Below are 126,969 nucleotides of genomic sequence, written 5' to 3' on the forward strand. Positions count from 1 at the left end.
AAAGTTATCTATATTTCACCAACATAAAATAACGTGTCTTAAATGAAAATTGAGATCGTACAAAGAGTTAATAAAGTCTAGGCATGTTTCTAGTGTTTTACATAAAAACGTATATAGTATTTACAAAACATGACATGTTATAAAAATATAATAAAGCTTCCCAAGTCTACGCTTTAAGGATCTTTCCCATTGAACCGCTTGCCTCATTTGGAATATTTGAATGTTCAAGAGGATAAACCAAAGTTAGAAGATTAATTTTTTTAAGTGAAAAATGCCCAAAAATAAACCATTTATATAAAATGCATGCATGAAAAAAAAAATGCAAGTTTTTATTTAAGATACTACTTGTGACCGCATCAACATCCTTCCAAGATCTTTCTCAATTAGCATCCAAAACGTCTCTTGAAAGGTTTCAACTATGTCACCTTTGCTCTAAGCAACACAAAACAAAATAATATACTTATTCATGATCATGGATATAAATAAAAAATCAAATATAATATATTTTCAAAATCAATTTCTCATATAACATGAAAAATGCCATGAAGAGTTTGAGGGTGTGAGAAACTTACCTTGGGTCTCCGTCTTTTGAAGAAAATCTTGCTTACTCTCTTTAGCTTCCCAACCTCTCTTTTTTTATCACTTTGATGGAAGATTTTTTCTTTGATTTATTAGTTTTTTTCTTCTTTTTTTTTCTTTATTTTTTTATATTTTTTCTCTTCTCCCGCACTTGTTCCAACTCTCCGAGGAGGAGAATATCCCATAATCTCAGACTCCTAATTTTTCTTATAAAGAAATCAATTAACTTAAAAAAAATTGATTTATTGTTGTCTTTTGAAATATTCTTTCTTGTGAAATGTCTCTGTATGCACATGAGAGAAAATAGAAGGGAGTCAAAGAAATCAATGGGGATGGAAGGGGGTGGGGTTGTTGTAAGTGAGCAGTTGTCGCTGCTCGCTGCCCCCCCACAGCTGTGGAGGGCCGGGTAGCCCCTTGGCACGCTGGCAAGCAGCCGCTGCTCACGGCACCGCCAACCCCTTCGGTGGAAGCGGAAGGCAGCCCCTTGGCGCGCAAGCAAGGAGCAGCGGCAACTCGTTGCCCTCCCCCAACTGTCGGGTCCCTTTCGTGGAAAGGGACCTCGCTAAGAGAGAGGTGCTGGCGCTGGCTTCCTATAGAGATATATATATATATATATGTATATAATTTAACCCACTTACTTAGTTAATTTTTTTTTTTCTAAATTAAACTCAAATTTATCTCTTTAAATCTTTAAATATTTTAAAACTAATTTAAAGTGAGCACTGATATAAAACCACAAGTCAAAGCTAAAACCCAAGAAATATGTTTATTTTTGTCATTTAAAATTCATTGTGGTACAGCTAACCCCAAGACACTCGCCAGCACAAAACCCGAGGCCAGAAAAATTGTCGCCATACGATATCCCAAAGCATAAGTAAGGACCAACCGCTCGAGGAATTGATGCAGGAGTAATGTTACAAATATCATGTATATTTATATTGATATGACAAATAATATAAGACATCATTATAGAATATCAATAAAAATAACATTTTCGTATATATTTACATTCATCTTTTTGTTTCTTCTCCACTGAAACTCAAAGCTGTTCTGGTGGGGGGCTGTCACAGGTGCTTGCCTAAGTGCTGTCACTAAACTCATTTTAGGTCATGCCTAAATGGAAAAATTATTAAGAAAAATTCAACTGATTAAATCAGTTACATACATCACTATTTATGCCCATTTTAGATAGTGAAATAATTATTGATCATTTTTTTAATCTATAATTAATCAGCCCATCAAATTTCAAACCCTTTCAAATGCTTGATATTTCGTTCTCTGCTGATCTTATTTTATTCTTATTTTTTTCAAAGCGATTATTCTATTGTTGATGTTTAAATTCAGCCGATCGTGATCCGTAAACCCATAATGAGTAGATAAGCCAAAATACAAAAAGGGAGAACAAAATAGAACGAACACAAGAAATTTTTACGTGGTTCGACCAAAACGATGTCTACTCCATAACTGTATTTTGATTATTCTGGTAGAGTCACAGTATATTATTATCGTTGCCTCCTATTTATAGTAAGTGGTGTTTATAATTGTGTAAAATACAAAAGTATAGAGATGATATCATGGGAGACAAGATGTCCTTATCATCTCCATAAAATCGAGAGTGAGATCCTCATTACGAGGGATCTGGTTAGCTTTAGATAAAGTGAGTGGGCCCTGCCTTCAATTATCCTGCGGTCCTTTTGTTAAGCGAGCTGCAGGGTCAGTCAGCGAGCTGTGTAGTCACTCAATGAGCTTCATGGTCGTCCACTAAGCTAGAGGCTTCGCTACCAACTCGCTTGAATAAGTTATTCTAAGCTCGCTTGATACTCACGATCTGAGCTCGGGTCCAGCGACTTGCGACCTTATTCTGAAGGTTTTGGCCTTGGCCCTGTTGAGCATCAGGAGATTGAGTCAGCCTGCTGGGTCTAGACCAGCCCGCTTAATTCTTTCTGAAAAATATCCATAACATCTACATTATACCCAAAAACTCACATTACATATAAAAAGTACAATATGATATAGTTCTTATTGAAAATGTACTAGTTGAACGTGACTTTTAAGTTAATAAAAATATATAATATATCTAAAACTCTACGATGAACTATTAATATTAAATTAGATTGTGCTTACAACTTGGGTGGAAGAAGAAGATTTCTTCGTGCTTATCTATCTTCTTGCAAGAAGCCAATTCGGATTGAAAGGTTTTTTTTTTTTACCAAGTACGGATAAGTTGAGGATCATTATTATTTTTTGGTGGGATTAGAATTTAAAATTTATTTATTTTGTTGAGATACGTACAAGACAAGAGAAAAGGACGAAAGATAAGGTGAGGATCAGCCATTGTTGTTCCTACAATTGAATCACACTAGAGTTGAAATGAAATCACTTCCCACTTTCGTTTTCACCTTTTTTTCCTTCCATTTCTCTCCCTCTCCATTGTAAGAGCATGAATTATGCTAATAGTTAAAATAATTATCAATTCATAATTCTATATGTAGGCATGTAAAATTAGTATTGTTGTTACTCGACTACATCAATGATTTTATAAGTGGAAAATCGCTAATAGATGACTCGCGTGTAACTTATCCAAACAATTGGTGACTTCTCAGAGAATGGATGATTCCTTCAAGCGATGATAATTTGGTTGGAAAAAAAATTAATTAGAAGCGTGGGTGAGAATTCTCATGAGAACTCTTCGATACTTAAATTAACCTCTTGTAGTAAGAAAATACTTGAAGATAAAAAGTGAGTAAGTGTGTCAGAGTTTGCGTACTATATGAGGAGAAGAAACCCCTTATTTATAGCAATAGAAAAGGCTACCGTCAAGTAGCCCGATCTCCTTGGCAAAAATCTCGAAGGAGGCTTTGACCGGGTCTCGCAGGGATAGTTTTGATCGATTCTTTTGGAGGTGTTGGCGCGTAGGTGCGAATATGTGGGTGCATGGATGTGATCGTGATACCTCAGGTGACCCTCAATCGGGGTATGTGCAAGCACGAGCACTAACACGAGCAAGGCATGTGGGTGTGTGAGAGGATGCGTGTGAGGGCACGCAGCCATGCACACTAAGGCGCAACACCCTTGAGTGGCCCTCACTCGAGGGTGCCTCACCCCCTAATGACCCCTACTCGAGGGTGGATGGCCTCTCTCCATGGGGCCACATGGGGCGGCCCGAAAGAAGAGGCCACACATGGCCGAGGGGATGGCCCACTAGCCATGGTGCCATATGGCGTTGCCTAAAAAGGGGTTGCTCACGACTCGACCCTCGAGTGACCCCTACTCAAGGGTGGCCACCACCCCAGGTGCCCCCTACTTGGGACACCCGGGGCTACTGCACGGCCACATGGCACTTCCTCTTCTCGCCCATGACAGGTATATTACATATCAGTCGACTCACATTATGCAAATTACACCATATTGAATTGTGTTAGATTCTGACAAACGAAACCCAACACGATCCATTAGACAGAGTCCACGTACTAAACGAGTTATGTCACATGGGTCATTTGCTTGGTCCACTTGTTTTAATATTTTTTATTAAAAATGTAATAAAATATCACACACCTGATTACATAATAGTATAATATAGTTTTTTATTAAATGTATACCAACTTATAATTTAAAAATTACAAATAATATATTAAGTTAATGTTTGTTAACTAAGATATAAAAAAAATAATAAAATATAAAAAATATTCTAAATTTTTATTATTTTCAATGTGTTTGTAAAATTTATATGATATTTTTTAAATATATTTATCTTTTCTCCTTTAAGTAAGTATATCTTAGACCTTACAGACAAGAAAAAATTACTCTTATGTCCTTTAGTGTATTCTAAAAAATTTAATAAATAGTTTGATAAAAATTTTAAAATACTTCTCAAATTTATTTTGATTATTTCATATTTTAATCTAAAAAATATTATAACATTATCTTGATATAATTTTATTTTACTCATTTTAATAAACGCTATCTAAAATAATATATATGCTTATAGATATAAATATAATATTTAAAAGATATTTTTAATTTACGTGTCATTAGCCCACCAACGCCCATGGCTTGGACTTGGAGGGCCTGACACTATTCATATTGGGCCTAATTAAGCCATCTTACTTGTCCATCTACAAGTAACAAAGATCCAAAGCCATGCCCAAAAATTAGGAAAATTAAAATCCTGCTTTCATCTTTACTATCAGATAATCAATGAAAGTGGATAAATAATCGCATAACTATACGTATATCTCTTTTAATAAACAAGATCGTATTATTTAAAATTTAATGGGAAAATAACCGATGCTCACGAGACTTAGAGGGTGTTTGGCTTATTTTTTTTTTTTAACTTTTAAGCTATTTAGCTTTTAAGTTAAAAATTGAGTAGTGTTTAATGATGTAAAATTTTATGTGTTATATATAATATATTATTATATATTATAATATACATACATACACGCACGCAGTGGGAGGAAAAGTTCGGAGGAGATGAGGGTGGCAATGGCGATGGGCAGCGATCGATGAGGCAATGGATGACCAGCGATGAGAAGAAGTTGAAGCACGAGGAAGTAGCGAGCAATGGGGGCAGCGATTGATGGGGATAGTAATTGACGGGCGTGACCGACCAACCCAACGGTAGCTTGTGGCGACCTAGTTGGATGACGGCGACTACAGATTTAGAGGAAGGGCGACAACGACAGTGGATGTGGAGGAGGGGTGATTGCGGCATCGGCGATAATGGTAGAAGCTTGAAGAAAGATGAGAAATGAAAGGGACAATGGTGTAAATATTAAAAATGTTTAGGAGTAAAATAATAAATTAATTGGTCAACGCAATAGCTTTTCTTACAAAAACTGGGGCCACCAATTTTTTTCAAACACTATTGTAGTAACGTTTAAGTTACATAACTTTTGAGTTGATCAATGTACTAAATACTTAAATTGAAAACATTATATAACTTAAAAATTGCATAAACAACTTATAAGCGATCAAATCATTTAGCCAAATAATCTGGATCTACCAGAAGTATCGCCTATCATGGTTAGTCTTCAAACCCCACTATTGCAAGCAATAACTTATTAATTTTTTTAAAGATCTTATATTATAAGACTGTTAATTATATGTACTTTACCATTTAATTAATTAATACATTAAGCTTCCAGAAATTTCGGCTTCTATAATATATATACATAATATAGACAGTGGCACAAAAACAAAGGTGGTGAGCTCTAGATACAAAGCACAAAGAGAGTGTTAAGAAGGTTAGATTAAGAATTAATTAAAATTGGGGGGGGTGGGATTAACCAACATTCATCAAGATTGAGGGATGGTCCCTCCAATTTCACTTGGATCAATTCATCCCAAGACATTCCTTAAGCTACACTCTCCAACACACACACACGCACACGCCCACACACACTCTCCTTTTCAAGACACAATTAATCACTTGTCCAACCTCCAAGGACCAAAGCCACTTTCACTATAATAATGTTGCAAATTTCAAGCTTTGTTTCCCAATGTCTACGTCCCTTTGTAGTCAAAACTCTCACCAAGCAACACCTTCTTCAAATGGCCCGTCCCGTTTATAAATTTAGGTGGTGTTGTCTTTCTATTTTAGTTTTGATTTTTGATTTTTGATTTTATGTTTTAAGTGTTTATTTTAAAAATTTTAAAAATGCGTTATTTTTGTCATTTAAAAAAAATCTTAAAAAATAAAAATAAAAAATACTTTCTCTTTGGAATTTAAAAAAACTTATTTTATGATATTTCATTCAATAAATTTAATTATTAAATAATAAAATTAACTCTTTTTAATGAAATTTTATTATTAAAATAAAATAATAAATTTAATTAATAAATTACTAACATACATCTAAACAATAATTTATATTAAAATTATACACTTAATAATATACTATATGTTATTTTATATTTTTAATTATAATATAAAAATACTACATTTTTTAAATTTTAAATAAATATATAATTTTATTTTCAAATTTTAATAATAATTTTTTTTCTCTTTTATTCTTCTCTTGCGCTTTACATCTTCTTCATCGCCAATTGGAGATTCAAACGATCAAAGTATACCATTAGAAACTCTAAACCAAGGGGATTAACATACACAAACATGGGCAGATTTAACATTTGAATTTTTGTAGATATAATTTTTAATTTTCATTCATGAGTGAAAAATGCACTGTCAGTCACCACCGGCCATCGTGGCCGGTCATTTCCGGCGATCAAAGGCAACCACCCGATACTCAAGAGCCCATCGACTAACACAAAAATCAATAAGATCCAACGGCCAAATCTCTTTAGATCTAAACTTAAACGTTCGACCCATCCACCTATATACGCACTACCAGTCACTATCGGCCATTGTGGCCGATGGTTTCCGACGATTAGAGACAACCACCCGACACCTAAGGGTTTATCGACCAACATACCCAAAAATCAACAAGAGAAGGAAGAAAAGAGATGAGAAATGAGACAAAACTAGCAAGATCAAATGGCAGGGGTGATTGAAGGTGATTTGCTGCAGTGATGGTGGTGGTGGTGGAGAGAGAGAGAGAGAGAGAGAGAGATTTGCTAGATTAGGGGGCGAGGTTGGGTGGTGGGGGTTGGAGGGGAGCATTTTTCATGTTTTGGTGTTTTTAGCATGTTTTGGCTGAAAACACTAAAAAAAACAAAATGTTTTTTTCGATTTCCTTTACAATTTTTTTTTTCTTGTTTTTGAAAATACATTTTTGAAAATAGTAAAGTAAACGTGTTTTCAGTATTTTAAAAAATTGAAAACATGCTTAAAACAACAAAGAAATACAATCTTAAATTTTATTATTTTCGTAAATGCATTTTTTAAAATAGCAAAGTAAACATGTTTTTAATGTTTTAAAAAATTAAAAACTAAAAATATGCTAAAAACAACAAAGAAAATACAATCTTAAATTTTCTTGTCACAGTTCAATTATTATGACTCAATCCAATTTGATCTCTTTGCAACAAGAGTGCGACTCACCCCAAACTTGGCCTCTACCCAACAATTCACCCCCAACACTTGCTCACAATCAATGCATGCTTCCTAGGGCAATCAAACCCATAACTTTTGGTTTTGATACTAGTTGCAAGCAAGCCCAGATCTACAATGTGGCCTAAGAGACAGTTGTCTCAGGATCTAAAAATTCTTTCAATTTAGGGCCCATAAATTTGGGGATAAATTGACCATTTTGTTCCTATTTTAAAATAATAATTTTGCCTCTGTATAAAATGTCTCATTCTCCAAAATTTTCAGAATGCCTAACATTTATCTTTCACGAAAACACCTATGCAAATAATTACTTTTCTTTATTATAGTTAAGGCTCGATAATTATTTTTTTTATTTTATTTTAATACTTTTATAATGCCACAACCAATTGGGTTTAGTTCCTGCTCAACCCTAAACTCGTTATATATATATATATTATATATAGATATATACGTGTGTGTGTATATATATATTTATTGATGTTGTTGATTTAGTGTTATATGAACGTTAGGATTAATTACAATACATAAATAGATTAAAATATTATATTAGTTGATTAGACAATGGGCTAAGACACGCATGCAATAGCTGACCTTTTGGGATATGTTATGTGATAAGACAAATTGAATGTATAGACTATGTTATCTATTAAAAAAAAATGTTCGAACAATTTGATTATATTAATTTGATTGATATTTTTGCTTTCAAAATTGTAAAAAGAGTAGTTTTTAATTGATCATTTTGAAAAAAAAATTATTTTATTCTCTGATATGGTATGAATATTTATTTATTTTTTTGATATTTTATTATTAAAAAAATTTTGAATGTACGATTCAGGCACATTTTTATATTTCTAACTCAGGTCTTCAAAATCTCAGGTATGGCACTGGTTGCAAGGTCTAATAGTTATTATTATTATTTTTTATAGTGTAATAACTTATTGTGTCACAAAATTATTATGTTGTTCACGTCGAACAATAATATAATAGTTATCTAACGTAAACAGTAGTCAGAGGGCTAGCATGAGCCCGACCACATGCCCTTTCCCCTTATCCCTCGTTAGTGTGCGTCGGGTAAACCTGATGCAAGTAGCATATCAATTCTCTATTGCGCCATAATTTAACTGTGATTCAATCTAATTTGGACAAGGTGTTGGACTCTGGCCCTATCTAGTGTCTACCCCCACAATGGTTGTAGACATGATGAACTAGGTATTGTTTTTATGACTAGATAGTAACATCAACCTCACCTAATAAGACTTATTAAGATTAATATATATGTTATTATATTGCATGACTTAATATATAATAACAGAGTAAGACAAACAAGGGTTTGGAGCTATTAGAGAGTGCATCCGGTGAGCTTAGCTCGAGATGTAAAGTGCTCCAAGTTTAATTTTTCACTCAGGTAACAAAAAAACTATTTTTAAACCCAAATTTTTAAGTTTAATTATCTTAAATGATTTAGCAATCAAACTTTGTGTACAAATTATTTGGCCCTCCAGGGCATGATAGTGCCAGCAAAGTCACGTTAGCACAAGAGGTATCTCTTTTTCATCGAGACCATTAATTTTTATTAATGTTTTAAAAGAAGAAAGTGTAAAGGGTTGCATTTAATTTTTAGTGGAGCAAGGCACAAGACTCAAGACTCGAGGCACTATAGGTCCCACAAATTTTGAATTTTTTTAAAAATATATATATATATTATAAAAATATAGAAAAATAACAAAAGAAATCCAAAAATATGTAACGAAATAAATATAAAATAGACACATTGTACAATGGTATTACTTATACTTACTGGGAGTAATATTTTTTTTATTAAAAATAATAGTAAAAATGACGATTTTATCAGTTATATGTCTGATTCTTATTAAAAGAGATACTAAATAGAGGAGATAATGACACATGATTTGTTTAATTTTTTTAATAAAAAATAATATATATTATTAATTATAATTTCTTTTTATTATAATAGATACATGGTGAAGCACACCACACCCTAATCTTAATTAATTGGACCTTATGAATTTATGAAACCAAAATGGAGAATATTTACAATTAGCCTATTAGGTTAACAAAAACAAAAATCCAATATGAGAGTGATGTTTGGCAATTAAGCAAGTTGGAGTTGTGGGGCTGAGATTGGGGAGTAGGTGGAGACATGGTGATGGCCCACATGTCAAAAGCATGAGTAAAGCCATGATTAAAGGCACAAACCAAAGAGGAAAAGGCAAAACAATTATAATAATAATAATAAAAAAAAAAACTCTCAAGTGTGGGTGCTGCCCCTCGCCCAGTGTTTGTCATCTTGTTTTTTTTTTTAAATTTAAATCTACCTGAATTATACATTATTAAATTCATATTTTTGTAATTATATTTTTATATTTTTTATATAATTATTTAAATTTTTTACTATTTCAATTACACACTTAAATTTATATTTTTTAACAAATTATAATTTATATATTATAATATTTTTTTCATATGACAAATTAATTTTTTTGTTATTTTGATTACACTATTATATTTTTATTTTTAAATTAATTTAACTCACGTGCTTTGATGTATAAAAAAAATTATCATAATATGTTTGAGAAGGTTCTACTATTATAAAAATTATAATTGTTATATTTTATTAGGGTTTTGACTACCATAATTTTGTATATCCTATTATTGTAAATTTAGAGTTTTTTATTAATAAATTTGTAATTTTACAAAATATGCAGAAAGATGGTGCTTGCAATTGGTTGATATTCCCTTTATGTTCGAAAATCATAACATATCTGGTAAAAAAAATAAGAGAATACAAAAACAAAAGAAGATGGTTGTTGACAAATATTTTTAACTTAACAAATGAATCAAAGTTTACGTTCAAAGTATCGACTCATCTTACTTTATTTTTTTTTATACTTTAAAATATCAAAATTAAATTGATTTGAAAATGTAGATGCAATCGAAATAAAGAAAAATTTAAATTATCATATAAAAAAAGTCAAAATATAAAAATTAAATTGATTTAAAAATATAAATAGATAAGTATAATTAAAATAATAAAAATTTTAAATTATTACCAAAAACAAAAAAATGAAAGTACAACAAAATTACGGGTTTGGCCATTATACATTTGTCCATACATAATTGCCATATAATAGTGATATTACTAAAATCAATCTCAAAATATTTTCCTGCCCAGCCTTTACTCAAAAGTGGTTTTAAATTGATCATTTATTTCTTTTATGGCAACATCATTTCCACCTAAAAGTAATAGTCGATAGTGACTACTAAGTTTATAAGACTAAATAACCTGAGATCTGATCAGAACGTATACCCTTGATTAAAGTAAGTATTTATTAGATTATCGAGGTGAATTTTTATCAAGGGTTTGTGAAATTGCATTTTTAATGTTTTAAATTTTATTTTACTTCCTCATTTTTGTGTTCTCTTCAATTTTTGGATTACATGAGTTATGAATCAAATGTTATGCTCTCGCATGTCATCTTCTGTATTGCATTTTTGGTTCCCCTGGTTGGTGTAATTGCAACAAGGTTATCTGCATAGTTGACTAGAAATTTGTCTTCTCCGGGCTCTTGTGGGTAAGGGGTAGGTCTTTTAATGGCAGTTGCAGGGAGAGAAGCTGACAGCCTAGAGCTTCCAATGATGTAGTGGCACAGATATCTGAGAAAGCTATGTTTCACAGAAGATTGGTCTACTGATCTTGTGAATTGGGTTGGTTGATTTGAAGAAGAAAAAGCCTATTTATTGATGTGGGTTTCCTTTTCCGTCTCTGGGTTGAAGCTTCATCAATGGCCGTGATGATGGATTCCTTGGATTTGCAGGGAAGATAAATTAATGGTTTTGCAGCTCGGAGGATTTGTTTTTTTGTGCCATGTGGTGAGCTCAGAGGCCTGCACATGGCGGCCCTAATTCCCAAGTTTTGAGGCTGTAAACAGATTAGGGTTTTGGGTATTTCAAGGGAATCAGATGCAGAGGAAGACCAGCTGATTGGTGTTAGATTTCAGAAGCCCGGTTTTTTAGGAACAGTGGGAAGAAGAGTTGGAAACTGAGAGAGAGAAACAACCCAGAAAATTTTCAGCATTTCATCTCCATTTCTTCCCTCTTTCTCAACTTGTTTCCATATCAGTTCAGGTATATCTATCCATCCATCTGTTTCTAAATCTCTGACCACAATACAGCTTATATTCACATTCGGTTTCCTCTTCTTCCTCCTCGTTCTCTTTTCATATGCATGTTAGTCATATCAGTACCATTGTTCTGGGTAAAATTTGTTGAAGTCCGGTATGAGCTTTCCATGGTTTCAGAGCAAGAAAGGTAGCAGAGTCTGCAAGTTTCAGATTTCTTGCCCTTTCACTCTCTTCCCAATTTTCCAATAAGAACAGATCTATCCACAAGCTCCAAGGAAATACACTCCTTGCATTTCTTTTCTGTCCAATAAAGATCATTTTTCTTTTCTCCTTCATTCTCTCTTGAGGCTCCAATGGCTTGTTCTCTATGTGATTTCAGAAACCCTACAAAATGGATTGCTGTTTTTCTTCCATTTTTAGTCTCTGCTCCCTTTCTGGGTTGTGGGTTCTTCCTGCCTCTCCTGTTCGCAGCTTTATTTGTCACTCTATCATCCATTTTCTTCACCTTCTCAAGGCACAAACCAGTGGAGAAATCCATGGAAGCGGTGCCAGAGTTGAAGCCTGAAACTGAGAAAACCATCACCCAAGAAGATGGGAAGAAGGGCTACGTGGTTAGGCCACTGGATTCATATTCAGAAAGTGAAAGCATTGATCAGAGTTCTTCAGTAACTGACCAGGACTCTGAAGCTGAATGGCCATGCTCTGGAGATGCTGCCCAGAGCTGGGATTTCTCAGATGGTTCGATCTCTGATGAAGAAGGCCTAATTGAGATAGCCCTCCCAAGTGGGCACTATGTTGGGGCCAAGCAAGAGGAGCCAAAGCTCAGTCTGCAGCAGAAGCTTCCAGACCAGCTTGTGGAGCTCTTAGCAGACTTTAATGAGGTGAATGAGGAAGACAACTTGATAGAGATTGACATTTCCATAGGATCCATCAAGTGTTCAAGGTTTGAAATTGAAGCATAATAATCAGTCTCATGGTTTGAAATTCGAGCTTTTTTTATCCTTCCTGAGGATTTGGCTTAATCAAGATCATCTTTTATGGACCTTAATGTTCCATCCTTTTTGATGTGTGACAGTGCAGTGGAATCTTAATTTTTCTGCCCAATTGATGGTTTTTGATCTTTTGTGGATGTGGTGTTAATAAGGATTAGGGTTTTAGGGTTGCTCTAGAAGACTAAAACAGAACCTTGGATACCCTTTAAAGCACTTTGTACCATTGCCTTTTTCAATTCTTCTTAATGCATATTAAAGTAGCTAAGAGTTGAAAGGCAGCGGCCTAATAAATAGGTTTTCTCATCACTAATCTTTTTCTTTTTGTTGTCCATTTGGCATCATGTCCTTTCCCCCACACTTGAATACTAAGTTTGAAGATACACTCCACTTGTTTTGTGGGTCTCAAAAAATGGTGTCCACATTACCTGCTTTCAAAAATATATATATATTTTCGGTGCATGAGACTTTTTATTTTTGCCAATATCGAAAAGGTCGTACATGTAAGCACTATTTTTTTTTTTTGTTTATTTCGCAAATGGGTCGTTGACCCAATTTAAATTTGAGACTTTTCAATCACAAATGAATAATTTTATTATTATTTTGCATCGATATTTATATTTTAAAAAAACTCATAAAAGAAAGTGATATATGTCGGCTGGATATTATTTTTTAAGAGAATTAATATGCTGTTCACATCAAATTTGAAGGTGTGTTGGGGGGTGATGTTGGACCCATGTCTGGCCTCCTACCCTTATTTGCATTAAGTAACATAGTAATTGTTGCCTCCAAGGGGCTAAGTCTAATCGTTGATACCGTAGATATATAGTTCTCAAAAAATCTTGAATTCTATTTATTATATGGTCGGTCATAGATTTCGTGTTTGAATCTTATTATTGAATTTCATGATTTACTTTTCTTGTAAAAATTTTGAGACTAAGCTGTAGAGACCTTTAAAGTGAGGGATTTTACTTTTTAGTCTCAAATATAGTAATTATTATATTATTTAATATAAATAATATAATAATTTTATATTTGTCAATAGTTAAAAGTTCTTGAAACATTCATAGTATTTTTAAATTTTACTAATAGCACCTTGTGACTTTGTAGTTATAAATGAAGAATTATGTTAATTTTTTTTTGAAGAGAACCATGAGTTTATGGCTGAGAATTTTTTTGGATTTTCTTGGCAGTGATGGGGCTTTCAGGGGTGAGTGAGAAGTACAAAGAAAACATGTAAAGTTTATGGGCAGGGGATCTTGAAGCCATGCTGCTTGATCCCCCAATCACCAGAGAGCATCTTCCCACAGTTCATTTGACGGGCAATCTTCTGTTTCTCCTAGCTTATTACCACACTGATTTCCGGGAAAGTGAGAGAAAGTGAAAGGAAAATTAGAAGAAACTGGAATTGCCAAGCAATGACCTTTCAAATCCAAGTAATTATAGGATAGTTTGAAAGAAGCCCCGACCCCCTCCCCACCATCATTTGCAGTACATGGTTTCCATTGCTTTTGGGAACTTTTCAAACTGCAATGTGGGTGGAGGGAAAAGGAAAGAAAGTGAAAAGGAAAATAAATACAGTCGGGTTTCAGCTTTCAGCCTAGAAAATTCCTGAGAAGGCAGCTCACTTTTGCTATTTCCAAATTTTGAAATAGCCAGCCCACTGGGGCAAGTGGGCCTTCTTTCTCTTGACCTATCCACATTGTCATGAGTCAACTGCTGTCATAATTAAATATTTCTTGCTAGTGACAGTCATTATATATATATATATATAGTGGTGTGGCTGCTCATTCCCATGCCGCATCCCAGAGCCAGTCTCTCTTACTTAATGTGTATTTTGATTTATTTATAAATTAATTATTCAATGTAGAGTCATTCTCAAATATACATTTGAGTTTTCTTGAAATTCACGATTTAGTTATATATACAATTATTGATTCATACAATTTTTTTTATATAATTATATGAAAGTCAAATCCATTTTTTTTCTTGAACTTTAATTGAAAAGGCTAAATAAAAATAAATGAAGAACGGATTGAATTGATCTTTTCTTCTGTGATTTTTTTTTGTCTTCGACCATTGTCTTTATTCTAGTCGATTAAAACTAAAGAACCAAGTCTCTAATCATTTGTTGCAATATCGACCGATCTTAACATTTCCTTTTTATTTCGACTGATGACAAGTTATGATTGATTCACATTTTTTCTTCTCCAATCGACTTATTCTTTATTTTCTCTTTGTTTTGATTAGCGACTTATGATCAACCCACTTTTTCTAGTCTTTTTGCTTTGAGTGAATTGCAATCAATTTACTCTTTCTCATATTCTTTACTCCAATCAATAACTCACAACTTATCTATTGATGAGTTTTATAATTTGATAGTGTACATTTATTACAAGCTCCATATTGATTAGATAATTAAATTATTAATAAATATAAATTATAAAAATTAAATATTAAATAAGTTAAAGTTAAGGGAATGAAAAGACTTTTTATGAAAAAATGAGAAAGAAAATATGGGTTTCGCCTCCAAACATTCTGCCCCGAACCGACTCATGCTCCATTTTGGAATGCTTAGATTACAATGCAAGAGTTAATTCTCAACTATGGTCTGGTTAAGCCGGCTGATCCACTCGGCTGGAGCCCGAATGCCCCGCCGCCGCCGCCGCCAGATTCTCTGCTAGTTCTACCACTGTACTATACCGTGGTATACATAGAGGTACCAGTACCACCCTGCTACAGAACCCAATTAGAACTTCCCCACCACGTGCTGCCATCCAGGACCGTCCGATCGCTCGGCCCCACCCGTCCATCCAACGCTCAACAATCTCCCACGCAATGCTGCTTATCGACATTTTGAACGGCCCTCAGCCAACCACGTGGCGCTCGAGATGCGATATTAGACCGTCGCTCCGACGGAGCCTCCACTCCTACTCACTTTCGCTCGCTCGCTCGCTCGCGCGCTCTCTCTCTCTCTCTCTCTCCATTCTGACCGGGGAATCCTCGCTTTCCGGCAATTTCCTGCCCGATTTTGCCCCAAGCCGAAGGCTTTTCCGGGGAAATTTTCCTTCTCTCGAATCAATTTTGCCGCCAAGATTTTTGGAGAATTTAGCAGTCTGAAAATTTCGATTTGTTTGGTCGGTTCGTGCGATTTTTCCCACCAGCCCGAAGGTGTGTAGGGAAATTCTGCGCCATCCGTACAATTTTACTGTTAGAATTCATGGCAGATCCGGTTAGTTCGAAATAATTGCTTTGGTTGATCTATTTCTGCAATTTTCCGGGAAAAATTCTTCATTTTCCTGCCGAAGATTGTACAAAACCCTATGAATCTTGAATTCTAGAAAAATTACTGTGAACAGTATCTAGACAATCAAGATTCTTTGTGTTTAATTTCCACGAGAAAACTTTCCTGAACTTTCGCGCCAAATTGTCCTAAAAAGAATACCCTACCGGTCCGAGATTCGTTGATTCGTTAATGGCGGATTCGGACAACGAGTCTGGCGGGGCGAACAACTGCGGCAACGCGAACAGCGAGCTGTCGGCGCGCGAACAAGACCGGTTCCTGCCGATCGCGAACGTGAGCCGGATCATGAAGAAGGCGCTGCCGGCGAACGCCAAGATCTCCAAGGACGCGAAGGAGACGGTGCAGGAGTGCGTGTCGGAGTTCATCAGCTTCATCACAGGCGAGGCCTCCGACAAGTGCCAGCGGGAGAAGCGCAAGACGATCAACGGTGACGACCTCCTCTGGGCGATGACCACGCTCGGCTTCGAAGACTATGTCGATCCGCTCAAGATTTACCTCGCCAAATACCGAGAAATGGAGGGCGAGAAGACCTCCTCCGTCGCACGCGAGAAGGACGGAGGCTCCTCCTCCGGCGCCGGCGGCCCCGTCAGCTCCTCCGGTGGCTTTAACGGCGCCGCCTCCGCCGGCATGTACGGCGGGATGATGATGATGGGGCACCACCAGGGCCAGATGTACGGTTCTGGTTATCAGATGGGCATCGGCGGTGGTGGCACCGGCGGCGGAGGAGCAGGTAGGTAGTGGCTTGCTATCCATATTTCTGGACTTCTTAATTTTTTGCCATTGCCGTATGGAATTCGCATAGCTCTCTCTTTTAGATTTTTTGGGTTATAACTGGAAATCTCGGGAAGAAAATGGGGATAAAGGTAATGCACAGAGCTTGTAATGATGGTGGACTAGATAGAATCTCTGTAATTGGGGGTGAAGAAAGGAAGAAGATGATTTGCTGAGATGGTATATGAGAATTAAGAAGGGGTTTGGGTTTTTTCTTTAGCATTGTTTTCCTTCCCTTGTTGATGATGGTGTTAGTATTGTATATGATAAACGAAAATTTGGGAAGAGTTGAAGAACTAACTGGTGTGACAGTTCTGTGTTTAGAAAGGGTAGTCTTTGTACTATATATATGTGCAGCAGTTTATTACCAAATATGGGAGCAAATCCATTTGAGACTATACTGTACCAATCTTCCTCTCTGATCTTTACATTTCCATTTGTATAGTGATATTATCTTCTGTTTACTGATAGAGAAGTGTATTAGTTACTTCTTGCATGGTCTCATTGCCAAATATGGAAGCAAATCTATTTCAACACTTCCATCGTGTAAAGTTCATATTGTGACACTTGAGTGTCCATAATTGACACTTGAGCGTCCATCGGTGATTATGGGGGCTGAGATTGTGATTTGCTTTTAAACACACAACCCCTTCATTCCATTATCAATATTTTGCTCTTCTTCCATTTCTGCTAATGCATTAGGAAGCTCATCCAAATTCTTTAGCCGCTATTGATTTTCATTTCTAAGCGATGCTGGCTGGCTGGCTGTTCTTCCAAATTCTCTAGATAAGAGTTTTAACTGGAAGAAGATGTGTAGCCTGCAACAGGGACGGACGGCTTTTCTGGGGCGGCTTTGGAAGTGCCTTTTGGAGTAGTAAAAAGGTGGAGAAGATATATATCACAGGTGGTGATGAGTGCATATAGTTGCATGAGAATGGGGAGATATTTTTCTTGTCCGTGACACTTTCACCTGTCTGGACTGGATAAGCCTTTACACCAAAAGGATAGCACTCTGGTGGTGATGAGTGGGTTCGTTGATGAAACCCTTATTGTGGATTTATATTTGGATTAGACACCTCAGTACTGTTCCCATCACTAATACATTTGATATCAAATCAGTGCAAGTTGCGATGTTACATGGTCTTAAATTCAAGGGCCATTAGCACCAAAAAAAAAAAATTAAAACTTTTAGAGTTGTAACGATTTTATTTAATTCTTTTAATTTTAGTAATTAAGGTCGAATTTGTAAAGTTAGTAGTAATTTTATTCAAATTGAAAAATGAGTTGCCAGGCTTGTTATTTTATTTTTTTATAATAAAATATTAAATATATTTTTTGAGTGTGAGTTTAATTTTTTTGTTGCAAGAAGATTAATTAAATAAATCACCCTCATGGGTTGTTTGGTCGTGGCTGTACAATTTTGTAAAATATAGTTTTGTATAACAATAATTAATATTTTATTATAAAAAAATATATCATTTAAATATAATATATTTGTTGTGTGATTTTAAAACGAAAGGGACTGTTTTAATATTTATGTGTAATATAGCAAAAGAGTTTATATTTTTTTTGGGTACCCTTTTAAGGGAGTATAATATTTTATTTTATATTTCAAAAAACTCTTATGAATGTATATGTGTATATATTATTTTAGTTGTCTTTATGAAATAATTATTTATTATTGCTTATAAAATAATTTTGTTATTTGTTAATTTTTTTTTATGCATAAATTTATGTTTGGACTTTTTAAATTGAATAATTTTTTTTTTTGGTCCTATTTGGACCACCATCGTAGTCAATGATAGTGGCAACAGTTGAAAATATTTAACTCTTCCTTTCTACTATCATTGCATCAAATGTATTTACACTTTTATCAAATTTTAGAGACGGTTTGAAAATAAAATGAGAGTGAGGGTGATTTGTTATAGAACTATTTAAAAAATTGGTCTAAGATAAAAGAGACTGTTTGTTTGGAGCTATTTAAAAAGAAAGTGATGATAATTTATTTAGTTGATCTTTCTGTAATAAAAAAATTAAACTTACACACTCAAAAAAATATATTTAATATTTTATTATAAAAAAATTGTAAAAAAATAAAATAACAGGCCATGCAGCTTATTTTTTAATTTGAATAAAATTACCACTAACTTTACAAATGCGTTTTGTCCACTGCAGGTAAGGGAAATGAACCCAATATTTAGGGATTATTCAAGTTGTATACAATATATTTTTTATTTTAATTTTTATAATTTTCACTAAGAAATAGAAAATTGAATTTTTAAATTTTTGTTTTTTTTCTTGTAAAAGTATTTTGGGATTTATTTGGGATCTAAAACAGTGGTAAAATATGAAGTACCTTACATCAGTCAATCTGGTCAATTCTAAGGGGTCGTAATCACCCACTGCCACTAGAGCCCAAGTAGGGGCAAAAGGTTGCTTCTTCCTACGTTAACAATCAAAAGCCATAGTCATATCAAAGTAAAATCTCAAAAAAAAAAAAATAATAAATATTTAGACACGTGACCAAAAAAAAGTCAATAGATTTACATGAAAAAACAAATTTATTAGACAAAATGTTTACATGTAATGTAAATGTATTGAATAGAAGTATGTCCTAATAATGGGGGGAAATTTGCCCTTAAACACGGGCATGGCCCCTACAAGATTTCATTCAAAGGACGGATGCAGCCCAATGGGCCTCTATAAGACCACATTCACTCCTCTGGAGATAGATTTAGGTTGGAATTTGGAATGACCTCCCATGTCCCTTGTTGGTTGGGGTATATTTAATTTTATTTATTTTTTTAAGAAACCCATATTCCATGCCCTTTCTCCCTTTCCAAGAATATATATTAATTAAAATAAGAGAGAAAGATAAGAGAGAGAGAAAGAGAACATAGAAGGGAGAGAAAGAACGACTAAAATAGTCATTTTATTATTTTTTTAATGGCATTGGATTGGAGATCATTGTCTTTTTAAAACGTGTAATCTTTTTTATTAAAATAAACTTTGGGGTTGTTATTATAATTCATTTTATAAAATATCCTAAAAATAAATTAAGATTAGTTTGTGGTAGGCCTTCATTTTGTGCTTTTTATGTCTACAATTCAATTCATCCAATCCCAATGAACTTGCAATTCATTGGGACTTCGGTCACTAATTCTCTTATTATCAAGTCATCAATTTTCTCAATCTCTCGAGACTAGACAAATATTAATCTTTATACATAATTTTATGATTTTATAGATTTATATTTTTTTATATCTCGTATGACACACGTACTATAATGAGAACAAAGAATAAGCAATCCTGCGAGAGTAAGCTAACTCCAAAAAAACATTGTTCCTGGCAATTTTTTCCTTTCTTACACTTTCATCATTAAAAATAAAATTAAAATTATGAAGTTTTATTTAATCAAAACAAAACAAGCCTTAAATAAAAGAAAGAATATAGAAAATTAAATTCAAAGTGGACTTTAAAATAAAACATTTTAATATCTCAGAACATTATCTAAATTATAAAAAAAAAAAATTATAAGGAGTTGGAGGGTTAAATTATGAAGGGGGTAATGGTATAAATATATATATATATATATATATATGAGCTGGAGGGACGTCGCTGTCCACGTGGCGAGGCACGGTTAGACACGTTGATGCCAGGCTGGGGTTTTGGCCGCACCCGATTCCACCGACAGTCTGTGGGTCCGACGGCTCAACCGCACTCGTATTTCTGAAGGAAAATAGAGCAGATGGGCAATAGTTTAATCCATTTTACTTAATAGGCATCTCATCTGAGCAAGCCAACCTCATTCCCATTGCCTTTGCCTTTGCCTTTAGGCCTTTGCCCTTTGCCTTTGTTTTTCTTTATTATTATAACACATTTCTTTCCAATTATTGAATGTGATTTTACCAAAATACCCATGACACTGGCTAGTACCCACATCCCCACACGCCCACACATATATAAGCAGACTTTGAGTTAAGGGTGGTATATCTCTCTCTGTGACTGTGACATTGTTCGCCGGCGGGCTTCTTCTTCTTTCCGGCAGAGCGATGGACTCTTTTCCTGCGGGCGCCGTCACTCTCATTCTCTCTCTCTTGCTCATCCTCCTTTCCGCCTCCACTGAGGCCCACAACATCACCCGGATCCTGGCCAAGCACCCCCAGCTCTCCACCTTCAACCACTACCTAACCGTCACCCACCTCGCTGCCGAGATTAACCGCCGCCAGACCATCACAGTCTGCGCCGTCGACAACGCCGCCATGTCTGACCTCCTCTCAAAAAGCTACTCCCTCTCCACCATCAAGAACATCCTCTCCCTCCACGTCTTCGCCGACTACTTCGGCTCCAAGAAGCTCCACCAGATCACCAAGGGCTCCACCCTCACCGCCACCATGTTCCAGGCCACCGGCGAGGCCTCCGGAAACTCCGGCTACGTCAACATCACCGATCTCAAGGCCGGCAAGGTGGGTTTCGGCGCGGTCGACAACGACGGCCAACTCACCTCCACCTACGTCAAATCCGTCGAGGAAATGCCGTACAACATCTCGGTGATCCAAATCAGCCATGTGCTTACCTCCCCGCAGGCTGAAGCTCCGACGGCGGCGCCGGGCCAGCTCAACCTGACGACTCTGATGGCGAAGCAGGGGTGCAAGGAATTTGGAGACTTGTTGAAGGGGTCGGAGGCGATGGACACCTTCAACGAGAACCTGGACGGAGGGTTGACGGTGTTCTGTCCCAGCGGCGATGCTCTGAAGTCGTTCATGCCCAAGTATAAGAACTTGACGGCCGCCGGAAAGACGTCTGTATTGTTGTACCACGGGGTTCCGGCTTATCAGGTAAGCAAAATGACCAGTCAAACTAATAACTAAAACATTAATATATATATATCATTATTTGGCTAATCATATTTGCATAATTCTTTATATTTGGATTGCGTGTCATCAATTATGTTAGATAAGTAATTAAACTTTTAGTCAAACTCATAATCCATTAAATCAACACCAATATATTACTTATTCGACCACATGCTCAAACTATACTCTAAACATATATATATATATATGTATCATTACTTATCATCTTTGCTATATGCTTTCTTGTTCTAATAGCGCACCTACCATTTCCAATCCAAGTATCTTTAAACAATATAATGTTATTCCATCTCATAAAGTAGTTTCAATTGATAATTGATAAACAAGAATTTCCGGCTTTACCGTGTTACCCACGTTAACTAATAGTCTTAATTTCATCGTACCAGTCTATGCAGACCCTGAAATCGAGCAATGGATTGATGAACACGCTTGCGACGGACGGAGCGAACAAGTTCGATTTCACAGTGCAGGTCGACGGGGAAGACGTGGCATTGAAGACGAAGGTGGTTACGGCGTCGGTGACCGGAACGTTGGTCGACGAAGAGCCGCTGATTATATATAAGATTGACAAGGTGTTGTTGCCCCGAGAGCTGTTTAAACCGGCGGCGCCGGCGCCGGCTCCCAAGGCGGAGAAGGACTCGGAAGACGCGCCTGCCCCGGACGACTCCGGCAACGCAACGGCGGACGAAACTGCCAGTGACAACGGCTCGGTTGGATTATACGGCGGGTGGTTAACGGCGGCTTTGAGCTTGTGCTTGGGAGTGTCGGTGGTGGTTTGAGGTTTGATTTGGACAGCGTGTTCACCGGTGGTAGCATGGGGTTTCCGTGCTATCGTCTTGAAATAATCATTGATATTCCACAGATAAAAGCCACAATTTTTTTTTTTAAATTTTCAGATTGATTTTTTTTTTAGTTATTTCATTATTATCTTGTTTTTTAATTTCCCTTGTAATTATTTGTCATTTTGTAATAAATATATAATGCACATGTTTTGTATCTTCCCAAACAAAGAATAGTACTTTTTCATCTTGTTATATTCAAAAAAAGTGAGCTGAAGCCCAACATAAGCCCAAAATAAGGAAATCCAAAAGACAAAAAAGTGGGCTGAAGCCCAACATAAGCCCAAAAAAAGAAGTCCAAAGAGGAAGGCCCAAAAGACTAGCAACTCTCGAGAGGCTCAAAGCCACTCTTGGATATCCGAGAAACCCAAGTATCCTACGAGACCATTTCATAGGCTTTTCTTGAGTACCTTCGACAGACTCTTGGATTCTCCTTATAATTTCTCTGAGTCAAAAAATATGTCAATTATCTTTAAGATCTTTGCTTAGAGATTAGTAATAGACAATTTGGAAAAACTCAAATACCCCTTTGCCTAACAATCTCAATTTCTATAAATAGGAAATAATTTCTTCAATCGAGATATGATCAGAACTTTATAGAGATTATATTTTTATTACTTCTATATACTGATTTGAAAACTGACTTAAGTATCGAGATTATACGGCAGAGACATCCCGCACCTCTAACTATTTTTTGTTTTGCACTGTCTCCCAAAGACTACAAGTTCGAAATGAACACTCATTCATAATTATAAATTTATTATTATATTTAGGCAACAATACATCTTATTTCGCAATCATAAATGATAATTCTATTATTTAAAATGTCTAAAATATTTTTACATAAATAAAAAAGTAAATTAAAGGAAAAAAAAAAACTTAATATGAAATCTTACAACATATCAAATGATATAATGATTTGTAAACTTGTAAACAAAAAAAGAAAATTTAAATAATTACAATAAAATTGTTATATTGGATAAGACATTAAATTGTTACTACATTCTTTAAATGTTGTAAAAAAAATAAATTGTAATAAGGTAAAATAAATTTTAACTTTCAAAAATTTTATATGACCCAATGACTTTGAATAAGTGATTGAAAAACTTTTTTTTTCAATTTTAATTCATGTAAAAATTTCAAAACTATGAACCTAGAGACTCAAATTTCCACATGTGTTGTAGTATTAGTTAGCTTAGGTATCTTATAATTAAATATTATATGAATAGACAAAATTCTTGTATGATCTTTTAATTTCTCAATAAAAAATATAATCAAGAGTGGTTCAAATATATATATATATATATTCATTCATTCATTTATGTCACATCACTTTGGTGGTATTAAGGTTTAAGATTTGAAATTACTGTGATTATTTCATAAAATATTTTCAAAATCATAAATAAGAATATTAAAAAGCCAAATTTGATTGTTTAAAAGCCATTACATTTACAAGACCACGCACCCTCTCACTCACCACTCGCAAAATACTCAAAACACATATTACAAAGCCCAAGTAACCGCCCTACCATCACCATCACTGCACCCATCTGTCCACCGTCGCCGGACCCCACGACCCACATCCCGCCGGCGATCATTTTCCTTTCTCATTCGACCCAGTCGGAGTGAAGAAGAAAATGTCATCCAGCCTATCATTACTCGGCGAATTCCCACCGTACACCAGCAACCCCACCTCTCCGTTCTGGCGGCCGGGAGCGAAAGCACACCAACCCCGCTCCCCCGGGTGCTCGCCGGAGCTCCGCCCGTCTTCCCATCTCTCCCACACTAGCGTTTCCGTGTCCAGAGCATACAGCTGGCCGCTGAACATCCCGGCGCCGAGGTGACCCAAGTCACTGGGGTCCACCTCTCCCCCGTATATGAATATGTACTTTCCGATCCCCACCGTTGAAAACACACTCCGAGCCGTTGGTTTCTCGCCACGTGTCTCTACCTGGGCCCACTTCTCGTTATCCGGGTCGAAGCAGTGGATGTCGTCGAGCTCCACGCCCGAGAACCCGTAGACGACCCATATTTTTCCCTGGGCCACCGCCAGGCCCGGCCCACCTCTGGGCTTGCAGCTTTCGCCTTGGGCTGGGGAACTTAATCCACGTCTTGTCAACTACGTCGTACGCCCATAGGTCGTTGAGCCGGCCCGCGACGCCGCAGCCGCCGAAGATGTACACGCGCCGGCCATCGGCGGCGGCGGAGTGGTAGCTCCGGTGGACTGGGCCGGATTCCCCACTGGACAAAAGGACCCACTTGTTCGTACTCGTGTCGAAAGAGTAGAACTCGTTGAGCTCGTTGTGGTCCGCGTCCCTCCCGCCGAAGACGTAGATGGTATCGCCGACGGCCGTCATGGTGACGCCCACTCGTGGCGGAGGGACGTCGCCGGAGGCCTCGGCGACGGACCAGGTTAAGTCGGTTAGATCGAAGACGTAGAGGTTGTTGTCGACCGGGACACGTGGGGTGAACTCGCCGCCGAATGCGTAGGCTTTCTGTCCAACGATGGTGATGGCGTGCGAGCTTCTTGCTCCAGGCCCCTTTCCTTTCTGCTCCAGCTGCAGATAATCAAATTCATGGTGAATCACCATCGCTGATTTTGAAGGTCACGATCAAAAGTCGAGATTAAGAGAATTCACCATCAAAAATCTTTTCAACTTTTTACAGATCCATGTATATATACAGCAAAATTACTGATTTCAAACCTTTTTCCTTCCTAGAGACGAGCCAGGAAGAAGAAGGTTCAGACTCATACAATCAAGAGAGAGGGAGAGAGAGAGACCTTAATCCATTTGCCTTGTGGGAGAGCCATGGCGAGAGAGAAGAGCGCGGACTAATGGCAGCAGCAACCAGAGAAGTGTGATGAACTGAATGATGGAAACTGTCCCTCACAAAGGGCTAATATAAGAACACTGGTTACACTGCTCATCTGGCCAGGCGAACTGCCAATTTTTGCCATCCGATCTCTGAATTAATTGCATTTCTACCGCTGGATTTGGCGGAACGATGTGGACAGTTAAGCTGAACCCATTTTGTTAATCATTTCCTCATTTTGGCGAAATCTGGGGGCGGCTTCATCAATAATTAATTGTTTAATATGACTTAGTCCGGATGGCATTGGTAATGGCATGGGTTATGCCTTCTTACACCTAAACCATAACTAATTAGATGACTATTTAAGCACATACGATGCAATCCCTTTTAAAAAAACAGTTTTTAAGGATAATTTTGGTTGTAAACCAGAAAAATAGCTTTTGTTAATTGGCAGCCAAACATGAACTTATCCGGGTTTAAGTTGACTCCCAACTGCTCTGTCCCCCTGATCTAAACGTTGTAGGCTTAGGCTGATCCTGATTCTGACAAGAAGGTAATTTTTGATTAACTAATATTAACTAATCAAACAACATTTCCCAGATGAAATTTCATATAAAGATTCGATCTGTCTCCCACCTCCATAATTAACTAATCATTTTGGAGGTGGGTTCGATTGGATAGTTCATCATAGCCATCCAGAAGGACCAAAACTTGATTAACATTGAAAAGCAGAAGAAATTAACATTTAATTACATTTGCTTGAATTTATTCCGGACATCCGATCGAATTACTGCAAACTAAGCAAAACCAACACCGGCCGATGAAACAAAAACAAACGAACGAACAAATACATACACCAGCGATATATATAATATATGTGTCACTGACAGTTGCAGATGACAGCTATGGAGGAGCCGTAGAGTAGAAAGCCTTGATTCCAAGCATGGAAACTACACATAAGGGAAGAGGAGGCGCTGCAATAATAGAACGGCGGCGGCGGCGGACCATATAGAGCTAGAAATCCTGGGCTGGGCGCCGGAGTAGTTGTCGTAGGGCACCGGCGTGTAATTCACGCCCGGCGGGCTGTTCTGGCAGCACTGAGCCGACCCCGACCCGGACCCAACGTTGGGCGGCGGGGGGCAGTTTTCGGGCCCAACCCCTAGCTGCGGCGGCGGAGGAGGAGGAGGAGGCGGCGGCGGGGGAGGTGCAGGTTGTGGGTAGCATGGATACTCACAAACGGTGCAGTTCAAGCACGGATTATATGCTCCCGAGGCGTCGCCGGGGCCGTCTCCGGCCGCGGCGGCGGCCGAGTAGAGGAACCAGAGAGCTAGAGAGATTAGCAGAGACATCTTCGTTGTGATCGCCCGATGGATGGATCGAGAGAGATAAATAAACAAGAGGTGGAAGAAGAAGGAAGGATTAATGCGCAATGGTTTCATCAACTTTTTGTCCGGTTTTCGTGCTTAGGCGCCACATTGCAAGCGAGGTGGCGAGGTGGCAACAGAAGCCACAGCATGAGATTGACTTTATATTTCATCAAATTGCTAGAGGAAGATAAAAAGTTCACAACGTATGTCTAAAGTTTCTAAATTTGCTGTTGTCATAAAGCCATATCCCGCCGACAGAGAACTCAGATCCTAGGATCAACCGACTGTTTTGCTCACAGTATTCATCTCGTCATTCTACAAGGTTCCGGGTGGTCCGGATACAAATGACCCGGAAAAGAGGGCCTTTTTTACGAAGCCTAATTTAGAGAGTTGAGATCCTTCTTGTGGAGGTAGAGTTGGTTTCTTTCGGTGGAGAAGGCTGAGGTCGTGGGCACTGCAGTGAAGCCAGTGTATTTGTTCCTCGTCTTCTCCAAGCAGACGTTGGCAATGAGCTTGAATTGCTCGTGTTTCTGTATAAATGGCTGTGCGGTGTATTCTTCAAGGGGAATCCACTGAAGAGAAGACACAAAACAGGTCAGCAACATTGGTGCTTTTGATCTTATCATCATCATCAGGTGTTAAGACAATTATTTGGATTCGAATCTGATAACATTGTGCTAGTCCCCATGGATGGAAAGCAAGAACAGGGCAAGGAAATTACTCTTGCTGCTTCAATCTCTGAGTCCTGTTTCTGGATATTGAGCGAGAGAGGTCTGAGCATGCAGACGAAGAACAAATCTGACTTCCCGAAGAAAGAATTGAGGCTTTGGCTGAATGCAAGAACTTCAAGAAATTCTGCCTCAATCTGAACAAAAGAAAGCAACCATATATTCTTAGATCCAATTGGCTTTTTCTAAACCTCATAGCAAAATTTTTCATTAACCAGTCAGTCGGTCACTTACTCCTGCCTCTTCTTTCACTTCTCTGATTGCAGCCTCATGGAGTTCCTCACCCTGCAAGTGAAAATTAAAGCTTATTTCTTTGCTACAACAAGGATGATAACATCGCAAGCTTTTAATTGCACTGATTGAGAAGAAACGCACACCTCTTCAACTACGCCTGTAGGGAACTTCCATACGCCCGTGCCTTTGAATATGCCACTCTTTTCCTGGACTACGAGAACCTAATAAACATAAGAGATAAGACTCTCTCAGTAGACTACCAATACACGGTCGATGAGAAAAACAAAGAAACTGCAGAAATAATACCTCTCCCGCGTCGTTCATCACGAAGGCGCCAATGCCGACTCGATGCGAAGCATTTGGAGGAAGAGTGTCACTAGTTCTGGGAATCCATTTCACAAGCATCAGGTAAGATGGTTCCGCATGATGATACCTAAATCCTTGCTGCCAAATTTAGCAGAACCAAACCGTGAAAAAGCCAGCCATAGGGACTTCGAAATGCAGGATTCTCAGCTCAAAGTTGGTTTGTATTAGCCCTGTCAATTATGGCATCCGATCCAGATTCCATATATAGGATTCAAATTTGACAATTGATAATCCAATCCAGATCCAGATCCATTTGTATAGAGTTTTAAGAAAAGAAAAAGAGCTAATGACGAAAATAATCTAATATTTTTTTGTGAATTTGTAACTTTATTCAATTCTCTTAATTTTAATTATTAGGTTCAAATTAGCTCAATTTGATATAATTTTATTCAACATGTAAAATTAATTTAGAGAATGTGTGTTCATGTTGACATAGTATATCAAGCGTCATATAATAATAATAATTGTAAGACCCACATGTACATATAATTAAAAAAAAAAAATATAACTTGTAAAAAGAAAATAAAGAAAAAAACTAAACAAATTACATAAACAAATTAACAGCTATATAAATTATATAAACATGTTAAGTCAACATAAACACACTTTCTTTAAATTGATTCTACATATTTAATAAAATTGCATCTAATTAAGTTAATTTGGACCAATTTTGCAAATATTGAAAAGATAAGATAATTATAAAAGATAATGATATTTAATTTACTATGTGAAATGTCTAATATGTGCTTATATTATTTTTAGTAATAAAACTCAATGCAATAACATATTAGACATTTCACACAATAAGAGTATCAATTTGAAACATTCCATCCATATTGGAATTGGACTATATATATCCACATGAAAATGGATTACTTCTTAGATTGAATTCAGATAAAATCCAACCTATTGCCATCTCAGGGTTTTAAGAATCCACTAAAACCAAGATCATTGGTCGAAAGTAATATTTACCTTAACTGTTGGCTCAACGAAATGTACAAGTTCTATTGACAATTTGATCCAAACACATTTCTTTCCCTACAAAAGTGTAAAAAAGGCATCAATTAAAATGATATCTCGTCCATATCAAACTTTGAGAAAAGTTATCCACCATATAACTAAAATCAACAAAAATAATGTCATCTGGTCATATTTTATAATTCGAAATGCTAATCTTATTTCATAAAATTTCAAAAATGTCTTTATACATTGCATTTAACAATTCATTGACCATGGTATGCTAATAATGGTGATATTTTGAGAACTTGAACTATAATATATGTGATAATTGTGACTCAAATTTTAAGTTTATTTAAGACTTAAACTTCTAATTTGATCGTGATTAAAATTTCAAATTTAAATGTGATTGGACGTTTTAATTCAATTATAATTGAAATTTATCTTCAATTAAAAACTTATCTTCTTAACTTATTTTGTGATCAAAATATAATTTCTTGAATACATCTATAAATGAGTGTTAGGTCTATAAATAAGTGTTTAATATTTTAAAATTATTATACCAATATCATTATATAGATATTTTATAATTTCTGTCTATAATTTTTTTAATTTGAGTTTTTTACGTAAAAATTATATATTTATTTGCGTGTTTGATGATTTGATTGTAATTTGTTTTCAATATTAAATCTTAACATACAATCAATTCAAAATTGGGATGTGAAAAACTCTTATTCTTTCAATTAATTTCTTATGTAGTTCTAATATCACTTATAATACCATAGCTCATGAACCATCACTTAAAAAGTACAAGTTGAATAATATGCCCAAAATGTCTGAATAAGCTATCGATAGAGGATTGTGACTTAGAACATGTGTTTAGGAATATCTTGAAAAAGGGAAAATGATTTAAGCAGAGAATTAAGCACCTGCTGAGTCCACTGCAATATTGAAGCTCTAAGCACAGAGGCAAAGAGCTCAGAATCCATGGGTTCCTTCATTTCAACAACAACTCCCCCATATTCATCATCAGATCCATCAAACAATTCAATCTTCTCAACCAACGAAGAACTACACAAAGCCGCCATGAATCTGCAGAGAAAACAGAATCAGCATCAAATTAAGTACCCGAATGCCCAGAAAATCTAAATCCATAATCCTTGCTCCCTGTATAAACGAAGTTGGGTTTCAATTACTTGACCAAGGCTTTGCTCAATTTAAGAGTATACAAACGTGCCTTCACGACATAATCAACCACCACTATATAGAAACTTTGATTCGATGACTATATCTATTTATGATAATGATCTGGTCAAGCAATCTAACCAGGAAGGAGCTCGTCGCTGAGGAAACGTAATTAAGAAATATGAGGCGGTTTGGCTTGGTCAAATCAACAAACAGGTGGAGGACACATACATATCTTTTGGCTACTTTAGTTTTGGCAAGATCTAAGCCAATAATAAATTAACAAATCACAATCGAATAATAACCTCTTGGAGCCTATATATAGGCATAATTACCTCACATTGTGTGCAAGTGAACGGCGACGTCACTTGTGTTTACAAACAAGAAGCCAGCGTCCACTATCTCTATTTTAAATAAATTTCACACCTTTTTCTCCCAACTTATCTTGTTCCCCAAATTAACCTATATAGTCCCACTATTTCTATCTTCACAAGTTAGACCCTTATAAAACTCACTAATCCATTTTATTCCAATCCCTATAAATCAACTTACATTAATTAAAAATCATAAGTCATATAAGAGTTACGTTCGATACTTATTGAGCGTAAATTTACACTATGACCATCGCAGTCTGCTCATCCATTCCAATTCCAACTTTTAATGGCGACAATTATGATTTTTTGTCTATAGAAATGAAGATCTATTTTTGTACCCAAAATTTGTAGGGGTGTCATTAATAATGGACATATTATTTTTGTTGACATTTTCACTTTATCTATGACACAAAAGAAAGAACTAAAAGAGAATCAACAAAAAAATTCTCTAACACTCCTAGCTCTACAAATGAGCCCGACGAATGAATACTTTTCGAGGATCATGGAAGCAGAAATTGCAAAAGTGGCTTGGGATGAGTTGCAGAAGGAGTTCAAAGGCAATGACAAGGTAAGAACTTGCAAAATTCAAACTTTGAGAAGGAAATTTGAAAATCTAAAAATGGAAGATTCTGAAACTGGAAAAGAATATTACTCTAGAGTTGATGAAGTGGTAAATCAATTCAAAATTTATGGGGATGAAATTTATGAAAAGAAAATTGTTGGAAAAATTCTAATTACGTGTATAGAAAAATATGACCCAATTATTGCGGCCATTGAGGAGTCTAAAGATATAAACAAATTAACAGCAATAGAATTAATGGGTTCATTAGAAGCTCATGAACAAAGATTAGAAATGAGTTATGAAATTGACATGGAAAAAATTTAAAGAATGTGGGAGAAAATTTAGAAAAAATTCTAGAAATAGAGAAAGTTAAAGGAAAAGAAGTTGATAATAACAACAAGAATTCTCGATGTGGAATTTGTAAAAGAAAAAGTCACTTGGAGAAGGACTGTTGGTTTAAAGGAAAACCACAGTGCCAAAATTATAAAAAAATTTGGAAACGAAGAAAAGTATTGTCATTTAAAACTAAGTCATCAAGCTAATTTTTTTGAAGAGAATGATCTAGAAGGAAGTCTCTTCTATGCCTCATGGAAAGTTGTTGCAAAAGAAAAGTTAGATATGTGGTATTTGGACAGTGGCTGTAGTAATCACCTTACGAAAGATGAAAGTATTTTTTGCAGCCTTTATAAAATGAAGAGAAAAATAAAAATTGGAAATGGTGATTTTAAGGAGGCAACTGAAAAAGGCACTATTGCTTTTAACATGAAAAGGGCAAGAAATATATTAAGGAAGTACTATTGGTTCCTAGTATAGACCAAAATCTACTAAGTATTGGTCAAATGATGGAAAAATGGTACTTTTTACATTTTGAAAGGGATTCATGTATAATCTATGACAATCAAGATAAATCCCTAATAATTGTAAAAGTCAAAATGCGGGAAAATCAATATTTTTCCATTCAATGGAGATGCACAAAAAACGTGGCGATGGCAACGCAAGTGGACAATCATCATCGCTACGGCACAAAAGATTTGGGCACTTTGATTTTCATGGATTAAAGATTCTAAAAAAAAAAAAAATATGATTAAAGATTTATCAACTATAAAAAAGATTGATGATGTTTGCGAAGGGTGTCTATTAGGAAAAAAAATATCGGCAACCATTTCCATCAGGTAAATCTTGGAGAGCTAAGGAGCCATCGGAGCTAGTTCATACAGATGTCTTGAGGTCCAATGTGCACTTCATCACATGAACAAAACATATATTTCATTCTTTTTATTGATGATTATACTCGAATGACGTGAATCTATTTTTTATGAGAAAGATCACCAGTTCTAGAAATTTTCAAGAAATTTAAAGCTTGTGTCGAACAACAAAGTGGTCACTGCATAAAGACACTAAGCAGTGATAGAGGAAAACAATGTATCTTTAATGAGTTCAACAAGTTCTGTGAAAACCATGGGATAGAGCATAAGCTTACAGTGGGATATGCACCTGAGCAAAATGGATAACTGTAATGGAGGCAGCAAGATCTATGCTAATGGAGAAAGGTTTTCGAAAAACCTTTCGGGCAGAAGCCGCAAGCACTGCAGCCTACCTATTGAACAGATGTCCAACAATAGTCGTGCAAGATAAGACATCGATCGAAGTATGGAGCGAACGTAAGCCATCAGCAAAGCACCTAAGGGTATTGATCGGCAGCATCTGCAACGTCCATATTTCGAAAGAAAATGGGGTAAACTCGACGAGAAGACCAAGAAAGGAATCTTGTTAGGCTATAGCACTCAATCAAAAGGCTGTCGAGTCTGTAGCTTGAGAACAAAAAAGCTAATTATCAGTAGAGACGTAAAGTTTGATGAAGGTGCCAACTACAATTGAGAGACTGGGTAAATTGAAAGGAAAAGTCCCAACATTCCAACACTATCAAATTAGTCTCATGAAGAAGTTGACAATGGCGGCCACGTAGATTCACCACATTGAGCAACAACAGAAGGAACCTTTGATTCATCACTAGAATCATCACTAAGAAAAACAAGAAGGAATATAGGGCGAATATTTTGCCAACGGTGTGGAAGCGGAAGGAATATTCAACCCCACAACGACTGGCGAGGGATGGGGGTTGAGCTATGAGGGGACATGACGACTCGACGACTTGTCAATGGTGGCAGTGTACGTACATCGGTAACGTTTTGGCGGGGAATGTTAATTGGCATTAACTACAATTGGTTCTTCTTCGAAAAACACTCAGTATATATAGAGTGATTGGGTTAGCCTGTTTCCTCGTGCGTAGCTGATTTTTCGATCATCGAAAGGAAAATGTGTCCGATAAGCAACGAAGGATCAACAAAGCAATGGCCAACCCCTCCTTTCAATGGCTCTTGGTCGTCCAATATAAACTATTGATTTCATATCCACTTATAGTTCGGCTTGGTGAAGGCTAGAGTCAAGGTCGGCTTAAGAGTTTAAGAGTTGGTGGGTTTTGGGTGATAATTATTTTAGTGGTCTTATAAAAAATAATAAAAATTATTAAAAATTTATTTTTCTTACTCAAATATTTTCAATTGACAATATAGTCAAATTATTTAATCTTTTTTGTGATATAATTAAATGTAAATAAGATTTTATTAATTTTAATTTTAAAAAACTCTTTTATGCTAAAACTATACGGTAATATGAATAGTTAATAATATTCTATAAGTTATCTATATATTTAAAAAAAATTTATCCATTTTTTATAAAATTTAGTATCATAAGTGGTGTTTTTGTTTCTATGATTATAATTTCTTTTAAAATTTTTAATTCTAAAAATAAATTTAAACTATCAATATTAGAGAGTATATCACGTTTTAAAAAATTTTCAAGATTTAAATGATTTTTTTTAAAATTATCATCATCAAGCAATTATAACTTTTTTAAATTATAAAAAAAATCAAAATTATCTTCTTAAATTTTAAATTATTCAAATCTATTTTAAAGAGAAAAAATAAGATGATCAACTAAATATGTAAAATAATTAATTTTAAAATATTCTTTAATAAATAATTTTATTTCCTCATTTTCAATTTCATCAAATTATTTCTCACACCTTATGTAAAATAATTAATTTTAAAATATTCTTTAATAAATAATTTTATTTCCTCATTTTCAATTTCATCAAATTATTTCTCACACCTTATTGTATATTTTTCACAAAAATTTAATTCTATATTTATTTGCTCTACTATCTCTTAAAAAGAAGAAATCACATGAGATTTAAACTCATTTCCTCTATCCTTCTACAACATGTCTAAAGTTTCTAAATTTGCTGTTGTCATAAAGCCATATCCTGCCGACAGAGAACTCAGATCCTTGGATCAACCGACTGGTTTGCTCACAGTATTCATCTCGTCATTCTACAAGGTTCCGGGTCCGGATACAAATGACCCGGAAAAGAGGGTCTTTATTACGAAGCCTAATTTAGAGAGTTGAGATCCTTCTTGTGGAGAGGTATAGTTGGTTTCTTTTGGTGGAGAAGGCTGAGGTCGTGGGCACTGCAGTGAAGCCAGTGTATTTGTTCCTCGTCTTCTCCAAGCACATGTTGGCAATGAGCCTGAATTGTTCGTGTTTCTGTATAAATGGCTGTGCGGTGTATTCTTCAAGGGAAATCCACTGAAGAGAAGACACAAAACAGGTCAGCAACATTGGTGCTTTTGATCTTATCATCATCATCATCATCATCATCAGGTGTTAAGACAATTATTTGGATTCGAATCTGATAACATTGTGTTAGTCCCCATGGATGGAAAGCAAGAACAGGGCAAGGAAATTACTCTTGCTGCTTCAATCTCTGAGTCCTGTTTCTGGATATTGAGCGAGAGTGGTCTGAGCATGCAGACGAAGAACAAATCTGACTTCCCGAAGAAAGAATTGAGGCTTTGCCTGAATGCAAGAACTTCAAGAAATTCTGCCTCAATCTGAACAAAAGAAAACAACCATATATTCTAAGATCCAACTGGCTTTTTCTAAACCTCAGAGCAAAATTTTCCATCAACTAGTTAGTCAATCACTCACTCCTGCCTCTTCTTTCACTTCTCTGATTGCAGCCTCATGGAGTTCCTCACCCTGCAAGTGAAAAAGCTTATTTCTTTGCTACAACAAGGATGATAACATCGCAAGCTTTTAATTGCACTGATTGAAAAGAAATGCACACCTCTTCAACTACTCCTGTAGGGAACTTCCATACGCCCGTGCCTTTGAATATGCCACTCTTTTCCTGGACTACGAGAACCTAATAAACATAAGAGATAAGACTCTCTCAGTAGACTACCAATACATGGTCGATGAGAAAAAACGAAGAAGCTGCAGAAGTAATACCTGTCCCTCGTCGTTCAACACTAAAGCGCCAATGCCGACTCGATGCGAAGCATTAGGAGGAAGAGTGTCACTAGTTCTGGGAATCCATTTCACAAGCATCAAGTAAGATGGTTCCGCATGATGATACCTAAATCCTTGCTGCCAAATTTAGCAGAAAAAAATCGTGAAACAGCCAGCCGTAGGGACTTCAAAATGCCGGATTCTCAGCTCAAAGTTGGTTTGTATTAACCGGGCCAACGATGGCATCTGACCCACATTCCATATATAGGATTCAAATTTGAAAATTGATAATCCAATCCAGATCCAGATCCAATCCATTTGTATAGAGTTTTAAGAAAAGAAAAAGGGCTGATGACGAAAATAATATAAAAAGGGCTGTGAATTTATAATTTTATTTAATTCTTTTAATTTTGACAATTAGGCTCAAATTAACTCAATTGAATCCAATTTTATTCAATATGTAAAATTGATTTAGAAAGAGTGTTTATCATGACTTAGCATATCAGTTATTATAAAATAATAACTGTTATATAATAATAATATTTATAAAACTCAAGTATACACATAAGAAAAAAAAATATGACTTGTTAAAAGAAAAGAAAGAAAAAAAGTAAATAAATTATATATATATTTTTATTTATGTGTACATATAGATATCACAAATATCACATTCCCTTTCAATCGATTTTATATATTAGATAAAATTACATTTAGTTAATTCAATTTGAATTTAATTGCTAAAATAGAAAGAATTAAATAAAATTATAAATTCATAAAAAGAATTAAATTATTTTCATTATTAGCCCAAAATATTCAATTATAAAGGATAATGATATTTAATCTTAATGGATAGTACTAAAATATTCAGAGCCACTGCAATTATAAAAGATAATGATATTTAATCTTAATCGATAGTTTTACTATGTGAAATGTCTAATATGTCCTTAAATTATTTTTAGTAATTAAACTCAATGCAATAATATATTAGACATTTTACACAATAAGATTATCAATTCAAAAAATATTATTAGATTCCATTTTTATTGGAATTGGACTATAAATATCCACAATGAAAATGGAAATCCAGATAAAATCCAACCTATTGCCATGCACCTCTAGCTTCTAGGAATTTACGAAAGCCAAGATCATTGGCTGAAGGTAATATTTACCTCAACTGTAGGCTCAATAAGATATGCAAGTTTTATCGACAATTTGATCCAAACACCCTTCTTTCCCTACAAAAGTGTAAAGAAGGCATCAATTAAAATGATCTCTCCTCGATCCATATCAAATTTCGAAAACAAGTTATCTACCATATAAATAAAATCAACAAAAATAATGTTATTTGGTCATATTTTATAATTTGAAATGATAATGTTATTTTATAAAATATAAAAAATGTTTTATGTATTTCTTTTAACAATCCATGAACCATGGTATGCTAATAATGGTGATATTTTGAGAATTTGGATTATATTATATGTGATAATTATGACGGAAATTTCAAGTTCATATCATATTGTGATTTCTAATTTAATTATGATTAAGAGTTCAAATTTAATTGTGATTGAGATCTCAAATTAGACTCTGATTGAAAATTTTAAAACTTATCATTTTGACTAATTTGATCAGAATACAGTTCTTTGAATACATTTATAGATGAGTATTAATTTTATAAATAAGTGTTTAATATTTTAAAATTATTGTACCAATATCATTATAGTGATATTTTTTTTTCCCTTTCTCAAGATTTTTCTCGATTTGGCTTTTGCATATTAAAATTCTATGATTGATGGTTTGATTATAGTTTGTTTTTTATCCTAATTCCTAACAATATACAATCAATTTAGAATTGGAATGTGAAAAACTCAATATTCTTTTAATTAATTTATTCTATATAACTTAGTTCTATTATCTCTTATGATATCATAATAGCATAGTTCATGAACCATCACTTAAGATAGTGTTTGTTAATTGAGATATAGACTAAAAAAGCTAAGATATGAAAAGCATTTTATTCTTTAATGATTTTTGATGTATTTGTTAAATTTATTTAACAATTCTTGAAAAATAAGTCCCTTGATTTTTTATTTGATATTTTTCTAATATGTTTATCTCTCTTTCTCTCAAGATAAACATATTTTGGATTTTACAGATAAGAAAAAATGACGCATATGTTCTCTAATATATTTTAAAAAAATTAATAAATAAATAAAAATCTTAAAATGATTTCCAACCTTATATTAATAATTTCATATCTTGATTTAAAAAATATTTTAATTTTATCTTAATACAATTTTATTTTACGTGCTAATAAAGGTAGAAATCGAATAATATAGCCAAATGATTTAAGGAGAGAATTAAGCACCTGCTGAGTCCACTGCAATAATGAAGCTCTAAGCACAGAGGCAAAGAGCTCAGAATCCATGGGTTCCTTCATTTCAACAACAACTCCCCCATATGCATCATCAGATCCATCAAACAATTCAATCTTCTCAACCAACGAAGAACTACACAAAGCCTCCATGAATCTGCAGACAAAACAGAATCAGCATCAAAGTACCCGAATGCCCAGAAAATCTAAATCCATAATCCTGGCTCCATATATAAACGAAGTTGGGTTTCAATTACTTGACCAAGGCTTTGCCCAATTTAAGTGTATACAAACGTGCCTTCACGACATAATCAACCACCACTATATAGAAACTTTGATTCGATGACTATATATATATGATGATGATCTGGTCAAGCAATCTAACCAGGAAGGAGCTCGTCGTTGAGGAAAGGTAAGAAATATACGGCGGTTTGGCTTGGGCAGATCAACAAACAGGTGGAAGACACATACATATCTTTTGGGTAGTTTAGTTTGACAAGTACTTCTAGGCCAATAATAATGAATTAACAAACCAAAAGGGAGGTTTCACAACTCAAGAAAAGAATCCGTCATAACTGATGTTTCTGGAAGCAGTGGATAATAACATTGGAAAGAACAATTCAAGCTGTGGGTGACAGGTGTCATGCAAAGCAAGAAAACAAGCGTCTCTAACACAATCATATAATAAAATCAATATTCTGCCAATCTCAATATTATAATAATCAATTCCTTATATTGTCGTGTTAACATAAAATCATAATCTAATAATAACCCGTCTTGTATTTAAATCTTAAATACCTACATGATAATTACTAATATTAATTAAACTCTATTTTAAATCTTAAGCCTTGTCGACGCAATAATACGATATTGCAGTCTAGTTTTTGTCTCTTTCAATGAAGAATGAAGATGAGTGTTTGTGCAATATGTGTGTGTTCGTGTGTGTATCTGTACCCACTTGTAATATAGGACGAATATTTCGCCGGCGGTGTGGAGGCGGAAGGAATATTCAGCGCCTCGGCGACTGGCGAGGGATGGGGGTTGAGCTACGCGGGAACAGGACGACTCGGCGGCTCGTCAATGGTGGCGCTGTACGTACGTCGGTAATGTTTTGGCCGGGAATGTTAATTGGCAATAAACAATTGGTTCTTCTTCGAAAAACGATCGGCGCACACACACACACATATATATATATAGTGATTGGGTTGGCCTGTTTCCTCGCACGCAGCTGGTTTTTGGTTCATCGGAAGGAAAATGCGTCCGATTCGCAGCGAAGGATCAACGAAGCAGCGCCGGCGGCCAGCCCCTCCTGTTTTCTAGCAATATATTTATGAACCTTACCTAATAGTTCGGCTTGGTGAAGAGGCTGTTTGGCATGCCTTTTCTTGAAGATGGCTTTTCTTACATAAAAACATTTAAACGTGTGACTGCGTTACTTTATGTTTAAAGACATTTAGTACATTTTCCAGTTTTTATGAATAGTCGTTGTGAGGTATCTTCTTTAAGAGAGGAAAAGGTCTACTCTTGCTATTCTTTATTATTGACCAAACTAATATAAAAACAAAACCAAAAAAATTGTCAACTTAAAAGTATTTTTCTTAGAAAATTCTTTATTTTTGCATTTATGCCTTTTCATTTTTTTCATGTGACCATTTGAATTTTTTATTATTTTGATTATAACAATCATGAATTTATATTTTTAACTCAATTTAACTCATATACTTTATATTTTATTATCTTATTTTATTTTTATTTTTTTAAATAAAAATATAAAAATTAAAATGACTCAAAAATATAAGTTCGGTGATATAATCGAAATAATTAAAAATTCAGATTGCTATATAAAAAAAATCAAAGTATATAAGTTAAATTAATTTAAAAATTAGATTGAAAGATATAATTGAAATAATAAAAAATATAAAAATATAAAAATAAAAAAATATATTTGACCTATTTTTTCTCCAAACAAGCCGCCGTATTTTTCTATGACCAATTCAACATGCCACCAGACTTGACCAGCCGTTAACATTTAATGTTACTTAAAAAAAAAAAAAACATTTAATGTTTGAAGCGGACAGTTTTTGGCCCTTTATCATATATATTAATTTGCATATGTATAGTTCAGTGAATCAAATATTAGGAAATCTCATTTTCACACCTCTCCGTGCCTTCTTACAAAAAGTATGTATAAAACGGTGGAAAATGTTATGGTATTTGTATTCTGTATAGTGCAAAGGGGGTTTCATATAATATAAAATAACATAAATTGCAAAGTTTAGTAAAATTACAAGAAATGTCTCAGAAATAACAATAACCACTTTTACTGTTAAATAAAGGAATAAAATGATAGTCCCAAGTCGTAGATCAACTGGTAAAGGAAGAACTTGTTGGGGTGTTATTCTTTGGACCCTCAAGTCATGTGTTTGAACCTTGACTATGAGATAGTTCAGCAGGTAAGGAGCGATCCTGAAAAATGAAAAATACTTACTGTCCTCATGTTTGCGGTTATGCTAAGGGTCGAAATTTACTTGCTAAATTCTCTGATTTATCTCTCCTACTGAAATTGTGGAGCTGAACAGCGAGAAATACGAGTGTGATAGCACGTAGTCTACAAAAATAAAATAAATAAAATGCTAAATATACCATTCATTTTCTCTTCTATCTCTTCTAATTGAAAATTAAAATAATAAAAAAATAACCTACGTACATTGGCACATAATCCATTCGGTTACCCGCTGACAGTGCCAGCATGCAACCAACTTATCTGGGTTCATTGCAGTAGATTGCGATGAACCTATAATTGGTTCATCGCAATAACCCATCTTGTATTTAAATTTTAAATACATAATAATTGCTAATATTAAACTCTATTTAAATCTTAAACCTTGTGGACGCAATAATACGATATTGCAGTCTAGTTGTTGTTTCTTTAAATGAATTCTAAATGAAGAATGAAGATGAGTGTTTGTGCAATGGTGTTAGTACTGTTACCCTTCCTCAAGTGTAAGCTTGGAAGCCATAGCTAGCCAGATATATCATATATGGGTCTCAGGTCTCAACTCTCCAGTAGTCAACCGCATATATATTCTGAAAGTTTCATATATATATATATATATGTATCTATCATGTATGTGCATGCCTCTGTGTGTGTGTATATATATATATTTGATTGCAAGGCTATAATATATGTGTGTGTTCGCGTATCTGTACCCACTTTTAATATAGGACGAATGTTTTGCCGGCGGTGTGGAGGCGGAAGGAATATTGAACGCCGCGGCGACTGGCGAGGGATGGCGGTTGAGCTACTCGGGAACATGACGACTCGCGGCTCGTCAATGGTGGCGCTATACGTATGTCGGTAATGTTTTGGCCGGGAATGTTAATTGGCAAGAACTACAATTGGTTCTTCTTCGAAAAACGATTGGTATATATAGAGTGATTGGGTTCGCCTGTTTCCTTGTGCACAGCTAGTTTTTCGATCATCGGAGGGAAAATGCATTCGAAGGATCAAGGAGGTAACTGTTAAAGCTAAAGCCAACAATTCAAAGGGAGGCTGGAGAAAAGAAGAAAAAAGAGCCAAGGTGGACAGAGAAAAGACAGAAAAATTAGGCACAAAAGCACTGCTGCCATTAAATATAATAAAAGAGAAGAATTGGGAAAGGCAAATGGCTGCTGCTTTTGAAATTAAAGCAGCAGCCAAATTGCAATGTCCATGCGGCGCCTACCTTGTCTTTTGATGAAGTGTTCCCTCAGTTCGACGCCTACCTTGAATTTGAAAGCTGGTAGCCAGCTCATTACAATTTGGGAGTTTATAAATACAGACTCCCTTTCTCATAATTTTTTGCAGCTCAAAGGAGAGTAGAGAGAGAGAGAGTTAAGTGAGAAGAAAAATTCTCTAGGTATAATGAGGTTCTGGTTTTGTGATAGTAAAGAGTGTTTGTAAAAATATTGCGTATATTTTTTTCCACACAGTGAAAATATTGCAATAACTCTATGGACATAGGGGAGTTTTCGGAACCATATAAAATTCTTGTGTCCATATTTTATTATTTCGTCCTTATTATTACTTGTGTGTCTCTTCCTTTCTCTCCACATTCTTAACAACAACAACAAGCCCTTCCTTAATTTCAATAGTTCTTGGCCAGTGGTTTCATATTGTTGGTATTAGTACCCTAATATTAGATTTATATGACGTTTAGTATGCGTAATGGGTACAATGATATAATCTTGTTTGGTCATATCTTTATTTATAACTCTCAATCTTATTATTAAGAATAAGTCGTTAGATTTTCTGGTAGAGTTCCTGTTCGTAAGGACTTGAGACTGTGTGATGTGGATCTCTATTTCAAGATTTCTTAAAAATATTCCCAATCCTTAGACTTATTAGAAGAGGACTATCATTTGTTGATTAATGGACTAACACATGGGCTACTAATATTGTTTAGTATGGGAAGCTAATGGGATGGGGTGGTGAGTTACAATGCACATTGCATACGATGTATATAGTAGACATGTGGGTGTTAGTTGAACATCCACTTAAATGTGATTTCTGTGACATATCACATGGTTTTGGAAATTAATGATCTGGTGTTGGTTCTTGATTGTGTATCTGATTTTTTGATCGGAAGCGATAAAGTTGTCTTTAGCATTGGTGTCAGAGATTTTTAGTTGAGCAAAACCATTCGATGTGAAAGGTGAGAATGCTTCGTGTATAGTCTCTGTACAGTGGTATATGAAGACATATGCTCGCTGATGGGATCCATTGTTCTCCATTAGATGGAGGTGAATATCTTGCGTGTTCTAAGTAGGTTGGTGATTGTAGGAATCCTTAGCCAAGGCATGTATGATTGAAAAGAAGTTTTCGATGTCAGAAAGAGTCCTGATATGTCATCTCGATCACCCTAAATTAGATTCGGCATACTTACCGAGTCCTATGAGTTTAATCAGTTTATGGCTCTTACTTGGTTGGGATGTCAGTAATGGATGGATGATAGTGCATGGAAATTGAGAGCCCTAATGGGTTTGCAAAAAGCTCTTACTGTACTGGCATTAGGATCGTCTTGAGTCCTGGGTAGAGGACACTCAAGATCTTCTAGTACGTTAAGGGGCTGACGTGTTCTGAATATTGCTACATGGCTGTGAACCTAGAAAGTCACACCTTAAGTGGGTAATATGCTGGATTAGTGAATCCGAGCTAGTTGACTATACTTCCGCTATTAAGTGTTAATGGTTGATAAAAATATCATTAAGAGTTAATGATGTTTTTAGTGGGATATTGTTTATGAGAAATGTTCTCAGTGTGTAATTAATTTAGATATAATATTATGTGTATAATTATTATATAATATAATATTAAAATAAATAATTAATTAATTAAATTGATATAATATACTATTTAATTAATTAATTAGGTATATAATATGTGATATTATAAAAAGTGAGACAAATTTAGGGAAGATTAGGTGCATGATGTGCTGGGTGTATATATTATACAAATAATTGGAAAATGCTACTTATACAAACAATTGGGTTATCGAGAGCGTCAAATGACAAAAATGCCTTTACCCAATTTGCAGATTCACCACCCCTGCCCTTGGCCGCCTCTTCTCTCCTCTGCCATGGACGCCTCCAGTAAACTCGGCCTAGCCTCGCCTCATCGCCGCTTTTGTCTCGCTGACCGTCGATGCATCCTCTCGTTGCCCCGCTGCAGCGCCTTGCTCGATCGCCACTGCATCCTATCATCGCCTTGCTGTTGTCGCCTTTGGATGAGCCTAGTTTTGTTTTTTTGGTTTTTTTATTTGTTTGTGTGTTTCTTGTTGCATCTATGGTGATGGTGAAACTAATTTCTTCTTTTGAAACTTGTAGGAATGAATGTAGCGACGATGATCATTTAGTGGAACGACGAATGGAGTGGCAATAACTATGTTGGGGGTAATAGGAGGTTTGTGGGGGCCTTCAAAAATGCAAATTTTCTCGATTTAGTTGACATTGTTTACATGGTGATGAGAATTGATAAAACAAGGTATAATATCATCATTCATTATGTAATAAAAGGCTCGAGAAATGTTCGAGGTAGTAAGATCCCTATCATGGACGACTATGGTATCGAGTTTATTATGTTCGACGAAGGTAGATATAAAGTGATTTATATTGATATGATTTGTAAAGATGCTGGAGTTGGTAACTTACGTAGTTTGGTAGAAAACCAATTTCCTTCATATAGTGGTGGTCATCAGGATTCAACTGTTGTCATTCCACTTATATCTGCATATAGTCCGCAAAGGAACTATGATGATAATGATAATGGTGATAATTGTTAGATATGAACCCTGAAGATCGATTCTAGTGACACAAAGGGACTCGATCTTGTAATTTTTTAAATATTATTTAAATGGCAAGTTTTTGTTTTTATTTAAATTGCAATATGATTTAAATTAAAAACATATATTCATTAGTATAATAAGGAGTGAATACCATTTTTAAGTGTTAAGAATATGAGTTATGGATAATTCACAATTCGTTATACTATAAACAAGTTTCTGGTCGCAAAGTTCTTAATCTGGATAATAGCAACTCGTAAAGGCCAACACATCATTTTCCTCCTTGTTTAGTATGAGATACTGAAAAATAAGGTTGGCGAGTCTCATGTCATTCTGTATGACATACAGAAGGAAGATGACTGGGTGCTTGTTATAGAAACGAGTTCACTGAACGGAACTGTTAACATTGAATCACATGAGTTATATCTCATGGGTCAATGATTCAACGTTAGTTGCGGATGTGCAATTAGTCCTTAGATCTGAGATAACATGGATATATATATATATATATGTATTGGTGAATTAGGATATCTACGATATTATATGATTGTTCTAATCAGGAATAATCATACGTATCTATGTGCCTAGTTCAGTAATACATGAGGTATGTGTACATTAGACATGAAATCTATCACCTCGAGATTTATGAGAAAGATATTCTATGCAATCTAATAATCACTTGACGATAAATCCTTGGCTGTGATAATATGACGATGGAATTTGTTCCATAAGGTTGTGTCATAATTAGTCAAGATTGATTTTGAATTTGGTCATATGACGAGATTAAGAGATTCAACTTACTAACCATGATCTCATATCTTGTCGAGATATAGGATGATAGAAAGACTGTATTACATGATAATGTAGTAAAAGATTCACAATACCTGCTTCACAATAAATTGCGTAATCATGACATATTACTAGATGTCACTCATGATTTACGAGAATTAATCGTTGATTATTCTTGTTGCCAATTTATTTGTGAATCCAAAAAATTTCACCCAAAATAAATCACTTTTAAAGAGAAGATAGATAAATTAATAATAATGCATTTATTTATTGGATAAATAAGAATAATTAAATGATTATATTGTGAGTATAATTATTTAATTATTAATTGGATTGGGCCTTTTACTAGCATATTAGACTTGATCCAATGGCACTATTGGATTGGATTTAATACAATTAAACTCCATTGGATTGAACTTAGTCCAATAGCATTAAACGAATGAGCTTGAGAAGCCCAACCCATTAGGGTTATGTTAGAACTCTATAAATAACTCCATTAACTCTTCATCATTTCTTCCTCTTGAACACTTGAGAATTGAAAGAGCTATTGAATAAGTGAATGTGTGAATCCAAAAGTGAGTTAGAAATTTTTGAGAAAAATTTCTTCCACTTCAATTTCTCTTGATATTCTTGAATAGAAGTGATTTCGGGTGGATCGACTCGGCATCCTATATTTGGAGAATTATACGGTGGAAAACCTAACGGTGAAATTGGATTTCATCAAAGAGGTAGTCTTTCATTTTTGCCTTCATTTCGTAAACCATAATTTTTAAAAAACGGGATACCTGCAAACTAAATTTTTATTTTGCTATATATATGATGAGATCTATGTAATCCCAACAATGGTGATAATGAGACAAGTGATGATAATAATGTGTGACGTCCCATCCCTACTACCGGGTGTTACCATAACCCAATGTTATGTCAATAGGTCCTACTCCGGAGGCCGGTTATGCCCAGACAATAGGAGAATAAAAATAAAGTGGGCGTCTTAGGTGGGGTCCAAGCTTCATCGCTTTCGGCCATCGAGAACTCGAGGTCTAAGACTCATAGGCAGGAGAAGGATACTCGAGTCTCGAATTTGACTTGTGCCTCACAAGTAGATTAATAAACTGTAATTAGGGTATATCATAACTTACTCTCACAAATTGCTCATTAAGAGAAACAAGTCTAACTGGTAAATACAAACAACGTTCAACACAACCACAAAATAATTACATAACAGATACAAGTTACTAAGCTCGCATTCCCATCATGGGTTGCCACTCTCATCATTCAGCTGATTATCGACATACACTGCTTTTTCCTTACCAGATCTCGAGCTATCTATGTGGTTAGTGGGAATGAAGGGGTGAGTCCTGAGACTCAGTAAAAGTAATATGTAATGTAGTAAATTATTAAACATGACATCATAGATAAATATGAAGTGCAACATGCATACAAGATCATCCACCGCACTTATCTCAGGCTTTAGGTGGCCCCTAGTGGTTTTCTCCAAGACCCTATCTCAAGACTCCCACAATTAGAAATCCGCTGCCTCATGCCTAAGCACTCCCTAATATCTTATGTAAGCCATGACAAAAGTAATTTACACACAAAATATATTAAACCTTTACCTCAAGATACGTGTCGCCTGATAATTTGTACTGTTGACGCACCCAAAATCTCGTAATAAAATATTTGCAAAGCAAGGTCAAGAACTAATTTAGCAGCTCATAATTAAATTCATTTGGCTATGGAGTCTACTAAGTTATTAATTAACTAATTTAGGCATCATTCCTTAAATTAACTTACTAATTAATTTAGCTAACTAACTAACTCATTAAATTAATTAATTAAAATAAACTTTAACTTAATTAAGCTAATACACTACCTTAACTAATTCCAAACATTATCAATTCACTAATTGACTGGCTTCCCAAATTAACTAACGATAAATTAACTTTGAAATTAGCCATATCTTATTGCCTCAATTTCTCCTCAAGCTCACGACCATTTCTTCTGCCTTCAATTTCACACCCATACTCCCTATTTATACTAGATTTCCAAGAGCCATCATATAATTTATTTGTTTCATAGCCATCATTCGATAACCCACTCAAGGCTACATCATCATTTTTATTCTCCTCAATTTCCAAGAGCATTTGCATCAAAATGAGAAAAGAATTGGGCTGCATGTGGTAGACAAAGGCAGAGGGCAGCCCAGTAGTTGCCACTTGGCATGGTAAGGCTGTGCGCGCTTGCACGCGTGGGCTCCTCAAAACAGCGCCGTATTGCGCCTAATCTGTTGGAAAAAATCAAACAATTTCCCTCAGCCTCGCGCGCCTATGCGGAATCAAATCCGCGACCTCGCCTCTGACTCTCTCATGCACGACCACTCGGCTACCCAAGTCCTTCAACATATATACCCGCATCATTAAATTTAAAGCAACTCCAGCACATTTCTAGGAATTTGCATTTAGGCCTCTTAACTTCTGAAAATTATCACACACATCCTATTATTAATAATTCTTATACCCCCAAATTTTCAATAATTAATTGCCCATCTCTTAACATAAAATAAATTAATATTTCCTTTAAATCCACAAATATTCGATAATCACCACAAATACCTTAATTAATAATTATAAACTATTCCCGAATTACCGAGATGTTACATAATGATAATGGTGATGATGATGATGATGGAGGAGCCAGTCTGGAGTACTTGAAAGTTAAATTTTTAGGTTCACATTTTGAGAACAATCCTTTGCAAGAAAGTTGAATCGTTCTTAGTGTAGAAAATTATGCAATTGAGATAACGCGACCCGAAGTGTTAACCCCTTACTAGGGTGTAATATTTTACCAGTGCGCACTTTTTAAAAGTAAATAGGAACTGACTTTGGTCTTTGGACACTATTGTGTTGATGTAAAGATGGAATATTGAATCAGACATTCATGCACTGTTCGATTTGAGACTGGTTGCAAGAATATGAAGTGCAAGTTTCTGATTCATGCAAGATGCAGACGCAGTTATTCGTTTTGGCATGCGGTGAATTTTATGCCGGGTCACACATGTAGTCGGAATGTCTACAATTCACATTTTCGAAGTGTGAAGGCTATTATTGTAGGACATTTGTTTTCTGAAAGAGTGGTGAGTGGTGATTACACACCTAGAATGGTGATGAGAGAACTACTGGAGCAGCATGATGTGTAGATCATGTACAATAAAGCCTAGAGGTCTTTACAGTGTGCAAAAAAACTAGTATATGGAAATGTAAAAGAGTCATTTCAGCAGCTTTTCCTCCTATTTTCACATGCTAAAAGAAACAAATCCCGACACTATCATGACAATTGAGACGAATGAAAACAATAATTTCTTGTATTTATTTTTTGCGCTTGGAGCTTCCTTTTAGGGTTTCAGTATTACATAAGACCCATTGTTGTCATTGATGCCACCCATTTGAAATCTAAATATAAAGGGGTGATTTTTGTTGCTACTTGCAAAGATGGGGAATAGATAATTTATCCTATCGTTTTTGGATTTGGCAATGAAGAGTCGGATATATTATGGATTTGGTTTCTTAGGAAATTGAGAAAGGCTATCGATGTGCCGAAAGATTTGGTCATCATATTCGATCATTACCAAAGCATTATAAACGTGATGAGGTGTGTCTTCCCTTTCATCCCACCCATATTTTATTTCTTCCACATTAAGCAAAACTTGAAGAGACGATGTAGACAGCGAAGGGATGTGATGGAAACATTCTACTGTGCAACATATAACTACACCACAGTAGAGTGTGATACATACTTGGAAAAAATTCAATCGATGCATCTAATGATGCATCAAACATTGGTCGAAGCTGGGCTGAAAAAATTGTCACGTGCATATTATCCTAGAAGAAGATATTTCATGATGACCACCAATATTACCGAGTCTCTCAATAAATGCATGATGAAAACACGTCGATTGCCAATAACAAGTGCATATGAATTTATGAAGATATGCTCCAGAAATGGTTCAGTGATATGCGTGTTGCTTCTGCTAGACTCGATCGGAATTGATGTTACCTCCGCTGTAGTGGCACATATCGACTTTGCCCATGGCAAAATATTAGAGTGAGGATGCAGCGTATTTCCTGTACTACACGAAAGCAAATACCTTATTAAACATGTTAAGCAAGATGATGTGATAGTTGGTATTGCAAAGATATGCAATTGTCGTAAATAGGACCTAGATCAGTTTTCGTGTCCTTATGTAATTGTTATTGACAGGTATTATGGTTTTACTTTGCTTTGATTATTACGTTTGTTTTAAATGTAGCTGGGGGCGGTCGACCTTTCTAGTGAAGGCACCGCAATTTTTTTTTTTTTCAAGATAATAAACTCTTCCTATAGTACACAGTTTAGTAACGATAATGCATATACATATTTATATATATATGAATATAATAATTAGAATGCATTGTTAATGTTAGTTTTGGAGCATTAAAGATAATTATATATATATATATATTATATTAACACTTTGTCTATCTTTGTTGTACATAACAATTTCATACGGGTGCATTACCATACATTTTGCCATCAATATTATACTGAACGCTGTGTTAGACACGCATATATGCACCTCCGATTAATCCTCTCCCTAACAAATCCAGTTAGGTTATTCATGTGGATGTCAAAAAGGTGGTTGTACTCTCGCTCATACAAAGAAGACAATTGGATAGATCGAGAGAGAGTCAGATTCCTTTCACTAGGGAAACTCGTCGAAGGAAAATTTGTGAAAAATGTGGTGCACATGAACACAACTGTCTTTGTTGCCTTAATGAATGGAGTTCCTTCATAGGAGAGTTGAGCACAACTACTAATTCGGAAGCCAGTGAAGCTACAAGGGCCACTACCAGGGCAAGCCGAAAATGCAATATTTGCAAAGAAACTGGAAACACTCGTTGTTGGTGCCCTGTACAATTATGCATTTCAATTGATGATAATGTTGGCAATGATGCAAACATTCAATAGAGGTCTCTAAATTTAAAATTAAATGCTTCCATATAAGAAGTTTGTAGACTTGGATTTTATGATCAAAATTCAAGCTTTCAAACTCCTTTGCATTTGCTCTCTTTCCATTATCGCTACTAAAATTGAGTATGTTGATTATATATATATTCTGTATGATATATATTGTAATGTACATTTGGTGGAAATTTACTAAATCACTGATTTTCAAAGTTTTAATGTATCGTTATGTAATTATTCCTTGATTCGGAAAGTCAATATATGTATATATATATTAATATTATTTTTGGATTGACTATATATATTTTTGGATTGAATATATGTCAATATATGTATGATATTCATTGTTATTTTTGGATTAACATAATTACACAAATTATATGATCATGTATATATCATTATGGCTAAAGTTAATTTGAATCGTATTATTTATTTAATGAACTCGTAGAATGACATTCCAAACTACATAATTGGAGATGATAAATACGTACAACATCTAGAAGATTCTAAACATCGACAAGTGTATGCTTAAAACAATTAATTACACGCCCAAATGTGCAATTGTCACCTAGTTTCATAGCTCACCGATGACAGTAGATTAATAATCCACCATTACTAGCTTCTATCCTTGCATACATATGATGAATAAGCCAAAGTTAAAAGGTTAAAACATAATTACACAATGTAAGGTTCCACTCAAGACATTGCCTAACTCTCTTGTAGCTTCAAGGCAGTTTACAAGCCACCGACAACATACTGGCCTGCCCAGTGCTGTGGCAATTGCATATGTGGCAATAAGAATATTGGTAGCTTACTTAGGAGAGGATCAGATGCTTGCAGTTGTGTGCAATTCCTATGTGGTGACAGATTATCTGGAGAACATGAACAACTAAGAAGCCTTCTCCATATTTTGCTTTAATGTTCCCATGTTCATTTTCAATCTAGCATAAAATTAACAATTACACTCTTATTAGCCCACTCAATTACCAAAATATGAAATTCTAATAAACATGAAATATTGAGGTAATGTCGCACAGAAGCTACAAATACATAATGCTAAATAATATTGCAATTCACACTAAATTGTTAAAGAAAGTAACATACTAACATGAGATAAGATAATGGGTCCACTTTGAGCTGTAAAGAGATTTTCTCTTCATTTCAGCCTAAAATAGACGATACTAATAAGTATGCATGGACCTGCAGCTAAAATAGATGATACTAACAAGCATGCATGGACCTGCAACTTAAATTTTTAAATGCAGGAACAACGTTAAGACTTGAGATAGCAAATGGCCTTAAAGAAGCTTTGCTGCAGTAGGGTGGGAGAAGCCTTGCTATAAGAAATGGCTTTAAAGAAGGAGATGCCATCAAGTTTGAGATCATGACATTCACCATTAATGGCGTTCGCCTTTCTTTCTTAGGAAAACGATCGACATATATAGTGATTGGGTTGGCCTGTTTCCTCGCACACAACTGATTTTTCGATCATTGGAAGGAAAATACGTCTGATTCATAGCGAAGGATCAATGAAGCAGCTGCCAGTCCATTCTTTAAATGATTCCTAGTCGTGCAATATAACAGTGATTTCATATCCATTTATAGTTCGGCTTGGTAAAGAGGCTGTTAGGCTGTTTGGCTTACCGATCTTGAAGATGGCTTTTTTTAACATAAAAAAAATTAAACGTATGACTGCGTGACTTTATGTTTATTATGAGGAATAGATTACTTTAAAGACATTTAGTACATTTGTCAGTTTTTATGAATAGTCCTTGCTATTTTTATTATTGACCAAATCGATACAAAAATAAAAATTATATAAAAAAACTTTTTATCTTCTTAAAGAAAAAATTGTTGTTGCTTTATGATTAAAACTAGAATAGTTGTGTAGGACTAAAATCTTGACTAGTAAATTGCATCTGAAACAGATGTGAATGGCAGAAGGTATGCCTATGAAAAATTAATTAAATTTTTTTAAGAAAATTGTTTCTGATTTGAAAAACATAGAGGTTAAATATGATGATGAAGATTTAGTCTTAATTTTGTTATGTTTTCTATCGGACTTGTATTCAACTTTTAGAGACACCATACTCTATATTCATGATAGTCTTACCTTACATGAGGTTTATGATACTTTGCTCTTGAAAGAAAAACAATGATAAAGAGTTATTGAGAAATTCTAAGAATTAGAGAGAGTGTCTATTGATTAGAGAGAAAACATATGATAAAAATTCTGGTGACAAAGGAAAACATAGATTAAAGTCTAGAAATAAAGACAAACCCTGTAATCATTTTTCAAAAAAAAAAAAAGGACACATGAAAAAATGAATGTTTTAAACTAGAGAACAAATTTAAGAGACAAGAATCTTACCAGAAATGAAAACAACCAAAGATTTCAAGTAAAACCAACGTTGTTAAAAATAATAGTAATGATAAAAAATTTATAATGGTAGCTAATGGAATTGCCAAGCCTTGTGAAGATTGGATCTTTTACATAATATGGACGTTTCACATGTCTCTTAATAGAGATCAATTTTTGATATATAGAACTTTGACTATTGGTGATGTGTTGATTAAAAACAATTATTCTTATAAAATTGTAGGCTTTGAAAAAGTTAAAATTAAGATATTTGATGGCATTGCTAGAATTTTAACTGATGTTAGATATGTTCCCAACCTTACGAGAAATCTTATTTCATTGAGTGCTCTTAATTTAAATGGATACAAGTTAATTAGTGAAAGTGGAGTCATTAAGGTCAGTAAATGTGCTCTTGTTGTGATGAAAGGTAAAAAATAATATGGTGTATTATATTTTATGCAGGGTTTTACTATTACAGGCGATGCTATTATTATTACTTCTTCTTTGTTAGATATTGATATTATTCAATTGTGGTATATGTGTTTTGAACATATGAGTGAAATAAGTATGATTGAATTAAGTAAAAAGGGGTTCCTAGAAGGGCATGGAGTATTGGAAACCTGAAGTTTTGTAAGTATTGCATCTTTGGTAAGAAAAAATAAGTTATAATTAATAAAGGTATTTTACAATACAAAAGGGATACTAGACTATATCTATTATGATATTTGGATTTTACCAGAGTACCCTCTAGAGATAATGCCAAATATATGTTGACTCTCATCGATATTTTTCTAGAAAAGTTTGTGTATTCTTTTTTAAACAGAAAAGTGATATTTTTGCTACCTTTAAACAGTGGAAGATTATGATTGAGAAACAAACTGAATAGATTAAGCGTCTTCTCATAGATAATGATTTAGAATTTTGTTCAAATGAAATTAATAATTTCTGTAGGAAAGAAGGAATTTTAAGGTATTTAACAGTTTTACGTACACCAAAGTAAAATGGTGTAGCCAAGTGGACGAGCATAATTTTAATGGAAAAAGTGCATTGTATGCTATTTAATTTAAGTTTACTTGAAGTCATTTTGGGCTAATGATGCAAATATGGCATGTTTTCTTGTTAATAGGTTTTCTTCCTTTGCCATTAATAAGAAAACTCCATAAAATGTATGAACTGGTGTTCCCGTAATTTATTCTAATTTAAAATTTTTTGGATATACTGTATTTGCTCACCTTGATAATGAAAAATTAGAAACAAGGTCTAAACAGTGTCTTCCTTTGTTATAAATTTGGTGTTAAGAGATATAAGTTATGGAATTTAAAAGTATCTAAAGTTATAATTAGTAAAAACGTTATATTTGATAAAATTACTATACTTCACGATTTGTCTACAAAAAAATCCAACCTTATAGGTCAATAGAGTTCTAAAATTTAGATGGAACTTAAAGGTTAAAAGAGTTCTCACTTTCAAGGTGGAGCTTAAAATTTATAATAGACATACATCTGAGTATTCATCTCAGATTAAATTAAGTTCCAAATCAAGTCCAAAAGAAAATATACTATTCCATCACAGTATTATATTGCAAAAGATAGACTTAGAAGAAATATCAAACTTGCTCAAAGGTATGATCTTATTGGCTATGCTTTGAGTGTGGCTAAAGATGTCCACCATAGTGAGCCTCATGTGGAAAAGTCTTTATTACGAAGCTTAATTTAGAGAGTTGAGATCCTCCTTGTGGAGGTAAAGGTGGGTTCTTTTGGTGGAGAAGGCTGAGGTCGTGGGCACTATAGTGAAGCCAGTGTATTTGTTCCTCTTCTTCTCCAAGCAGATGTTGGCAATGAGCTTGAATTGCTCGTATTTCTGTATAAATGGTTGTGCAATGTATTCTTCAAGGCGAATCCACTGAAGAGAAGACAAAACAAGTCAGCAACATTGGTGCTTTTGATCTTATCATCATCATTAGGTGTTAAGACAATTATTTGGATTGGAATATGATAATATTTGTGTTAGTCGCCGTGGATGGAAAGCAAGAACAAGGCACGGAAATTACTGTTGCTGCTTTAATCTCTGAGTCCTGTTTCAAGATATTGAGTGAGAGAGGTTTGAGCATGCAGACGAAGAACAAATCTGACTTCCCGAAGAACGATTTGAGGCTTTGCCTGAATGCAAGAACTTCAAGAAATTCTGCCTCAATCTGAACAAAAGAAAACAACCATATATTCTTAGATCCAATTGGATTTTTCTAAACCTCAGAGCAAAATTTTCCATCAACTAGTCAATCAGTCACTTACTCCTGCCTCTTCTTTCACTTCTCTAATTGCAGCCTCGTGGAGTACCTCACCCTGCAAGTGAAAAAAGCTTATTTCTTTGCAACAACAAGGATGGTAACATCACAAACTTTGATTGCGCACTAACTGAGAAGAAATGCACACCTCTTCAACTACGCCTGTAGGGAACTTCCATACGCCCGTGCCTTTAAATTTGCCATCCTTTTCTTGGACTACGAGAACCTAATAAACATAAGACTCTCTCAATAGACTACCAATACATGCTTGATGAGAAAAACAAAACTGCAGGAGTAATACCTCTCCCATGTCGTTCATCACAAAAGCGCCAATGCCGACTCGATGCGAAGCATTTGGAGGAAGAGTGTCACTAGTTTTGGGAATCCATTTCACAAGCATTAAGTAAGATGGTTCAGCATGATGATACCTAAATCCTTGCTGCCAAATTTAGCAGAACAAAACCATGAAACAACCAACCGTGGGGACTTCAAAATGCTAGATTCTCAGCTCAATGGTGGCATCTGATCCAGATTCCATATATAGGATTCAAATTTGACAATTGATAATCCGATCCAGATCCTTTTGTATAGAGTTTTAAGGAAAAAAGGGATAATCGTAAAAATAATCCAATATTTTTTGTGAATTCATAATTTTATTCAATTCTTTCAATTTTGACAATTAAGTTTAAATTAGTTCAATTAGATGCAATTTTATCCGACATATAAAATTAATTTATAGAGTGTGTCCATGTTGACTTAACATTTCAAATATCATATAAGAATAATATTTGTGAGACCCACGTATACACATAAGTAAAAAAATAGAAAAAAATGCGACTTACAAAAAGAAAAGAAAAAAAATAAATTATGTGCAACAAAATATATATATATATATTTTATTTATGTGTATATATAGTGTTGCGAAAAATTTCTACAAAACAGTAGGGTTAGTGCAATAACATCGAACCAGATTTAATCGAATGTAAAGAACAATACACAAAGTTCCGATAACAACAACAAGAAGATGAACACGAAGTAAAAAGAAGTAAAAACTCCCTATTTAAATAACGTTCAAGACTCAGATCTGTGAGTCCGTTCACCACTTTGGTAACGCCAACAAACAGGAACTATAAGCCACAACGAAACCCTCAAACCACCCCTTAAACCAAAAACCCAGAAAGCCCTAACACCTTTCTGTCGAACACAAACGAAGCCCTCTCTCACCCAATCGATCAAAGCCACACACAGTAGGTTATCACAGAAGGTAGATCGGTCACAAAGAAAGAGGGTATAAAGCACAAAGCAAAGAGAAAAGCTTACCGAGAATGGATGATCGAAACCCCCTAAATAGGGGCATGCGCATCAACAACAAATCGACCAAGATCAACAAGGAATGATGTGACCTCTCAACATGGAGAAAGAGGCATCGGACCGAGATGGAAACGAAGCCATGGAAGATCATCCACAAAGGAAACCACGAAGGAAGCAATTGGCCAAGTAAGGAAACGAGAGAGAGAGGGGAGCTAGGGTTCGATCGAGGGAGGAAATACCAAGAGAATGAGCTGCACAAGAGCCTTTTATATGAGGGCTTTAGGGCTTAAAGATAATGGGCTTTTGGGCTCAGAACAGTGGGCTTCTCCCCCCCCCCCACTTGAGTAAATGGGCTAAGGCCCATTTCTCCTCTAAAGTGGGAATAGAGCATGTGGCCCGGCTTCTAAAATGGGTTGCTTAAAAGTGATGACGGACTTGGGTTTTTCAATCCCGGGCTGAGGCCTATGAAGATAAAACTCACCCGAAAAATCGTCACAGGCTTAGACCTCATTAAGAAACACAAAACCAACATATAGGTATCGCAAATATTATTATTGTATAACATTTGATATGCCAAGTCAGTACTAAACATACTCTCTCTAAATCTATTTTACATATTTGATAAAATTATATCTAATTAAGTCAATTTGTACCTAATTGCTAAAATTAAAAGAATTAGATAAAGAAAAAGGATAATGATATTTAATCTTAATCGATAGCTTTACTATGTGAAATGTCTAATATGTCTTTATATTATTTTTAGTAATTAAACTCAGGGCAATAGCATATTAGACATTTTACAAAATAATAAGATTATCAATTTGAAATATATATTAGATTCCATCCTTATTGGAATTGGACTATATATATCCACTTGTAGATGGATTAAATCTTATGGTTGAATTTAGATGGAATCCAGATAAAATCCAACCCATTGTCATCTCTAGCTCCTAGAAAGCCACGAAAGCCAAGATCGTTGATCGCAGGTAATATTTACCTTAACTGTAGGCTCAACAAGATATGCTAGTTCAATTGGCAATTTGATCCAAATACCCTTCTTTCCCTACAAATTGTAAAGAAGGCATCAATTAAAAGGATCTCTCCTCCACATTAAACTTTGAGAAGAAGTGATCCACCATATAATTAAAATCAACAAAAAATAATGTTATCTAGTCATATTTTATAATTCGAAATGATAATCTTATTTCATAAAATATCAAAAATGTCTATGTATTCCTTTTAACAATTCATGGACCATGGTATGCTAATAATGGTGATATTTTGAGAATTTGAACTATATTATATGCTATAACTGTGAACCCACATTTCAAGTTCATTTGAGATTGAAATTTCTAATTTGATCATGAATAAGATTTTAAATTTGATTGCGATTCAAATCTCAAATTAGATTGTGATTTTAAATTATCTCCAATTGAAAATTTATCTTCTTGGCTAATCTAATCAGAATATAATTTTTTAAATACATCAATAGATAAGTATTATGTTTATAAATAGGTGCCCAATATTATGAAATTATTGTATTAATATTATCATAGTAATTTTTTTTTCTTTTTTTTCAATATAGATTTTTCACGTTAAAATTTTCTATTTGATATTTTGATTGTAGTTTGTTTTTTATCCTAAATCCTAACAATATACAATCAATTTAGATTTGGGATGTGAAAAACTCTTATTCTTTTAATTAATTTCTTATGTCGATTCTATATCAATTAGTTTTAATATCACTTATAATATCACAATAGCATAGTTCATGAACCATCACTTACGGTAGTGCTTGTTAATCAAGATATATGCTAGAAAAGGTAAGATATAGAAAACATTTTATGTTTTTGTTATTTTAAATGTATTTGTTAAACTTATTTGGTGGCTCTTAAAAAATAAATCACATGACTTCATATATGACATTTTTTAGATATACTTATCTCTTTCTCATTTCAAGATAAATATATCTTAGACTTTATAGATAAAAAAAATTGACGCATGTGTCCTTCAATGTATTTAAAAAAATTAAATAAATAGTTTGATAAAAATCTTAAAATAATTCCAACCTTATCTTGATAATTTCATATATCGATTTAAAAAATATTCGAATCTTATTTTGATAGAATGTTGTGTTACTAATTTTAAAGAACGGTAGTAAAGGTAGAAGTTGAATAATATAGCCAAACGATTTTAGGAGAGAATTAAGCACCTGCTGAGTCCACTGCAATAATGAAGCTCTAAGCACAGAGGCAAAGGGCTCAGAATCCATGGGTTCCTTCATTTCAACAACAACTCCCCCATATGCATCCTCAGATCCATCAAACATTCAATCTTCTCAACCAACGAAGAACTACACAAAGCCGCCATGAATCTGCAGAGAAAACAGAATCAGCATCAAAGTACCCGAATGCCCAGAAAATCTAAATCCATAATCCTTGCTCCATAAATGAAGTTGGGTTTCAATTATTTGACCAAGGGTTTGCTCAATTTAAGAGTATACAAACTTGCGTTGACGACGTAATCAACTATCATTATATAGAAACTTTGATTCGATGACTATATGGCGGTTTAGCATTATATACAAGCAATCTAACCAGGAAGGAGCTCGTTGTTGAGGAAAGGTAAGAAATATTTGGCGGTTTGGCTTGGGCAGATCAACAAACAGGTGGACATTTACGTACATATCTTTTGGGTAGTTTAGTTTGACAAATTCTAAGCCAATAATGAATTGACAAACCAAAGGGGGGTTTCACAACTCAGAAAGGAATCCGCCATAACTGATGTTTCTGGAAACAGTGGATAATAACATTGGAAAGAACAATTCAAGCTGTGGGTACAGGTGTCATGCAAAGCAAGAAAACAAGCGTCTCTAACACAATCATATAATAAATCTCAATATTATAATCAATTCCTTGTATTTAAATCTTAAATACGCACATGATAATTACTAATATTAAACTCTATTTTAAATCTTAAGCCTTGTGGACGCAATAATACGATATTGCAGTCTAGTTTTTGTTTCTTTAAATGAATTCTAAATGAAGAATGAAGATGAGTATTTGTGCAATAGTATTGTGACCTTGGAAGCCATAGCCAGATATACAGTTGTCAGGTCACAACTCTCCAGTAGTCAACCACATATATATTCTGAAAGTTTCATATATATATGTATCATTGATATGCATGTCCGTGCGTGTGTGTGTGTATGTATATATATATTTGATTGCATGGCTATAATATATGTTTGTGTTCGTGTCTGTATCTGTACCCTCTTGTAATATAGGACGAATATTTCGCCGGCGGTGTGGAGGCGGAAGGAGTATTGAACGCCGCGGCCACTGGCAAGGGATGGGGATTGAGCTACGCGGGAACAGGACGACTGGACGGCTCGTCAATGGTGGCGCTGTACGTACGTCGGTAACGTTTTGGCCGGGAATGTTAATTGGCAATAACTACAATTGGTTCTTCTTCGAAACAGGATCAGTATATATAGAGTGATTTTGGGTTGGCCTGTTTTCCGATCATCGGAAGGAAAATTGCGTCCCATTCGCAGCGAAGGATCAACGAAGCAGCACCCCGCGACTCCTTAATTGCAATGCTTCCTGGTCGTGCAATGCAATGCTTCCTTATATCTAATTTTTTAGTTAATTTAATTTTTATATTTTGAAATGAATAGAGTGAGACATTTATTATGTCATCTCAATTTATCTTTTTTGCTATACACAAAGTACAAAGGTTAAAATGATTCAAAAATACAAATTCGATAATGTAATCTAAAGAATAAAAAGTTTAGGTTACTACAAAAAAAAAATGTCAAAGTACATAAATTAAATTAATTCAAAAATTAGATTAAGATATATAATCAAAATAACAAAAAAAATTCAAATTTCATAAAAGTATAAAAACAAAAATATGAATTTAGCCTATTTTTTCTCCGAACAAGCCATAGTATTTACTATGAAGACCTATTAAACAGGCCACCAGACCTGACCAGCCCTGTTATCATTTAATGTTGGAAGTCGACTGTTTTCAGAGTGTATAATCTTAAAAATATAAAGCACTTGCTCAACTCCTCCTTTTATCATATATATATATATATATATTAGCGAATACGTATGACTTAAGACATGATATAAATAATATTAAAATTAAAATATAATTATAATTTATACGTATTATGATAAAATTTATGAAGAATTTGTAATAATTTTACTTATATTAACGTTTTACAAAACTCAAATAAGAAACAAACATATAAAATTTATAATGTTCACTAATATTACAAATTAAAATATAAAAATAAATAAAAAAAATTATAAACACTAAAAAAAATTTATTATATAGTTGTTAACTTTTTTATAAAAAAATAAAAAAATATTAAATTTATATAATAGATCACATTAGTAAGTATTCTACAATTTAAATAAATTAAATTAAAAATTAAATATCAAACAATACATATCAACTATGGCCGACCACCATGGCTACGACCATCAACCGGGGAGAAAACCCCAGTTCAGGGTCGGAGAACCTTGGGTTCCCGACCAGGTTGGGAATCGTTGCCTAAAGTCACGAAATAAATAATATTCAGATTAATAATTTTAATCTTAATATTATGTTATAATAATTTTACTTGTATTAAATGCTTTACAAAACTCAAATAAGAAACAAACATATAATATTTTAAATCAAAATATAAGATCAAATAAAAAAATTGTAAACACTAAATAAAAAAATAAAAACTAAAATTATTGTATACTTATTAACATTTTATATTAAAAAAATTACTATCTATATGATAAAGCAGCCCCAAGAGTTCTCAACCAAGCATGGTTGGGGAACATTTTTTTTTTTTATATTATTGTAACAAAATAAAAAATAAAATTAATAAAATAAAAATAAAAAATAATACAAAAAAAAGGCATCTTTAAATTATAACTCAATAAAATAGATTAACCAATTTCAAATTTTTTTAATTATCAAATATTCAACACCTAAAAATAAAAATATTAAATTTCTAATTAAGTTTTCTACTTTCATATTATTATTTGAATAAAGTTTGATAGTAGAAACAGTCTTTGATCATCATCAAAGAAGAAAGAGGTTTTTATTTCTTTTGAAATTAAATCATTCATGATTTTAAGAAAATATAATTCATATTTAAAAAAATTAAAACTTACACTGTTAGTGTTTTTTATTTAAAAAATTTTAAATATTGTAGTCGATAGCTTTTTAAAAAAAAAAATAAGTATTGATATTTAGCAAAATAATATAGTATTGATATCTAGCCGGACAATCCTAACTATTTAGCAAAATAAGTTCAGCAGATCAGCCATGAAAAAGCTGATTTGCACAAATTCAGGCCAGAAAACATTTCAGAAAAGAAACCCTAGAAATGCCACAATGAGCAGAACAACAGGAACTCATTTAAACGCACAAAAACTCGGGGAGAACAGGAAACGTTTTCATAATCAAACATCAAACTCAAATCTCCAGAAGAGAAAGTAACATACCCATTAAAAACTCAAAACCCGCTTGGCTTCTGGAATTAAGGGAAAGAAAAATAACAGAAGGTAATGAGGATTAAAAATAACACTCACATTTTGTCGGCTTCCCAGTTGTTCTGCGCCATTTTGTTCAATCAAACAATAACACCAATGCCAGAATCCAATCCAATGGTTTCTTCCACTTCTACTCCATCAACCAACCTAATACAACCTAATATTTCTTTAAGTATCAGTGGGAAAGAAGACAGAGATTGAGGCGAGAAACAGTGGGAAAGATCGGCGATTTGTAGAGAGAGATAAAATACGGCGATTTGACAGTCACGCTCCGACCCACCTCTCCTCCATCTGTCTATATATATGCGTGTGTGCGTGTTCGGCTGCCGGCCGTGATGAGAGCAAGAAGGTGAGTGTATATATCTTCTATTGTATATATATGTGCCTGTGTGTATATAAATACAGAGAGAAAGGAGGAGAGAAAAACAGAGATGTCGCGGCCCAAACACAAACAGTGAAGTTTGGGTTTCAAAGAGAAACCCAGAGAAACAGTGACTAATAAGTGAGTGTGAGTGAAGTTTCAACACATCAAGAAGAAACAAATTAAGCCTCAAGAAAGTGAAAAGAATCAAAATGAATGTGTGTGTGTGTGTACTACAAATGAATGACCTATATGCAAAGATTAAGAACAGATTGAAACTTCAAACAATACCCACCCCCACCTAAGAAAAGAATCAAAGAATGGAAACAAAATACTGAAACCTACCAGTTGTCGCTCAGTTCATTGGGAGCCTACAACTCGACGTCCGACGACGGAGCCGACAGTGGGTCGAACTTGTCCATGGCAGCGCTGCCCTTGATGCTGATCGCTGCGACGTCGTGGGCCAGGGGTGGGGAAGGTGCCGAGCCAAATCCGGACGCCGGGTCGTGGGAAGAAGAAGAGACAGAGGGAAGGTGGGGAGACAGAGGCGATTGGCGGGAACGGGCGGGAACAAAAATCCATCTCAGTCATTCATCTCACCCAAATTGATCTCAGCCATTAAAATTAAAATGTCTATACAGATTTCAAAAACCCCTTTTTTTTTATTATATAGATAGAGATTTGCATATAGTTGGGTGAATCAAATATTAGGAAATCTCATTTTAACGCCTCTCTTACAAGAAGTATGTAGAAAACTGTGGAAAATGTTATGGTCTTTGTATTTTGTATAGTGTAAAAGGGGTTTCATATAATATAAAATAAAAAAAATTGTAAAGAACACTTTTGAGATTTAGTAAAATTACAAGAAATTTCACGATCATTGAGAAATAATAATAATAATCACTTTTACTGTTAAATAAAAGATTAAAATAATAAATATACCATTCATTTTCTCTTATAATTGAAAAATAAAATAATAAAAAATAACCTACATTGGCACATAAACTATTGGGTTACCCGCTGACAGTGCCAGCATGCAACGAGCATATTTGGGTCCATTGCAGTAGATTGCGATGAACTTAAATTTGGTTTTAAGATCAACAATGAACTCAATATTTAAGTTTGAAGAAAAGAGATCGAGATTGAGAGAAGAAAAAAAAAAAAATCAAAAAGAGAAAGAGTGAAACCCTTTTGAGTTCGATGAAGAAGAAAGTGAGAGGAAGATGGGGAAAGAAGAAAAAGATAAAAGAATTTCCATGAATATAGTCTGGTAGTTTTGGCAATTTCGTTTGGAATATATTTTGTTATGGTCATAGTGTTATTCTGAAATCAAAATTAAGGATTATTAGATTTTTTTATTTAACTCTCTCATCGTATTTTGCTATCAATAGGTGAGGAGGCTCGTAATAGGATGTTATAAAAAAAAATAAAGAAATAAAAAAAATGAACGTAATGTGCCCCATCATTCTGCATGTTTTAACTACGATGACGTGTAAAAGGAAGGCTCGGTCTACGCTACACGCTGAAAGAAGGAAAAAAAACAAAAAAGGAAAGAGCCTATCTCCCTCGCATGAGCCCAGCATTTTCCAAGAAACTGAGAGATTTGGCAGGACTTTCGTCCTTCACGTCAAAGGGAAATGCTCAAGTAATCGGTTAACCCCAAAATTAATTTTTATAAATTAATAAAATTTATAATAATGAGTGAATTTGTTATTAATTTTACGAATCTAGTATTAATTTTTAAATAAGACTATTATCAATTTTAGATAAAATTATTATAATTTTTGTAATTTACAAGATTTATTTATTGAATTTATTTTTTATTATAATATTTTGACACAAGAAACAATCCATGCCTATGAGAGGGAGTCATGGATCTTAGAGGTAGATTGGTTGTTGTGACACCCTGGCCCCACTATCGGGTGTTATCGTAATCTATGGTTACAAACTTGGCCTATCTCGAAAGACGACTATACCCTGTCAACATAAATATTAAAATAATATTGAGCGCTTTGGGTAGGGTTCAGGTTTCGCCGCATTCAACTATTGAAAAATTCAAGTTTAAAATGTATAAGCAGCGAATACCCATTCGACTCTCGAATTCAATTAGGTCCTTAAAATATAAATTTAATTTTAAATAAAATAAATAAATACCAATATGCCCAATACAATACTCTAATGGTCAAGCATAACTAGATCACACTTACTGAGTTACTCATAGTGGAAACCTTAACTTGGTTTAGACTAAATTTTATTTAATTCATTATCATTTCTCATAGTCAAATATAAAGCATATAAATTACATAAACAACATAAGACACGACCTATATTCTCACTGCTCGTAATTATTATTGACCGACAACCCTTCCACCAGTATCACTTTCCCTTTCTTAGATCTCGAATCATCTGTTAGGTTAGTGGGAGTGAAGGGGGTGAGTCCGAGAACTCAGTAAGGGCAATATGCAATACAGTAAATTAATGAGTATGACATCATAGATAAAAATGAAGTGCAGCGTACATGTAAGCCTGTCCACCACACCTATCTCAGGCTCTAGGTGGCCGCTAGTGGTTTCATCTATAACCCCGTCCTAGGACCCTCTCAGTCAACAGTCCACTACCCTATGTCAAGACACTTTCTCAATATCTTATACAAATCATGACAAAAGAAATTTACACGCAAAGCATATTAAACCCTTAGCTTAATTCGTTTGGTGATTAACTCTGTATGTTGCACAAGCTGGTAACATACTCGCAACACCTTTATCACAATTATACATAAGGCTAAGTAATTTATTAACTAATCGCAAATTAAATTTACTAATTTAATTAATTCCAAATATTATCTACTAATTTAATTTAACTAACTAACTAATTAACTAATTAATTAATTAAAACAAACGAATTACTTTAATTAACTAAGTAAACTTAATTACCTTAGTAGTGTCGAATTCCTCCTCTTCACCTCACGGAGCTTTATCTTCACTTAATGCCTTAACTCCATGGCTGTGTTGCCTATTTATAGGCTTGGCCGTCCCTTGTTTTCTCCCAAAATCCATGGTATAATCCATGGTTTTTAATCCTCAATTTCTAGGCTGGTAATTACCTTGGCCACTGCTCCCTTACGTGGTTGTAAATTGGCTTCACAAGAAGGGTATGAAAGTTGTGAAATGGAGGGGAAATTGGCAACTAGCAGAAACCAAAATCAAGGTTAATTGCTGCTGGACGCGTGGTTGCAACTTGGCAGCTTCTTGGGCTTCAATTTGACGCTGAAACGGCGCCATTTTACTCCATTAATTTGCTGGAAAATTCTAGCTTTCTTCCCCAAAATCTGCCTTCAAAATTTTTTCCTATTCTTGGATTGAACCCATGGCCAAAGAGAAGTTCCTGTGAGTGCACAACCAGCTTGGCTGAAAGCCCTTTCAATTCCTTGCTTGCTTTTATTATATTTTCTTTGGTTGTTACTTAATAATATTCCAAAATTTCCAGCATCTTACACGTCCCAAGATTTGAACCTTCCAACACTCCATGCACATTTGCACTTCCCACCTTTAAGCTATGAGCTCGCTTATTGCTTTATCCTACCTAACTTAATTTTATATTAATTAAGTGCTCAATTTTTCTCACTTTGTACTCAACCCAAGAAATATCATAATTTCTTATTTACTTCCCTTATTCAAACACATTAAATTTAAAATTATTTTTCTAAAAAAAAACAAATATACTCATAAATCACCTTCAACGCACCAAATCACATATTATTTGTTTTTATTATTTTATATTTTTTTTTCAAGGTCAATGATATTACAGTCGTTATGTAGTGAGGTATTTAGGATAACCCCTCAAAATTTCGCTCTTCGTCAATGAGAGTTGAAGTTGAGTAGACTATATTGGTGCTTTAGATCAAGAGTCAAAATTTTTTCATTTTCGAGCTCAAGTTAAATGGTCGATGAAAGAGGATTAGTGTTTCCATTTCTTATTTCAAACTATGATGGCTCGGTGTAATAATCATCATATCCTTAGCCTCTAGATGTCAAATGGCTCGATGACAAAGTCTAAGGAAAAGGTACATAATAGAGGTGTCCTGCTACCAACACCTCCTAGGAGGTAGTAATCGTGTGGCAAGTTTACAACCTGATGAAATTGTTCCCTTTGTGGATAGGCAACTAACTTAGGATCGATAGATAGGGCTTAATATAATTGTGACCCCTAACTAAGTCAAGCAATCCCTTATAAAACTCACTAATCTATTTTATTCCAATCCTTATAAATCAAGTTACATTAATTAAAAATCATTAGTGGTATCAAACCTACGTTTGATATTTATTGGGCGTAAGCTTACACTATGGCCAATGCATTCTGCTCATCCATTCCAATTTCAACTTTAAACGACGACAATTATGATTTTTGGTTCCGGGTGTGGGGGCGCTTGAGGTAAGCGATTCACCTTTTGGGACAACTATGATTTTTGGTTTATCAAAATAAATGCCTATTTTTGTGCCCAAAATTTGTGGGATGTCGTTAATAATGGGTACACTATCCTAGACGATATTTTCACCTTATCTGCACCACAAAAGAAGGAACTAAAAGAGAATCAACACAAAGATTCTCTAGTTCTCCTAGCTCTACAAATGAGCCTGATCGATGAACACTTTTCGAGGATCATGGGAGCAGAAACTACAAAAGTGGCTTGGGATAAGTTGCAGGAGGAGTTCAAAGGCAGCGACATGGTACGAACTTGTAAACTTCAAACTTTGTGAAGAAGTTTGAAAAATCTAAAAATGAAATATTGTGAGACTGAAAAACAATATTACTCTAGAGTTGATGAAATGGTAAATCAAATCAGAACTTATGGAGATGAAATTTCTTAAAAGAAAATTGCTGAAAACATTCTAATTACGTGCACAGAAAAATATGACCCAATTATTGCAACCATTAAGGAGACTAAAGCAAAGTCATCAACCATTAAGGAAGTCTTTTCTATGCCTCCTTCAAAGTTGCTGCAAAAGAAAAGTTAGATACGTGGTATTTGGACAGTGGCTGCAATAATCACATGCCAAAAGATGAAAGTATTTTCTATAGCCTTGATAAAACGAAAACAAAAATAAAAATTAAAAATGGTGATTTTTTGGAGGCAATTGGAAAAGGCACTATCGCTATTAACACAAAAAAGGGCAAGAAATATATTAAGGAAATACTCTTGGTTCCTAGCTACTATAGACCAGAACATTCTGAGTGTTGGTCAAATGATGGAAAAAATGTTACTTTCTACATTTTGAAGGGAATTCTTGTACAATTTATGACAATCAAGATAAATCCTAAATAATTACAAAAGTTAAAAAGAGGGAAAATCAATATTTTCCCATTTAATGGAGATACACAAATAGCGTGGTAATGGCAATGCAAGTGGATGAGTCATGGCGATGGCACAAAAGATTTGGACACAAGTCCACAGATTAAAGATTTTACAACAAAAGAAATTGATGAGAGATTTACCAACTATAAAAGAGATTGACGGTGTTTGTGAAGGGTGTGTAACACCCCAACCTACTTAGAGCGTTTCATGTCTTAGGGAATTTAGGATTTTTTTTTTTTTGGCCAAATTACATCATTCTCGAAATTCCCTTAGACCTATCTAATGTTCTGCGAAATAATTTATACACTAGGTATAAATAAAATCTTATAAAGTTGAAGCTGAAATCAAACCTGATCATAGCATTTCATATATAACACTTATTACAAAGTTTTCACGATACATAGGCCCCGTTTGTTGCAGCTTAATTAAATAAATTATAGTTTCTAGCTTCTTAGATTATAGCTTCTAAAACTTAGAATAAGTTGTGAATCTATTTGTTACAGCTTCTTATTAGAAATTGTAGTTAAGTAGTTGTGGTGTTTGATATCATAAGCTATAAAATAACTTATTTTTGTATAATTGTCCATAATACCCTTAGTAGTTATAGAATGATAATTTAAAAATTAATTAGTGTATATATATAAGTTTTAAGTGTTATAAAAAAATTAATTAGAGTATAGAGAGAGAGGAAGAAATTAGAAAATGCAGATGGCGGTGGAGAAGAAAAATCCATGATTGCGTAGACAAGAGGGTAATTCTTTGTTAAAAATAAGGACAAAATTGTCACAAAAATGTAATTATTTAAACAGAAGTTGTAAAAGATGGGGTATCCCAGCTTTGAAAAAGCCAGCTTCTACCCCTTCTAAAAGCTAGTAGAAGATATAAGTTAGAATTCTATAAGTTACAACAAACACTACATCTCAACTTTTTTGAAGCTAGAAGTTAAAAGTTACAGCTTTTAAGCTGCAACAAACAGGCCCATAAGCTTCTAAAAATAATTTAATACATAATACTTGAAATATTTGTGCTATAACATAACATGGTACACTTGCTCATTCCTCGACGTCTCGCATCGTTACACATCTTCGACTTCCGTACTATTACTGCAAGTTCCGACTGAAACATTGAATATTCTAGGGGCAAAACCTGAATTAGATGATAAACTATCTAAGTAAGGGTACAAAATGTTTTAACATGTGTACGTGTATCAATGTCTTACTCATCGTAGGTGTTAATTGCATCCTTCATGCTACCTACCATTTTTACGGCCACCTCTTTCGAAGCCGGAGTGTATGGGGGTACCCTTAGTACAGTAACGGTGCTAGTTCGTACTCCCTACGGCCACGATACATGTGATAAGTGATATCGACATGTACATATACATTTCATAGCATGTCATGTGTGCAGTCTACGTGATGGATACATATTGGAGCATGTCAATAAGATGTAAGCATTCCTAAAGATCGGATTTAAACATAAGCATTTATAACCGTACCGAACTTATAACAGTACGCTTACCTTTCACAAATTAAGTTATCTCAATAAGCGTGACGACCTCGATAAACGTGTTGAGCGAGTTATTTCTCAATCCTCGTGCCCCAATGATTCCTAAAACATTAAATTTATTCTAGAATATTAATTTACTATTTTTCTCACAATTTCTCCTTATTTTCTCAAAAATTCATAATAAATATCTAAACCCTCATTTAATCCAATTTTTCCTTACTAATATTCTCAAAATAACATTGCTAGTCTTCTGGAATTTTCTTGAAATTTTTTAGATTAAATTCCTATTTTTTCTTATTTTCATAATAACAAAATTATTTAAATAAATAATTAATTTAGTATTTTCCAGAAAGTTTTTCACAAAATAAGACATAAAAGAAATTCTAGATTTTCTGGAATTTTTTCATAAATTTTTTACAAAACTTTTCCCGTTTTCTTTTATTTTACTTCTTTTCTTTTCTTTTTCTTTTCTTTTCTTTTCCACTTGGTGCACACGTGCAGCCACGCGCCTGACCTGGTTCCTTTTCTTCGATGGTTGCCTTGTCGCTGGCGACCCTCCGACTTCTCCAACCTTCAAAAAAGCCCTCTATCCCCCTAAATCCAACCCCCAACCCGAAAATAGCCTTAAAATTTTGGAAAAACAATTGAAAATACCTCGATTTGGCGTTTGAAGGCGCGGCTCCGATGGTTGCGCGATTTTCCAGCGATTCTCGATATTCTTTTTCCTCTGTTTTGTTGACCACCAAATGCTCCAAAAATCTTGCTCACGATGCAAGGATTAGAACCCCACTCACCAAGCTCTTAAACACTACCCAAACACTCGATCTATGAAGTAAAATTTTCGATGCAAAGGGGTAGCTCGAACGCAGCTATTTATAGCCAAAATCCGTAGCGAACTGTCCCATCAAGGGCAGCCACGCGTCCTAGAAGCCATCCCGACGTCCATTGAAGCATTAAAGGCCTCCCTCACCTTTGGTACCTTGTTGCAGGCGTGGCCATAGCATGGCCACGCGCCTGCTTCGATTTTTTGTTGATTTTTTATTTTTTTTATATAATATAATATACATATATACGTACATACAATTTTATCATATATAATATACATATATACACACAACAATATAAAAAAAATCCTAATTTTAATATATAATATAATTTCTGGTATTTTAACTATATACTTTATGCAATGAATTTAATTACAATATAAATAAATATACCTTACCCTATTAAATTTACCGATAAACACTAAAATTCTATTAATTCTCTAGGGTCTTAAAAGATCAAAATTACGATTATTATTTATAGTGTCTTAGGGTATTACAGGGTGTCTATTCGGGATGAAACAACATCAGCAACCATTTCCACCAGGTAAATCCTGGAGATCTAAGGAGCCATATATTGGAGCTAGTTCATACAAATGTCTGTAGTCCAATGTGTGCACTCCATCACATGAACAAAGCAAGTACTTCATTCTCTTTATTGATGACTACACTCAATGATGTGGGTGTATTTTATACGAGAAATATCACAAGTTGCAGAAATTTTCAAAAAATTTAAAGCTCGTTGCAAAAAACAAAGTGGTCACTAGATAAAGACTCCAAGGATTAATAGAGGAAAATAGTACACCTCTAATGAGTTCAATAAGTTTTGCAATAATACAGTATATATTGCAGTCCAGTTTTTGTTTCTTTAAATGAATTCTTAATGAAGAATGAAGATGAGTGTTTGTGCAATAGTGTTAGTGTTACCCTTGGAAGCCATAGCCAGATATACAGGTGATCTCGGGGTCTCAACTCTCCAGTAGTCAACCACATATATATTCTGAAAGTTTCATATATATATATATATATGTATCATGTATGTGCATGACCATGTGTGTGCGTGCATGTATATGTATATAATTGATTGCATGGCCATAATTTATGTGTGTGTTCGTGTGTATATCTGTACGAACTTGTAATATGGGACGAATATTTTGCTGGTGTACGTTGTGGAGGAGGAAGGAATATTCAACGCCGCGGTGACTGGCGAGGAATGGGGGTTGACCTACGAAGAAGAAAGTGAGAAGAAGAAGAAGAAATCAAGAGAAAGCAAAAGTGAACACCGCAGTGAAGAGTTGTTGCCATGATAGATGACAGTCACCTTTAACAGATGGCCCTAACGTCGTTGTCACCGCTCACCACCAACGTGAAGTGCCCCTAACATTATACTTTTTTAAACACTAAAATTGATCCTTACCATTATTATATTATACTTTTTTAAACACTAAAATTGATTCTAATTAATTATAATTGTTCTAAACCTGTGGATACGTAATGACGAGTACGGTGTATCCATAATGGCTTTGCCCAGAAGGTGCAAAAGCTCGATCTACACTACACTCGATTCGCATGAGCCGAGCATCTTCCAAGCAAGATTTGGCATGACCAGAGTCCTTCACGTCCAAGGGAAATGCTCAAGTAATGGGTTATTCTCAAAATTAATTTTTATAAAATAATAAAATTTATAATAAATTTCTTTAAAATTTATAATAACGGGTAGATTTGTTATTAATTTTACAGATCTAGTATTAACTTTTAAATAAGACTATTGACATAAATCCGAGTTGTGTACCCGGGTAGATCCACCCATAACAAATTTCAGATCCAGTGCCAGATCCAAATCCAGACTTGAATCTAGATTTGCAACCACTATATGCAATTGCAGAAGAAACAACTACCAATGGCAATTGAACACATGGGTAGATGGTTTTTTGGCAGCCTCTCGTACATCCATTCACTTGAGATACATAAAAGAAAATGGAAGTCTGGAAGATACTCTAAAGAATTCCAAATCAACTCTATGTGTGTGTGTGACTCTTAGATTGTGGATACAAATGATATCCACTGTGATTTCATTTACACCAATAATAACTCAACCAATTGATCATATATCTGTTGTGCAACCAGGTAAAATTGGTTTGATTTAACATCTCATTTGGTTTCATTTATCCAAGACTAGTATCTTTTCTGGTTAAGAAATTGATGTATATTTCTTTGTTAAACGAAGCATATACATAATATATAGATACACACAGTGTTGAGACTGCAAAACAATATTACTCTAGAGTTGATGAAGTAGTAAATCAACTCAAAACTTATGGAGATGAAGGCTGCATTCTCTTTACTGTTTTCAAGTCATTTTTAGTTTTTAATTTTCTAAAATAATGAAAACGCGTTTTCTGTATTGTTTTTAAAAATATATTTTTGAAAACAAAAAAAAAATTATGAAGAAAACTCAAAATAACAAAAAATTGTTTTGAGTGTTTTCATTCAAAACAAACATTAAAGTCAAAACATATTTATTTATTCATATTTTATTATTATAATAGAAAAAAATATTACAAAATTCATTAATTTTAAAATGTATATTTTTTAATAATATATTAACATTAAATATTTTTAATTTATTAAATAATCAAATTTATTGAATAAAATATCATTAAAAAATTATTTTCAAAATTTTATAAAGAACGCATTTTCTAATTTTCTATTTTAAGAAATAGTTTTTCAAAATAATAAAGAGAACACATTTTTAATTTCTAAAAATAGACTACCAAAACAAAAAACTGAAAATGAATTCAAAACTCAAAACTGAAAATTGAAATGCAAAGAAAACATGGTCCAAATTTCTAAAAAGAAAATTGCTGAAAAATTCTAATTAATTACATGCACAGAAAAATATGACCCAATTGTTGCAACCATTAAGAAGTCTAAAGATATAAACAAATTAACAGCTGCAGAATTAATGGGTTCACCAGAAGCTCATGAACAATTAGAAAAAGGCATTATGAAATTGACACGGATAATGCCTTTCAATCTAAAGTTAATATGCAGCCTCAAAAATTTAAAGAAGGTGGTAGAAAATTTAAAGAAAATTTTAGAAAATAGAGAAAGTGAGGGAAAACAAGTTGATAATAATGGAAAGAATTCTCGATGTGGAATTTGTAAAATTAAGAAAAAGTCACGTGGAGAAGGACTATTGGTTTAAAGGAAAACCATAGTGCGGAAATTGTAAAAAATTTAGGCTGCGTTCTCTTTACTTTTCAATTTTCAGTTTTGAATTTTGAATTCATTTTCAATTTTCTATTTTGGTAATCTATTTTTAAAAAATTGAAAACGTGTTCTCTTTGTCATTTTAAAAAACTATTTTTCAAAACAGAAAATTAGAAAATACGTTCTCTTTAAAATTTTGAAAATAATTTTTTAATGATATTTTATTCAATAAATTTGATTATTCAGTAAATTAAAAATATTTAATATTTATACATTATTAAAAAAATATCTATATTTTAAAGTTAATGAATTTTGTAATATTTTTTTCATTATAATAATAAAATATGAATAAATAAATAAATAAATGTGTTTTGAGTTTTGAATTTGTTTTGGATGAAAACACTCAAAATAACTTTTTGTTGTTTTGAGTTTTCTTTATAATTTTTTTTATTTTCAAAAATACATTTTTAAAAACAATAAAGAGAACGCGTTTTCATTATTTTAAAAAATTAAAAATTAAAAATAACTTAAAAATAACAAAGAGAATACAACCTTAGACACGAAGAAAAGTCTTATTGTTTAAAGTAAAGTCATCAAGCTAATTTTTCTGGAGAGAATGATTTAGAAGGAAGTCTCTTCTATGTCTCCTGCAAAGTTGCTGCAAAAGAAAAGTTAGATACGTGGTATTTGGACAATGGCTGCAATAATCACATGACAAAAGATAAAAGTATTTTTTGCACCCTTGATAAAACGAAAACAAAAATAAAAATTGGAAATGGTGATTTTTTGGAGGCAACTGGAAAAAAGACACTATTGCTATTAACACGAAAAATGGTAAGAAATATATTAAGGAAGTACTCTTGGTTCCTAGCTAGTATAGACCGGAATCTACTAAGTATCTGTCAAATGATGAAAAATTGTACTCTCTACATTTTGAAGGGGATTCTTATACAATCTACGACAATCAAGATAAATCCCTAATAATTGCAAAAGTCAAAATGTTAGAAAATGAATTTTTCCCATTCAATGGAGATATGAAAATAGCGTGTAATGGCGCGCAAGTGAATGACTCATGGCTATGGCACAAAAGATTTGAGCATTTCCATTTCCATGGATTAAAGATTCTACAATAAAAGAATATCATGAGAGATCTACCAACTATAAAATAGATTGACGATGTTTGTGAAGGGTGTTTTCTTGAGATGAAACAACATCAACAACCATTTTCATCAGGCAAATCTTGGAGAGCGAAGGAGCCATGGGGGTTAGTTCATACAAATGTTTACAGTCCAATGCACACTCCATCATATGAACAAAGCAGGTACTTCATTTTCTTTATTGATGACTACACTCAAATGATGTGGGGTCTATTTTTTACGAGAAAGATCACAAGTTCTAAAAATTAATTTTCAAGAAATTGAAAGCTCGCTTTAAAAAACAAAGTGGTCACTACATAAAGACACTAAGGATTCATAGAGGAAAAGAGTATACCTCTAATGAGTTCAACAAGTTTCTGCGAAGACGATGGGATGGAGCATAAGCTTACAATGGGATAGGCAGTTGAGCAAAATGGTGCATTAGAAAAAAAGAACAGAATTGTAATGGAGGTAGCAAGATCTATGCTAATGGAGAAAGGTCTTCCAAAAACCTTCTGGGCAGAAGTCGTAAGCATTACAGTCTACCTTAACCAGATGTCCAAAAAAAGTTGTGAAAGATAAGACACTGATCGAAGCAGGGAGTAGACAAAAGCCATCAGCAAGAAAAATATTTTTTAACGACGGGATTTTTTCATCGCTAATTAGTGACAGGTTACGACAGAATAGTTGTCACTAAATTTTTGCAACGGATTAGCCACAGTTTATTCCATTGTTAAATTTTTTTAATTTAGCGACGGAATGACCCATCGCTAAATAATTTTTAATATTTTTAAAATTTACAATGGATACGCCCATCGCTAAATAATTTTCATAATTTTAATTTTAAAATATAATTTTTAATTTAAAATTTTTATTAAATTTGTTAATTTAGTGATAAAAAAATTTCATCTCGAAAAGAAAAGAAAAGAAAATTTTAATTTAAGATAATTTATTGCGGAATAATTTTGTCACTAAATGGGAAAATATTTAATTAAAATTAAAATCTTTTAGCGACTGAATTATTTCATTGCAAAAAGAAGATAAAATTAAAATTTAATTTAAAATAATTTAGAGATGAATAATTCCATCGTTAAATGGGAAAAAATTTAAATCCTTTAAGTTAAAATTTAATTTAAAATTATTTAGCGACAGAACAAATCCATCGCTAAATGGAAAAAAAATTAAATTAAAATTTTAATCTTTTAGCCATCGAATTCCTTCATCGTGAAATTTAAAGAAATTAAAATCTAAATTATAAGTTTTAGTGGCAAATTATTCCGCTGCTAAAATGTAAAATTCATAAAATATTTAAATTAAATTTAAAATCTCATTTGACAAAGAATTTTTTCATATTTAAAGGTAGAATATTTTATATTTAAATTCAAAAGTAGTGACCGAATATTTTATTGTTAAATTACAAAATTAATAAAAAATAAAATTACAAATTAAAATCAAAATAGGGACTTAATTTTTCGCCACTAATACAATAACTTATAAAACTTCCATTTGAATTAACAACAAAATATAATTAATAAACATTAAAATTAAAATTAATATCCATTTGAATTAGCGACGAAATATTCCATCTGCATTCAAATACAAAACACACAAAGAAGTCCATATTCAAATATAAGGCAAAAACCAAAAAAAAAAAAAAAAAAATCGTATATAAGACAAATACAAGTAAAACATATCTGGATATAAGACACAAAGAAGAAAACATATCTAGATATAAGACATAAACATATATTTGCATATTTGGATATCATGGAAGTCACTTGATTATTGTTTATTTGTACAAAAATGACAAATAAACTTAGAGTTAGTTACAAAATTTGTTAAATTTTGAAGATATTTTCTATCAACTATTTAGAATTATTTATTTACAAAATTATTTCTCTAACATATAAATTGTAAATATTTTTTTTCCCGCTAGTTTAACATTAAATTGGAGTTTAATAATATTATTTATATATATTTTTTGTTTATTTAGTATAAATATATAATTTCTATAGTATTTTTGATTTATTATATATATATAAATTAATTGTTTTATTCGAATAAAATCTCAATTCCAGCGACAATTTTATTAGATATCTTACAATTAGAATCCATGTTTTTTTTATCTAGTTCATCCACCATCGTGAACCCCATTTAGATTCAAACATGTTACACTTTTTAGTTATTGGGAGAACCCAAGTATTTTATTTCGAATTCAGGAAATAACTCTTAGAGATCTTTTTTTTTTTTTGAAATATTGATTGCTTGTTGAACCCTTTGAATTGCATGAAAGTAGGATACTCCAAATTCAAAATTTTGTTTATTATTTATATATATTATTTTATGTTTATTATTGAGTATAAAATATATTTTTCTCTATATATATAACATTTAAGTTTTATGATTTTTTAAAAAATATTTGAAATACTTTTTTAAATTTTTTGATTTTTTTTTTTTAAAAAAATAGCGACGGGCATCTTCTTATCGCTAAACCCAATCCTCCTTCTTGTTTAGTGATGGACATCTACCAGTAGCTAAACCCTCCCCCTGCCCCCTTCCCCCCTTTCTAGTTTATTGACGAGCATCTTCCATTTGCTAAACCCTCCCCCACTTGCCCCTTCCTTTTCCTTTCCCTTTCCCGTTTAGATGCTTGTCACTAAATAGCGATGGAAAGATGCCCGTCGTTAACCCCTTCGACACCTCCTTTTCCCACCCATGCCCTTCCCCCCACCTTTGAATTTTCCCCCTCCCCTTCCCCCATTTTCTATACTCTTTGTCTCCCCTCTCTTCCCCCTCTACACCTCCAGCCTCACATTTAAAGTTCTGTTTCATTTTTTTTTTTTTTGTGGAGTCTACATTTAGAAGATACAAGTATCACCAAAATTTTTAAGGAAAATTTTTTTTTTCTCTATACATTATATTTTTAGTATTTTGTTATTTTAACTTTTAAATTCATCTTTGAATGTTTTTTAGATGAAAAATGTCCATGTTAGTTTAAATGAAAAATACCCATGTTATTTATATTATTATTTATTTTACATTTATTTAGTTGCATAGTCTGTATATATTATTGTGTATTGTGTATATATTATTGATGATTTAAATCAGATAAAAAAATTAGAAATATTAATTATACATAAAAAATAAAATGAATATACAATTTATTTGTAAAAATTGTTTTTAAGTAGTTATTTATTAAATATATTATAATAATTTTAAATAAAAGCTTATTAATTATTTGTATTTTAATTAGTTCTCATTTGTATTTTAAATTAAGAAGTACAAATATAATTTTATAAATATTGTTGTCGAGTTAGTTATTTAGTAAATATAATTTTAAAATTAAAAATACAAATATAATGTTATAAATATTGTTGGTGAGTTAGTTATTTTAATTAATTAATTAAAATAAATTGTTAATTATCAAAAATTTATTTATATATATTTATATTAAATATATATAAAAATGTACATTCAAATTTTATTTTTTATAATTTATATTTTTTTATATATTTTATTATTATTTTATTTACATTTAAAATTTTATTTATTTATTTATTTTTTATCGGAAGGATTCCCTTCGCTGATCAGCGATGGGGATGCTAAATTATGTTGAATCCATTACTGAATCCATTCGTTGCTAAATTATGTTGTTAAAATTTAGCGACACCAATTTTAGTGACGGAATTTTTAGTTTTAGCGACAAATTTTTCTATCGCTAAAAGCTGAATTTTTTGTAGTGAGAGTGTTTGGCTGCATCTGCTATGTTAATATTCCAGAAGAAAAATCAGGGTAAACTCAACAAGAAGACTGTGAAAAGAATCTTCTTAGGCTATAACACTCAATCAAAAGGCTATCGAGTCTATAGCTTGAGAACAAAAAAGCTAATTATCAGTCGAGACGTAAGGTTTGATGAAGGTGTCAACAACAATTGGGAGACTGGGCAAATTGAAAGGAAAAATCCTAGCATTCCAATACTATCAAAAGCATAAGGTAAGGCTAGTAGTGAAAGGATACACACAACAATTTGGAGTCGACTATAATGAGACATTTGCTCCAGTAGCATGACTCGACACTATAAGGGCATTGATAGCACTTGCTACACAAAAGAAGTGAAAGATCTATCAACTAGATGTTAAGTCAACATTCTTAAATGGCCACCTCGAAAAAGAAATCTACGTGGATCAACCTCAAGGATTTGTGATTTGAGAACAAGAAGACAAGGTTCTCAAGCTAAAGAAATGGGTTAAAACAAATTCCAAGAGCCTGGTATAGCAGAATCGACCGTTGCTTCATAGAACAAGGATTCATGATGAGCAATAGTGACCCAATACTGTACATCAACACCCAAGGCCCGGATGACACTCTCATTGTCTCCTTATACGTTGATGATCTTATTTATACAAGAAACAATGAGAAGATGATCAAGGATTTCAAAGAAGACATGATGAAGACATTCGAGATGACTGACTTGGGATTGATGCACTACTTTCTTGAGATAGAAATAAGTCAAAGGGAAGATGGGATCTCCATCTCACAAAAGAAATATACAGAAGGTCTCATATAGAAGTGCAAGATGGTATAGCAACTTCACTAGACAACAAGAAGGCACTAATGAAGGAAGATGGTACACCGAAGGCAGATAACACAGTTTATCAAAGTCTCATTGGAAGTCTACTTTATCTGACGACTACAAGACCAGATATCATGTACGCAACTAGCTTATTATCAGGGTTCATGCAGAGTCCAGGCCAAGTTCACCATGGAGCAGTTAAGAGAGTGCTTAGATATCTACAAGGAGCAAAGAACTATGGCATATGATAGAAAAAGGATGCACTGCCTCTTGGAGCCTACATATAGGTATAATGTCCTCACATTGTGTGTAAGTGAACAAGCGACATCACTTGTGTTTACAAACACGAAGCCAGCGTCCACTATCTATATTTTAAATAAATTTCAGACCTTTTTCTCCCAACTTATCTTGTTCACCAAATTAACCTATATAGTCCCACTATTTCTGTCTTCACAAGTTAGTCCCTTATAAAACTAACTAATCCATTTTATTCCAATCCCTATAAATCAACTTACATTAATTAAAAACCATCAATCTTAAACCTTGTCGACGTAATAATACAATATTGCAGTCTAGTTTTTGTTTCTTTAAAAGATTTCTAAATGAAGAATGAAGATGATTGTCTGTGCAATAGTGTTATTGTTACCCTTGGAAGCCATAGCCAGATATACAGTCTCAACTCTCCAGTAGTAAACCACATTCTGAAAGTTTCTTATATATATATATTTATCATGTATGTGCATGTCCGTGTGTGTGTGTGTGTGTGTGTATATATTTGATTGCATGGCTATAATATATGTGTGTGTTCGTGTTTTTATCTGTACCCACTTGTAATATAGGACGAATATTTTGCTGGCGTTGTGGAGGCGGAAGGAATATTCAACGCCGCGGTGACTGGCGAGGGATAGGGGTTGAGCTACGAGCGAACAGGACGACTCGGCGGCTCGTCAATGCCGGCGCTGTATACGTCGGTAACGTTTTGACCGGTAATGTTAATTGGCAATAACTACAATTGGTTCCTCTTCGAAAAACGAACAGTATATACAGAGTGATTGGGTTCGCCTGTTTCCTCGCGAACAGCTGGTTTTTCAATCTTAGGAAGGAAAATGCATCCGATTCGCAGCCAAGGATCAACGTAGCAGCTGCCAGCCCCTCCTTTCAATGGGTCCTGGTCGTTCAATATAAACCAGTGATTAGAGGCGGCTCAACCAACTTGTGAGGCTTAGGCAAAAAACTTTATCGGGGTCTTCTCAGAGTATTATTTTTTTTATAAAAAAATAAATAATACATATATTTAAAAAAAATCTATTATTTTATTAAATTAAAAATAAAAATAATTAAAGTTCAATCAATTACAAAATACGATAATCTGATAGTGAATTTTTAACTAAATATAATATCTGAAAGATAAAAAAAAGTCGAACAACCTGCTATAATAAATAAAAAATAATAAAACTAATTTTTCCTTAAAACTCTAAAAAGATCTGTGCAAATCGAGTAAAAAACTATCCTGATTCTCTTATAGAAGAAAACAAAACAAAGTATTAAATTGATTTCATTAAAAAGATAAAGTTTACTAGCAATGAGCCAATTTTCGTTTTATAAATATGTATTGAATTATGTTCAGTTTTATGTAAGGAAAATACTATTGGTATATTTCAACCTACACATTGGGCTACAAAATGTAACTCAAATGACAAAAATACCCTTACTCTATTGCAAAATTGCACAATTGTCCATTCCCTTACTCCAATAACTGCATCTCTCTCTCTTTCTCTCCTCACCCAACGACCCCATGGCCACCTCCTTTCTTTCCCTTTCCCATGGTTGCTTCCTACAACATCTTGTTGCCACATTTCTCTCGCTGCTATCGACTCACCATTGCGCTGTCTTACCTTTTGCGCGTTGATGCCACTGCATCCTCTTTTTTGGCGAAAAGAAAGATGTAGCGGTGGTTATTGCGTGAGAGGCAAGGTGGCGAGTCGAAGGCTCAATTGCTAGAAGCGACCATGAAAAGAGGAGAGAGAAGAAAGATGAGGTGGCCAAGGGAAAGGAAAGCAATTTTGCAATTGGTGTGACACTACAAAAAAATTGATTTTTAGCGGCGGTTTCTAAAACCGCCGCAAAAAATGAAATTTTGCGGCGGTTTACAAACCGCCGCAAAATACTATTTTAGCGGCGTTTTTTTTTTTACATTTTGCGGCGGTTTTCAAAAAATCGCCTCTAAATTTAGAAAATAATTAAATAATTAAAAAATAAAATTTAATTTAGCGGCGGTTTCTGAAAAACCGCCGCTAAATTCAAAAAATATTAAATAATTTAAAATTAAAATTAAATTAATATTTGCGGCGGTTTTCAAAACCGCCGCAAAATTCATTAAAAAATTTAATTTAGCGACGGTTTCTGAAAAATCGCCGCTAAATTCAAAAATTATTAAATAATTTAAAATTAAAATTAAATTAATATTTGCGGCGATTTTCAAAATCGCCGCAAAATTCATTAAAAAAATTAATTTAGCGGCGGTTTCTGAAAAACCGCCGCTAAATTCAAAAATAATTAAATAATTTATAATTAAAATTAAATTAATATTTGCGGCGATTTTTCAAAAACGTCGCAAAATTCATTAAAATATTTAATTTAGTTTTCAAAAAAGAAATTTCCCCCCAAAACTTGCATTAATAATTTACAATTAATACTTATTGTATTAATAATTTATATTTTATAATTTGCATTAATAATTTAAAATTTTCAATTACTTTGAAATAATTAGTAATAAAATTTTTCCCCAAAATTTGCATTAATGATTTACATTTAATACTTATTGCATTAATAATTTACATTTTGTAATTTGCATCTTTATATATATAAAAGAAGGATAGTTTTCGAAAAAGAAATTTCCCCCCAAAACTTGCATTAATGATTTACAAATAATACTTATTGCATTAATAATTTGTATTTTGTAATTTGCATTAATAATTTAAAATTTTCAATTGTTTTGAAATAATAAATAGTAATAAAATTTTCTCCCAAATTAATGATTTGCATTTAGTACTTATTGCATTAATAATTTACATTTTGTAATTTACATCTTTATATATATAGAAGTAGGATAGTCTTCAAAAAAGAAATTTCCCCCCAAAATTTGCATTAATGATTTACATTTAATACTTATTGCATTAATAATTTACATTTTGTAATTTGCATCTTTATATATATAAAAGTAGGATAGTCTTCAAAAAAGAAATTTCCCCCCAAAATTTGCATTAATGATTTACATTTAATACTTATTGCATTAATAATTTACATTTTGTAATTTGCATCTTTATATATATAAAAGAATGATAGTTTTCAAAAAAGAAATTTCCCCCCAAAACTTGCATTAATGATTTACAAATAATACTTATTGCATTAATAATTTGTATTTTGTAATTTGCATTAATAATTTAAAATTTTCAATTGTTTTGAAATAATAAATAGTAATAAAATTTTCTCCCAAATTAATGATTTGCATTTAGTACTTATTGCATTAATAATTTACATTTTGTAATTTGCATCTTTATATATATAAAAGTAAGATAGTCTTCAAAAAAGAAATTTCCCCCCAAAATTTGCATTAATGATTTACATTTAATACTTATTGCATTAATAATTTACATTTTGTAATTTGCATCTTTATATATATAAAAGAAGGATAGTTTTCGAAAAAGAAATTTCCCCCCAAAACTTGCATTAATGATTTACAAATAATACTTATTGCATTAATAATTTGTATTTTGTAATTTGCATTAATAATTTAAAATTTTCAATTGTTTTGAAATAATAAATAGTAATAAAATTTTCTCCCAAATTAATGATTTGCATTTAGTACTTATTGTATTAATAATTTACATTTTGTAATTTGCATCTTTATATATATAAAAGTAGGATAGTCTTCAAAAAAGAAAATTTCCCTCAAAATTTGCATTAATGATTTACATTTAATACTTATTGCATTAATAATTTACATTTTGTAATTTGCATCTTTATATATATAAAAGAAGGATAGTTTTCAAAAAAGAAATTTCCCCCCAAAACTTGCATTAATGATTTACAAATAATACTTATTGCATTAATAATTTGTATTTTGTAATTTGCATTAATAATTTAAAATTTTCAATTGTTTTGAAATAATAAATAGTAATAAAATTTTTCTCCCAAATTAATGATTTGCATTTAGTACTTATTGCATTAATAATTTACATTTTGTAATTTGCATCTTTATATTATATATATAAAAGTAGGATAGTCTTCAAAAAAGAATTTTCCCCCCAAAACTTGCATTAATGATTTACAAATAATACTTATTGCATTAATAATTTGTATTTTGTAATTTGCATTAATAATTTAAAATTTTCAATTGTTTTGAAATAATAAATAGTAATAAAATTTTTCCCCAAATTAATGATTTGCGTTTAGTACTTATTGCATTAATAATTTACATTTTGTAATTTGCATCTTTACATATATAAAAATAGGATAGTCTTCAAAAAATAAATTTTCCTCCAAAACTTGCATTAATGATTTACAATTAATACTGATTGAATTAATAATTTGCATTTTGTAATTTGCATTAATAATTTAAATCTTTCAATTGCTTTGAAATGATAAGTAGTAATAAAATTTTCCCCTAAAACTTGCATTTAATACTTATTACATTAATAATTTACATTTTGTAATTTGCATTAATAATTTAAATCTTTCAATTGTTTCGAAATAATATATACTAATTATGTAAAATTAATAATAAATTTTAAATATACAAGTTTTTCAATGCTAATTGTTTTATATTAAATTTGCATGAATTTTATGAGAAATATTAATAGACAACTTAAACTATTAATTAAGTCATAGAAAAGTATCTATTTATTTAATATATTATTTTTATATCTTTATTCTATGTATATTTATATAATAATAAAATATGATAGTCAAATAAAGTATTTTGCCAAATGTCAATTATTAGGGTTGTCAAGTATTAGAGTTTTTCAATGCTAATTAATATTTAAGGTATCACATTTTTAAGACTATGAAAGAAATCAAAATTCATTTTTTTAAAATTTTGTTATTATTGAAAAAACTTATTCGTACTCATATTTAAGAGTTTTAATTTATATTTATAATTATAATATAATAAATAGAAAATAACGAACGTCTTTAAGTGAAAATATTATAGATTTTATAATATTTATTTATAAATAAATATAATATAATAAAAAAAATTTATAAGTATATTGAATTAAAAGTGTTCTCCATTAGCATATTGAATAGTGAATAATTAAGTAAACTTAAATTTTTTCAATATGATTAAAGATTAAAAAAATTATAATTATCAATTTAGTTAAAATTATTTAAAATAATAAATTTATTTTTTTATTTTTAAATTAAACTCTCCCACATATCACGCGGGTTCACCACTAGTTAAAAATTTAATTTAAAAAAATAAAAATAAAAATAAATTTAACAAAATTTTAATAATTTTAAAATATATATAATTTTTTTATTTTTAATAAATTAATTTAGTTAATTTAATTCAATTAATTTATTTTTAATTTATTCCTTTATTCTTTTAAAAAATGATAAATTAATTAATGTTTTTCTTTCTATATTAAAAAATATAAAATATAATTCTAAAAAATAGTGGTATATAATTTATATATGTAATTATATAACAAGAGAAGTTGGTAGATCAGGCGGTTTCAAGCATGCAATGGCATATGGGAGGTTGTGGGTTCGAAACTGGGGAAAGGGGGAGGTTTGAAATTTAATTTCCAGCCTCGCCACGTGGCGCGCGGATATGCGGCCACGTGGCTGGGCGGTGGGCAACCGTGTGGGCGCAGGCGGGTGAAAGAGTAAAATTTTTAATTTTATTTTAATTTTAGCGGCAGTTTTAAAAACCGCCGCTAAAATTAAAAATTTTTTTTTTTTTTAATTTTAGCGCTGCTAAAATTTAAAATTTTAATTTTTTTTAATTTTTTATTTTTTTAAAATTTTAATTTTTTTAATTTTTGCGGCGGTTGAAAAGCCGCCGCTAAAATAAAAAATTTTAATTTTTTTTAATTTTAGCGGCAATTTTTAAAACCGCCGTTAAAATTAAAAAAAACCGCCGCTAAATCACTGATTTTGCGGCGGTTTTAAAACCGCCGCAAAATCAGTGATTTAGCGGCGGTTATTCCAGCGGTTGGTCAAAACAGCCGCTAAATACTCCACGACGGCTGGTTCAGCGGCGGTTTTGAAAACCGCCGCTAAATGCCAGTTTTTTTGTAGTGTGAAGGCATTTTCTTCATTTGTCCAAGTTTTGGTAGCCCTTTATGTACAAGTAGCATGATTTTTTAAGTAAAATTAATTTTTTTAGACTTTTGAGATGCAAAATTTATCTAATATATCATGTTCAATAGATAATATAGCCAATCATTTCAATCTTTCTTATGTCATAGTTGACCTCAAATACGACTTTATCAACTTCAATTTTGAAAAATTTCTTTCTGCAGAAGCTATTGAAACTGGAATTGTTAATACTATTCTATAAGCAATATATGCATTCGAAAAATAATCGACTATTTTTATGTAAAAAAGAATTTCCATTGGACTATTTTTTTTCCTCTTGAAAAGTTTCTCTTAACATCTTAACTCTAAAAATAAATCTAAATCATCTATATGAGAAAGTGATAGAATGGAATTAAGTGCTATAGCGCACAACGAGAGGGGGTGAATTAGGTTAATTTTAAAAATGACTTGCAAAACTTGAGAAATATGAAATCTTTTTTAATGAAAGATTGATGTGTGAAACAAGTGAGGAATGAATAAGTGTTTGATAATAAAAAGAAATTAAAGAACATGAACACACAAGAACACCATGATTTATAATAGTTCGGTTTAACCAAACCTAGTCCATTACCTTCTCACTAAGTATTTTGAAATAAATCTACTAAAAACCCAGTACTTGAGCCAAATAGGTTCTCTAATCCAAAGACTAGGTATTACAACCTCCTACACACAATGAAAAATAGATTATTAGCTCTTGCTAGAAAATTCAATACAAATGTGAAAAGAGAGATTCTAAGAGTTTTACCTCTTAGTTATAGGTTCTCTCAATGAAATAAAAGTCTTAGGATGATATATCAACTGAATACAACTAAAGCCTTGCCAATAAAAATGAGAGAATACTAATTAAGCACAATAAAAGCTCTTGAGCACTTGGTAGATGAATAATAAAGTCTTCTAAACTCTTTAAATGAGCCACCAACCTCCTATTTATAGTTGATGGTGAGTAGAGAGACAACAATTGGACCATTGGTAGTGGTTGAGAGCTTAAATGTGTCCAAAAAACTACATGTTATGAGTTTTTGCGTAACAAACTGTTGACAGAAAAATGAGTTAATCAACAGATTGAAGCAAAATTGAAAAAATTTAGAGAAATAAACTTACTATCTGTCGACAAATTCATGTTTTTCAAAAACATGTATTCTGATTGTCAATGGAGTAATTGGAGATAGTCGATAGATGCTTGCTTTTTTGCTTCAAGCCAATGTTTGGAGAATATTTTTAAATTTAATTTTTTATTTTTTCAATCTTTTAATTCATGAGCAACAAATATATTAGAAAATACTTTAACTAACACTCTTGAAGCTTTGAGATCCAAAATGAATTTTTACCAAAATAATTTACTTAGAAATTATTCCTTGAAATTGATTTTTATTTTAGATACATAGATGACCTCTTTTCTTTATTTTGTCATTGTAAAAACTATGATCACAAGAGTAAAATATTAGAAAGTCCATCATATTTAAGTACATTTTCAGGATTCAAACAATACCCTTTTAAAACATCTTCATCCATTGATTTTAATTTCTTGAAATTGCATAGAAATCTATTTTTTTTTCTTATATTCCAAATTGCTCAACCTATTTCGAAGTGAAGAAATAACTTGATCAATCATGTAAATAAAATAATTAATTCTAAAGGATTCTTTAACATATTGTATTTTATCATCATCGACATATTCATCAAATTATTTTTTCCTATAAATCACAAATTTTTCACTAAATATGGGTCCTACTTCCATTTCATTTCCAAGTTTTTTGACAAAAACCATAGTAGATTGAAAATTTTCTCTATAAGTTTAAGAAAAAGAAAGAAGATCTTTTAATTGATTCATAGCAATGCCAATATGCATATCTTCACTTTGAAAACTCTTACTAACTCAATTAACAGCAAACAAAATATTATACTAGATAATTATGCCTAATAAAAATTCAAAATTCTCTAATTCATACATTGCAAGACATTTAGTTTTGTAATGACTTGCCATCCCAAGGCATGTCACTATTTTAGGATTTTATATATATATATATTTCTTGTAATAACATCTTGAAATTCATAAAATACCATATTTTAAAAAAATCCATAAACATAAATATTTAGCATTCCAAATGATAAACTAAGGAATGGTAAATTAAATACTTGCGAAAATAGAATCGAAATCTGATGTGATATTGTAATCGCAAAAGAAATCAAACCGTACAATATTGTTCTTAATAACCATAAACAAAACAATATCTAGCAGATAAAATAACATATAAATAGCTATAACATGCTATTTATTATCAAAATTCTCACAACTTGTCCTGGCACGAGTATAGGACCATTACATGACTGCGAGTACAATCACATCTCAGCAACCTCATTTCTTTTCCTTTTCCATTATTCGTCTCACTTGGAACGTTGAATATTTCTAAGACAAAGTCTAAACTAGAAGATGAATTTTCTAAATGAGGGTTTAAAATAATTTTTCATAAATGTATGATGTATGGGCATAAATCAACCGATGCCCTAGGGTAGCTTTGTTTATGAATGATACATGAACATGAATCAATCAATGCCTTAGGGTAGCTTTGTTAGCATCCTAGTTCTAGCACAGAACCCTCAATAGTCATCTTGGCAATCACACATAGCACGTGGCTGGGAGAGAGAAGGAAGGGGACACATGGTTGTAAGGGGAAGGAGGTGGGGGGAAATTGAAAAAGGGGAGAGGGAGAGAGTTTGGGGTTGGGAACATGCGGCTGGAGGAGGGAGGGGGGACACGTGGCTGTGGCGAGGGGGGTGTGTGGGGAAATTCAAAAGGGAGAGAGATTTTGGGGGTGGGTGATTTTATAATAATAATAAAATATAATATTTATAAGATAATATAAATTAAAAAAATTGTATTATAAAATTAAATAATAAAATATAATATTATTTAATTTAATATTTTTTAAAAAATATTAAAATATAATATTTTATTTAAAAATAAAATATAATGTAATATAAATTATTTTTAAAAATAATAAAATATAAATACAAAAATAAATAAAATATATAATTAAAAATTATACTTCTCTTTGATCAAGATTATTCGATAAAATCTCTATATTATTATTTTTGTTTTTTAATTTGCACTATAAATGTTGGAGGTACTTGATATTAATTAATTGCTATATTTTTAGTTTCATTTTTACTTTATACGACATATCAAGTGCTATCAAATGTACGATATCTGGTTGTACTGATATTGGGATTCTTCATAAATCTTGGTCAATTGATTCATACATATAGAATTATAGAATATTACAAATAAAAACAATCTTAATATGGGTATTACTCAAAAAATTTGGTGCATCCATTTAGTGTCGTACCTGAGATTTGGGAGCCCTGAGGCGAAATGTAAAAATGGGCCCCCCAAATCGTAGACTACATTTAAATTTTATTTTTTTATAATAAAATATAAAAAAATAAATAAATATTTATACCATATCAACAAATAAAATTAAAATTTTTCTAAATTATCAATTAAAAACTACTCTAAACTGTAAGCAAAAATATCAAATCAAGTTTACATAATCAGTTGTTTCGCCAACATCAATAAAATAGACATAGCTATCCAATAATCAAAATCTCCCAATACATCATAAACGAAAAACGAAATGATTCATGAAGGAGAAACTAACCGTAACCGCTGAAAGTTGATTCGTTGAAGCTAAGCACTAAGCAAATATGCTTCAAAGACTGAATCTGATTATCCGAGGCAGCGCGAGCAAAGACAGGAGATTGAATCTGGAGGCTGAAGCGACAGAGAGCGTTTGAGTGAGGCAACGAGCCACCGGTGACCAGCCATGAGGGCGAGCAATCGCCGACCAAGCAGCAATAGGCGAGAAAGCGAGGGCGAGAGCAACAGGGCGAGCTCGACGAGGGCAAATGGTGACGATCCGAAGGAGCAAGGAAATGAGAGCGAGGGTGAGCCACTGATGGCGAAGGTGAGCCGGCAAAGGCGAGACGCGAGGACGAGAGCAACGGAGATGGAGTAACAGAGCGAGAAAGGGCAGCGAAAGCGAGAAGGGTACAATGAACATGAAGCTTTGCAAGGGGAAGGGGTAGACTGTGGTCTATGGGCGGCTAGGCTGGGCAACTGGGCCCTTACCAAAAGAGGGGTTTCCAATTTATAGGCCCCCAAATAGCCAAATTTTCATGGGCCTCATGAAAGGTCCGGCCCTGCATCCATTCCAATGATAGAATAAATTTCTTTTAGGAATTTCTATATATTTTTTGAGAAACACTTCTTGATTTGTATAGAAAGTATATATCAAAATTATTTAAGTAATATTTTGTCCTTTTGGATGCATTTGTCCATATGATCATTGATCAATACATTAATTTGATTTTTTTTTCATGTGTATATATATTTTTTTGTTCTAGAACGTGAATGATCTCACTGATCTCTACAATCTCATTTAAAATTTAAAAAAAAAATATTTTGAGATAATGATATGATCCAAATGTTTATGGTAGATTTTTTGTATTGAATTTCTATTTATAAATTTGTGATCATTGATCAATACATTAATTTGATTTTTTTTTTCATGTGTATATATATTTTTCCTCTAAAATGTGAATGATCTCACTAATCTTGCAATCTCATTTAAAATTTAAAATAATAAAAAAATTACTTTGAGATAATGATATGATCCAAATGTTTATGATAGATTTTTTGTATTGAATTTCTATTTATAAATTATTGTAATGTTTGTTGTTTAGATGAATGAGAATTTATTCTAATTTTAAAAAAAGTTTACTTATAGTGCTTGTTAGATCTATGGTTGAACTTATATGAACCAATAAAAAAAATAACAATAAGATTAATAAGAAGAAAAACTTACATAAGATAATGCGTAGCATGCATGCTCATATCAAATTAAAAAAGTGTCATATGCAATATTCCTTAAATTACTTTTCAGTTTCATTCAATCACATTAATCTTTCTATCACGAGTATGTGTTGATTTATCAAATATATTGAAGATAAAAAAAAATGAAGAGAAATAAAAAAACTTAATTAAGAAACATGCCTAGGTTAATCCAAATAATTAAATTGGTATTATCAAATATTAATTTATTATCGAGAAAATTAATGATACTTCAACAAATGAGTGAGAAAATTTTTATAAGATGCATGATTTCATTTGAACCATAAACCATTCAATCAAAAATTTTTATATGAAAACTTGTATTCTATTATATATAATCTTTTTATTACGTAATCATATTTTGATTAAATGGCGCCAAACCCAGCCCGCCTGAATAATGTAGTGAAATTTTTTTTCATACTGCGGGTTGTCCATATCTTCTTCTACACTTGTTTTATTTAGAGTGGATAAGATTTTTGAATCATATAACTAATCAAATTGACATATATATATTTAGCGACAAAACTATTCCATCTCGAAATAATTTTTTTTATTTAATTTTTTATTATTTAGTTTAATATTTAGCGACAGAGTTATTTGATTTTATTTTTATTTAAATTTTTTATTATTTATCGAGCAAACTTTCTTGCTAAATAATTTTATTTTTTTTCTTATTTAGCGAAGGAATTTTATGTTTCTAAATAGTTTTATTTTTATTTATTTTTTTATTATTTAAAGACGAAAATTGTCTGTCGCTAAATAATTTTATTTTTATTTAATTTTTATATTATTTAGTGACGGAAGTTGTCCGTCCTGAAATGATTTTATTTTTATTTAATTTTTTTCTTATTTAGCGACAAAAATCCGTCGCTAAATGTTTTTTTTAATTTTTTATTTATTATTTGGTGACAACAATTGTCTATCATAAAATTATTTTTATTTTTATTTAATTTATTTTAATATTTAGTGATGGAATTGTCCGTCACTAAATTATTTTTATTTTTATTTAATTTTTTATTTATTATTTGGTGACAAAAATTGTCCGTCGTTAAATTATTTTTATTTATTTTTTTATTATTTAGTGACAGAATTGTTCGTCACTAAATCATTTTATTTTTATTTAATTTTTTTATTATTTAGTGATAGAAGTTGTCTGCCGCTAAATAATTTTATTTTTATTTAATTTTTTTCTTATTTACCGACTGATTTTTCCTTCTCTAAAAGGTTTTTTTATTTATTATTTGGTGATAAAAATTGTCTGTCGTAAAATTATTATTTTTTTATTTAATTTATTTTATTATTTAGTGACAAAACTGTTCGTCGCTAAATCATTTTTATTTATTTTTTAATTATTTAGCGAAAATATCAAATTTTAAAAAAATATACAAAAAATTTAGTGAAGGAATTTTTTGTCGCTAAATTAAAAAAATATTTAAAAAATTAGTGATGAAAAATTCTGTCGCAAATCTGTCACAAAAATTTAGCGACGGAATTTCCGTCACAAATCCCATCACTAATTAGCGACAAAAAGTTTCCGTCACTAATTTTCATCACTAAATTGAGTTTTTCTTGTAGTGAGGTAATATAACATGCATAGATGTGACAAGATGCACATAATTCATATATATTTTGGAAACCTTCATGAAATTCATGCTCAATTTAGGTAACTTAGTTCACGTGTAAATTTTTTGGATAAACTACTCACCTTGATCTAATCATTTAAACTTTCTCAAAACTCGTGCCCTACCTTGAAATATCTGCCTTGATATTTTTCTTGACCAAAATTTTAACAAAAATAATAAAAATTAAATTCCCTAATTTTTCAGAATTTTTTCCATTTTTCTCTTATCTCACATGTTTGTACCCATGCACGATGCACGTGCTTTTCACGCATCTTCTCCAACCTTTCTTTTACCAACTGGCCATTGGTTTGCCTGTTTTTCTTCCTCCTTGCTCTATTCTTCCTTCCGAACACGATAGACCCTCTGTGGCTTCAAAATCCAGCCAAAACCCGCTCGATTTGGCAGATTAATCCTCAGCTCTAGCGAGTACTCAATTTTTCGGTGAGACTTTGAAACACCCTCAAAACAACACCAAAATTCCTCAAATTTTTCTGAAATTCTCTTTCTCACTTGGAGAACAAAAGCCCTCTATCCATTATCCCCAATTTCTCCCCATATGCTTAGATTTTTCATTTGAAAATTTGATGAAACCCTTGGCCAAAATTTAGCTATTTATAGGTTTTTCGGTCGTTCCTTTGGCTAATCAGGTTACCTCATTACACTGATGACCTTACCTTACGCCATAATGGCCCTAAATCCCTTCCCAAACGTTGATTTAACATCTGCTGTCGGCTGCCATAGTGTGACTGCTGACAACTTGCAGTTTGTTCACACTACTTATTGCAAATCAGCCCCCCAACTTTTTCCTTCTTTCACTTTGGCCCCTTGCCCTCAAGTTCTTAGGTTTCAAAAATTACACTTAATCCCCATAACTTTAAAAATTACACTTTTTCTCCCTAATAACTTTGAAAAATTATATTTTTACCCCAATAAAAATTACACCCAAATACAAAAAATTCCAAGTATTGCAAGCTTCACTCTTTATTTTTGGATCATCACTATTTCCTGCTAATTCAAACAAAATATCTTGTATTTTTGGAGCTTGAAATCTAATTGGCTTGACACTTTTAATACGACTTTCCCAACAAATTTGTGACAATGATTTGATAGTTAAATTAGATATGTTATCATTTAATATTTTTTATCTTTTGGCTAAAGAAGAGAATAATGAATATATGCGTTGTAAAACTCCAAAAAATGATACAGGTTTAACACAAAAAATGGCAACATTATAAATTACTAAATTAAGACTATGACAACCACATAGTGTATATAATGCTATAAAATTTATCTCCAATAGCATTTTCTACACACCTTGTTACTTTCTCTTCATGTTAGACCTGTTATCATATCCTTGCCCTATTATATCATTGATATCGAGATTCAGATTTTCAATTTCTCCTATAAGTTCACTAAATATGCATTTTCCTAAAGTGTCATCCACTTTAAAAATCCTATGAAATATTCTTCAATTATTATTGGACTAGTTGAAATATCCACACACTTTAATATGATAGACATTTGTTCTTGTGACTTAAATTTGGAGTACAATCAAGTATAATGGAAAAATATTTTGCTTCTTTAATCTTCTTCAAAATCTTACTCTTGACTTCAGATGCTACCATATGTATCAATTTATTTTGGATATTATGTCCCAAATAATGATTATAAATTTCACCATTTTGAATACTCTGGACATGTTCTTGTAGTACTAGATCAAATTCAGTTATCATCTCAACAAGACTTAAAAAATTTCAATTATTCACATGATATATTTTTTCATTAGTTCCATGAAATGTCAAATTATTTTTAGCTGGAGTTTTTACCACGACAATGATTATTTTTAAAACATTTCCCCAATGTTTTTTTATTCTTTACTAATTCTTAGTTGCACATCCATATCAATTTCTTTACTCTTAGAAAATCTCATTTCTATATCAAACCAATCATTCATGTTAAGTATGTGCTCGTTACTTGTTTCATGACTTTTCAACTTAGTACTAAGTTTCATGACTTTTCAACTTAGTACTAAGGTTTCTCCAATCTTTAGTTCCTTCATTGCCAAATTGGCTTCCACTAGGTTTTGTACCAAACAGTTTACAACAAAATTAATAAACTTTGTTGAAATCATTTGAATATACCAACCATGTTCTATCACGAGTTTCCCCATTTGATAATCTCCTCGTATAATAAAAAGTGGAGAAATGTCTAGAAGTTTCATCATTCGAAAAATCTATATCACTCTCTCTAATTGGACTTTTTTCGACTATCAAGTCTCTTAACTTAATATCAATATTTTCCCATCTTCTCGAATCATAAATATTAATAGAAACATAACTCGAGTTATTGTCAAAATCCTTAGTTTCCACGTTAATTTCCTCTTCTTCTATATTTTCTTGGCATTTTCCACCAACCATATTATTATCACAGTTTTCATCATTATAATTATCTATGGTTTATTATACCATAATCTCATTATCTCCTTATTTCATTTAAAGTTGTGTGTTTAGTTATTTCATTATTTTGGCTATTTACATCTCTCTTATTACTCATGATAAATTTTTCCAAAGTATCTTTTTGAGATTGAATCAAACTATCCATTTTCCTCTTTTTTTCTCAAGTTTCTCATACCCTAATACATATTTTCTATTGGACATATTAACTTTGCGATAAAAATTATGCAATTCAGTAAAAAGAAAGGTATCACTTTGAAAGTTTTATAAGCTCCAAGTATATAGCAATTCAAAATTTTTCTAAAATCCAAATTAGACTATTCAAGTGATTTTCCTTAATGATGATCAAATCAATTAATCCTAACATAAACCAAATTAAAATTTTGAGTGTTAATTGAATGAAAATTAATTGAATCATAGCGTTTAATTTTATAGAAGAATATAAAAACATATTGGAATTTAAAAAAATATGATTCTGGAATTATAAAAAATATTATTCTAGAATTCAAATGGTGTAAAATTGCCTTTACTCTTTTTAGGAGGAATTGATTATTCTAGAATCTAGACTATATTTGTAATCTGTGCAAATTACAATTAGAGGGCAACATGGTAGCACTTGACATCTATCAAAAGAAGATTAACAAAGTTAAATAAGACCACTTTAGAAATAAAGAAGATTAGATTCTAGAGATAAAGAAAATTAATTTACACTGAAACACAAAGTAAAAGAATAACAAGTAAAGAAGATAAACTCACCTTACAGTGATATAGTCTTCATGGGTGGCTCGCCAATTACGTAAAAATATTCAAGATTCAAGGAAAAGGAAACAATGGAAACAAAAAGAACAAAGAGCATATGATAATTGTTATTGTTTTTAATTGGAAGTTTGTATTTGAGAGATTTTTTTGTAGGGTTGCAATTGAAAGATTTATAATCAAAAATAAATTTATAATCTTAAATTTTATGGGATATTCAAGAAGAAATAGTAAAAATTGAAAAAGAGAAAACTAGGAACAATGGGAAGAGAGAACGTAAAAATTAGAAAGACAAAATGTTGTAAATTGATTGTTGGGCTGGGTGTCTTTGTATTCATGTGAAATTTGGACTAAAAGTTTGATTTATTTTGGCCTCATATTTTTCTTAATAAAATATTTATTTTTTAAAAAAATATATATAAATCGCAAAATTTTGGGGACTTCATAAATGCAAGGCCTTAGGCGGCCACCTAAATTGCTTCCTGGTCAAGTTGGCTCTGCCAGTGATTACATATCCATTTATAGTTCAGGTTGGTGAAGGCTATAGAGTCACATCGGCTTAAGAGATGGTGGGCACCAAGCGATAATTATTTTAGTGGTCTTATAATAAATAATAAAAAATATTAAAAACTTATTTTTCACTCTTTTTTTTTTTAATTGACAATATAGGCAAATTACTTAATTTTTCTTGTGATATAGTTGAACGTAAATACAATTTTTTTTTTTGAAAAACTATTTTCTACTAAAACTGCAATAACATGAATGGTTAATAATATTCTATAAGTTATCCGTGCATTTAGAAAAAAAAATTACCTTTTTTATAAAATTTAGTATCACAAGTGTGTTTTCATTTCTAAGGTTATAATTTATTTTAAAATTTTTAATTCTAAAAATAAATCTAAACCCTCAATATCTAATAACATATCATGTTTTAGAAAATTTTCAAGATTTAAACAATTTTTCTTCAAATTATCATCGTTAAGCAATTTTAACTTTTCTACATCATAAAGAAAACCAAAATTATTTTCGTAAATTTTAAATTGTTCAAATCTACTTTGAAGAGAGAAAATAGCATGATCAATTAAATATGTAAAATAATTAATCCTTCAATCGAACAGTTAGATTTGGTTTTGATCTTATAAACCCAATGAGAACCAATAGCATATTTACTCGAAGGCAATAGAACCAAATCCCAAGTGTTTGTCTTATGTAGAGCAGAAAGTTCATTAGCCATAGCCTATTGCCAAAGAGGATCTAGAATAGCTTTTTTATAGGAAGAGGGTTCAAAAAGTTTGTGAATATAACTTAAGAAACAATGAAATGAATCTGAATAACAAGGATAAGAAAAATCAAGTAATTGAGTGGACTAATAAAGATGTTGAGGATACCGAAGAATAGGCGGAGGCAGAGGAGGAGGAGAAGTAGCATGAGCAGAATCAACAGTCTCAGACATTGCTTGAGAGGCCATAAAAGGAGGGGGGATGTAACAACCCGTTAATGGGTCTAGGCATTATTGATATTTTATTTCGGGTGCTATGCGAATTTAATGATGGAATTATTTTATGAGAATATTAGTTGTTGAATTGAGCATTTGAAGCATTGTGATCCATGAGGCCATTAGTGAAATGCTAAATTTGGGTGAATATGAATTAAAGAGATGTGGGAAAAAATGTATAAAAATTTTGGGTGTTGATAAAGAGGCAATTATTGAGAGTATTATTTTGAGAAAATGAAAATAAGTGAATTAGTGTGTAGGTGAATATTTAAGATATGGGTTATGTGTATTGTGCAATGGGTTTTGGGCCAAGGGTTAAAAGGCCCAATAAAAGTGGAAGCTTGAGAAATTTAAATTTAATGGGTGTGGGCCAATAATGGAGAGGCCCAATAAAAGTGATTGATTTAAATTAAGCTTTGGGCCTTGTATGGGCTTGGTCCATGTAGGCAAGTGGGTATTGATAATGAATTTTATTATATATAATTTTGTGTGTAAAATGTTTGATTAAAGTAAAAGAGAAAGGAAATGAAATAAGAAGTAAATGTCTAAAGAGAGCATATCTTTTGTATGTGGTGAGAGAAAAAGGCAAGGGCAATGTGTTAAATTGCATAATGAAGTGAATAAAGAAATTGGAAAGGAAAAGAAAATTAAATTAAAAGTCCAAAAAGGGCTTGATAAAGTGTTGTGTGTGTGATATGTATGTAGGGCAAAATTGGAAAATAAAGCAAGGTTGGTGGGGGGTTGGTGATGGACGAGAAGGGTGGCCATACCCTCTTGTTCTCTTCTTCTCCAAGCTTCAATTGCATTTTTCTTTCTCCTTCATTTCTTCTCTCGCGGCAGCCCTCTTGCTTCTTTTCTTCATCTTCTTCATTTCTTCTTCTTCCATTGTTGATTAGGAAGCAAGCTCAAGTGGTGGGTCTTCAACCTAGGAGCAAGTTTATTCATTCTCTTGGTCTCTCCATTTTAAGGCAAGCATCCATCTCCATTTCTTCTATTTTTTATACAAGTTATATTCATATGAGTGATCCAAGTTATATATATTCATAACCTCAAATGGTGTTTGAAAAACTTGAGTTAAATGGTTGGTTTTCATCTTTTCTTAATGTGGGTCTCCTTCAAAGAGGTCAATGGGTCTTGTTGTTGGGTCTCCATGGGGCTTGTTCTTTCCCATTTTTCTTTCATGGAATGACAACTTGGGGGTTAGGAGATTTGCTATGGGTGGTTTTAGGTGTTTTTGTATTCTTTTGGTGCATTTCGGGTTGCGCCGAGTCAACTTGGTTGGGGGTTAAGTCGACTCGGCAGAAGTTTGTGTTTTTGGGGTCTTTTTGCCCGTTTTTGGCCAAGTCGACTCGTCCAAGAGTTCAAGTTGACTCGGATTTGCCCTCAAGTCGACTCGGTCGCAGCTTTGACTACTCTGCGCATGCTTCTCTTTTTTGGTCATAACTTTTGGCGTAGAATTCAGAATTGTGATCCGTTTGAAGCGTCATAAACTAGACTTCGAGGGATTTAATTTGATATACAATATGATATATTTTGGTTACGATTTGAGTGGTTTAAGGCTTTCCTAAATCTATATTACCCATAATAGTCATGTTTTAGGAAATTGTTACGTTATGCTTTTGGTTGGCATGTCCGCGGAACTCTCTTATCTTGTGTGATGCATTGATATCATTATCTTAGCGCCTCTTACCATTAGTTTGGCGTGGCAGCTAAGTTCTGCAAGTGTGAGATGGGATATCCCAATGAGCACCTGGCGCGGGTGAGATGGCTATAAACCCGGCAGGTGATGCTCCTGCCACTGTGGTGGCTAATAGATTTGATATATATGTATGCATTCTTGTTATGAATGTGGAGGCCTAGAGAGCCAATGCGGCACATGTATTTTTCTATCATTATATAAAATTGCACAAGCATGAGTTGGTGGCTTTTTGTGCTGTGAGTCACATATGGAAAGAAATGGGTTTTTATGCCATTAATTAAATTGTGCGAATATCGCTCTATGAGTTTCATGTGTGCCTTGTTGCTAAGTATGGAGATACTAATTATTGAGGTATTAATAATGTAGAAGACATGATTAAACGCTTTATGCTAAATGTTGGGCAGTGGTCTTCCATTGATTCCTATTTTATGCATGACTTCAGGCAGAGATTGTATCATTATCTCCTTTTACTATATTTATGCTTGCTGAGCCTTGTGGCTCACTTGTTTGCTTGTTGTCATTCCAGGTAAGGGAAAATCTATAGCAAAATGGGAGTCTAGTGGGGCATGAAGTTGATTGTAGATGTGTACAGAGATTTCCCACGACCTAAAGATTTTGGGATTTGTATGGAGGGCCGGTGTCGAAGGTTATTTATTTTTTGTATGATTAATGGCGCCTTTGTTTATTTTGAGAAGTGTATGGCTTTAAAAGCCTTAACAAATGTTGTAAGAATGGTTATCGCTCATAATAGAAATGAGCTTGTTTATTATATGAAGTTTTTTGTTATGTTTGCTTCTGTAATCCATTTTGAAATTACTCTCTTTCGGATGTCCTATGCTAGCGAGTATATCCGGAAGCGGGCCCTGACAAGGCACATCCTTAGCCAATGCGTGTGTATTTGTAATGTATGAAGGATCAACAATACATGGGGTATGGGAAAGTGATCTATCAACATCATTAAAGAATGGTCAATATGAATGAGGTCAGACTTGGTCATGTCATGAGTATTATCAGAAATAGAGAAGAATGGGATATGCTCAAGAAACATAACATGACGAGAAATATATAATTTTTGATTGATGGGATTAAAATAGTGATAACTCTTTCGGCCCACCCCATAACCTAAAAATGCACAGATAAAAGAACGTGAAGTTAACTTACTACGTTCTTCTTTAGGACAAAGGACAAAAACAACTACGTACAAACAAAAACTCTTAGTAAGGAATAATCAGGAGGATGTCCAAACAATGTTTCAAATAGTGACAAACCCAAAGTGTGAGAAGATGGAATCTTATTAATTAAAGAAACAACGGTGGGAACTGCTTATCCCCAAAATTCAGTAGGAACTTTCGTAGACAAGAGAATAGAATAGCAGTTTCTACAATATGCCTATGCCTTCATTTAACAACATTGTTTTGTTGTAGGGTGCCAGTACATGAAGTTTGGTGAATTGTCCCATCAGAAACAATCAATTCAAAAAATTAGCAGAAGCATACTCCCCATCCAAGTCACACCGAAAGATCTTAATTAATCACAGCATAATGTTGAGTTTTAACAGGCGCTCTAAAAAAACAATAAATAGAAAGAAAATCAGGGAGTCATTTCATAAGATAAACTCAACAATAATGACTATAATCATCAATAAAAGAGACTTAATATCTAGACCCTCCAATAGGAGAAGGTACTCACACATCAGAATTAACAAGATCAAATGGTGCAACCGAATGAGAAACACTACGATGAAAAGGTAAACAAAAAAGATTAGCTAATTTGCAACCACTATAGTCATAAATGTCATGAGTTTGCAAATCTCACGATTGACCCTTAGAAACTAAAACTTTTAAACCACTAGCAAAAACATGGCCAAGGTGAGAATGCCACAAAAAAAAAAAAAAAAAAAAAAAACTAGAAGAAGATGATTTCAAAGAGAAAGATGATAAATCAACACCAAAGGCTACAACATGCAATGGTCTCAGATTATCCAAAACATATCCTTGTCTACAGCCTATCCCAATCAGCTTTTGAGATTGAGAATCCTGTACATGACAAGCAGTAGAAGAAAATTGAACCAAGTAACAATAATCACATAACTAACCAATAGAGATAAGATTCGAGGTAAGAGCTAAAACACAATAGACATCTAAAAGCGATACATTATGTGTGTTAACAGAACCAAGACCTGCCAAGGGCAATGGAGTGCCATCAGTAGTCATAACAAACACAGACGAGTTAGAATGACAAAAGGAATCAAAAGATGTTAAGTCAAATGTGATGTGCTTGGAAGCACTTGAGTCAAAGATCTGAGGAAGAAATACTTGAGGGACGCTAGGATGACAAACCTGCATGAGTGGAGGCTGACATAGCATATGGTTGTGTGGCTAGAAACTTGTAAAATTGCTCTGCAAGATCAATCAACAAGGGACCAGAGGAAGGTGGTGCTCCAAGTATAGAAAAGTTAAAAGATGGCACGCCGGTAATTGTGTTAGCATTGGGATGATATGATCGTTGTTGAGATGGTTGATGGCTTTGTGATGATTGATGCTTCTTTAATAACTTAGGACATTGAGACTTCTAATGTCCCTTTTGTTTGCAAAAGCTACACTCATTATTAACAACCCACATATAACCTTTATTTTGATTCTACATAGATGATTGGGATAGTACAACCAATACTGAGGTGTTAGATGGAGATCACACAAATAACCAACACTTTGCCTCGAACCATAATGAGGATAATCCACACAGTACATCAAATCCCAAATAATGTCAATACGAAGATTTAATAAACAAAATCCCAATTGAGAACAAACTAGAATACTAGATCTAAACAACAAATCTGGGCCCAAAAAAATTAGATCTAAAACTAAGTTAGCAGATTTGAAGCAAGTCTGGAGCGAGTCAATTGGGTTGAAACAGATCCAGATTGAGATCTGGGTAAGTGGGCCAAGATCTGGGCAACAAACTTAGTTTTTACTTCAATGACTGACCAAGAATAGGATAGGCTGTAACAAAGAAGGTTGTCGACGAGGGAGAAGACCGGCGAAGAGGCGAATGATGACTAGGGAGATTGAGCTGCTACAGTGATGGCCAATAGTGTGATGACCAAGCAAGGGGCGAACAGTGGAGGTTGAGTAAGAAACCAAAAGCAGACAGTGCCAGGAATAAGGCGATCGAACGATCGCAATGGCAACAGGAAACGATCGACGATGGTGACGTGAGGTTGTTAGTGACAAAGGCCAATAGTCAAACGGTGATGGCTGAGGCTCCAGAAAAAAATAGAGGCAATCACGATGCAGGGGGCAAAACGACGATGGCTGATGACTATGATGGTGGCGGCGAGCATGGTCAACGACGACAATGATTCTGGCAACGGTGACGACTGTTAGGGGCGACGGTAGAAGCTTTGAAACCCTCGTTGAAAGAAGATGATGATGATGATGATGATGCAGATTCAATGGCTGAGATCTGTCAAACATTAATAGTTTGATCCAATAGCTTTGATAGCATGTGAATAATCTAAATCAAAGTAATTCATTTGTAAAAATCAAACTAAGAAAAGAAGAAAAAATAGAGGAACAAGAACAAGATTATCACAGAGCCACAAAAGTTAGGGTAAATTAAAAGAACACAAAGAGAATATATACTACAATTAACAAGCAAAAGACTAAACTACCCTTATTACAAAATACTAATTAATTATGCTAACACCCAGGATTAACTAACTGGTTTGCTTATAGTATTCATCTCGTCATTCTACCATGGTCCGAGTCCGGATACAAATGACCCGGAAAAGAGGGCCTTTATTACGAAGCCTAATTTAGAGAGTTGAGATCCTTCTTGTGGAGGTAGAGTTGGTTTCTTTTGGGGGAGAAGGCTGAGGTCGTGGGCACTGTAGTGAAGCCAGTGTATTTGTTCCTCGTCTTCTCCAAGCAGATGTTGGCAATGAGCTTGAATTGCTCGTGTTTCTGTATAAACGGTTGTGCAATGTATTCTTCAAGGGGAATCCACTGAAAAGAAGACACAAAACAGGTCAGCAACATTGGTGCTTTTGATCTTATCATCATCACGTGTTAAGACAATTATTTGGATTTGAATCTGATAACATTGTGCTAGTCCCCATGGATGGAAAGCAAGAACATGGCAAGGAAATTACTTTTGCTGCTTCAATCTCTAAGTCTTGTTTCTGGATATTGAGCGAGAGAGGTTTGAGCATGCAGACGAAGAACAAATCTGACTTCCCGAAGAACGATTTGAGGCTTTGCCTGCACATAATCGAGGTTCTCTGGGTAGGTGAGATGATTCTGAAGGAGAAGATAGTTTTGGAATGCAAGCCAAGAATAAACAATTTCAGGTAAAGCCATGCAATGCGAGTACCTGAACGCAAGAACTTCAAGAAATTCTGCCTCAATCTGAACAAAAGAAAAAAAAAACCATATATCCTTAGATCTAACTAGCTTTTTCTAAACCTCAGGGCAAAATTTTCCATCAACTAGTCAGTTAGTCACTTACTCCTGCCTCTTCTTTCACTTCTCTAATTGCAGCCTCATGGAGTTCCTCACCCTGCAAGTGAAAAAGGCTTATTTCTTTGCTTTAACAAGGATGATAACATCGCAAGCTTTTAATTGCACTGATTGAGAAGAAATGCACACCTCTTCAACTACACCTGTAGGGAACTTCCATACGCCCGTGCCTTTAAATTTGCCACTTTTTTCGTGGACAACGAGAACCTAATAAACAATAGAGATAAGACTCTCCTAGTAGACTACCAATACATGCTCGATGAGAAAAACAAATAAGCTACAGAAGTAATACCTCTCCCGCGTCGTTCATCACGAAAGCGCCAATGCCCACTCGATGCGAAGCATTTGGAGGAAAAGTGTCATTAGTTTTGGGAATCCATCTCACAAGCATCAAGTAAGATGGTTCAGCATGATGATACCTAAATCCTTGCTATCAAATTTAGCAAAACAAAATCGTGAAACAACCAGCCATAAGGACTTCAAAATATCGGATTCTCAGCTCAAAGTTGGTTTGTATTAGCTCGGTCAATGATGGCATCTCACCCACATATATTCCATATATAGGATTCAAATTTGACAATTGATAATCCAATCCAATAGAGTTTTAAGAAAAGAAAAAGGGCCAATCACAAAAATAATCCAATATTTTTCATTAATTTATAATTTTATTCAATCATTTCAATTTTCACAATTAGGTTCAAATTAACTTAGTTGGATGCAATTGCTATCCAACATATAAAATAGATTTAGAAGGAGTGTGTTTATCTCGACTTAATATATCAAGAGTCATATAATAATAATATTTATAAAAATCACGTATAAACATAAGTAAAAAAAAGAAAAAAAAATGTATCGTGAAAAAAGAAAAGAAAGAAACAAAAGTAAACAAATTATGTATAACAAATTATATTTTCTTTATTTATGTGTATATATAGGTATCACAAATATTATTATAATTCAACACTTAACATGTCAAATTAGTATGAACACATCTCTTCTAAATCGATTTCACATATTAGATAAAAAATTATATCAAATTAAGTCAATTTAGCCCTAATTGCTAAAATTGAAAGAATTAAATAAAATTACAAATTCACGAAAATAATTAGATTATTTTCATTATTAGTCCAAAATATTCAAAGCCAATGCAATTATAAAGGATAATGATATTTAATCTTAATCGATAGTTTTAATATGGGAAATGTCTAATATGTCCTTGCATTATTTTTAGTAATTAAACTCAATGCAATAACATATTAGACATTTTACACAATAAGATTATCAATTCGAAATATATTATTAGATTCCATCCTTATTGGATTGGACTATAAATATCCACATGAAAATGGATTAAATCTTATGGTCCAATTTAGATGGAATCCAGATAAAATCCAACTTCCTGCCATCTCTACCTTTTATGAATCCAGGAAAGCCAAGATCGTTGGTCGAAGGTAATGTTAATTTACCTTAATTGTAGGCTCAACAAGATGTGCAACTTCTATTGGCAATTTGATCCAAACGCCCTTCTTTCCCTATAAAAATGTAAAGAAGGCATCAATTAAAAGGATCTCTCCCCCCTATCAAACTTTGAGAAGAAGTCATCCACCATATGATTAATTAAAATCAACAAAAATAATGTTATCTAATCATATTTTATAATTTGAAATGATAATTTTTTTTCTTTTTTCCATAATTTTTCCCGATTTGAGTTTTCTACATTAAAATTATGTGTTTAATGATTTGATTGTAGTTTGTTTTTTATCCTAAATCCTAACAATATGTAATCAATTTAGAATTGGGATGTGAAAAACTCTTATTCTTTTAATTAATTTCTTATATTGATATTGATATTATATATTAGTTCTAATATCACTTATAATACCATAATAGCAAATAGTTCACGAACCATCCCTTAAGGTAGTGTTATTGTTAACCAAGATATAGATAAAAAAAATGTAAGATATTGAAAGTATTTTATTTGATGTTGGCCTGTTATTGCTTTGGCCGGCCTATTTTTGGGCTGCTGTGTTTTGTTGGCCCTGTCATATATATATAGTTGCTGTGAGAAAGCCAAGGTATATACTATTTTATGCTGCCTTGAGAAAGACAATCGTTTGACAGAAAGAAATTAAGGCGTGAGGAACAAACCCTAACCTCCGTAATCCGATCCATGCTTTCTTGATGCCATGCTGTGATTTGTAAGTATGAGATATGAAGGTAGGAGCAATGTATTGGCTTTGATGCATACTAAAAGTGCTCTGTTTATCTTTTCATTGATTGGTAAACTTGAAATCGGTAGGTTCTATAGATCTTGAGATCTATCTTGTAACTATGTTTGTTCTCTCTTGTATGACCGTCTTGATCATTGATCTAGTGGATTGACTAGGTGTCTAAAGTTCCTGCCGTGAGTAGGATTCTATTTTGAATCCGAACACATAAACTCCTTCGTCTCTTTATGTGTGTGTGTAAGCGTTGCTTTATTGTTCTTGTGTATCTATTTGCTTCGATCTTGTGGGTGTTTGGTTTCGGATATTCAAACAAGTTCAACATAAGCATATCTTGCACCTTATAGATAAGAAAAAATTATGCATGTCTTCTCCAATATATTTCAAAAATCTTAAGAAACAATTTAATAAAAATTTAAAATACTTTTTGATCTTATTTTAATCATTTTATATATTTATTCAAAAAGTATTATAATCTTATTTTGATATAATTTTATATTACTAATTTTAGCTAAGGCTACTAGAGGTAGAAGTTGAATAACATAGCCAAATGATTTAAGGAGAGAATTAAGCACCTGCTGAGTCCACTGCAATAATGAAGCTCTAAGCACAGAGGCAAAGAGCTCAGAATCCATGGGTTTCTTCATTTCAACAACAACTCCCCCATATGCATCCTCAGATCCATCAAACAATTCAATCTTCTCAACCAACGAAGAACTACACAAAGCCGCCATGAATCTGCAGAGAAAACAGAATCAGCATCAAAGTACCCGAATGCCCAGAAAATCTAAATCCATAATCCGTGCTCCATAAATGAAGTTGGGTTTCAATTACTTGACCAAGGCTTTGCTCAATTTAAGAGTATACAAACTTGCGTTGACGACGTAATCAACTAGCATTATATAGAAACTTTGATTCGATGACTATATGGCGGTTTAGCATTATATACAAGCAATCTAACCAGGAAGGAGCTCGTTGTTGAGGAAAGGTAAGAAATATTTGGCGGTTTGGCTTGGGCAGATCAACAAACAGGTGGACACTTACGTACATATCTTTTGGGTAGTTTAGTTTGACAAATTCTAAGCCAATAATGAATTGACAAACCAAAAGGGGGGTTTCACAACTCAGAAAAGAATCCGCCATAACTGATGTTTCTGGAAACAGTGGATAATAACATTGGAAAGAACAATTCAAGCTCTGGGTACAGGTGTCATGCAAAGCAAGAAAACAAGCGTCTCTAACACAATCATATAATAAAATCAATATTCTGCGAATCTCAATATTATAACCAATTCCTTATATTGTCGTGTTAACATAAAATCATAATCTAATAATAACCCCTCTTGTATTTAAATCTTAAATACGTACATGATAATTACTAATATTAAACTCTATTTTAAATCTTAAGCCTTGTCGACGCAATAATACGATATTGCAGTCTAGTTTTTGTTTCTTTAAATGAATTCTAAATGAAGAATGAAGCTATAGCTAGATATATGGGTCTCATGTCTCAACTCTCCAGTAGTCAACCACATATATATATATATATTCTGAAAGTTTCATATGTATGTATCATGTATATATGTGCATGTCCGTGTGGTGTGTGTATATATATATGTGATTGCATGGCTATAATATATGTATGTGTTCGTGTGTGTATCTGTACCCACTTGAAATATAGGATGAATATTTTGCCGGCGGTCATGTGGAGGTGGAAGGAATACTGAACGCCGCGGGGACTGGCGAGGGATGGGGGTTGAGCTACGCGGGAACAGGACGACTCGGCGGCTCGTCAATGGTGGCGCTGTACGTACGTTGGTAACGTTTTGGCCGGGAATGTTAATTGGCAATAACTACAATTGGTTCTTCTTCGAAAAACGATCGATACATATAGAGTGATTGGGTTCGTCTGTTTCCTCTCGCGCGCGCAGCTGGTTTTTGAATCTTCGGAAGGAAAATGCATCCGATTTGCAGCGAAGGATTAACGAAGCAGCGGGGAGCCCCTCCGTTCAACGGTTCCAGGTCGTGCAATATAACCTGGTGATTTCATATAAACGTATAGTTCGGCTTAATTGGTGCAGGCTACGCGTCATCGCCATATATGGAATTCACCATCTTGGGATCAATCACTCTTTATGTCATCCATTTATGAAATTAATAAAGGCCCATTTGTTGGTTGAGAGGAGAATATAAAAAGAGAGATAAAGTCTCAACTTTAGATCGGGTTAACAGGGTGTTTCGCTTATAGTTTTTTTTTTTTTTTCTAACTTATAAGCCTTTCAACTTAGAAATTACGTAAAACTTAAAGTTCTTTCAACTTATAAATTATGTAAAATTTAAAAGTTGAGTAGCGTTTAACTTAATAACGTGTTTGAATAAATATATTTTAAGTTGACATTCATATAGTTATGTGTTTGGTTTGTAAAAGTTGATAAACTATCAGAACTTGACAAAAAAAATTAAAATAAATATGTTGCTGAATAATACAAATAAAATATATAAAAATAAATTATAAATTAATATTTAAGTGATAAATTTTACCTTAGATGTTGATAAATTATATATAATTATTAAAAAATATATTAATACAATATTTTATATTTAAATTTAGGTTTAATTTATAAAAATGTTAAATATATTAATACATTAGACATTAAAATATATATGTTAAATATATATATATATGTATAACGTTAAAAGCCAATATATATTATCTGTTATATACACACACACAGTGAAGGGCAGACAACGATGGCAAAAGAAGATGGTGATGAACGTAGAAGGAGGAGATCTAGGCAACGATAATAGCGACGGTGCTAGAGGCAACGATGAATAGTGACCATGGAAGAGGCGACTAAAGAATGAGATGGGAGAGGATGAGAGAGTGTAAATATTTGAATTGTGTGAGGACAATTTTATAATTGACTTGATCAACAAAATAAGTTACTAAGAGCTTATTTGAAAAAAATGAGGGAGCAATTTATTGAGAGCTCGTTTGGCTAAGTAGTTTGATCGCTTATAACCTAATTATTTAGCTTATAAGTTATCAAGCTTATTTTATTGTGTGTTTGGCTTGTTAAAAAGCTTAAAAGCTCTCATACTAGCTTTTTTCCAAAAGCTCTCATATCTGCGTTGACCTATTAAATGATCATTTTACTCTCCTAGATTCAAGCTCTTTTCAACCATACCCCATCTTCATCCTCTCCATCAACGCATCTCTCGCCATCACTTTCATTGTTGCCCTAGCCCGTCATCGTCTTTGTCGCCCCAACTGTTCTCATCTCGTTATCGCAGTCACTTGTTACAGTCGTCACCTATAAGTGTATATATACTATATATATATATTAATCTAATGATAATATATTTGAAGAAAAAAATAAAAGGTGTATATATTATTGTATTGATATATTTTTTAATAATTACATATAATTTATCAATATCTAATAATAGAATTTTACATTATTCAACGACATGTTTATTTTCATCTTTTTATCAAGTTCTAATAACTTATCAATTTTTTAAAACCAAATATATAACTATTAACTGATTACTTAAATGTACATTAATTTATTCAAACATATTATCAATTTAAACGCTACCTAACTTAAAACTTTTACACCACTTAAAAGTTGCAATTCAAAATGCTCAGCCAAACAAACATTGAATAAGCTACTAAAATAACTTATAAACTCAATAGAGTTTACACTCTTAAATTTTAACAAACGCATAATAAATTAATTCATGCAACTTATAAACTAAGGTAGCGTTTGTTAAAATGAGCAAAATAAGAGAGTATCAAGATAAGATCAGAATGCTTTCTGGACCAAGATATGAAATAATCAAGATAAGGTTGGGATGCATTCTAAAATTTTTATCAAGCTGTTTGTTAAATTTTTTAAAATGCACTAAATGACACAATTGTCATTTTTTTTTTATCTATAAAAACCAAGATATGCTTATCTTGAGGGGGGAGAGATAAACATATCTTGAACAATCAAGATAAGAAGTCATTAATGACGATTTCAAAAAATTGTTAAATAAATTTAACAAACATGTTGGAAAGTATAGAAGTTCCGGATGCATCCCATATCTTGACTTTTCCATCTTATATCTTGATTAACAAACGTCTCCTAAAAGAATAGTTTGTAAGTGGTCAAACGGATATCCCAAACACCTTCTTAATAGTGAAAAGACTAGCGGAAGCCATAAATGACCCATAAGTTGGGTAGGCGACGTTAGGGTTATTAGTGTTGTGATGGTCATTTATTGGAGGGAAGTTAGATTCATTCCAACATTAATTACATTTAACTATCATTTCAGGGTAGGAAGGACTGAATGACTTTATGTTTATTTCCAAGAATAGATAATTACTTTAAAGACATTTAGAGTGTGATTGTATTTAGTTGAAAAAGAAAAATATTTTTTATTTTTTATGAAAAATAAATTCCACCACCCCTTTAGAATCAATTTTTCATAGAAATTATGTCAAAATATATTTTAAATGATTGTACCATGGAATTAAATTCCATGAAAAATGTTGTGGGTCAAACAACAAAAATGTAATTAAATTTCTTGATATGACATTTTTCATTAAAATTTCGTGCTATCAAACACACTTTTAGTACTTTTTTCAATTTGTATGAATTAGTAGTTGTGAGTTATCTTCTTAGAGAGGAAAAGGTCTATTCTTGCTATTATTTATTATTGACCAAATCAATACAAAAGTAAAAATTATACAAAAAAGAAAACATTTTTGTCAACTTAAAAGTATTTTTCTTGGAAAAATCTTTATTTTTGTTTCTACATTTTTTTTCATATGACCACTTGAATTTTTGATTGTTTTAATTACAATAACTCTGAACTTATATTTTTAAATCAATTTAACTCATATATTTTGACGTGAACATAGTAATACATGTATTTTATTATCTCATTTTACTTTTTTTATATATAAAAGTATAAAAATTAAAATAACTCAAAAATACAGGTCCGATGATATAATGGAAAGAATAAAAAGTTCAGATTATTACATGAAAAAAATATAAAAATATATGAATTAAATTGATTTAAAAATTAAATTCAGAGATATAATTGAAATAATATAAACTTTAAATAAGGTAGAAGTACAAAGATAAAAATATAAATTTAACCTATTTTTTCTCCAAACAAGCCATAGTATTTTTCTATGAGGACCCATTAAACAAGCCACCAGACCTGACCAGCCCTGTTATCATTTAATGTTGGAAGTCGACTGTTTTCAGAGTATATAATCTTAAAAATATAAAGCACTTGCTCAAGTCCTCCTTTTATCATATATATATTTGCATATAGTTCAAAATACAAAGTTTAGTAAAATTGCCCAGAAGGTGCAAAAGCTCGATCTACAATACACGAGATTATCAATGAAATAAACAAAAAAGGAAAATGTAGGAGCATTTTCCAAGAAAGATTTGGCTCAAGACCAGCGTCCTTCACGTCCAAGGAAAATGCTCAAGTAACGGGTTAACCTCAAAATTAATTTTTGTAAATTAATAAAATTTATAATAATGAGTGGATTTGTTATTAATTTTACGGATCTAGTATTAATTTTTAAATAAGGTTATTATAAATTTTAGATAAAATTATTATAATTTTTGTTAATTTATAAGATTTATTTATTGAATTTATTTTTTATTATAGTATTTCGACACGAGAAACAATCCATACTTGTGAGAGGAGGTCATGGATTTTAGAGGTAGATTGGATGTTATGCACTGAGGTATTTAGGATAATCTCTTAAGATTTTGCTCTTCGTCAATGAGAGTCGGAGTTGAGTAGAAACTATATCGCTGCCTTAGATCAAGTGTTAAAAAATTTTCATCTTTGAGCTCGAGTTAAATGGTCGGTGAAAGAGGATTGGTATTCCCATTTCTTATTTCAAACTATGATGGCTCCGTAATAATCGTCATATCCTTAGCCTCCAGAGTTCAAATGGCTCGACGATAGAGTCTAAGGAAAAAGTAGTAATGGTTTCCTACTACCAACATCTCCTAAGAAGTAGTACTCGCGTGGCAAGTTTACAACCTGATGAAATTGCTCCCTTTGTGGATAGACAACTAACTCAAAATTAATAGATAGGGCTTACCACAGTTGTGACCCTAAGGAAGTCAAGCAATCCCTTATAAAACTTACTAATCCATTTTATTCCAATCCCAATAAATCAAGTTACATTAATTAAAAACCATCAGTGGTATCAGACCTACGTTTGATATTTATTCGAGATAAGCTAACACTATGGCCATTGCATTCCACTCACCTATTCCAATTTCAATTTTTAACGACAACAACTATGATTTTTGGTTTATCAAAATGAATGCCTAATTTTATGCCAAAAATTTGTGGGATGTCGTTAATAATAGGTACACTATGTAACATCACGCATCAAGCGATAGGAAGAACCGGAACAACTTACCTTGATGGGTCTACGGGAACTTCCCAATGGGTCATCCATCCTTGAGTTTCCCCAGCTCAAGCACGCTTAACCCAGGAGTTCCTTGCCTATATTCAGCCAAAAAGGTATCCAACTGGTGTTATTTCCTTCCTTACACTATCATCAATATATATTAACTTTTTTGAACTCTCGGGATATTACATTCTCCCCCCTTGAGCACATGATGTTCTCGTCATGTGACCTTATAATTGATCTCAGATCTTCTCCTCTTTGGAGGCTGCCATCCTAGAAGCCTGCCAGAAACCGTTCCTTGAACAGGCCCTTGAGCCCCAGCGTCACTCCCCGCCCTCATTGGACTACCTTCACCAAGGGTCGGCTCTGATACTATCTGTAACATCTCACATTGAGCGATAAGAAGGATCGGAACAATTTACCCTGATGGGCATACATGAACTTTCCAGGGATCACCCATTCTTGAGATTCCCCAGCTCAAACACGCTTAACCCCGGAGTTCCTTACCTATATTCAGCCCAAAATGTATCATGTTAGTGTTATTTCTTTCCTTACACTATTCTCGATATATACTAATTTCTCTGAACTCTCGAGATATTACACACTATCCCAGATGATTGACATTTCCACTTTATCTGCGGCACAAAAGAATGAACTAAAAGAGAATCAACAAAAAGATTCTCTAGCTCTCCTAGCTTTATAAATGAGCCTAATGGATGAATACTTTCTGAGGATCTTGGGAGTAGAAACTGCAAAAGCGGCTTGGGATAAGTTGTATGAGAAGTTCAAAGGGAGTGACATGGTACAAACTTGCAAACTTCAAACTTTGAGAAGAAAGTTTGAAAAATCAAAAAATGAAATATTCTGATAGTGGAAAACAATATTACTCTAGAGTTGATGAAGTGGTAAATCAACTCAAAACTTATGGAGATGAAATTTTTTAAAAGAAAATTGTTGAAAAAATTCTAATTACCTGCACAGAAAAATATGACCCAATTATTGCAACCATTAAGGAGTCTAAAGCAAAGTCATCAAGCTAATTTTTTTGAAGCAAAGTTGCTGCAAAAGAAAAGTTAGATACGTGGTATTTAGATAGTGGTTGCAGTAATCACATGCCAAAAGATGAAAATATTTTTTGCAACCTTGATAAAACAAAAACAAAAATAAAAATTGAAAATAGTGAATTTTTGGAGGCAATTGGAAAAGACACTATTGCTATTAACACAAAAAAAGCAAGAAATATATTAAGGAAGTGCTCTTGGTTCCTAGCTAGTATATATAGACCATAATATACTGAGTGTTGGTCCAATAATGATGGAAAAAATGTTACTTTCTACAATTTGAAGGGGATTCTTGTACAATCCATGACAATTAAGATAAATCCCAAATAATTACAAAAGTTAAAATGAGAGAAAATCAATATTTTCCATTCCATGGAGAGATGCAAATAGAGTGGCAATGGCGGCCCAAGTGGACGAGTCATGGCTATGGCACAAAAGATTTGGACACAAGTCCCCAGATTAAAGATTCTACAACAAAAGAATATGATGAGAGATTTACCAACTATAAAAGAGATTGACAGTGTTTATGAAGGGTGTGTACTCGGGATGAAACAATTACATCAGCAACCATTTCATCAAGTAAATCTTGGAGGGTTAAGGAGCCATTGGAGTTAGTTCATACAAATGTCTGCAGTTCAATGCGTGCTCCATCACATGAACGAAGCAAGTACTTCATTCCCTTTATTAATGACTACACTCGAATGACGTGGGTCTATTTTTTATAAGAAAGATCACAAGTTTTAGAAATTTTCAAAAAATTTAAAGCTCGCGACAAAAAACAAAGTGGTCACTACATAAAGACACTAAGCATTAATAGAGAAAAATAGTATACCTCTAATGAGTTCAAGATGATTTACAATAATACAATATTGCAGTCCAGTTTTTGTTTCTTTAAATGAATTCTAAATGAAGAATGAAGATGAGTGTTTGTGCAATAGTGTTAGTGTCCTTGGAAGCCATAGCCAGATATACAGGTCTCCAGTAGTCAACCACATATATATTCTGAAAGTTTCATATATATGTATCATGTATATATGTGCATGTCCCTGTGTGTATATATATATATATATATATTTGATTGCATGGCTATAATATATGTGTGTGTTCGTGTGTGTATCTGTACGAACTTGTAATATAGGACGATTATTTTGCTATTCAACGCCGCGGTGACTGGCGAGGAATGGGGGTTGACCTATACATGGCCACGGTTCATGAACCGCTGGTGGCGGTTCATGAACCGCCGATTCCGGTTCAAGAAATCTTTGAACCTGAACCGAACCGCCCAAGGGCGGTTTGGGACGGTTCGGTTCTGGTTCCGGTTCGTGCCGGTTCGGTCAACGGTTTGGACCGGTTCGGTCAACGGTTTGAGCCGGTTCGGTCAACGGCTCCGGTTCAAATCGAATTTTTTTAATTTTTTTTAAATATTGTTGTATTCAATTTTGGTCCTTGTTCCGTTGTTCGGTTCGGTTTGGTTTCGATTTTTAATTATTAAATGTAATTGTAAATATAAATATTCTCAACCATATTTTTAATAAAAAAACACTACTAAAAATTGAAGAAATATAAGTAATAATTTCATTAAAAATAATTAAAACAACTAAACAAGTATGTAATACAAGTAATTAATTTTTACAAATGTGAAAAATAAAAAATAAAAAATAGAATTAGACTTAATTTCATTAAAAAATAATTACAACAAAAATGTAAAATAATGATAAAATAATATAGTAACAAGTAATAAATAATTAACAATATAATTGAATAAATTGATAAATAACAAAATGAGAAGATTGAAGAAATTGAAATTGAAATATTAAATGAGAGACAAAATTGAGAGAATAATAGCTTGAGACTTGAGAGAGAGAGAGAGAGAGAAAGTGTGAAAAAGAGTGGGGGAGGGAGGGGTATATATAGATAGGAATTATAAAATTAAAAAAAAAATTAATAAAATTGGAATTGGATCGTTGGCTGCCAACGGTCCAATTTTGGACCGTTGGGGGGGGGAGGGGTGCTGCACGGGGGGAGGGGGGGTTGTTTCAGTTCCGCGGAACCGGCGGTTCCGGTTCCCCGGAACCTTGAACCGGAACCGGACCGAATTTCGCTGGTTCAGTCCGGTTCCGGTTTCGGTTCCAGTTCGACCGGTTCCGGGTCTGGTTCCGGTTTGAACCGCCGGTCCGGTTCAATTTTGGCCATGTCTAGGTTGACCTAAGAAGAAGAAAGTGAGAAGAAGAAGAAGAAATCAAGAGAAAGCAAAAGTGAACACCGCAATGAAGGGTTGTTGCCATGATAGATAACACTTACCTTTAACAGATGGCCCTAACGTCGTTGTCACCGCTCACCACCAACGTGAAGTGCCCCTAACTTTATACTTTTTTAAACACTAAAATTGATCATTACCATTATTATATTATACTTTTTTAAACACTAAAATTGATTCTAATTAATTATAATTGTTCTAAACCTGAGGATACGTAATGACGAGTACGGTGTATCCATAATGGCTTTGCCCAGAAGGTGCAAAAGCTCGATCTACACTACACTCGATTCGCATGAGCCGAGCATCTTCCAAGCAAGATTTGGCATGACCAGAGTCCTTCACGTCCAAGGGAAATGCTCAAGTAATGGGTTAATCTCAAAATTAATTTTTATAAAATAATAAAATTTATAAAAAATTTATTTAAAATTTATAATAATGGGTGGATTTGTTATTAATTTTACAGATCTAATATTAACTTTTAAATAAGACTATTGACATAAATCCGAGTTGTGTACCCGGGTAGATCCACCCATAATGGGTTCTAGATCCAGTGTTAGATCCAAATCCAGACTTGAATCTAGATCTGCAATCGCTATATGCGATTGCAGAAGAAACAACTACCAATGGCAATTGAACGCTAGTTCCTCCATTCATGGAGGAAGTAGGCAGATGATTTTTTGGCAACCTCTCAGACATCCATTCGCTTTAGATACAAAAAAGAAAATAAATTCTGAAAATACTCTAAAAAATCTCAAATCAACTCTATGTGTATCTCTTAGATTGTGGATACAAATGATATCCACTGTGAATTCGTTTACACCAATAACTCAAGCATTTGATCATATATCTGTTGTGCAATCAAGTAAGTCTGGTTTGATTTAACGTCTCATTTGTTTCATTTATCCAACATTGATATCAGAGCTTCTAAAGTTATTTTTTAGTTAAGAAATAGGTGTATATTTCTTTGTTGAATGAAGCATATACATAATATATACATACACACAATGCTGAGACTGCAAAACAAGAGTTGATGAAGTGGTAAATCAACTCAGAACTTATATATGGAGATGAAATTTCTGAAAAGAAAATTGATAAAAAAAAATTCTAATTACGTGTATAGAAAAATATGACCCAATTATTGCAGCCATTAAGGAGTCTAAAAATATAAACAAATTAACAGTTGCAGAATTAATGGGTTCACTAGCAGGTCGTGAACAAAGATTAGAAAGGTGTTTATGAAATTTACACGAATAATGCCTTTCAATCTAAAGTTAATATGCGCAGTCTCAGAAATTTAAAGAAGGTGGGAGAAAATTTAAAGAAAATTCTAGAAATAAAGAAAGTTAAGGAAAACAAGTTGATAATAACAAGAAGAATTCTCGATGTGGAATTTGTAAAATTAAGAAAAAGTCATGTGGAGAAGAACTATTGGTTTAAAGGAAAACCAGACACGAAGAAAAGTCTTGCTGTTTAAAGTAAAGTCATCAAGCTAATTTTTCTGAAGGGAATGATTTAGAAGGAAGTCTCTTCTATGCCTCTTGCAAAGTTCCTGCAAAAGAAAAGTTAGATACATGGTATTTGGATAGTGGCTGCAGTTATCACATGACAAAAGATAAAAATATTTTCTGCAGCCTTGATAAAACAAAAACAAAAATAAAAATTGGAAATGGTGATTTTTTGGAGGCAATTGGAAAAAGGAACTATTGCTATTAACACGAAAAATGGCAAGAAATATATTAAGGAAGTACTCTTGGTTCCTAGCTAGTATAGACCAAAATCTACAAAGTATTGGTCAAATGATGGAAAAATGGTACTTTCTACATTTTGAAGGGGATTCTTATACAACCTAAGGCAATCAAGATAAATCCCTAACAATTGCGAAAGTTAAAATGTGGAAAAATCGATGTTTTCCCATTCAATGGAGATATGCAAATAGCGTGGTAATGGCGGCGTAAGTGGACGCGTCATGGCTATGGCATAAAAGATTTGGGCACTTTCATTTCCATGAATTAAAGATTCTACAACAAAAGAATATGATGAGAGATCTACCAATTATAAAAAAAGATTGACGATGTTTGTGCAGGATGTTTTCTCAGGAAAAAACAACATCAGCAACCATTTTCAACAGGTAAATCCTAGAGAGCGAAGAAGCCATTGGAGCTAATTCATGCAAATGCTTACAGTTCAATGCGCACTCCATCACATAACCAAAGCAGGTACTTCATTCTCTTTATTGATGACTACACTCGAATGACGTGGGTCGATTTTTTACGAGAAAAATCACAAGTTCTAGAAATTTTCTAAAAGTTTAAAGCTTGCGTCAAAAAACAAAGTGGCCACTACATAAAGACGCTAAAGATTAATAGAGGAAAAGAGTATACCTCCAATGAGTTCAACAAGTTTTGTGAAGATGATTGGATGGAGCATAAGCTTACAATGGGATATGCACTTGAGCAAAATGGTGTATTAGAAAAAAAGAACAGAACTGTAATGAAGGTACCAAGATCTATATACATGGAGAAAGGTCTTTCAAAAACCTTCTGGGTAGAAGTCATAAGCACTGCAGTCTACCTACTAAATAAATGTCCAACAAAAGTCGTGCAAGATAAGACACCGATTGAAGCATGGAGCGGACAAAAGCCATCAGCAAAGCACCTAAGAGTATTCTGTGAAGAATCAAGAGCAGCAGAATTAAGAACCAGAAGCTACAGAGAAGAAGAAAAATACTTTTCTCATTCAATATCCGGTTAGTAACAAATACCAAGTCTGTTTACAATATATATGTCATATGCCTAATCCTCTACAATCGAACTCATTTTAATTACATGCATCCATTATATAAATACACGTTGCTACACCCAAGAGCCCCCCCTCAAGTTGGAGATTGTGGAGAACACAAACCCAACTTGACAACCAGGAAACGATGTTGAACTGCAGAGAGAGGTTTAGTGAACAAATCAGCCAGCTGCAACCGAGAAGGAACAAATTGAGGAGCAATGAAACCTTGTTTAAGATAATCACGAACCAAATGACAATCAATATCGAGATGCTTTGTACGCTCATGAAACACAGGGTTAGCAGCAATGTGTAAAGCAGCTTTATTGTCACAGTTGAGAGGAATAGGCAGAGAAGGTGAAACACCAAAATCTTTAAGAACATTAGAAATCCAAACAAGCTCACAAGTAGTGGTAGCCATACTCCGATACTCAGCTTCGGCAGAGGATTTAGAAACAGTAGGTTGTTTCTTAGTTTTCCAAGAGATCAAAGCATCACCAAGAAAAACACAATAACTGGTGAGGGAACGACGAGTAAATTTACAAGTAGCCCAATCAGCATCACAATAGGCAGAAAGGGAAAAATCAGCAGTAATGGGATAAAAAAGACCATGAGTAGCTGTGCCTTTAAGATAACGAACTACGCGGAGAGCAGCATCAAGATGGGGCTGGCAAGGAGAAGACATAAACTGGCTAAGATGTTGCACAGCATGACTAATATCAGGTCTGGTAAAATTAATATACAGCAAGCGACCAATTAATCTTCGGTACTGATTGGGATTGGAAAGAGGAAGACCCTGATTTGGCTCTAAAGACAAACCTTTAGCCATAGGAAAGGATTCACTTTTAGAATCTTGCAACTCGGTTTCAAGAATAAGATCCATGATAAATTTGTGCTGGGACAGAAAAGTACCAGTAGAAGACCTAGCAATTTCCAACCCAAGAAAATATTTGAGATAGCCAAGGTCCTTAATAGTGAACTTGGCGTCAAGGGCAGCCTTAGTAGAATCAATAAAACTAACATGATTGCCAGCAAGAAGCACGTCATCAACATATACCAAGAGGACCACAAAATGAGAACTTGTCTTATGTGTGAAAAGACAGTGATCATAAGAGGACTGAACAAAACCAAGCTGAATAAGGAAGCCACTGAATTCCAAATTCCATTGGCGTGAAGCCTGTTTTAAGCCATAAAGTGATCGTTTCAATAAACATACTTTGCCTGGATCCACAGAATAACCAGCAGGTGGGTTCATGTATACTTCCTCATCAAGATAACCATGAAGAAAGGCATTATTTATGTCAAGCTGGAAAATAGGCCAACTCCGGAAAGTGGCAACTGCTATGAAGAGCCGAACAGTAACTAGCTTAGCCACAGGAGAAAATCTGTCTTTGTAATCAATACCCTCAACTTGATTGTATCCTTTGGCAACTAAACGGGCTTTATATCTATCAATCTCCCCATTGGGCTTATATTTCACACGATATATCCACTTAGAGCCGATGGGCTTTTTACCTTTAGGCAAGTCAACAACTTCCCAAGTATGATTAAGTTCTAAGGCTTGCAACTCTTTTTCCATTGCTGTAACCCAATTAGGATCTTGAGAGGCATGATGAAAAGTACTTGGTTCAGGAGTAGAAGAAATGTTATTTAGGAAAGCAATATGATCAGGAGAGAAAATGAAAGATGCAGAAGCATCATGAAAGATATTACCTGATGACGTAGAAGTAGAAGTATGAGCAGGTAAAGTTTGAACCAAGCTGACAAAATCCTCAAGCCAAGTAGGTCTTTGGGAAATCCGGGTACTCCGGCGAAGAGAAGGTAAGGGTGATGTTAAGGTTTGAGAACTATCATAAGGGAAGTCTGAAGATAGAGAAGGAGAGGCCAGAGCAGTATCAGGTAAAGGTGATGAAGATGATGTGGGTAGAGGAATAAAATCTGGAGAAGGAGAATTGACAGGAACTTGTGGCAAAGAAGTAGGAATAGAGGGTGCTGTAGAAACACTGCCTTGAAAAGGAAATACAGATTCAAAGAAGGTGACGTCCCTGCTAACAAATATTTTTTGAGTTGAAAGATCATATAATCTGTACCCTTTGTGATAATGGGAATAGCCAATAAAAACAGATTTAATGGCTCGTGGAGAAAACTTATCTTTATGAGGGAAGGTATTTGTGGCATAACAAAGACAACCAAATGTTTTCAATGAAGCATAATCAGGATCTTTGTGGAACAACCGAAAATATGGAGTTTCCCATTGGAGAATCGAGAGAGGCATTCGATTTATAAGGTAAGTAGCTGTCAATATACATTCGGACCAAAAAGATTTAGGCATGTGAGAATGCAGCTGCAAAGCTCTTGCCACTTCAAGTAAATGTCTATGTTTACGCTCAACGACTCCATTTTGTTGAGGCGTGTATGTACATGTTCTTTGGTGTAAAATTCCTTTGCATTGTAAGAAGGTAGAAAAAGTATGGTTAAGGAATTCAGAACCATTGTCTGTCCGAATGATTTTTACTGAGGCTTGGAATTGGTTTTCAACCAATCGAAGAAAGGTTTGAAGAAGTGAAAGACTTTGACTCTTGTGTTGAGCTATATAGGTCCAAGTGGCTTTGGAATAGTCATCAACGATAGTGAGAAAGAATTTTGCCCCAGTTAAAGAAGAAATGGAATATGGTCCCCAGAAATCAATATGTAGCAGCTCCAAAGGACTAGTAGTTTTAGGATCATGAATAGGAAATGGTAACCTAGTTTGTTTTGCCAAAGGACATGTTTCACAAAAACCAGTATCACTACACAAATGTTTGAATGCTGGTATGTATCTTAAATTTCTTACAGGCATATGTCCCAATCTATTATGCCACAAATTAGATTCAGAAGCAACAGTAGAGGTAGTGTTTTGGCATTGAAAAACAATAGGATCAGTACAAGATGAACTAGCAACAGTTTTATTCTTGGAAAAAAAAAGATCAGAGACAAAGTGTAGGTTGAGTGACTGTAGCTGGGAGAAAAATGTGGTGATGGTGTCCACATGAAAGCTTGACTTGTCTAGCTTGTATAATCTTCCTTCTACCTTGCCCACAGCTAATACTTCATGCGTCTTCAGGTCCTGAATAAAACAGCCCATAGGAAGAAAGATTACTAGCATTTGATGATCAAAAAGTAATTTGCTAACAGATAGAAGATTAAACTGAAATGAAGGAATGAACAAGACATCTTTGAGCACAAGAGCAGGATTTAAACAAATTGATCCTGCTTGAGAAACAAAGGTTGAAGTATGGTTTGGCAAGTGAATAGAAATACGATTAGACAAAGTATATAAAGAATGAAACAACCTTTTATGACAAGTTATGTGGTCAGTAGCACCACTATCAAGGATCCAAGTACCTTCACCAAGTTTACCAAGAAAACAAGAATTAACAGAGTGTGGGTTACCAGCATAATCAATCAAAGCTGTGTTGAGAATAGCACTTCCAGCAGACGGCTTCAGTAGTTTAATAAGAGCTGCAGCAATAGAATTCCCCAAATCTTGACTATCTACCAAATCAAGAGGTGTGTCGGAGCCTATTTCAGCTTTATTTGTGACATTTGCAACTACTCTGTGTGTTGATTCTTTATTTGTCCTCTCCTTGTACCAGTCTGGATAACCATTCAATTTAAAGCAAGAATTTTTCAAATGTCCATTCTTCTTACAATACTCACATATAAGTTTGCTCTTATCTTTCTTTGAATCCTTTTTATTATTCACACTTTGTTTAGAAAAGAAAGAAGCTCCTTCATTTGTTTCATTCAAGGTTGAAACCACCTGTCTTTGAGATTCAACTCTTAAAACCATCGAATAGGCCTTGTTAACACTAGGCAGTGGGTCCAGTAATAAAATTTGACTTCTCGTCTGGTCGTATCCATCATTCAGTCCCATAAGGAATTGCATCAGCTTATTTTCTTCAGCAAATTCTGTTATTGATTTGGATGCATCACAACAACAATTTGGTAATGGCCTTAATTACTGCCATTAATTCATCCCACAGCCGCTTTAATTGAGTATAGTATACCGATACAGAAAGATTGTCTTGACTGAAAGAGCTTATCCTACGCTGGAGTTGATATACGAGAGCTCCATTACTCTCTCCAAAACGCTCTTCTATTTCAATCCAGAGTTGTCTAGCATTTGTAGTGTATATAAAAGCATCTACGAGATCCTTAGAAATAGAATTCAATAACCAAGAAGTTATCATGTAATCACATCTTTTCCAAAGATGAAATTCCTCAGTATGTTCAGCTGGAATTGCAATTTCTCCATTTATAAACCCTAGTTTGTTCTTAGCTCCTAGGGCAATTTGAATTCCTCTTTTCCAAGATCTATAATTGAGACCAGTTAAAGGAGTTGAAATAAGCATCATACCTGGATGATCCGATGCGTGAATTTGCAACGGATCTCCTATCGCGATGCTATTCCCAATCAAAGCCATAAGAAAGATTCAACGAATAAGAAGCGTACCGAAGACTTGCGATTGCTCTTATGATCGTTCCAACAACACTGAGTAAAGCTCTCTTCAGATTCAAATAACTTCCTTCGATCTCCGCTCTGATACCATGTGAAGAATCAAGAGCAGCAGAATTAAGAACCAAAAGCTACAGAGAAGAAGAAAAATACTTTTCTCATTCAATATCCGGTTAGTAACAAATACCGAGTCTGTTTACAATATATATGTCATATGCCTAATCCTCTACAATCGAACTCATTTTAATTACATGCATCCATTATATAAATACACGTTGCTACACCCAAGATATTCGACTGCATCTGTTACGTCTATATTCCAAAAGAAAAACAAGGTAAACTCAACAAGAAAACCAAGAAAGGAATCTTCTTAGGTTATAACACTCAATCAAAAGGATATGGAGTCTATAGCTTGAGAACGAAAAGCTAATTATCAGTCGAGACATAAAGTTTGATAAAGGTGTCAACTACAATTGGGAGATTGGGAAAATTGAAAGGAAAAATCCTAGCATTCCAACACTATCAGATCAATCTCATGAAGACCTGATAGTGTCAACTACAATTGGGAGACTGGGGTTTCTGATGAGCTTCCGATGATTATCCGACCAGAGTTATCGGTGGTGGATTTACAGCTGCAGTCCCCTTTTGTTATATCCTGCTTCAAGTCCATGAAATAAATAGACAGACTATTGAAAGTTCAATCCCAGCTCCTTTTCACCTTCGTTGAGATGGTCTTAGCACAAGTCTAGCAAAGGGTTCCAAAGCGGCCTACGGGTGGACTAGCTTGGACCCATATGCTTGTAGGGGTGGCTTGGTCAGCCAAGAACATGTACCGAAGTTGGTTCGGGAAACAGGTTGGTGAGCTAGTATGCAATGAGATCATAGGAGCTCAACCAGGAGATCGAAGTGTTTAGGTCAGACACGCAGTAAAAGCAACTGACATACTATTTTAAATCTAAGGTAAAAGTTACCATTTATTGCATTTCCATAATGTATGATTTTGTTATACACATATGGATGCTATCACTGTGTCTGTAAGAAACGATCTGTTTTTGCTGCTTATTTGTATGATTTTTGAAAAAGTTCTAAAGATTAGTTTTGTATTCTTGCATCTACCGCTAAGCGTTAGCAAGTGTAATTGTTGCATCATTTCATTTCTCAGTTCCATCTGCAACATATATAAAAAATATATGTGATATATTATATGTAGCAATAGTGGGTATTCAAGGATTGTGTGAAAGAATGAGGAGATTGCAAGTTGTAATCGTATGGCTGTGAGTATTGCGCGGAGCTTCTTTAAGAAGTGTTAATGGACGAAAGCATTGCGGATGAAAACTAATAGTAAAAAGAAAACAAATAGCAGTGAGCAAATTTGGTGAAGGAGTTCATTGTTGTCACTGTCAGAGACCAATGCGGGTAACTAGATAGCAGCCATTGTTGTTAAAATCACGAGTCAACTCGTACGATTTCGATTTTACTAGTCATGAGGCATAAAATGAGTCAACTCGTTTATAGGATCAAGTTTTATAGAATTAGACCCGAGTCTACGAGTTTACCGATCTGAGTTTACGAGTTTACTAGTTTGATTTTACGAGTTTACCAAGTTTAGTTTTGCCCACAATTTTGAGATTAGAAATAAAAATATTTTTGTTCCTAACCAATATATATATATATATATATTTACAATCATTGTCAATCTCCTATTTTGGTTCTTCTACAAACTCTAAACGACGTTGTGTCTATGTGCTTGTGTAGAAAAATTGTGGTGGTATAATGACAAATATGTTACAGTAACTCAAAGATTCCAAGGCACGAAAACTCGTTTTCCTTAAGACTTTGTTTATCCCAAAATACAATGCACAAAGGATCCAATCAAACTTCCAAGATATAATGGAATCAAGAATAATGTTTGTTAACAAATGTGCAATTTTCGACAAACCCAAACACACGGAATTAATAACAAACACAAGAAGTTTTATATTTTAATTCTGTAGTAAAAGAGTACAAAGAATTGGTTTTTTTTTACACAAATATTATGAAGTTTTATGTAAGAATGTAGAAGAAGAATAAGGAGAGAGAAACCATATGAATTCTCAAGTGTTAATTTTGATCTAACAACACACCAATCTATTTATAGATAATATTACAACCCTTCACTAAAGGTACAACCATATGTATTACAATCGTTCACAAATTAAAGGATATAACTAATTCTTGTGTGTTACAACCCTTTACCAAAGGTACACCCATTCACCAAAGATTATAACCACTTAAATAAAATTTAAAACAAGTGAAACACAATCCTTTATTAAAGGTTACAACCATTCATGTGTGTAAATAGAATTTGAAAGGTTACAACCTCTAATTACTTGACTTGGATCTCTTCCCAAGAAAGCAAAATGTTACAACCATTCTTTTGAAAATCTCTCCAATAGCTTGTTGCATTCGTTTGTTGTGTCCTTCTGCAAACCCAAATCGTTGTCGATCTTGTTTTGGCCTCTCTTCTTCTTTCGTTCACATTGAAAGTTCGAAAAATCAAACCCAACCTAGGTATGTGATTGAGTTGTGAGTGAGAGTGACTATGTTTTGCTAAGTCCAGTAATTAAATACCATGTGTGCGCTGTGCTAATTTCTGTGTTGCGTCCAATTAATGTGCTGAGTGAGTGTGTTGTGCAGATGTGCTTATGTGCATACATTCTCATTTGTGATGTTGTTATCTACACGTACAAGTAAGTACAAATTCAAAGAAATAATCTTAAATATGTTACAATCAAATCATGGGTGGGCCTAATTTTATATTAAGATTGATGATTAGTAAGAAACAAATATACCTCTTTGGTATTGTTAACTTAATTAGTGTAATGACATAATGTAAAAGTTTAACAATATTTGTTGTTTTTATGACTTAGTATTTTTATTTATTTTTAACAATGTTTGTTGATGATGATGGTAATGTTTGTTGTTTGAAATTTTGATTATGGATGAATGAATGATGAATTTAATATTTAACAATTTCATATTATTTAGTATTTTTAAAATTGATAGATGAAATAATTTTGAAATAAGTGCTTCTATTTCATTTATAATAAGAAATATGTCATTATAAACATATATTTACATAAATTAAATGGTATTTTTAATTTTTCATAAAATCTTACAATTTTACGATCCGATTTTATGAACCCCCTTATGATCCCACTTAAAATCTTGATTTTAACAAGCTTGATAGCAGCACTCTAGTGCCAGCAAGAGTTGTCGGAGGCCAACAATGGGCAATAACAGGTAGCTAGCGACGATCATGGTTCGTTTTCTAATTGTTCCAGCAGTTGTGTCAGTAAGAGTTGCTGATAGTGATAGCAGCTATGATTTTTGGCGAGTTTTTAATAACTGTCCGACAAGAGTTTCCTATGGTGGATTTACAATTGTTGCCCTTTTTTATATCTCGCTTCTAAGTCTATGAGATGGGCAACCCATTGGAAGAACAATCCCAATTCCTTTTCACCTTCGTTGAGATGGTCTTAACATGGGTCCAACGATGGGTTGGGGCAATCTATGGGTGGATTGACTTGGTCCCCTACACTTATGAGGATGGTTTGGTCAACCAAGGATAGGTACTAGAGCGAACGAGGAGTTGGTTCATGAGGTAACAGTTACCATTTATTGTATTTTCATATTATATGTATATGGCTATTATCATTGTGTCATGCAAGAAACAATTTATTTTTGCTGCTTATTTTGATTAGTTTTTTAAAAAGTTTTAAAAATTGATTTGTCTTCTTACATCTATCATTAAGCATTAGCGCATACACATATGCATTCCTTTCAAACACCACAAATGCCATCTTTCACGTAAAATAAGAGTTGACTCGTGAGTATGTTGTTGGCACTATAAGCTATTGTTTGGGAAGTACCCCAATGTCTTCACCACAAATGATGTCATTCGTGTGAATGTACCAATCCAAGACTTAAGGAGGTTCCATGGAGGGCCGACTTAAGGCATAGGCTACTAAGGTCTATGCCTATGCCTAGAGACCCCAAACAAATGGCACACCAAGAGAAGGATGAGAGACACTAAAAGAGATGCTAGAGAGAGGAGATGCATAAGAGTGAGAAAAATGCCAAAGGAAAGAGACTGCAAACAGAAGGAGATGCTGATGGAAAAAGAAAGCAAATGTCAACATGAGTCACAAGACTAGGAAATGCAATCATTGGCAGGAGAAAAGAGACCAAGAGCAAGAGACAATAGAGGCGCGATAACCAATCAGGCGATAATGACGCTGCTCAATGCTCGTGCAGGATGGAAAGAGAAAGTGTGGGGGGAAGCTACAATCTGCTACACCCCTATCGCCTATCACCCAAGGCCCCACCAACTCTTAAGCTGGCCGTGGTTCCATGAATTAACTATTTATGCTTTGATTAAGCTCTCCTTAAGTTTTTCTAAGTGAGTAATCGGGTGTTGACATTACAAATATGAACATTTGCGTTAAAAGTTTTCAAATGCTTAGCAAAGTTCATCAACAAGGACTCAAGAGTCTGTGTCTCACTGCACATCTTTTGTAGACTTCCTTAGCCAATTGTATATAATTGGATATAGGTTATTTCTTTCAGGTTGGAGAAATATGTTTTCTGTTTAAAACACTGTAGACACTTTTTGATGTTCATCACGAAATTCTTATTTACAAAAAAAAAAATTCATATTTATTATCCTAGCGCCCAATAACCTCACACTATCAAGTTGCCAATAACTATCGACTTATTTGGTATTGTTATATTTTTAAAATGTAGCATTTTTATTTGTTCTTTTAAAAATAATATTTGATAAAATGTTGTCGTGCTTTGGAATCACTATTAATTTTTTTAAAATATAAATAAAAAAGCATTTAGGCAAAGGTAAGTTTTCCCATGCTTTTTTTTTAAAAAAAAAAAACAAGCAATTTTGATAAGACGAATAACTTTGTATATATGTACATCACACCAAGAAAATATTACCAAAATATTTGTTACGAACTTTTAGTATTAATAAGTATAGCAATAAACTTGGTTACCAAATATTACTTTTATTAACATTATTATCACAACACAAGAAAAATATAGCACGACACAACAATACTAAATAGATCAGACAATTGCATGCGTATTCATAATATATACTAAAATCTAGAAAGTGTTGAGTGAACTTATGATACACGAAAATATTTCAGGGGTATCTTTTTAACATTTTCGAAATATTTTTGTTTTCGATTCCAAAAAAGGCCATCAAAATGTCTTCGAATTTTTGCAATTTTAGAAATGTTTTGGGGTTATTTCATAACGTGTTTCCATCTACGAAGAGTAAATAGTCTCTGACTTAAAATTTTAAATTTATTGTTTTTTTTAAAGAAAATTTTTAAATTTATTAGTGGTATTATATTTGATTCTTTTTTAATTTATCTCTTTTAATTAGTAAGCCATGGTTTATGAATTATAGAACTTATATTTATCTTTGTTTGAATGTATT

General features: G+C 33.2%; 6 protein-coding genes across 23 annotated transcripts; 3 read left to right on the plus strand and 3 right to left on the minus strand.

Moving 5' to 3' along the window:
* The first annotated feature begins 10,944 nt into the window (after window positions 1-10,944).
* LOC127791442 (uncharacterized) lies at window positions 10,945-13,173 on the plus strand. The gene has a single exon (XM_052321321.1). The coding sequence runs from the start codon at window positions 12,087-12,089 to the stop codon at window positions 12,693-12,695; it is 609 nt and encodes a 202-aa protein (XP_052177281.1). The 5' UTR covers window positions 10,945-12,086; the 3' UTR covers window positions 12,696-13,173.
* Window positions 13,174-15,642: 2,469 nt separating this feature from the next.
* On the plus strand, window positions 15,643-17,272 carry LOC127792507 (nuclear transcription factor Y subunit B-3-like). Its single transcript, XM_052323014.1, has one exon. The coding sequence runs from the start codon at window positions 16,198-16,200 to the stop codon at window positions 16,762-16,764; it is 567 nt and encodes a 188-aa protein (XP_052178974.1). The 5' UTR covers window positions 15,643-16,197; the 3' UTR covers window positions 16,765-17,272.
* A 3,464-nt stretch (window positions 17,273-20,736) lies between these two features.
* On the plus strand, window positions 20,737-22,695 carry LOC127792506 (fasciclin-like arabinogalactan protein 2). Its single transcript, XM_052323013.1, has 2 exons — window positions 20,737-21,635; window positions 22,058-22,695. Exons 1-2 carry the CDS (start codon window positions 20,850-20,852, stop codon window positions 22,448-22,450), a joined length of 1,179 nt encoding a protein of 392 aa, XP_052178973.1. The 5' UTR covers window positions 20,737-20,849; the 3' UTR covers window positions 22,451-22,695.
* A 1,220-nt stretch (window positions 22,696-23,915) lies between these two features.
* On the minus strand, window positions 23,916-25,460 carry LOC127791941 (nitrile-specifier protein 5). The gene is given in 3 exon segments (XM_052322145.1): window positions 23,916-24,605; window positions 24,607-25,068; window positions 25,293-25,460. Coding segments are annotated over 3 exon segments (993 nt in total). The 5' UTR covers window positions 25,323-25,460; the 3' UTR covers window positions 23,916-24,104.
* A 1,429-nt stretch (window positions 25,461-26,889) lies between these two features.
* On the minus strand, window positions 26,890-113,078 carry LOC127791942 (nudix hydrolase 2-like). 18 transcript variants are annotated; one of them, XM_052322152.1, is made up of 10 exons: window positions 105,274-105,355; window positions 105,015-105,177; window positions 103,681-103,746; window positions 102,507-102,644; window positions 102,344-102,421; window positions 102,204-102,254; window positions 102,069-102,103; window positions 101,848-101,956; window positions 101,507-101,701; window positions 34,270-34,548 (listed from the first exon to the last, which is right to left on the minus strand). In XM_052322152.1, the coding sequence occupies exons 1-9, from the start codon at window positions 105,336-105,338 to the stop codon at window positions 101,507-101,509; spliced, it is 900 nt and encodes a 299-aa protein (XP_052178112.1). In that variant the 5' UTR covers window positions 105,339-105,355; the 3' UTR covers window positions 34,270-34,548. The 18 variants fall into 18 exon arrangements, 17 of the variants coding, with proteins under 17 accessions (XP_052178117.1, XP_052178122.1, XP_052178110.1 ...); XR_008021033.1 differs by lacking the exons at window positions 101,507-101,701; window positions 101,848-101,956; window positions 102,069-102,103; ... (3 more) ...; window positions 103,681-103,746; window positions 105,015-105,177 and adding exons at window positions 26,890-27,013; window positions 34,907-35,050; window positions 35,148-35,198; ... (2 more) ...; window positions 36,620-36,685; window positions 37,819-37,981 and having other exon boundaries at window positions 34,497-34,745; window positions 105,274-105,367; XM_052322157.1 differs by lacking the exons at window positions 34,270-34,548; window positions 101,507-101,701; window positions 101,848-101,956; ... (5 more) ...; window positions 105,015-105,177; window positions 105,274-105,355 and adding exons at window positions 26,890-27,263; window positions 27,413-27,556; window positions 27,654-27,704; ... (4 more) ...; window positions 38,783-38,846; window positions 106,177-106,264.
* LOC127791944 (nudix hydrolase 2-like) lies at window positions 53,895-62,334 on the minus strand. Its single transcript, XM_052322165.1, has 8 exons — window positions 62,159-62,334; window positions 58,101-58,262; window positions 56,886-56,951; window positions 54,879-55,016; window positions 54,726-54,803; window positions 54,585-54,635; window positions 54,344-54,487; window positions 53,895-54,195 (listed from the first exon to the last, which is right to left on the minus strand). Exons 2-8 carry the CDS (start codon window positions 58,215-58,217, stop codon window positions 54,001-54,003), a joined length of 789 nt encoding a protein of 262 aa, XP_052178125.1. The 5' UTR covers window positions 58,218-58,262; window positions 62,159-62,334; the 3' UTR covers window positions 53,895-54,000.
* Window positions 113,079-126,969: the final 13,891 nt, after the last annotated feature.

This window comes from Diospyros lotus, chromosome 15 (assembly GCF_014633365.1).
Source record: "Diospyros lotus cultivar Yz01 chromosome 15, ASM1463336v1, whole genome shotgun sequence".
Taxonomy (NCBI): domain Eukaryota; kingdom Viridiplantae; phylum Streptophyta; class Magnoliopsida; order Ericales; family Ebenaceae; genus Diospyros; species Diospyros lotus.

Excerpts from the sequence above, each read along its gene's own strand:
- LOC127791942 (XM_052322150.1), bottom strand. The coding sequence starts at position 105,338 with ATGCTAGTTGATTACGTCGTCAACGCAAGTTTGTATACTCTTAAATTG. Across the intron at positions 35,199-35,286 it reads CTACAGGAGTAGTTGAAGAG|GGTGAGGAACTCCATGAGGC; the intron begins GTGTGCATTTCT and ends TTTCACTTGCAG. Across the intron at positions 35,051-35,147 it reads AAGTGAAAGAAGAGGCAGGA|ATTGAGGCAGAATTTCTTGA; the intron begins GTGAGTGATTGA and ends TCTTTTGTTCAG.
- LOC127792507 (XM_052323014.1), top strand. The coding sequence starts at position 16,198 with ATGGCGGATTCGGACAACGAGTCTGGCGGGGCGAACAACTGCGGCAAC.
- LOC127792506 (XM_052323013.1), top strand. The coding sequence starts at position 20,850 with ATGGACTCTTTTCCTGCGGGCGCCGTCACTCTCATTCTCTCTCTCTTG. Across the intron at positions 21,636-22,057 it reads ACGGGGTTCCGGCTTATCAG|TCTATGCAGACCCTGAAATC; the intron begins GTAAGCAAAATG and ends TCATCGTACCAG.
- LOC127791944 (XM_052322165.1), bottom strand. The coding sequence starts at position 58,217 with ATGTTTGATGGATCTGAGGATGCATATGGGGGAGTTGTTGTTGAAATG. Across the intron at positions 55,017-56,885 it reads TTGTTGAGCCTACAGTTAAG|CAAGGATTTAGGTATCATCA; the intron begins GTAAATATTACC and ends TAAATTTGGCAG. Across the intron at positions 54,196-54,343 it reads CAGAGATTAAAGCAGCAACA|TGGATTCGCCTTGAAGAATA; the intron begins GTAATTTCCGTG and ends TCTTCTCTTCAG.
- LOC127791442 (XM_052321321.1), top strand. The coding sequence starts at position 12,087 with ATGGCTTGTTCTCTATGTGATTTCAGAAACCCTACAAAATGGATTGCT.